At 42.6% G+C, this 135,744-nt stretch overlaps 6 protein-coding genes and 1 pseudogene across 20 annotated transcripts; 5 read left to right on the forward strand and 2 right to left on the reverse strand.

Moving 5' to 3' along the window:
* Nucleotides 1-14,973: 14,973 nt before the first annotated feature.
* Nucleotides 14,974-16,321, forward strand: LOC135509954 (elongator complex protein 5-like; annotated as a pseudogene).
* A 1,283-nt stretch (nucleotides 16,322-17,604) lies between these two features.
* Nucleotides 17,605-28,471, forward strand: LOC135510674 (CTD nuclear envelope phosphatase 1A-like). Of its 4 annotated transcripts, none has more exons than XM_064931769.1 (8): nucleotides 17,605-18,344; nucleotides 21,175-21,241; nucleotides 22,772-22,890; nucleotides 24,620-24,691; nucleotides 24,844-24,960; nucleotides 25,109-25,220; nucleotides 27,069-27,153; nucleotides 27,264-28,471. In XM_064931769.1, the coding sequence occupies exons 1-8, from the start codon at nucleotides 18,240-18,242 to the stop codon at nucleotides 27,322-27,324; spliced, it is 738 nt and encodes a 245-aa protein (XP_064787841.1). In that variant the 5' UTR covers nucleotides 17,605-18,239; the 3' UTR covers nucleotides 27,325-28,471. The 4 variants fall into 4 exon arrangements, 3 of the variants coding, with proteins under 3 accessions (XP_064787841.1, XP_064787843.1, XP_064787842.1); XM_064931771.1 differs by lacking the exon at nucleotides 27,264-28,471 and adding an exon at nucleotides 26,852-26,891 and having other exon boundaries at nucleotides 27,069-27,147; XR_010451145.1 differs by lacking the exon at nucleotides 27,264-28,471 and having other exon boundaries at nucleotides 25,109-26,891; nucleotides 27,069-27,140.
* A 1,311-nt stretch (nucleotides 28,472-29,782) lies between these two features.
* LOC135510675 (gamma-aminobutyric acid receptor-associated protein-like) lies at nucleotides 29,783-36,704 on the forward strand. The gene is made up of 4 exons (XM_064931772.1): nucleotides 29,783-30,138; nucleotides 35,532-35,610; nucleotides 35,708-35,826; nucleotides 35,952-36,704. Exons 1-4 carry the CDS (start codon nucleotides 29,923-29,925, stop codon nucleotides 36,030-36,032), a joined length of 495 nt encoding a protein of 164 aa, XP_064787844.1. The 5' UTR covers nucleotides 29,783-29,922; the 3' UTR covers nucleotides 36,033-36,704.
* Nucleotides 36,705-43,304: 6,600 nt separating this feature from the next.
* On the forward strand, nucleotides 43,305-50,108 carry LOC135510676 (G protein pathway suppressor 2-like). Of its 3 annotated transcripts, XM_064931775.1 has the most exons (11): nucleotides 43,305-43,399; nucleotides 43,735-43,852; nucleotides 43,997-44,106; nucleotides 44,207-44,319; nucleotides 44,734-44,813; nucleotides 45,025-45,104; nucleotides 45,364-45,568; nucleotides 48,802-48,962; nucleotides 49,178-49,273; nucleotides 49,472-49,513; nucleotides 49,672-49,761. In XM_064931775.1, the coding sequence occupies exons 2-10, from the start codon at nucleotides 43,759-43,761 to the stop codon at nucleotides 49,478-49,480; spliced, it is 948 nt and encodes a 315-aa protein (XP_064787847.1). In that variant the 5' UTR covers nucleotides 43,305-43,399; nucleotides 43,735-43,758; the 3' UTR covers nucleotides 49,481-49,513; nucleotides 49,672-49,761. The 3 variants fall into 3 exon arrangements, with proteins under 3 accessions (XP_064787847.1, XP_064787845.1, XP_064787846.1); XM_064931773.1 differs by lacking the exon at nucleotides 49,472-49,513 and having other exon boundaries at nucleotides 49,672-50,108; XM_064931774.1 differs by lacking the exon at nucleotides 49,472-49,513 and having other exon boundaries at nucleotides 45,394-45,568; nucleotides 49,672-50,108.
* Nucleotides 50,099-60,294, reverse strand: LOC135510678 (eukaryotic translation initiation factor 5A-1). Of its 5 annotated transcripts, none has more exons than XM_064931780.1 (6): nucleotides 60,060-60,294; nucleotides 57,590-57,759; nucleotides 57,324-57,428; nucleotides 56,182-56,313; nucleotides 54,763-54,835; nucleotides 50,099-51,702 (listed from the first exon to the last, which is right to left on the reverse strand). In XM_064931780.1, exons 2-5 carry the CDS (start codon nucleotides 57,755-57,757, stop codon nucleotides 54,773-54,775), a joined length of 468 nt encoding a protein of 155 aa, XP_064787852.1. In that variant the 5' UTR covers nucleotides 57,758-57,759; nucleotides 60,060-60,294; the 3' UTR covers nucleotides 50,099-51,702; nucleotides 54,763-54,772. The 5 variants fall into 5 exon arrangements, with proteins under 5 accessions (XP_064787852.1, XP_064787853.1, XP_064787848.1 ...); XM_064931781.1 differs by having other exon boundaries at nucleotides 57,590-57,762; XM_064931776.1 differs by having other exon boundaries at nucleotides 59,906-60,294.
* A 1,874-nt stretch (nucleotides 60,295-62,168) lies between these two features.
* LOC135510680 (Y-box-binding protein 2-A-like) lies at nucleotides 62,169-67,136 on the forward strand. 5 transcript variants are annotated; one of them, XM_064931785.1, is made up of 10 exons: nucleotides 62,169-62,365; nucleotides 63,577-63,640; nucleotides 63,830-63,863; nucleotides 64,092-64,193; nucleotides 64,471-64,749; nucleotides 65,105-65,187; nucleotides 65,374-65,578; nucleotides 65,673-65,819; nucleotides 65,983-66,058; nucleotides 66,577-67,136. In XM_064931785.1, the coding sequence occupies exons 1-9, from the start codon at nucleotides 62,287-62,289 to the stop codon at nucleotides 66,016-66,018; spliced, it is 1,029 nt and encodes a 342-aa protein (XP_064787857.1). In that variant the 5' UTR covers nucleotides 62,169-62,286; the 3' UTR covers nucleotides 66,019-66,058; nucleotides 66,577-67,136. The 5 variants fall into 5 exon arrangements, with proteins under 5 accessions (XP_064787857.1, XP_064787856.1, XP_064787858.1 ...); XM_064931784.1 differs by having other exon boundaries at nucleotides 65,983-67,136; XM_064931786.1 differs by having other exon boundaries at nucleotides 64,092-64,181; nucleotides 65,983-67,136.
* Nucleotides 67,132-107,084, reverse strand: LOC135510679 (solute carrier family 2, facilitated glucose transporter member 4-like). 2 transcript variants are annotated; one of them, XM_064931783.1, is made up of 11 exons: nucleotides 106,727-107,084; nucleotides 102,812-102,907; nucleotides 87,104-87,264; nucleotides 71,883-72,007; nucleotides 71,570-71,685; nucleotides 71,227-71,389; nucleotides 70,852-71,039; nucleotides 70,548-70,652; nucleotides 69,322-69,423; nucleotides 68,946-69,149; nucleotides 67,132-68,737 (listed from the first exon to the last, which is right to left on the reverse strand). In XM_064931783.1, exons 1-11 carry the CDS (start codon nucleotides 106,757-106,759, stop codon nucleotides 68,519-68,521), a joined length of 1,512 nt encoding a protein of 503 aa, XP_064787855.1. In that variant the 5' UTR covers nucleotides 106,760-107,084; the 3' UTR covers nucleotides 67,132-68,518. The 2 variants fall into 2 exon arrangements, with proteins under 2 accessions (XP_064787855.1, XP_064787854.1); XM_064931782.1 differs by lacking the exon at nucleotides 106,727-107,084 and adding an exon at nucleotides 106,291-106,374.
* Nucleotides 107,085-135,744: the final 28,660 nt, after the last annotated feature.

Raw genomic sequence — 135,744 nt, forward strand, 5'->3', positions numbered from 1 at the left:
AGTGGCCATACACCTGGTGGAGTGTGCTACCACGTGGTCTGGAGACCTTTAATGTTTACACTCTGTTCTCCCCATAACACACAAAATGGTGTTCTGACGAACAGTTCTTGTTGCAGGAAGATAGGCACTCAATGCCCTAACTGGGCAAAGTGTATGCAACTCACAACTCTCCTGTGAGGAGTGGGGAGGTGGGTGAAATGAAATATTAAGGGCTGGTTAGCATGTGATGATGAAAGCACCTTAGGTAAGAATGCTGGATTTGGCCGAAGCACTGCCTTAGATCCATTTTCTGCTAGAAGCATGAAGGATGGGTAGAAAGCGCATGTAATTCTTCAACAAACTTGGCTTAAACAGTAGTCAATAGAAAGTCAGTATTGACTGAGAGCTCACATACTGTAGCTCAAGTGAAGACAGTAGGACTCCAGCGTTTGCATAGAGGATGCCCTGGCTGCCTGAATTGTATCAATTACCAAGGACGGCAACCCTGAAGCTGTAAGGTGGTCACGTTCAGGGGCCACACTCACAACTTCAGTATGCTGGGTTTTGGGTGCCAAAGCTTGCTGTTCGCTTCTGAGAGGAGGTCCGCTCGAATAGGGATTTCCTATGATTGAGAGGTTGTCAGCTGTACAAGGTCTGAAAACCAGTGATGCTGTGGTCAATGTGGAGCAACAAGTAGAACTGGCACACTCTCAAGACTGATCTTCCTCAAGACTAGAGGGAGCAAGGGAATTGGTAGAAACACATATAGCATGGCGACGACCCCGATTGGGCCTGCTGGTGCCTTTATGGAGATACACATAGGACAATGGGTTGAGTCTTGCGATGCGAACAGTTCAGCGTTCTGAATCGTGCCCAGATCCTCTCCACTATAGTGGAATGTATCCTCCAGTCTCAAGGAAGAGGGCCTCCTCTAGAGAGAAAGTCTGCCGCCTGATTCTACACACCCTGCAGGTGTTTTGCTCTGAGGGATGAAAGGTGTCTCTTTGTCCAAAGGAGTATCTCCCCTGCTACCTGGTGCAGTGTCATTGACCTCAGTCCGCACGGGCGGTTGATGTGTTCAACCACGGTTGTGTTGTCTCAGACTCAGTACATGTTGTCCAGTACTGGGAGGAAGTGCTAGAGTGCAAGGTGAACTGCCTTGAGCTCCAGTACGTTGATGTGAGCTGTTGTCCATGCTGTTGACCATACACCATGAACCCCTGACTGGTTCAAGACTGCTCCCCATCTCTTTATGGAGGCGTCTGTGGTCAAAGGCACTGGTTGTGAACTATGCCTAGGAGAACTCATCTGGGAGTTTGAAGAGCAATACAATGGTTGTGCCTAGCACTTCAGCAACTCATTATCTTTTCGTGTTTGTCCCTTCCTGGGACATAGATTGTGTCTGTTGTACCAGCACTGTATTGGCCGCATGCGGAGCCAGCCCAACGGTACAACATGGACTGCAGCAGCTAAGAGGCCTAGGAGCCTCTGACTCACTAGCACTGTCACCTGTTTTCTCAGTTTGAACGTTGAAAGACAATTTGTCAATGATACCACTTCCGGCGCCGACAGAGATGGCCGCCTCGCTTCGCGTTCCTAGGAAACTATGCAGTTTTTTGTTTTTTTTTTACGTGTTATTTCTTACATTAGTACCCCAGGTCATCTTAGGTTTCATTACATACAGTCGAGAAGAACTACTGAATATAAGATCCGCGTCAACTCACCATCAGTACGACCAAGAATATGACTTTCGCGAAGCGGATCCTGTGTTCTGCCTTTCAACCAGGACAACGGAATGGATCCCAGCCGGCGACCCAAAAAAACGACTTCGTAAAAGAGGGAAACGAGGCGGTCTTCTGGTCAGACTACGGAGACGGGCACATCGTGCCCCACTTCCTAGCATTCTTCTCGCCAATGTCCAGTCTCTTGACAACAAGGTTGATGAAATCCGAGCAAGGGTAGCATTCCAGAGGGACATCAGAGACTGTAACGTTCTTTGCTTCACGGAAACATGGCTCACTAGAGAGACGCTCTCGGTGGCGGTGCAGCCAGCGGGTTTCTCCACGCATCGCGCCGACAGAAACAAACACCTTTCTGGTAAAAAGAGGGGCGGGGGCGTATGCCTTATGGCTAACGAGACGTGGTGTGATCACAGAAACATACAGGAACTCAAATCCTTCTGTTCACCTGACTTAGAATTCCTCACAATCAAATGTAGACCGCATTATCTACCAAGAGAATTCTCTTCGATTATAATCACAGCCGTATATATCCCCCCCCCAAGCAGACACATCGATTGCTCTGAACTAACGTTATTTGACTCTTTGCAAACTGGAATCCATACATCCTGAGGCTGCATTCATTGGAGCTGGGGATTTTAACAAGGCTAATCTGAAAACAAGACTCCCTAAAATGTATCAGCATATCGATTGCGCCACCAGGGCTGGCAAAACCTTGGATCACTGTTATTCTAACTTCCGCGACGCATATAAGGCCCTGCCCTGCCCCCCTTTCGGAAAAGCTGACCACGACTCCATTTTGCTGATCCCTGCCTACAGACAGAAACTGAAACAAGAAGCTCCCACGCTGAGGTCTGTCCAACGCTGGTCCGACCAAGCTGATTCCACACTCCAAGACTGCTTCCATCACGTGGACTGGGACATGTTTCGTATTGCGTCAGGCAACAACATTGACGAATACGTTGACTCGGTGTGCGAGTTCATTAGAACGTGCGTTGAAGATGTTGTTCCCATAGCAACGATTAAAACATTCCCAAACCAGAAACCGTGGATTGATGGCAGCATTCGCGTGAAACTGAAAGCGTGAACCACTGCTTTTAATCAGGGCAAGGTGACTGGTAATATGACTGAATACAAACAGTGCAGCTATTCCCTCCGTAAGGCTATCAAACAAGCTAAGCGTCAGTATAGAGACAAAGTAGAATCTCAATTCAACGGCTCAGACACAAGAGGTATGTGGCAGGGTCTACAGTCAATCACGGACTATGAGAAGAAACCCAGCCCAGTCACGGACCAGGATGTCTTGCTCCCAGGCAGACTAAATAACTTTTTTGCCCGCTTTGAGGTCAATACAGTGCCACTGACACGGCCTGCAACGGAAACATGCGGTCTCTCCTTCACTGCAGCCGAGGTGAGTAAAACATTTAAACGTGTTAACCCTCGCAAGGCTGCAGGCCCAGACGGCATCCCCAGCCGCGCCCTCAGAGCATGCACAGACCAGCTGGCTGGTGTGTTTACGGACATATTCAATCAATCCCTATACCAGTCTGCTGTTCCCACATGCTTCAAGAGGGCCACCATTTTTCCTGTTCCCAAGAAAGCTAAGGTAACTGAGCTAAACGACTACCGCCCCGTAGCACTCACTTCCGTCATCATGAAGTGCTTTGAGAGACTAGTCAAGGACCATATCACCTCCACCCTACCTGACACCCTAGACCCACTCCAATTTGCTTACCGCCCAAATAGGTCCACAGACGACGCAATCTCAACCACACTGCCCTAACCCATCTGGATAAGAGGAATACCTATGTGAGAATGCTGTTCATCGACTACAGCTCGGCATTTAACACCATAGTACCCTCCAAGCTCGTCATCAAGCTCGAGACCCTGGGTCTCGACCCCGCCCTGTGCAACTGGGTACTGGACTTCCTGACGGGCCGCCCCCAGGTGGTGACGGTAGGCAACAACATCTCCACCCTGCTGATCCTCAACACTGGGGCCCCACAAGGGTGCGTTCTGAGCCCTCTCCTGTACTCCCTGTTCATCCACGACTGCGCGGCAACGCACGACGAGACAGCCTACAGGGAGGAGGTGAGGGCCCTCGGAGTGTGGTGTCAGGACAATAACCTCACACTCAACGTCAACAAAACTAAGAAGATGATTGTAGACTTCAGGAAACAGCAGAGGGAACACCCCCCTATCCACATCGATGGAACAGTAGTGGAGAGGGTAGTAAGTTTTAAGTTCCTCGGCATACACATCACAGACAAACTGAATTGGTCCACTCACACAGACAGCATCGTGAAGAAGGCGCAGCAGCGCCTCTTCAACCTCAGGAGGCTGAAGAAATTCGGCTTGTCACCAAAACCACTCACAAACTTCTACAGATGCACAATCGAGAGCATCCTGGCGGGCTGTATCAACGCCTGGTATGGCAACTGCTCCGCCCACAACCGTAAGGCTCTCCAGAGGGTAGTGAGGTCTGCACAACGTATCACCGGGGGCAAACTACCTGCCCTCCAGGACACCTACACCACCCGATGTTACAGGAAGGCCATAAAGATCATCAAGGACAACACCCACCCGAGCCACTGCCTGTTCACCCTGCTAGAAGGCGAGGTCAGAAGGCGAGGTCAGTACAGGTGCATCAAAGCTGGGACCGAGAGACTGAAAAACAGCTTCTATCTCAAGGCCATCAGACTGTTAAACAGCAACCACTAACATTGAGTGGCTGCTGCCAACACACTGACTCAACTCCAGCCACTTCAATAATGGGAATTGATGGGAAAGGATGTAAAATATATCACTAGCCACTTTAAACAATGCTACCTAATATAATGTTTACATACCCTACATTATTCATCTCATATGTATACGTATATACTGTACTCTATCATCTACTGCATCCTTATGTAATACATGCATCACTAGCCACTTTAACTATGCCACTTTGTTTACATAATCATCTCATATGTATATACTGTACTCGATACCATCTACTGTATCTTGCCTATGCTGCTCTGCACCATCACTCATTCATATCTTTATGTACATATTCTTTATCCCCTTACACTGTGTATAAGAAATTAGTTTTGGAATTGTTAGTTAGATTACTTGTTGGTTATTACTGCATTGTCGGAACTGGAAGCACAAGCATTTCGCTACACTCGCATTAACATCTGCTAACCATGTGTATGTGACAAATAAAATTTGATTTGAATATGATTTGATTCTGAAGAGAGTGTCGAATGTGTCAAGCCCAGGAAGTGCACACACTGAGTGGGTTCCAGAGAACTCTTTTCCAAGGTCATTGTTAGTCCCAACTCGGAGAGGTGATGTGAGAACATGGACGTGTATGCCAAAGCTTGGCTTTCTGACCCATGACAATCGTCTAAGTAGTTCAGGACCCTTACTCCTGCTTGGCAAAGGGGAGCTAATACTGCTCTTATGCACTTTGTGAAAGTTTTTCGAAGGCAAATCTCAAGTATTTTCTGTGTGCTAGTAGAATTTTGATAAGAAAGCGTGTGTCTTTCAGGTCCACTGTGGTGAACCAATTGCCTGGTTGTACTGACTGAAGGATAGTTTTGATTGGCAGCATTTTGAAGTGAAGTGCTGAAAGATGACGATTCAGACACCTTAGGTCCAAGATTGGACGTAGGACTTTGATTGAGTAGAACCCGCCGTTTCGCTGCATTGGTTCTACTTATTCCATTGCATGCTTCTCAAGGAGCAAGGAGATTTCTGAGCAGAGTGTTTACTTTGAGCAGGGTTGTGAGCTGTTGTTTTCAAGACAGCCCTGAAGTGTGGGGGTCACTGACAACATTGTAGTGCATAGCATTGTGTTAGAATGCGTAACACCGCAGTTGACTTTTTCCAGCTGGAAAGGTGGTGCTCGAGGAAACGGGGTTGCGCTAGAGAGTCCGAGGCGCTGCGTGTTGTGGTGCCGAGGGGACGCGGCCTGCATATGGTGCACCTCTGCCTCTGAGAGTGTCTGTTCCTCCACTCCTGACAGGTGCAGCGTGATTCTGAATCTGGTTTCTTGGGATCCCAGTTGGGGCCCTTGGACAGGAGTAATGGTTTGCTGGTTGATGCATTCTAGGCTTTGGAATGAGGCGCTGAAGCTCCATCTTTGCTTCTCTGTCCTCCTTAGACACTTGGAGGAGGTGTGCCGCTGCTGGGCCAAATGTCTGGCCAGGTGATATGGGTACACCCTGGACTGCGCAAACCATAGGCGGCGCGGTGCAACTCACTGTGTTGCCAATGATTTTCCAACTATCTGAGCATTGCCGTTTAGGCATTAGATGAGCAGGTCTAACTGTAGACAGTTATTTAACGGTCTCAGCATCGTAGATTGCAGAGCGGCGTACCTGCATCTCCTTTTGATATAAGGGCAGTCTTGCTGCTCAATTGCTAAGCCTAGCGGCTGACAATGTGCTGTCATATGTCCTGTGTAGGAAGTAATCAGATACCCTGCATCGTTTGTTAAGCAGCTCTTGTTCTGAACTGTGATGGAGAGTAGGTAGAACAAGAAAAGCAAATTATTTGGCCATACGGGGGAAATGGCCATAACCATTTTCATCTGCACCATAAACTGTAGCTAAGCAAGTGCACATGCTTGGCCTGGCAGGGGTTCTGTCATTTGGTGTGCTCCAAGTGTGTTGGAGCTCATGCACTCAGTCTTTGAAGAACTGAATTCATCAAACTTGGATGTGGATGCCATGGCAGGAGAAGCATTCTCCACATTGAGGTTTCTGCTTGCCCTCTTAAAGATTTCAGACAAGGATATTTTCTGGTCGACCATCACTGGGACTGGATGATGCTATCGCTGTGATACATAACATTATAATCATCAGCAGAGTGCTCATGTGTCATAAGAGTGGGAGGCTCTTGTGGACAGTACGTCAGTGTCATCTGATTCAAAAACCACGCTCCATTCAGAGGTAGGGGTTGGGTTTGGTACTGGTAGGGGAAGCTTGGCCAGGATGTGCTCAAGGGCAGACTCAATGGTTTCCATACGACTGTCTAGTGACTTAATATCCTTGCGCGCCTCAGTGAGTCAACATTTTTTACCAAGCGAGGATCAGCGATGGCATTTTATGGGCAGTAGACCATGAGTGGAGTGAGACCCGTCATTAAACCTGGAGCGTTTAGAATGATCATTGATCTGTGAGACAGACACATCTGATGAGAATGTGTCTGCCTCACAGCTCTGCCCCCAAAGTGCGCAAGTCGAGATTTCAATGCTCTCGGTTTGAATTTCTAAGAGTAAATGCAAGTGCTGCTACCCTGTTACCCAAAGTTTGTGATCATCCGAGGCTGGGAGTTGTTTTTCACACTTGACATGGGTGGAAAGCCATCCTGTGTACAGCACTGAACCATTGTGCAAAGAACGGATTTTCACACAAGAGAAGTGTATTCCAAGAAAACGGTAACAAAACATGTGTCTCGGTGTATGCTTTGGATGCTTCAAGAGAATTGAGACTCCTGTCTAAATATGTATCAAGGTCCGAGTACAAAACTCGCAAGAGTGAACTGTCAGTCTTAGCGTTGGTGGACTTGGTCAAGAGAGAACCAGTAGCCTACAGCACCGCTGAGCTCCGTGATCACAGCAAAACTCCAAGCGAGGGATTGGTAATACTGGATCAACGGGCTGGTTTGGCACTCAAGTGGGGACTGGCACGACACCGCAGGTCAACAAGTGCCAACAACAGCTACAACAAGTTATATATGTATGGCTAATTTAGCTAGCTAGCTACGAGCTAACTTCTGAGGTAAATCTAGTTAGCTAACACAAGGATGAAAAATGCCCAACAAAAACCAATAAAAGTTAGCTCGTATGGGCAGGCACAATAACGAGAGAGAGACAGATTAGATCAAATGTACTTCTCGCAGCACCTCCTCAAGTCATTGAAGAATCGTAACAGTTTGCTATTAATCCCCTTTAGATTACTTTCTATCTCGTAATGAAAAACACAAATGTGAGAGTGAAGAAAAGACAGTATGTCACGCCACACCGCCTTTTATAGTGACAGGTCACGTGGGTACATTAAGGGTGTGTGACTGTTAACCTCTTTGATATTAAGCATCTCAATCACATCGCGTGAAGGGGAGTTCCCTTGGGTCATTTGACGACCCGTTACAAAAGTGAAAAAGAAAACAGTCCAAGAAGAAATGTAGTATTGGACCGACCATTTTATTCCACTACATCTGTTGCTTGTTTCGTTCAATTTTTTTATTTCACTGCTTTCCATTCACTTTCACAACCTTCACTTGCTGCACTTTCAGATTCAAGCAACATTTCCGCTTCTCCAATCTTCAGCTAGCAGAGCCAGGCATAAGCAATGTCAATTTTATGAATATTCATGAGTCTCGACATGTCGGGTGATTGGTTGAGCCTTTTTGAGTGCGTGATTTTCAACAGGCAACAACTCTTACAATTCTAACCATTGAATCCTGCAAGATGAATTCTTGATCAAATAACCTGGGGAAAAATCACTTTTGTGCAGTATTAATTTACAAACCACTTTATGTCAACGTGCACTACCGTTCAAAAGTTTGGGGTCACGTTGAAATGTCCTCTTCGCTGTTGATGTTGAGACTGGTCTTTTGCGGGTACTATTTAATGAAGCTGCCAGTTGAGGACTTGTGAGGCGTCTGTTTCTCAAACTAGACACTTTCATTTACTTGTCGAAGAGGCGACTCTGGGAGTAGCCATGGTGGATTTACAGGAATAGCTCCCGTTGGCCTAAACTCCCTTCCATACAGTCCCATCTCCTTCGCATGGATATTACCCCCCCAACCCAAAGCTCGTGTTCTGTCTTCGCTCATGTTCCCAGCATGCTTGTAAAATCCCTTTTGCAGGATGAGACACTCCATGTCTCCTGTAATAATTCATTCCCAGCTGCTGTCTCATAATCTGCAATGGCATATCCCCCATCTCCACCTGTAGTCCAATGAGGTCCGGGCTGCCGAACCATACGATATACTGTCATAGTCTATTACAGATCAGATCAATGCAACAAACATGGTCCTCGATGAGGAACGCCCAGCTCCCAACTCCTTCACCGTCAGATAGCGCATCACATTTAGCACCTTCTTACACTTTCCCACCACTCTCTCAATGTGTTCTGCTCAGGTCAGTCGAGTGTCAAAGTTTACCCCAAGGAACCTGGAGGCCCCCACCCTTTCCAAGTTTCTCCCATATAACCTCAAGCATACCTCATCTCCCACCTTTCTCCTGGTAAAGAACACTGTTATGAGTTCTCTACAGAGAACCTGAATCCCCACATTAATGCCCACCGCTCTACCTCCTCACTTGCTTCCTGCAACTTCCTGACTATGTATGGCACATTTGTTCCCCTCTTCCATAAGGCCCTATGATCTGCAAATAACGACCTCCCAATATCCGTCTGTACCTGACAGTAAACATCATTGAGAACAACTAATCACGCTCCCCCGTGGTGTACCGTTATCTACCAGGTAGCTACCCGAGTGACTTTTCCACCATCACCTGGATCGACCTTCCAAACAGGAAATCCTTTATTCAGTTGTTCGTTCTTCCTCCTACCCCCATAATATCAAACTTCATTAACAAACTTCATTAACATATCCACATCATATCATACGCCTTCGCCACATCAAAAAAGACAGCTACAACAATCTCCTTGTTTACCTGAGCTTTCCTTGCTTCTAATCAGAGCGCTGGGTCCATAGTTCCTCTTGCCTTCCTGAACCCACTCTGATGTGGCGATACTATACCTGTGCTCTCCAGTAGGTAAGTTAGCCTCTTCTTAATCATATGTTCCATAATCTTAAAGCTATTGGCCGATTACTTGTTGGCCTCGTTGGGCCCATCCCTGGTTTCCGGATTGTTCCCACTACTGCCTCCTTCTAATTGCCTGGTAGTTTCCCCTCCTCCCACACTGTGTTGTAAAACACCAAAACCTTATCCAGTGCCTCATCACTAAGATGGGACAACATAACATAGCACACGTCATCTTTCCCAGGTGAAGTTAACCCAGCCTTACCTATTGTCATTTTCAAATCTGACATGTTAAATGGTACATTCAACACATTATTTACAGTCGAAGTCGGAAGTTTACATACAACACCTTAGCAAAATACATTTGAACTCAGTTTTTCACAATTCCTTACATTTAATCCTAGTAAAAAAGTCCCTGTCTTAGGTCAGTTAGGATCACCACTTTATTTTAAAAATGTGAAATGTCAGAATAATAGTAGAGAGAATGATTTATTTCAGCTTTCATCACATTCCCAGTGGGTCAGAAGTTTACATACACTCAATTAGTATTTGGTAACATTGCCTTTAAATTGTTTAACTTGGGTCAAACGTTTCAGGTAGCCTTCCACAAGCTTCCCACATTAAGTTGGGTGAATTTTGGCCCATTCCTCCTGACAGAGCTGGTGTAACTGAGTAAGGTTTGTAGGCCTCCTTGCTTGCACACGCTTTTTCAGTTCTGCCAACACATTTTCTATAGGATTGAGGTCAGGGCTTTGTGATGGCCACTCCAATACCTTGACTTTGTTGTCCTTAAGCCATTTTTCATTTTTCCACAACTTTGGAAGTATGCTTGGGGTCATTGTCCATTTGGAAGAGCAATTTGCGACCAAGCTTTAACTTCCTGACTGATGTCTTGAGATGTTGCTTCAATATATCCACATACTTTTCCTTCCTCACGATGTCATCTATTTTGTGAACTGCACCAGTCCCTCCTGCAACAAAGCACCCCCACAACATGATGCTGCCACCCCCGTGCTTCACTGTTGGGATGGTGTTCTTCGACTTGCAAGCCTCCCCCCTTTTCCTCCAAACATAACGATGGTCATTATGGACAAACAGTTATATTTTTGTTTCATCAGACCAGAGGACATGTCTCCAAAAAGTATGATCTTTGTCCCCATGTAAGTCGCTTTGGACAAAAGCTCTGCTAAATGTATATTATTATATTATATATATTTTTATGGCAGTGGAGCAGTGGCTTCTTCCTTGCCGAGCGACATTTCAGATTATGTCGCTTTAGGACTCGTAAGTTTTACTGTGGATATAGATATTATGTATGTTTCCTCCAGCATCTTCACAAGGTATTTTGCTGTTGTTCTGGATTGATTTGCACTTTTCCATCAAAGCATTCATCTCCAGAAACACACGTTTCAGATTATGTCGATATAGGACTCGTTTTACTGTGGATATAGATACTTTTGTACCTGTTTCCTCCAGCATCTTCACAAGGTATTTTGCTGTTGTTCTGGGATTGATTTGCACTTTTCACATCAAAGTACATTCATCTCCAGGAAACAGGACACGTCTCCTTCCTGAGCGGTATGACGGCTGCGTGGTCCCATGGTGTTTATACTTGCGTACTATTGTTTGTACAGGTGAACGTGGTAACTTTAGGCATTTGGACATTTCTCCCAAGGATGAACCAGACTTTGTGGAGGTCTACAATTTTTTTCTGAGGTCTTGGCTGATTTCTTTTGATTTTCCCATGATGTCAAGCAAAGAGGTACTGAGTTTGACGGTAGGCCTTGAAATACATCCACAGGTACACCTCCAATTGACTCAAATAATGTCAATTAGCCTATCAGAAGCTTCTGCTAAAAGGCACAACTTAATTGTGTCAACAACCTTACGTAATCAACACTGCTAGCTAGCCAGCCCCCGAATAGCAGCCTGTAAGATTCTTGCTACGTAAGCTTAACGTTCTGAACATTCGATAAGTGTAGTCCACTTGTCATTCCAATCTCCTTTGCATTAAACGTCTGACCCACTGGAATTGTGAAACAGTGAATTATAAGTGAAATAATCTGTCTGTAAACAATTGTTGGAAAAAGTGGTCATTCTCTCTTTCTCCCCTTACCCATCTGTCTATCGAATTCCATGCTGTGTCATGCACATCCTTATCATTTATCGTAGATGTCCTAACCTTGATAAGCTCCTTTCCTGACTTGCCAAAACTATAGTTTGCTAACAAGAAATGTGATGCTGTTCTTCCAGTGGTCTCCGAAAATCCTTTTCCCTCTCGCTTTCATCCAACACTTCCCAGTTTTAATGACTCCAACCTAAGTCTATGTAAATTTCCCACTTCAACTGAACATCCTCCCTCCTATCCAGCACTCCAGGATGCTCCTCTCTGGTTCTCTCTCTGCCCCTCCTCTGACAAATTTGCCTCTAACCCTAGGAAGCTCTTTGCCACCTTCTCCTCCCTCCTGAATCCTCCTCCCCTCCCCCTCCTCCCTCTCTGCAGATGACTTGGACAAATCCGATCGCTTTGGCCATCATCTCTGCCTCCTCATCTGTTACTGCCACATCCTTCCCACTCGTCAACATTGGATAATCCCACTCCCTTCGGACCCTACTTATCCTCTTAATCATCCCCCATACTTCTCCTACAGGTGTCGCCCTTCCAATGGTGTCCCAGAACCGACGCCAACATGACCTCTTTGTCTGACGGATAGTTCTCCTCATCAGGGTCTGGGCCTGCTTATACTGAATCAGATGTTGGAAGGTGTGAGTCCTTTTCAGTACTCTAAATGTTCTGTTCCTACTCCTCCGTCCACCATGGGACTGCTTTTCTCCTCCTCCCTGAACTCTTAGGTATAGCCTCAGTAGCTGCCCCCACTAACACTGTTCTCACCCAGTTATTCATATTATCCACATCCCCTCCCATATCCACCCGAGCCATCACCTGCTCACTCAGCTCCTGAAACTGATCCAATTTTACCCTTCCAAACACCCACCTGCCTACTCCGTCCACTGGCAACACATCCTCCTACTGTGCATACCATGGGGTAAAGACCACTCCCTACTGTCAACTCCTCCCATACCTCTCAGTCAAAGTTTCCTGCCATTGCACTAGATACCAGCGTGAGGTCCAAGGCAGACTCTTTCCCTGTGGCTACATCAATCCTGGTCCCTCTGCCATCATTCAGGCACACCAGATCTTTCATTTCTAGCATATTTTCCATCACTTGGCCATTTCCATCCATCCATCCCCCCAGAGCGTGTTGTGGGAATTAAAATCCCCACACCCCATTACCTTACTTCTATCCTAGCCCTCCACCCTCTTCACCACTTCCAGGTCCAATATCTGACACGGTTTACAGTAGTTCACTACCACTATCACCCCTCCTCTCAACCACACCTCCAATACCTCTGCCTAGCATCCTGTAGGAAAGTCCTTGCTTTATGAAGGTGTCCCTACGAACCACAACATATCCCTGTATGATAAACTCCATATTCTGTTTGAGCCATGTTTCCTGCACACAAATCACATCAGGCTTGGCTGGCATATCTACGATGAACTGCTTGAATTCCTGCCCATTAGCTAACAGCCTTCCATTGTAGTACTACCACCATAACTAAGATCCAGTAATACATGACTCCACCCTCAGCTGATTGAGGTCATCTCAAACTTTTTCCAATGTCAACCCTGTCATACTCAGATGTCTCCCAACAGCTTTCACTATTAGCTGAATCCTTACTGTTTTAGACTCTACTTTAGCAGTGCTATTGACAGCTCCTGCTTTGAACATCACCAGCTTTCTCTTATCTATGTACAGTATACCATATCGTCTCCCACCTGCCCAGTAATCCCCAGTCTCGATGCTCCTACCCATCTCTCCTTTAAACCTATATCTCCCTGGACCACCATCACTGCCTCATATGACACCCCTCCCTCCACTCTCACTTGTTGCACCTCCACTGCCTGCTTCATAGTCTCACACCCACTATATGCCACACTATGAGTACCCCGACAGCTGCAGCACTTTGGTTGTACATCATACTCAAGCTCCCCTCCACACCTGGCACACCTATTTTTCTTTTTACAGGCTGTTGCCACATGCCCAAACCTCTGGCAGTTATAACCTCTTAAAGGCTACGGCATATACGCCCTCACATAATAACGTATATATTATATCTACCCTAACTCCACCCCTTCCTGCTTACAACCTTTGAACATCCACTAGAACGCCTCCTCTCAAATTGTCCTTTACCTCTTTAGTGCTAACACTCACAGGAACCCCTGTTATCACCCCTGCTTCCCTGCTTGATCAGTTCAGCTGCTCGACACCACCTTAACTCTGAGAGCTTTTTCCCTCTGTGCCATGTCCTTACAGAACACCAACAAGTTCCCATCTCTTAACAATTTAGCATTGACAACTTCCCCCAATCAACTATGTTATAACAGCCGTCAACCTCATCGCCCCAACTCCCCTTTCCTCAGAATCACTTTATGCTCCCAGCGCGTCTTGCACTTTATCGGCACTTTCTACCTCCGAACTGCCTCTATTTTTAAAAATGTAACTAGGCAAGTCAGTTCAGAACAAATTCTTATTTACAACGACGGACTTCCCGGGCCAAACCTGGACAACGCTGGGCCAATTGTGCGACGCCCTATGGGACACTCAATCACTTCTGGATGTGATACAGCCTGGATAGCGCTAGAAGCTATGTTGCTCTCCTCAGACTTCCTTTTCTGTCTCCATAGACCTCTCGCTCCCGTTCAAACCCCTGCTCCCTCCTTTATTTGTACCACAATGCTCCATGCTTGTTATCTATCTATCATCCTACCATGCTATCTCCTACCATCTCTGACCCAGTCACATCACAGCCGAGCTGAAACACTTGAGTAGTTTGTTTATGAACGATTGATCACGAGCCACAGCTTTCCAAACAGTCAACCAGATCGACCGGCGTTCGTGCCAAAGTTCCACAAGACAGGAACGGGGTTCATTGAACTGCTAATTCTACCTGCATAACATAATGCTCACTGCTCTCCAGATCCATGAAATCGTATTTATATAGGACACACTTGTATCAATCAATCACTTCATAAATAATTTAATTCCATTTGCTACATTGATAATGTCATGAGGGGAAAAGGAATGGCGTGATTAGGGCTAATAACCAGATGCTTTCTGGGGGCATGGAGTTTTTCCCGACACGAGCTGATCGCCTTGTGTTGAAATGTGCATTTAATGCACTCGCACAATTTAATAATTCTCATAAACGCAAACTTCCATGTTCCATCTAATGTCCAGGTAATCTCTCGTAGACGCAAGACTGTAGTTGGGTTAACCGAGATAAATATCCAGCTGACAAAAGCTAGTCATGATAATTGTCAGATTTGTAGAGGAACATCAATGTTTGAAGAAGGTAGCTGAAGAGGTATCACACGCGGTAACCAACATTCTTGCTATAACGTTAGCAAGCTGTTAAGCCTGTAAATACAGTATGTTGTGGGAAGTGTTGCAAGGAACAGAAACTGTAGGATTAATTTTAATACAAGGTAAAATATACTTGTCTGTGGTCACCATATTGTACAGTTGGCTAACTAAAAGCAATATTTTCAGAACCACTGGCAGTAGTTAACTAGCGAACATTTGCTTTTGACCGATTATGTGAATTACTCTGGTCGACACCTGAAAAACTACATAAATACAGCACTTAAACGGTACATCACTTTTCCATGGCACAAATATTTTCATTGTGTTATCTTGTAACGTTATTCAAATAGTTTGTGTTGTGCATTAATATCATTCCAATATATTGTGTTTCAGGAAGGAGGTACAGTAGTCCATGTATTGGGGTTCGAGGCCAGTGAAGATGAACTCAAAGAAGGATTGGACAGAACATCTGCACAGAGGTGACTAGAAACAAATCAGAAACTCCTTAAATTAGGCAACTGTACTAGCCCACTTCTGCATGTTTTTCCACTTTGAAAATAGGCTGCACTTTCACAATGCCGACTCAGATCCTCTTAGCTGGACTGGAAACTCACAATTACCTGTCCATCAGTTCACCCTAGAGGACATAGGCACTCTTCTCAAACAAACACCTCAGGCCAAAGCAGTGACACTCATCATTGTCTCTCTCTCATGGATTTTGAGGCATCGTGACCCTGCTGTCATATGCCAGAGACTTTAGGCTCTCAAGAAAGGTTTGTCATGGTATTTATAATCAGTGTCATCACCGGCGCTCCAGGGACCAGAGGACTGGGAGCTAAACTGTCTTAGCCATTTTATGCCGATAGTGTTGTGTGTCTGTTACCAGGAAGAGATATTCAGCATCAATGAGGACCTGCCAGTTACAATACAGAGCAAACTCCGTCATCCTGGATACACAGGGATGAATACAGGCAAATCTGAGCTAGCACACCTGTATTATTTCTGACATGTACTATATGAGAATGAGAAGGAATAAGCCAATTGTGTTGTATGATTCGCTCGTCTTTCCCCAGGTAGATCCAACAGCCAACCTGACCTTTAACCTCCACCTGTCCGATACAGAGAGAGGCCAAAGAAAAACTGCCGCTTCCATTCGACTTCAGGGAAGAGAAGTGAGATTTATTTCCACTGTGATTCCACCATCCATGCCTTTTTTCCCCAAACTGTCTTGCTACTGTCCTTGCTTGCTGCTGTCTGAATAAGTTGCCTCAAGTGTTTATTGAACTCCGCATTTGTCTTCTTCTAGGAAGTCAGCACTTCTGCACCTGGGCCTCAGTTCAGGACGGATCCTGTATGAGCCTGATGCCAATGATGATTATGACCCGGAGGACCCTGATGATGATCTTGATTTGTAGAGGACAGGCTACTATCCATGAAAAGCAGTGTCTTAAGCCCTTACAGTTAATGCCACATCGGACATTTACATGCCGGAAATCAAAATAATAGCCTGGGTTCCTGCCTGAGGTATTTATTTTACTTTCTCAGAGGAGATTAAATTAAAGTCTAACAGAATACCTGGTTTACCGAATGCCAGTTTTTGCAGTGGAGGAATGTGGTTAAGGTGGAGTCCGTGTAAGTAGACAAGAGAGATACTGCTTGTTACAGCAATCAATTCAGGAATATTTCAGCAGAAGACTGAATGATGCAGAGAACAGATGCCTACAGTACATCTATGACAGGTATCTGTTTAAATATAGCTTCAAATAAAGGGTACTGTTTTCAGGTTGTCTGTTATGTATTTTTTTTATACTAGCACATTTGTAATGCCTCAAACTGACACCTTTTTGTACAGTATGCTTGCACTTCTGTAGTTTCTACCGCTAACCACTGGAGTGTGGAGCTTGAGTCTAGTGACCACTAGTGTTTAGAGCCAGACCCAACTCACCGTAACAGAAGCCACATGAAATCACAGACTTGTAAATAAACCTAAAATAGTTTCTTGTAGAGTCTTGCCAATTTTATGCCAGAAAGGAGCAACTGAATTCCCTAAACAGGGAAACACTTACTGCACCTGTACAAAGCCCACCTATAATTTAGCCCAAACAACTACTTCTTTCCCTACTGTATTTATTTTATTTATTAATTTTGCTCCTTTGCACCCCATTATTTGTATTTCTACTTTGCACATTCTTCCACTGCAAATCTACCATTCCAGTGTTTTACTTGCTATATTGTATTTACTTTGCCACCATGGCCTTTTTTTTTGCCTTTACCTCCCTTATCTCACCTCATTTGCTCACATCGTATATAGACTTGTTTCTACTGTATTATTGACTGTATGTTTGTTTTACTCCATGTGTAACTCTGTCATTGTATGTGTCGAACTACTTTGCTTTATCTTGGCCAGGTCGCAATTGTAAATGAGAACTTGTTCTCAACTTGCCTACCTGGTTAAATAAAGGGAAAAAAACCCAACTTGATTTGACTTCTGCATCATATTTCATCACTTCAATGTTTGTTCGGGGTAATACAACAAATGTATTTGCTTTAGAAATTGGGAAAACCCACACACCTACCAAAGAGAATACACAGGTTTGAAAATTCTGTCCATCTACTCGTTTACTTTTGATTTGTCTGTTTTCCACGGGGACGTGCTGCGCGCAACCGTCAGGTTCGAATCAGGTTGAGAAGACTTCTCCCCGCGGAAGTGACGGCGATGGCGGCTCGCAGTTCGATTCCGGATTTGCTGTGAACTGCAAGCAGTTTTCATGGTGACTGTTTGACTTTTGTTAGTTTTCAGACATTATTTTTCGTCAAATAACACAGATAAAATAAGAGTTGTTTACTGTTTTCAAATTTCGAAGGACGAAAGTTTTTAGTTAATGTTCTCCAGGGTTCAAGGTGGTCACCCTACCGAGCTAGCTGCTAGCTTAGCTTGTCGGCGAGACGAGCTGCGTGGTATATTCTGACTAGCTAGCTAGTCGGTAGCCCACTTACTGACCAAATTGCTATTGGATAGCAAACGTCGTGCAAGAGTACTTTTGTTTTAACTCTTGTTTATATAGTAAACATATTCTGCTACACAATGTCAATGGATTCAAATCTATGAGAGTTGTGCAGCAAGCGTGCAGAGGCACTCACACGTTTGCTCGATCTACTCTTGTTAATTTGGACGCGTTTGGTTCGTTTTTGAGAGGTTGGGGTTGTAGTGACGGATTCCAATTCGACAATTTGGACCCTAGCCTGAACCACATTGGTAAATTTAGCTGAGCGGGTTAACTTGAACCACCTTCGACCTCCTGTTCCTGTGTGGGTCCTTGTGTGGTCGCCGACATGCTGAAGACCCGTCAGTGTCTACTTGGCATCCGCACTTTCCTAGGTGTAACGTCCAGAATGTGGGGATTCATCTTGTACATTCTCAGGAAGCACCTACGCACGGTAAGTATTTTTTTGAAAAATAGCCAAACCAACTGCCCTTGTTTGTTTGCACATTTGTTTACATTGTCGGGGGTAAGTTGTGTGTGTGATAGACATGACATTCAAATGCATTGGTTACTGCTGTCATGGCCCTGTCACAAACCTAAAACTAAACTAACCTCCAGTCAGAAACAATCATCTCACAGTTTACAAACATGCTTTGGCTTCCCTATGGCCACATGGTCCTTATCAGAGCCATAGATAAGAATGGCACTTGGTGAAAAGTCTTGACAGGTAATGTGGGGCTGTAGGACTCCGTTGAAATAAACAGACAACTTTTGTAATGGACTCATTAAAAAATACTTTTCATTCTGACATTTCATTCTGACAATCAAATGCCACTGCTCTCACATGTTTCTGGGTTACTTTTGTAGCCCTCTACTGTAGTGTGATGTGAGTGTTAGGAGGACAAAGGAAGGCTCTTGTCCGACTGAGGTCTTGTATGCCCTTGATATATGGACAGGGCCTACAAGACTCTGGTCACGTTTGCTGATGCCCCAAATATAAACTTGACATTTGAGGTGTCAAAGGCTCCACCTGTCCACCAAATAATGCACCAAGTCCGTTTGGGTGGGGCATATGGCTTGTTTATTATATACTCTGTCTGTAAACTTAATGCCACATTATCAAAGGATTTTGTTTCTGACTTTGTTTCACAGTAACAGAGAGTGAGAGGAGAGTGCTGGTATTACATTTTAAGTATGTTGTAGTTTAGTCAAGCTCCAGTGTTTACCGCATGTATTGTATTACCTAACAGTGATACATAATCGCTCAGGGCCTAGTCAGTGGGATGCGGACAGTGTTGGGAACATTTCAAGTCGAAATGCCGTATATGAATAAAATAACCATTTGTTTCACAATGTAGCAACCTATTTCTTCCTGAACAATCTGTCATGTTGTGCGCCCAAAATATGCTGGAGAAAGACTGCCGAGGCTTGGAATTCTCAGTTTGGGAATTCTCTGGATTATATTACAGGTTTTCCCACTCCCAGCTACCAATGTGATGATGCCTAGGTGTCTAGCTAAACCAGGTTGCCCGTTCATACAATAGAGACCCTGGTATGCTGTAGCTATATAGGCTAGGCTTAGACCAGGGTTCTCAGACCATGTTCCCGGAGAGCTACCCTGCTGTAGGTTTTCGCTCCAACCCCAGTTGTAACTAACCCGATTCAGCTTGTCAACAAGTTTATCAAACACATGCAAATACAGACACTAATACGCACAGTTTTTATTTTATTGTTTATCATTGTATTTCAAATTTGTGACTGTCCTTATCGATCATTGTTTTGTTACTTGTAATGCTTTGTGGGCCCCAGGAAAAGAAGCTGATGCATCTGCAAAAGCTAATTGGGATACAAATAAGCTAATTATTAGTATTTGGTATGCTAAATGAGAACCTAATGGACGGTAGCTGTCATCACTACAATTGGATTATGGAGCATAAACGCATGCATATGCTACCAGTCCTTAATCAGATGTGTGCTAGACATATAAGCCAGTTGCATCATAATCTTCAAGACAGACAACACTATGACATAAATACATCTTCCAGAGAAGTGGAGGGCTGGAGAGGGTTTCTGGGAGGGTTATATCCAGACAATACCCAAGGGCAGTGGTATTTAAACTTTTCAGAGGGGATCCCATTTTTCTTACCCCCCCATATATTCTGGCTACCCCAAATATAATGACACTGTTAATCTGTAAATTTGGATTTTTACATCAACAATCTTCTATTCGTTACATTTTCATCTCTGATAACTAATACATTAATTTACTCAATAAAATTGTATCCCCCCCCCCCCCCCCAAAAAAAACAAATATATTCAATATATATTTCTCAATGTTTGTGTATTGTCCCATAAAATAACATGTACTCTTCATTTTTGGTTCCCCCAAAAAAAGTTAAAGTGCAATTCCCCCACGACTCCGTCTTTGAATACCACTGCCCTAGGGGGTACAGAATGTGGGGCTGTGGGTTCCCCCACCAGCTGTTCATGAACAGGCTATCCCTAGGCCGGGCCAAGCGCCACAGGGCATGTATCAAAGATCTGGCAGTGGGTGTCATCTAAGGGTTTCGGACAAAACAACCTGGCAGCCGCAGACAGTCACCCTGCAGGTCTCCCTTTTAACTTGGCCCCCTATTCCTCGCCCTTATGGAGAACAGAGAGGCAAAAAAGCTGTCTACTCTGTTTAGGGAGAAAAAGGAGGGAACAATGAATGAATGGAGTGGGGAAAATCGGTGTGTCTAAATCTGATATGGCTCCCTCTCCTTTGGGATCCTTACCAACTGGTCTGTCATGTGCCCTGACAGGTGTAAGCACAGACCTAATTAGTGCTGAGACCTAAATGAAGTAGAGGAACGCACTGTAAACTTTTGAAATGCTCCCACGGATAGCAGTAGTCGTGGAGGCCTAGGTCTAGTCTGACCCTGCGCTTTTGTTTGTGGACATGGGAATAATGTTGCCAAGGATACGTAGACATAGGCCTACATTTTCCATAACCACACTTTCCCCCAATTAGGCTTTCCCATGTAAGGAGCAGACAATGGAATAATGAGGGGTTTAATAAATCAGTTTGTAATGAATTTACCAAGTTTTTTTTCTTTTTTTTTTCTTTCCATTAAAATTGTATTTCTGTACCATTTCCAAGACAGGAGTAACTAAACTTTGCCCACTGTTCTGCCTTCAAATTCGTGCAATTTATGCTCACAAATGTAACAAACACTAGTGTCTGTGAGTGACTCTCTGGCTGAGTTGAACAAGTATGTTTAATCTCTCTCATTCTGTTTCAGGTAATCCAGTACCAGACGGTGCGGTATGACACTTTACCACTGTCCCCCATCTCCAGAAATAGGCTTAGTGAGTACTGCTGTCGCTCTGTCATCCTTTCTGACCCACTCTGCTATTCCTCGATCCCAGAAAACTGGACCATGCCCAGTTGATCATTATGTATAAACTATAGAAATAGAATGAATAAACACACTGACATGACCTCATAATGCCTCTGCCCTTTGCTATAGCTTCCTCAACTTTCATTCTGGTTTCAGCTGGTCTACTGCATCTACACATCAGTTGCCAGAGTCCAGTTGTCTTTATTTAGTAAAGTCCTTGTTCAGTAATGCCTTCAAAGAAAGAGCTTTGTGTTACTTCAGTTACTTTCAGTTATTTTTTGTTTTATTGATAACTCTGATTAAGACACACATGAAAAAACATGATCACAAAACACAAAACTAAATGCAATGAAACAGCAACAGATAAAATCTGTACAAAGCAACTACTACAGCAAAGTGGTGGGCATATAATTGTATATATCTTCAGAGACAACATACTGGATGTGCATGAAACACAGGTGCTTGCTGGGACCTAGGAGTTCTGACTACTACTGTTTTATTGCTTGTCTCAAAGGACAACCGGGGACCCATACTCTCACACATGTGGATCCGCGGTTCTGTAAATCCATTATTAAAGCATTAAGCAGAAATCGCTTCACCATTTCCTGGTTGCGAAAATTTGAATAGTTAGCCTAATTTCAATTTGTAACAAAACAAGCAATTGTAGATTATCGTTGTACCATTTAAAACACTGAAATATATTTTCAATAACCAAAAATGTTTGTTTGAAGCTGGTGTACAAAACTGAAAGTAAAAGATGCAAAAACTAAACTTAAGAACAGGAAGCATAGAAATAGAGAACATATCTACCACTTCTTAGACTTGCTTTAAATGAGGACAGATCTATAACTGTGAATTGGTCAAGTCCCCCGAAAGTTACATGTTGCAGCTTTCATTTCAGTTCCTCTAAGGCTGAAGAGTATGAACGCAACCCCAGTCTCTTCCAAGGGATTTTCTATAGCACAGACCTGCTTTGCTATCTCTTATCACATTAACCCAATACCTTTTATTGAAGCATGTGGGCGCTTGAAACAGCTAGCATAGTGCAAAACATGTGAATGCATTGACACAAAGAAACTTTTTGTCACTTGTGTAAGATGTTAAAATCATCAGTATGATTGACCCATCTGTCATGTTCTTTATGGTGTTATAGGTTAGATATAAAGCAAGGTGTGTATTAAGTCAGCCTTGGACAAGTAAGCCTTGTCTGAGCCAGAGTGGCCCATATTCTCATTCCCTTTCTCTTGTTTCTGTACCATGAGGTGAGGCACTTGATGTACAAGTACACAACCTGGTGAACAGGACACTAGACTGTTGCAGGGCCTTACCCCCAATCCATCTCCTTATTGCTGAGTGCCAAGCAGAGAGGCGCCCGGTCCCATATTTTGAGTCTGTGTCATGACTCGACCAGGAGCGAACCCAGCACTCTAACCGCAGGGGGGGGGGGCTTGTGTTGAACATGTAATAAGCAGGTGTATGTGTCTGTTTGGTCCTTTAGATGCAGTGAAGAGGAAGATTTTGGTGCTGGATCTAGATGAGACACTGATCCACTCTCACCACGACGGGGTCCTCAGACCCACAGTGAGACCCGGCACACCACCAGACTTCATCCTCAAGGTAAACGCACACACAAGCACACAGTGAATTTGGGGGGGGGGGGTAGTCATATCAGGACTTGAACCTGTGACCTTCTGGTCCAGAGACAAGCATGCTGCGCATTAAGGATTTAAAGATTCACCCGATGTGCAATGCGATTTAAATGTTACAAATCGTCGGTTCACTAACAGTTTTTGCTCAACTTTTTCTGGCGAGTCTCTGTCCTTGCTGCAAAAAATATCCCCACAGCATGATGCTGCCACCACCATGCTTTACCATAGGGATTATGCCAGGTTTGTGACGCTTGTCATTCAGGCCAAAGAGTTCAATCTTGGTTTCATCAGACCAGAGAATGTTGTTTCTCATGGTCAGTCCTTTCGATGCCTTTTGGCAAACTAGAAGCGGGCTGTCATGTGCCTTTTTACTGAGGGGTGTCTTCCGTCTGGTCACTTTAACATCAAGGCCTGATTAGTGGAGTGCTTCAGAGATGGGAGAACCTTCCAGTAGGACTACCATCTCCACAGAGGAACTCTGGAGCTCAGACTGACCACCTCCCTGACCAAGACCCTTCTCCCCCGGTTGCTTTGTTTGGCCGGCGGCCAGCTCTAGGAAGAGTCTTGGTGGTTCCAAACTTCTTACATTTAAGAATGATGGAGGCCACTGTGTTCTTGGGGACCTTCAATGCTGCAAACACATTTTTGGTACCCTTCCCCAGATCTGTGCCTCGACACAATCCTGTCTTGGAGGTCTACGGACATTACCTTCGACCTCATGGCTTGGTTTTTGCTCTGACATGCACTGTCAACTGTGGGACCTTTATATAGACAAGTGTGTGCCTTTCCAAATCATGTCCAATCAATTGAATTTACCACAGGTGGACTTCAATTTCTAGGAACATGTCAAGCATGATAAATGGAAGCAGTATGCACCTGAGCTCAGTTTTGAGTCTCATAGCAAAGGGTCTTAATACTTTTTTTAAATAAGACATTTCTGTTTTATTTATCATTTTGCTAAAATTTCTGTTTTCTCTTTGTCATTATGTGGTATTGCATGTAGATTGAGGATTTTTATTTAATCAATTTAAGAATTGTAATGCAACAAAATGTGGAAAAATGGAAGGGGTCTGAATACTTTCCGAATGCACTGTATATGGGCATTTCTTTTACATATGCTGAGTATAGTTGATAGTTTAATAACGAGGACTGCAATCACTTTTGTGAGTCGCACTGCGTGGTTGTAGCAGGAGGAAAGGAGAAGCTCACTTCGTTAACTTCCAAACTGTCAAAACCATTTTTGAGACTGGGGTGAAGTCAAAAGTTCTGCAAGAGCTGTTTTCCCAGCTATTATGAGAATTGTTGTGCGTTGACTGCTTGTCAGGATGCATGTTTCCCTCACTCCCTATGACACTTGTAACATGAATGTGCTTCGTGAGGAATATTATCTTGCAGAAACCCACAACAACAAGCCAACTCGGTAAATACATCAACTGTTCTACTATGGGGTTGTCTGATTTATTCTATTCATTACTCATTTTGTTTGCAGAGAAAGTAAATGTGGACTGTTCTAGCATCTTTAAAGTGTGCCTCGGCAGAAATATTTTTTCCCGTGTTCCATATTGTGGCAGCCCACACCTAAAATGACTGCAGTGAAAACACTTATCTTTCCTGTATCATATTGGAGGTCATGCATCTAGATACGTGCTGCATCCGTTTCCCCTCTCTCTCTCTCTCTCTCTCTCTCTCTCTCGCAGGTAGTCATTGACAAGCACCCTGTCAGATTCTTTGTACATAAAAGGCCGCACGTTGACTTCTTTTTAGAAGTGGTAAGTAAAAAATGTTGTCCTTGTGAACTGTGAGTTCTATTTTGTACGTCATTGTCAACAATGCTGTGCTCTGTTTGACCAGTTCTTTGACTGTAAATGATGGCGTGAGCCTAACATGTATCCTTCGCTGTGTGTGTGACCCTGCTCTCCAGGTCAGCCAGTGGTATGAGCTGGTAGTATTCACGGCCAGTATGGAGATCTATGGCTCGGCAGTGGCAGACAAGCTGGACAACAACAGGAACATCCTGAAACGCAGATACTACAGACAGGTATGACTCTCCCCTATCATCTGAACACAACTGATTTATGTCTATCCACATCTTTGTGAAAACTGTACTCTATCAGTGATCCCGTTTCCCCTTTCTCATTTATTTACGATCTGCTTACATCTTCTATGTCTTCTTCCTGTGTCTGCAGCATTGCACGTTGGATCTAGGTAGTTATATTAAAGACCTGTCTGTTGTACACAAAGACCTGTCTAGTATCGTCATCCTGGACAACTCGCCTGGAGCTTACCGGAGTCATCCAGGTGAGGTTATACACACATGCGTGCACACACACACACACTCGCACAACACAAATGTATGCAGACTTTGTGATGCGATGTTTATGTACAGTTGAAGTTGGAAGTTTACATACACCTTAGCCAAATACATTTACACTCAGTTTCACAATTCCTGACATTTAATCCTCGTAAAAAATCCCTGTTTTAGGTCAGTTAAGATCACCACTTTATTTTAAGAATGTGAAATGTCAGAATAATAGTTGTGATCTTATTTCCCAGTGGGTCAGCAGACTATAAACACTAAATTAGTATTTGGTAGCATTGCCTTTAAATTATTGAACTTGGGTCAAACATTTTGGGCAGCCTTCCACAAGCTACCCACAATAAGTTGGGTGAATTTTGGCCCATTCCTCCTGACAGAGCTGGTGTAACTGAGTCAGGTTTGTAGGCCTCCTTGCTCGCGCACGCCTTTTCAGTTCTGCCCACAAATATTCTATAGGATTGAGGTCAGGGCTTTGTGATGGCCACTCCAATACCTTGACTTTGTTGTCCTTAAGACATTTTGTCACAACTCTGGAAGTATGCTTGGGGTCATTGTCCATTTGGAAGACCCATTTGCGACCAAGCTTTAACTTCCTGACTGATGTCTTGAGATGTTGCTTCAATATATCCACACCATTTTGCTTCCTCATGATGCCATCTATTTTGTGAAGTGCACCAGTCCCTCCTGCAGCAAAGCAACCCCACAACATGATGCTGCCACCCCCATTCTTCACGGTTGGGATGGTGTTCTTCTGGCTTGCAAGCCTCCTCCTTTTTCCTCCAAAAGTAATGATGGTCAAACAGTTATATTTTTGTTTCATCAGACCAGATGACATTTCTCCAAAAAGTATGATCTTTGTCCCCATGTGCAGTTGCAAACCGTAGTCTGGGTTTTTTATGGCAGTTTTGGAGCAGTGGCTTCTTCCTTGCTGAGACGCCTTTCAGATTGTTGATATAGGACTTGTTTTACTTTGGATAAAGATACTTTTGTACCTGTTTCCTCCAGCATCTTCACAGGGTCTTTTGCTGTTGTTCTGGGATTGATTTGCACTTTTTGCACAAAAGTACGTTCATCTCTAGGAGACAGGACACGTTTCTTTCCTGAGCGGTATGACGGCTATGTGGTCCCATGGTGTTTATACTTGCGTACTATGTTTGTACAGATCAAGCTTTTTTCTGGAATTTTCCAAGCTGTTTAAAGGAACAGTGAACTTAGTGTATGTAAATGTTTGACCCACTGGAATTGTGATACTTTGAAATAATCTGTCTGAAAACAATTGTTGGAAAAATTACTTGTCATGCACAAAGTAGATAAAGTGGCAAGTCCTAACTGATTTGCCAAAACTATAGTTTGTTAACAAGAAATTTGTGGAGTGGTTGAAAAACAAGTTTTAATGACTCCAACCTAAGTGTATGTAAACTTCCGACTTCAACTGTACATCATTCTAGGTCATATCCGCCTAGGTGAGCTTGTAATGATTGTTTTAAATGTCAAGCTGTTGTCAAACCAGTTGCTGTTCGCTTGGTGGGTGTGATTGGAAGGTTGCCAAGCAGCTCTTGCACGTTTTTAAGCGAACAAACAACACCAATTCAAACATTGCCGTTTTCTATAGAAACCGTGATTAGCCTTGTGACAGGCTTGTGAGAATCAAGGTAAGTTGGCAGCTACCAAGGAGCAACCACCTGTACCCTATTAATAAAAGTAATGTTTTGTTGACTTTTCAACAGCAGATCATTTTGTACTCACCTGGTTTTACACACCAATTATTAGGTTTCACAACTCTCCTACTATCCTTATTTTGGTTTTGAATGTCTATATTTGCCTTCCAGACAATGCAATACCTATCAAGTCTTGGTTCAGCGACCCTAGTGACACAGCACTCCTTAACCTGCTGCCTATGCTAGATGCACTTAGGTGAGTATTTAAGGTATTCAGATGGATGGATGAGGATCCTGCACTGTAGCAGTGTTTTTCCAGTTACCTGGTAGCATGACCAAGGCATAACCCTTACAACTGTCTGCTAGGTTCACCGCTGACATCCGATCCGTCCTCAGTCGAAACCTCCACCAGCACCGGCTCTGGTGATTGGCTGATTCTGCGGGGAGGGTCTCGCTGATTGGCTCTTTTTTTTATACCCATTCTCCCTACCTGCTCCCATCGCTCCTCCGTTACCACGCAGTGGACCTTTCACTTCTCTCAGAAAAGGACCGAGGAGAGAAGGGTTAAAGCAGAACATCCAACAAGGAATGAACGGAGCAAGATCTGGAGAGCCAGCAAATGACTGGGGGGAAGCCAGCTTTTTTCTTTTTCTTGTATGATTTTTGAAAAAAACTAAATGGAGTCTCTCTGCCTTAGTTCCTAATACTGACTCTGTGTAAGTACGCATGGGGCTGAGTCTTTTTGTACATGAATTGGGAGAATGCTCACGTTTGTTCATCAAGCTAAACTTTTGACGTTACAAAAATAATAGGGACAGCAAGGCAATGAACTAGACAAGTTTCCATCCTTTTTTTCTTACATGTCATTAGTCTGGACTGCACCTCTAACGACGCCTGTTATTTTACTCTCTTTCTCAACCTGGTACTGGACCTTACTTCTGTTAAGATGGCCAAGAGGAACCGGACGACAGGATTAGATGGAGGATGATAGTTTTGATTGGGGGAATATAGGCCCTGTCAATCAACCAGGGTATTTCATGTGTCGGGGGTACCAATGAGTGAGTTATGACAAGTAATTTTACGCAATGAAGATTTGCTACACAACACAGACCTCTCTGGATGAAGTATAAAGCAGTCTATTTTTTATTTTTTTAATCAAATTACTGTTGGTTAGACATGATCATTTATCTCAAGCTTTTTCCTCCAAAACCCATTGTAGGATGTAAGACTGAAGAACTTATGAAAGAAAATAATGGTTAAAAAAACATTTCAATTTCTCATCTTTCAGTTACCATGACATGACATAGACATCTCCATTATTGAAAATCTTATGCCTGATACATCATTTCAATTTGGGATTTGCACTTAATTTCTGGATTTTTACTTTGTTGTTTTGTATTTGAAGCAGAATGAGCAGCCCTTTTGATTGTTTACTGTTCCCCTGACTGTATTGGTTCCATTGTCTGCTCCTGTCTTTTCAATGCCATTTGAACAATTTCAGTCTTGTCAAGACTGCATCTTTTTTGGCTCAGTCCCCAGGTCTGTGTTACTAATAAAACACTTGTCAGTATTGACCACTTATCTGTCTCTCCTTTGTAACTTCAAACAGAATCACGGTGCTCTCAAAAAGCATCCCAGTTGTGGTGTTTGGTCAGCTTGTATTTTGTGGGAATGTATGACAGAATGCTCAGGAAAGGGGGACCAGTTTTAAATTGAGACCGGAATTTCATAAATTGACATTGCATTTTTGTTATAGGACAGGTAATAATGGTAATATTCTGTTTCTCAATAAGATCCACTGCCAAATCGCTGCCCTCATGTGGTAAGATGGTTAACTGCATCATGATCTCCATTCCCCATCATTGTCTCCGCTGCTTGACATGGGGACTACCTGTTGACATAGGTGTATTCATATCCAGGTTGACCACTGAAGGGCCACCACACTGGTTTCCATATTTTAATTTAAATCAGAGATTGATTTGAACCTTAGTAACCAGTTAACTCGCTGGTTGATCTATGAGCCTGGAGTTTGATGTAGGGCGTATTAAGGTAACTTTAAAAACTGGTCATAAACAGATATTGTTTTTATGGAACTGGTATACCCTTTATAGTTTACCTTTTCAAATGCTTTGACTACACTACTTGTAAGGATACTGTGACGATTGTGGGGCGGCAGGTACCCTAGTGGTTAGAACGTTGGGGGCAGTAACTGAATGGTTGCTAGATCAAATCCCTGAGCTGACGTGGTAAAACTCTGTCGTTCTGCCCCTGAACAAGGCAGGTAACAGACTGTTCCTAGGCCGTCATTGTAAGTACGAATTTGTTCTTAACTGACTTCCCTAGGGGAAAACAAAAATTAATATCAACAGCAGCCACCTCAGCTGACCTATGACTCCCAAGCATGTGACCACTTGTGCAACTGCCCAATCAAACTGATACTGACACCCACCTTGAAGTGTGATTAGACACTGGGAGGAATTATTAGTCCCACAACTATTACGTCCAGGTCTGCACTATAAACACAAATTCCGCCATCGATTTAGCAGTCTCTGTTGAATTTGCTGCTGGCTACACTCAATATCACGCCACGGAAAGTGCAGTGATGGGTCATATGACAACTGCCTCATCACAACCGGTTGGTCAAAATAAAGTAGTTCCGTTAAATCATTTTTTGATTAAAAAAATAATTTGCAACAAAACAATGAAAACAAAATGACTGCTAATTTGTTAAATAATCCATACATTTCGATTAATTCAGCGTTCAAACTTTCACAACTCATTTTAATGAGGCTGTGCGACGGATGTCGCGCTCACAACAACTGGGAATTTGGATATATCTGACTAGTGTATTCAAGACAAGTCGGGAACTCCGCTTCTTTCGAGAGCTCCGATTTCCCGACCGAAATATCACTGATGTAATGATTTCACACCGTTTTTTTCATAGTTCCAAGTTGTCTTGAAAGCACCATGAGCGTAGCCTAAACTATTTAGCGAATTCGACGTGCAGACCTCTCTTGCGCGTCATATGTTGTTATTGTATCCGTCCGCTGCAGTCGAACTAGGAAAGAATCCGAGCAAAACAGCAGACCCGTGTTCCATCGAATTGTTACTTGAGGATATCTCAGATCTACACCCTGTCATTCGTTTGACAATGAAGTTCCAATACAAAGAGGAACATCCATTTGAAAAGAGACGGTCTGAGGGCGAGAAAATAAGGAAGAAGTATCCGGACAGGGTGCCTGTAAGTAGCTAGCTAAACTACCATAGCCTAACGTTAAGGTTTTTTTTCTACCCAAAAGACAATAGGGAAACATTTGGATATTTAAAACTAGTATTGATATTAGTAATCCCAAATAGATAACGTTAGCGTGATAACCGCTCAAGCCATGTCATGTTTGGTTTTGGTGTATTATCATAACGACGCCAAAGTAGGGCAATTGTATTAGTTTACTAGCTAGCTATCGCGTTAGCGTTTGTATGTGGGTTGGCAACAACAAATGGCTTCTTATGGGCCTACCGTGTTCGTCGCAGTTAGGCATAATTCTATTCTATATTGAATTGGATTTTTATTTTTTACTAGCTAGCAATCTGTCAACATGCTTGCTGTTAATCCATGGAGTCAGACACAGTATTTCATAAGACAGGTAGCTAGTTAAACATCCTTACAAAACAATAGGAGCTAATGGCTAACTTGCTACCAAGCTTATGTCAAAATTAAACATCTCATATTCAATGTTTAATGAGTTTCTAGGTTTACAGTTTAAATTAAGGTAGTTTGTGTTGACAGAATAGAACCCTAAATAGCCTACAGCAGGTGTCAATAAGCAGTCCTTCGCATTTGGCCCCTCTGTAGGTAGGTTGTTTACAGTCAACACCGTGTTCCCCTCCCCCTCGCACACCGTGTTCCCCCCCCCCGCACACCGTGTTCCCCCTCCCCCTCGCACACCGTGTCCCCCCCCCCTCACTGTCCCCCTACTCGTTGGACGAGTAACCGGAAGGTTGCAAGTTCAAACCCCGAGCTGACAAGGTACAAATCTGTCGTTCTGCCCCTGAATAGGCAGTTAACCCACTGTTCCTAGGCTGTCATTGAAAATAAGAATTTGTTCTTAACTGACTTGCCTGGTTAATTAAAGATTTACAGTGTGTCCCCGTTCCCACTCGCACACCGTGTGTCCCTCTCCCCCCGGGGCACACCGTGTGCCCCTCCGCACCTATGACACTTTTTTTGCCGATACAGATATCCGATAATTTTAGCGGCCTTTTAAGCATTCTAGTAGAGTTAAATAGGTAAAACCCATGGACACAGCGGTCTAAGGCACTGCATCTCAGTGCAAGAGGCGTAACTACAGTCTCTGGTTTGAATCCAGGCTCTATCACATCCAGCCGTGATTGGGAATCCCATAGGGCGGAGCAAAGTTGGCCCAGCGTCGTCCGGGTTTGGCCGACCGGGGTAGGCCATCAAATATAAGAATTTGTTCTTAACTGACTTGCCTAGTTAAATAAAGGTTACACACCACACTGACCAAAAAGTTATTTTGTTGGCATTTACGTATGTTCCCATTGCCAGTAAAACATAACCAAAACCTATTTATTTCACTTACTTGCTGTGCTGTTTTGTTCATTTGTTTGGTAGTTTCATTCTCAACCAGGATTTCTATGAAACGCTGTTTGGGTCTTTGCGTGTCAAAAAATATACACGTCAAATAACACTATTTGACCAATCAGGACCTGAATATGACTGCATGTCACATAATAATTAACGTGTTCATAACATTTTTACGTAGTGTAATCCATGTGTAATAACTATCACTCGTATTTCATATGTCGCAACGATTCATCGATACGTATGCTATGATGCTGGTAAAGTTGTCTCGCGCACCTACAGTGCTGGTCATAAAAAAAGCTTGCTAGCTCATGGATGCAAACAATGTTCTTCCCAAAAAAACATAGCAAAACAACGACATATGTTTCAGTAGCTATAGTTAGCTAGCTAACTATATAGCTGGGTATCATCTAAAATAGCCCTAATTTATAACACTACTTATTTGATGAATGTTGGTCGAACCCATCTATGTGAAGCTAGCCACAAAAAGGATTAACCCCACAATAGTGGACTTTGCGGGTAGCCTTCAAAATAAGTTTGTCATTGACAGTGATGCAAATGAATACAAATAATAGAATTTTGCCATAATTGAATACATCATGCTAAACGAGGTTGTAATGTTATATAAAATCAACAAAATATAATTTGTTAATTTGGCAAATCTGAAATCACACTGGATGTATTATACTTTAGAATTGCATTGGTGGTGTACTTATTTCACTGTACAGCCTTGCCTATGGATTGTGGATCAATTACATTAGCGTCATAGCTCTTATTGTTGGACTCTGAAACAACTGAATTGAGCCACATGTATTGTCAACTTATGTGTATTGAACACTTCCAGAGGGAAAACGATACTGTGTGGATGTTTTGCAGTCTGATAACTCTGAGGAGGACATTGGGAAAAAATATATTGGGTATTGAGTAGACATATACCCAATTTCATTGATCCCCAATCCTTAGGTAAAGCAAAACAGTGCCATGTGAATGTCATTACACACAATAGGCTGACTGGGAAGGTGATTTCACAGTCACAGGCCCGCAATAGGAGCGACAACGCTAATATTTGCGTAAACTCTTCACAGTTGTGTTGTGTGGGTGTCACCGAGTAGATTGATACCCAATTTAATTGCTTCACATTCCAACCTTGTTCAACATTATGCAGTTTAAATATGGCATGATTCCACCAATTCTTAATCTTCTGCATCACTTTCAGAGGTACTTTGATTTTGAAGGCAGACCACAAATTCCACTATTGTGTATTATCTTTATTGTGGCTAGCTTCACAACTCAACCCTGTCGGGTCGAGCGTCACCAGCCAGATGTAGCTAGCTGGCTGCTTATAACGTTAGCTTTGGCCATCGGGGGTAAGTAGCTGGCTAGCTATTTATTTTCATGAATTGAAGTTCAATTTCAATAGGCGAACAACAAGTGCCTACGTAGCTAATACTTACTCACAAGGATTCCTAAATCATTGCTAAGTATAATAAAAATGTCTGCAGTTTCTACTGGTCATTGTTTTCAGGCTAGTTGTACTGCTAGCTAGGTACCACAACATTCTAAAATAGAACTGTTATTTGATGTGTCAAATTTAAAAGCTTTATTTAACGTGCCAAATGGCGTTATTTGACTTGTATCTTTTTTGACTCGCAAAGACCCAAACGGCTTTCCATAGAATGTGCAGTGGGGAAAAAAGTATTTAGTCAGCCACCAATTGTGCAAGTTCTCCCACTTAAAAAGATGAGGCCTGTAATTTTCATCATAAGTACACTTCAACTATGACAGACAAAATGAGAGGAAAAAAATCCAGAAAAATCACATTGTAGGATTTTTAATGAATTTATTTGCAAATTATGGTGGAAAATAAGTATTTGGTCAATAACAAAAGTTTCAATACTTTGTTATTTACCCTTTGTTGGCAATGACAGAGGTGAAGACTTACAGAAAACGTTTGACAAGGTTTTCACACACTGTTGCTGGTATTTTGGCCAATTTCTCCATGCAGATCTCCTTTTAGAGCAGTGATGTTTTGGGGCTGTTGCTGGGCAACACGGACTTTCAACTCCCTCCAAAGATTTTCTATGGGGTTGAGATCTGGAGACTGGCTAGGCCCCTCCAGGACCTTGAAATGCTTCTTACGAAGCCACTCCTTCATTGCCCGGGCGGTGTGTTTGGGATCATTGTCATGCTGAAAGACCCAGCCACGTTTAATCTTCAATGCCCTTGCTGATGGAAGGAGGTTTTCACTCAAAATCTCACGATACATGGCCCCATTCATTCTTTCCTTTACACGGATCAGTCGTACTGGTCCCATTGCAGAAAAACTGCCCCAAAGCATGATGTTTCCACCCCCATGCTTCACAGTAGGTATGACGTTCTTTGGATGCAAATCAACTTTCTTTGTCCTCCAAACACGACGAGTTGAGTTTTTACCAAAAAGTTATATTTTGGTTTCATCTGACCATATGACATTCTTCCAATCTTCTTCTGGATCATCCAAATGCTCTCTAGCAAACTTCAGACAGGCCTGGACATATACTGGCTTAAGCAGGGGTCATGTCTGGCACTGCAGGATTTGAGTCCCTGGCGGCGTAGTGTGTTACTGACGGTAGGCTTTACTTTTGTCCCAGCTCTGCAGGTCATTCACTAGGTCCCCCGTGTGGTTCTGGGATTTTTGCTCACTGATCTTGTGATCATTTTGACCCCACGGGGTGAGATCTTGCGTGGAGCCCCAGATCGAGGGAGATTATCAGTGGTCTTGTATGTCTTCCATTTCCTAATAATTGCTCCCACAGCTGATTTCTTCAAACCAAGCTGCTTACCTATTGCAGATTCAGTCTTCCCAGCCTGGTGCAGGTCTACAATTTTGTTTCTGGTTTCCTTTGACAGCTCTTTGGTCTTGGCCATAGTGGAGTTTGGAGTGTGACTGTTTGAGGTTGTGGACAGCTGTCTTTTATACTGATAACAGGTGCCATTAATACAGGTAACGAGTGGAGGACAGAGGAGCCTCTTAAAGAAGAAGTTGCAGGTCTGTGAGAGCCAGAAATCTTGCCAAATACTTATTTTCCACCATAATTTGCAAATAAATTCATTAAAAATCCTACAATGTGATTTTCTGGATTTCTTTTTTCTCATTTTGTCTGTCATAGTTGAAGTGTACTTATGATGACATTTACAGGCCTCATCTTTTTAAGTGGGAGAACTTGCACAATTGGTGGCTGACTAAATACTTTTTTGCCCCACTGTATGTTGGTAAGCTAATAGCAGTGATTCTATTACTGTGTAACTATGGTAGTGCAAAATCTGAAAAATAGGGCACTTGGTAGTGTGTACCCAAAGCCAACATCACCCACGACAGAGAACGGTTGATTGCTAAGGGCAATGAATTCCACTATCTTGGCGTTAATGGATTTCACATTTAAGTTGTCTAGCTGAAATTGTCTTACTCTTTCAAATGACTGCTCGGTCCACACAGCAGACATTGTGGGCTCGGTTAGGAATTCTGTGTTGCACGTGTAACGCACAATTTTACGTGGCGTCAATACATCGCGTACCAACGTTTTATATCAGCTTTGACATCGCTTTTGCACATCGCTGTTAAACTAGACATTGGGCCGATACCAATGTTGTAATTTTTCTGGACTTAGAGCACAGGGAAGTATTCTTTCTCTATGAGATTTGGTTTCATTTCTACTCCCCACTCAAAATTTCTGTCCTGTCAGCTTCACATAGCAGTGGAATCTAAATGGAGAAGTAGCAAGTGAGCCAAAGCCAAAAGGTACCATGGTTTCTGAAAATCACCTCGCGCTGTAAGGTATCGTAGGTCTCCGATCCCCTTTTACCTTGAAATGTGAAACAAAGAAGCTTGAATTGTGCAAGTGTATGTGACCAAGTTAATTATGAATCTAAAAGTTATTCATGTAAAAAGTATGGCTCTTTTTTTTGACCGTGTCAGCACACTTCACATTGTTGGATACATAGCCACACAATATTTAGGCCTATACTGATTGCTTTTGTTCTTTTTATTTGAGGTAATTGTGGAAAAAGCCCCCAAAGCAAGGATAGGAGATTTGGACAAGAAGAAATACCTCGTGCCCTCCGACCTCACGGGTAACTTGAACTATTATAACAGTGCCACCCATGTATCACTAACTTATACCATTCTTTTCAGAACTGTAATTGTTCAATTCCTCTACCTTTACTACAGTGGGCCAGTTCTACTTCCTCATCCGAAAACGAATCCACCTGCGGGCAGAAGACGCCTTATTCTTCTTTGTAAACAACGTCATTCCACCCACTTCCGCCACCATGGGCCTGCTATACCAGGTATGATATATTTTTTTACATTCTCACTTTTCTGCTGCTTGTTCCTGTGGGGATTGGGATGCAATTCCCCTACCTCTGTTTTGTCAGCTCACACTAACACCTCTATCTCTCTCGCTCTCTTTCAGGAGCACCATGAAGAGGACTTTTTCCTCTACATTGCCTACAGTGATGAGAGTGTCTATGGAGACAACCATACAGAGATTTGAACCTCCTCCCTTCCTCCACCAAGTGTCTATTGAAATGCTGTATCCAGCTCAGCAGCCTGGAGTTCCCGGAGCAAAGTTGTCAGATGCACTTTCACTCCCCCTCCTGTTATCCCTTTGTTTTTACCCCTTTAGTACTATTCCAACAGTATGAATTTTATTTGTCTCCAGGTCTTTGAGATAGGGATTTCAGTTGAATGGTCCCGTGAGCCAGTTTTCATAGTGCTTTGATCATGCTGAAACCGAGAACAGATGCCATTTTGAAACGACTGTTAGAATTAGGCAATGTTACCAGTTATTCTAAAGATGAGGGTTAAGAAAGGAGGTAGCCTTTGGATCTACCGTGATTAAATTCTGCTCCATTTGGCAATGAAAAAATGTAATGTGTTTTATTAATGTCGTAGTGCTGGTAAGATACTTTGAAGACGTAGTGTATTTGACATCTGACTGGAGTAGAATAGAATTCGAACTGAACAATCATCCCCCCTCTCTGCTTTGTGGTTATGTGCATATATTATTTTGATTATTATGATTATTGTACTTTATTTTTTGATTTCTGAGGTATTGTAAAGCAATTTTTTGGTTTCCTTTTTAAAAAGTTGGAACTCGTTATACAGCTGCGTTACTGGCGTCTCCACTCATGATCATACATGATAAAATGTGACAAAAAGCGAACTCGTTTCCTGTCTGTTCTTAACTGTCGGTCTTTTGCCTTCATTTTTCTGCTGTATGTGAACATATTGAAATGTTTTCTGCGACCATAGTCTTGAGAGAGAGCCTGAACAAAGAACACTTTTATTTTCTTCCGTTCACACCTGCGCTTTCAAATTATTATTAGCTTTCAAAATGGAAACCTTTTGATCGCAACATTGATCACACCACAGACTGCACTCACTTTGGAGATAACCAATCCCACCATCACATAGCTCAGCATGAGCTGTAGGGAGGAAAAAGACAGGTCACATTACCCTGCTCAGATGTTACATGCATCAACCAATGGTTGTGTACTACATCATCAAATTGTTACCTCACCTTTACAATCAGATTGGTTTAGTTGGTGTCAGGACGCCGCCCCTATGATAACCACTGCAGTCTGCCTAGTCCTCTCCTGGAGTGCCCCCTGATGGAAAGGAAATTATGCATTATCAAAGAAAATGGTACTATGAAAAACACACATTATTCAGATAAAGCACTTTAAAGGGTTATTCGCCATAAGTCTCATAAATCAAATTGTATTTGTCACATGCGCCGAATACAACCGGTGTAGACTTTACGGTGAAATGCTTACTTTACGAGCCCTTTCCAAACAATGCAGAGGTAAAAAGACAAATGTGCAAGAAAATAACAAGACTATATAAAAGGAGTATCGGTACCAAATCAATGTGCTGGGGTACGAGGTAATATGTTCATGTAGGTAGGGGTAAAAGTTACTAGGCAGCAGGGTGTGAAAGTGTGTCTGTGTGTATGTTAATATGCATTGTGTGTGTGGGTAGAATCCAGTGATTGTGCAAGAGAGTCATTGCAAATAAAAAAGTTAATGCAAATAGTCAGGGTGGCCATTTGATTAACTGTTCAGCAGTGGTGGCTTGGGGGTAGAAGCTGTTCAGGAACCTTTTGGTCCCAGAGTTGGCCCTCCGGTACTGCTTGCCGTGTGGTAGCAGAGGGAACAGTCTATGACTTAGGTGGCTGGAGTCTTTGACCATTTTTACGGCCTTCCTCTGACACCGCCTGGTATAGAGGTCCTCGATGGCAGGCAGCTCAGCCCCAGGGATATACTGGGCCGTTTGCTCTACCCTCTGTAGCGCCTTACGATCGGATGCCAAGCAGTTGCCATACCAAGCGGTGATGCAGCCAGTCAATGCTCTTGGGTGCAGCTGTAAAACTTTGAGGATCTATAGGCCTACTACATGACTGTCAGTGGTGTAATGTGTCTGCATAGGAAACACACAAGCACCATTTCTTATCAGTCTTTACATTTCAATACATTTGTCTAGGCTTGTCTTATCAGTGTACTTTTGAAGCATGATCTGTGTGCCTGCCCTGGATACTCAAGGCAGTGTGAGTTTTTTCTGTGCAGTGGGAGGGACTGGAAGGTGTGAAAGCCCTGCTGAAGACTATACAGTGCCTTCAGAATGTATTCAGATCCCTTGACTTTTTCCAAATTTTGTTAGGTTACAGCCTATTCAGCTTATTCTAAAATGTATTAAATTGTTTTTTCCCCCCATCAATCTACACACAATAACCCATAATGACAAAGTAAAAACAGGTTTAGCAAATCTATTATGAATAAAAAACGGAAATATCACATTTACAAAAGTATTCAGACCTTTTACTCAGTACTTTGTTGAAACAACTTTGGCAGCGATTACAGTCAAGTCTTCTTGGGTATGACATTACAAGCTTGGCACACCTGTATTTGGGGAGTTTCTTCCATTCTTCTTTGCAGATCCTCTCAAGCTCTGTCAGGTTGGATGGGGAGCGTTGCTGCACAACTATTTTCAGGTTTCTCCAGAGATGTCCGATCGGGTTCAAATCCGGGCTCTGGATGGGCCACTCAAGGACATTTAGGGACTTGTTCTGAAGCCACTCCTGCGTTGTCTTGGCTCTGTGGTTAGGGTTGTTGTCCTGTTGGAAGGTGAAACTTTGCCCCAGTCTGGAGGTCCGGAGCACTCGAGTAGGTTTTCATCAAGGATCTCTCTGTATATTGCTCTGTTCATCTTTTCCTCGATTCTGACTAGTCTCCCCATCCCTGCCGCTGAAAAACATCCCCACAGCATGATGCTGCCACCACCATGCTTCACCGAAGGGATGGTGCCTAGTTTCCTCCAGATGTTATGCTTGGCAATCAGGACAAAGAGTTCAATCTTGGTTTCACCAGACCAGAAAATCTTTCTTCTAATGGTCTGAGTCTTTAAGTGCCTTTTGGCAAACTCCAAGCAGGCGGTCGTGCCTTTTACTGAGGAGTGGCTTCCATCTGGCCACGACGATAAAGGCCTGATTGGTGGAGTGCTGCAGAGATGGTTGTCCTTTTGGAAGGGTCTCCCATCTCCACAGAGGAATTCTGGATTCTTGGTCACCTCCCTGACCAAGGCCCTTCTCCCCCGAATGTTCAGTTTGGCCGAGCGGCCAGCTGTAGGAAGAGTCTTGGTGGTTCCAAACTTCTTCCATTTAAGAATGATGGAGGCCACTGTGTTCTTGGGGACCTTCCATACTGCATAAATGTTTTGGTACCCTTCCCCAGATGTGTGCCTCGACACAATCCTGTCTTGGAGCTCTATCCTTCAACCTCACGGCTTGGTGTTTGCTCTGACATTCACTGTAAACTGTGGGACCTTATATAGACGAGTGTGTGCCTTTCCAAATAATTTCCAATCAATTGAATTTACCATATGTGGACTTTAGTCAAGTTGTAGAAACATCTCAAGGACAATCAATGGAAACAGGATGCACCTGAGCTCAATTTTGAGTCTCATAGCAAAGGGTCTGAATTCTTATGTAAATAAGGTTTTTCCATTTTCTATTTGTCTTTTTTTTAAATACATTTGCAAATATTCACTGTTTTCTCTGTGTCTTTATGGGGATGTTGAAATCAGGCAACTGTTTGGTTCTGAATGAGAGTTGAAAATACATAATTTAGAGAGGTCTATGTCTGGGTCAAATCAAGGCTGGTCCAGACCAGACAAAATCTGAACCAAACCTAGAAGTCTATGATTGGTTCAGACTACACGAAAGACGTCCCAAAAGCATCCGCGTCGGTCCATGCTTACTGGGGTGTAGCCTGTGTTGCCTGAAATATATTTTTACGAATGCCCATCTATGTGGTAAGCCTACCGTTTGTAAACACCCCCCAAAAAAGACTTCCAAAAGAATTCGGCTTGTGCTTACTGGGGTGTAGCCTACCCCGTCGGCCGCAATTGAACTTTATGAACGCCCATCCATGTGATAGGCCATTGCATTGGCTTTATTAGTCCTGTTTCCAATGACTAATCAATTTGCCTATTTAAATTGTGAATATCAGCTACCAAACTTTATCAGGAGTTATCGCGAGCCAGGCCTATTTACAACGTGTTTACACAGCGGGAAATGCAGAAGTATTTTATTTTTCTCTATGCTCAGCTTGTCAAAGAAATTGACGGATACAAACTTGAAACCATTGAAAATTAAGTGAAACTCCTGACGACAGTTGTGATTATCCATTCCATTTGGTCAGTTTTACTTTGACCTGTCCTGTTTTTAGGATATGTTGTTTGTTAACATGACAGCGCGTTTTTTTTATTTGATTCGGTTAGGCAATTTGATCGGAGAAACCTGCATGATGTAGAAAGTGTCCATGTCATACAAGTGTTATACATTTTGTCTCCAGGCTGTAGGCTACAGAAAAGGTCACAATCTTTATAACATATTCTTTATCTGCTACATGATTTATGTTAGATGCTTGTTTTTATGGAACGTTGGTGGAGCGCCGCAGCAATGCGTCTCTCCAAAAACCGAGGTAAAGAGGGTTTCAGGTTGGATATTCGCCTGTACTTTTCCTTACGTCCACCAATAGCAGTTAGGGACCGTTAACATAGTGACAAATCAAATGTAACAAATTTAAATAGCTCTATAACCATTACTCTTAAAACTTTCAAAACTGGTTGGAGCTAACCCAATGGCATAGACACATATTGCACATACTTTTTTTGTAGTTTTTCTTCTCACATGTTTTTACATGAATTTTTCAGACTTTCACATTTCAATAGCTCCTTGGTCATGTGACCACCTGAATTCAAACTAGGTTCAGAATGTCCACTGACCACCCTTATATATTGCACACCCTTTAGTTTATCCATTTTAATCTCACACGTTTTTACATACATTTTTCAAATGTCAATAGCTCCTTGGTCATGTCACCTACTGACTTCAAGCAAGGTTCAGAATGTCCACTGACTTCCCTTATATAGTCAGTGGACTATAGTTATTCCATTGTACTGGATCTAATACATATTAGCATTTTACATACATTCAGAAGTGTAATACTTTTTTGTGACATACTGTGAAAACTCCCTTGACTGCTGGCTCTGTCACTTTCAGACATGTGGCAGGTAGCCTCGTGGTTAGAGTGTTGGGCCAGTAACTGAAAGGTTGCTAGATTAAATCCCAGAGCTGACATCATTTGTTCTGCCCCTGAACAAGGCAGGTAAACCTCTGTTCCTAGGCTTTCATTGTGAATAAGAATTTGTTCTTAACTGACTTGTGTAGTTAAATTAAGGTTTTACTTCCCATCATTTTAAAAATGTATTTCACCTTTATTTAACCAGGTAGGCAAGTTGAGAACAAGTTCTCATTTACAACTGCGACCTAGTCAAGATAAAGCGAAGCAGTGCGACAAAAACAACACAGAGTTACACATAAACAAACATACAGTCAATAACACAATACATAAAAATAAAAAATGAATGTACAGTGTGTGCAAATGTAGAAGAGTCGGGAGGTAGGCAATAAATAGGCCACAGGGGCGAAATAATTACAATGTAGCATTAACACTGGAGTGACAGATGTGCAACTGATGACGTGTAAGTAGAGATACTGCGGTGCAAAAAAAGCAAGAGGGTAAGTAATAATGTGGGGATGAGGTAGTTGGGTGTGCTGTTTACAGATTGGCTGTGTACAGGTACAGTGATAGGTAAACTGCTCTGACAGCTGATGCTTAAAGTTAGAGAGGGAAATAAGTCTCCAGCTTCAGTGATTTCTGCAATTCGTTCCAGTCATTGGCAGCAGAGAACTGGAAGGAAAGGTGGCCAAAGGAAGTGTTGGTTTTGGGAATGACCAGTGAAATATACCTGCTGGAGAGCGTGCTCCTATGGAGCTATGGTGACAAGTGAGCTGAGATAAGGCGGGGCTTTACCTAGCAAGGACTTATAGATGACCTGGAGCCAGTGGGTTTGGCGACATGTAGTGAGGGCCAGCCAACGAGAGCATACAGGTCGCAGTGGTGGGTGGTATATTGGGCTTTGGTGACAAAACAGATGGCACTGTGATAGACTACATCCAGTTTGCTGAGTAGAGTGTTGGGGGCTATTTTGTAAATGACATCGCCGAAGTCAAGGATCGGTAGGATAGTCAGTTTTACGAGGGTATGTTTGGCAGCATGAGTGAAGAAGGCTTTGTTGCGAAATAGGAAGCCGATTCTAGATTTAATTTTGGATTGGAGATGCGAGTGAGTCTGGAAGGAGAGTTTACAGTCTAACCAGACACCTAGGTATTAGTAGTTGTCCACATATTCTAGGTCAGAACCGTCCAGAGTAGTGATGCTAGTCAGGCAGGAGGGTGCGGGCAGTAATCGGTTGAAGGGCATGCACTTAGTTTTACTACATGTAAAAGCAGTTGGAGGCCACGGAAGGAGTGTTTTATGACGTTGAAGCTCATTTGCAGTTTTGTTAGCACAGTGTCCAAAGAAGGGCCAGATGTATACAGAATGGTGTCGTCTGTGTAGTGGTGGATCAGAGAATCATCAGCAGGTCACCATAGAAACACCCACCCGTAGCACGCACTCCAGTAGGTATATCTCACTGTTCATCCCCAAAGCCAACGCTTACATTGGCCGCCTTTCCTTACAGCTCTCTGCTGCTAGTGACTGCAACGAATTGCAAAAATCGCTGAAGTTGGAGACTTATATCTCCCTCACTAACTTTAAGCATCAGTTATCTGAGCAGCTTACTGATTGCTGCAGCTGTACACAGTCCATCTGTAAATAGCCCATCCAACTACCTACCTCATCCCCATATTGTTTTAATTGACTTTTTTTGCTCTTTTGCACATCAGTATTTCTACTTGCACATCTATCACGACAGTGTTAATTTGCTAAATTGTAATTACTTCGTTACTATGGCCTATTTATTGCCTTACCTCCTTATTCCATTTGCAAACACTGTATTTAGATTTTTCTACTGTATTATTGACTGTGCTTTTGTTTATCTGTGTTGATGTTTTTTGTTGCACTGCTTTGCTTTATCTTGGCCAGGTCGCAGTTGTAAATGAGAACTTGTTCTCAACTGGCCTACCTGGTTAAATAAAGGTGAAATAAAATAAATAAAAGTGTAGTTATTGGAGGTGCATCTTGGTCAGTTTAGCTCAGAACATGCAGCCCGAGTCAATTGGCCACCTAATCCTGCATAATGAGCGGGCCGGTCGTGAACTTCAGTCATTCCAAATAATATCATCTGATCAAGGTCTGGGCCACGCGCTAATTAGAAACTCCCACGTTTCTCCTGAAGTCAAAACAGGAAGCTCAACTTCACACCGGAAGTGTATTGGTTGGGGTTAACCATGATTGAATTTTTTTAAATTTACAATACAGACAAAAAGTCAGTGTTTTTCATAGAAAAACGGTAATTTTCCACTTTATAATTATGCAAAACAACCAAACTCCAAGCGGAGACTCATAAAGCAACGAAAGTCTGTTTACAATTTAACGCCTGCTGGCCGTTCTTCATTGAGTTAGCAATTCTAGTTACCAACTAGCATAGCCAGATTAAACGCAACGTTAGCTAGCTGATGGTTAATGCAATTAACTATAGCTATGACTATGTATTTCTATTAGCAACAAAGTAAATGTTTGAAGAAAACAACATGTTCAGTTCCTAGCTGGTAATTGTCACTTTTTTTTATTGCTGCATGTAGCTAGCTACTATTCAACATATTTTCTCCATTCTGCTGCATTCAGCTGGCCCCTCCACTGCCTGTCACCATGCCTGCTCTGCTGGACAGACCGAAGCTGTCCAACGCTATGGCCAGAGCCCTCCACAAACACATAATGAGAGAAAGGGAGCGTAAAAGACAAGGTGAGATATCACAAGGCTTTGCTTGACTACTGCATTCCTCACCAACCGTAACTGGAAGCCTGATTTGCTTCCACAATTATCTTGTTGGAATTGGTGCACATTTCTCATTGTTCTCAAGGTGATTTATTTTCTTCCTAATCTCAGAGGAGGAAGAAGTGGACAAGATGATGGAGCAGAAGATGAAAGAGGAAGAAGAGAGAAAGAGAACAAAAGAGATAGAGGAGAGGATGTCCTTGGAGGAGACCAAAGAACAGGTCAGAGAAAGTCATAATAACATACAAACAGATGGAGATCAATCAGAGAAATAACTTGTTCACCTTAACCCTCTCTTCCTCTCCCTCTTCCTCCTCACAGGTGATGAAGATGGGGGAGAAACTGCAGGGACTTCAGGAGGAGAAGCATCAGCTCTTCCTCCAGCTGAAGAAGGTCCTGCACGAGGAGGAGAAGAGACGCAGGAAGGAGCAGAGGTGAGAGGAATTGAGCCTCTATGACTCCTCGGGTGCATCTCAATAATCTTAAGTGGCTTTCTTTCCTTGTCTTGTTTCCTTAATATTTACCTACATGGAAACAGCTTAGGTGAAAACAGTTTGGATGCCTGGATGTGTCTAGAAATGTGCTTTTTCCGGTCAAGCTTCCTTAACATAGTGTCCTTTTTTGTTTTTGTTTTAAAGGCTCTTAAAATCCCATGTATTACTATTGTTATTATAACGTTAATGTAGGTGTAGAAAAAGTCAAGGTCAAGGATCCACTTTAGATGACTGAAATGCAATACTCACAGTTTGGATTAGGAATGTGATTGTAGTAAGGCCATAGATATCAGGATTTGCTGATTGTTTGAGTTCTCCTGTCAGATATCTCACCTGTTTTTACCTCTCCTGCAGTGACATCACAACACTGACGTCAGCCAGCTACCAGCCCAGTCTAACCATGCACACAGGACAGCATCTACTTAACATTGAATGTAAGGTTTAGTCTACATCTGTTCATAAATGCAATCTCCTATCAATTACATAATAATCATAATAATATGGTCATCTACCAGACCTTTTGATTTTCGATATATGTGGCACATTGTTTCTCTCCACAAATGTCTTCAGTGACTTCACTGACACCTGTCACTTCACTATACTTCTCCCTCATCCCTTTTTTTTGTTCTCTCTTCCCTCTGTCAGGCAGTCCAGTCAGTCACAACAGGGCCGGGGGACTGCTGTCGGAGCGCAGTAAGCAGTTGTTTCCAACACCGGTCAACCCGGTGAGTGGCAACTGGCAAGCCCTCCACATGTGTAATATCCTTTCTAACCATTTGAGAGCTTTCTATGAAGCACACTTTTCACTTGTGTCTGAGGAGCAATGTGGTCAATAAATGGAGTTCCAGACATCACTATTCGGTCCAAGCTGGAATCAAATCCTTAACTCTGTAGTTCCAAACACCACACCCCTACCCACTGAGCCATAGAAAATGTCAATGATGCCAACAGACGCATAACCCGTGCTCTGTGTGATTTGCTTAGAGTGACCGTTTCACTCTCCTCGCTCCACAGGGTCGTCACTACCAGAACCAGGCTGGGTTCAGTGCGGGCCCGGCTGAGCACGGACAGTTTGGGGGTAGTCAGTCGGTCCACGAGAGCTACGGCGTGGCCCAGACACAACACCCCTCCACCTACGCCCCCGGCCCCTCTGTACCTGTCAGCTTCGCCAGCAGCTCCCAGATCAGAGGTAGGATGTGTGTGGCTGGGATTTTAATTTGAAATTCAGTTAAGTTGATTTTCGTTTTCAGACCTGATTTGCTAGTTTTTAATTTAGTTTTAGTTGTATAAAATATTTTGTCTTTGTTTTGGTGTAAGGGAGGCTAGGAGCCATTTGCGTTGAATAGTTTGTGGATTTGTTATAGTTTGTAGGTTTGAAATCTCAATGTGACTTGGTTTTAAAAGGACTAGCACTGAAGCTGGTGCAAAAAAATATGATGGAAGGAAACTGAACATAGTTCATGATGGTTTTTATTTTATTTAGTTTTGGAGTGAAATATAATAATTTAAGTATAGCTTTAGTTTTTCAAATGGTTTTGTTAATTATCTTATTTCAGTTTATGAAATAGATTATAGCATCCTAACAGGTTTACTGTTGCCTTAAACTATTCATGTCCATAACGGACATTTTTCAATAGGGGAGAGTGGGATAGGTTCTGCCACTTTTTACATTCCGCATCACTCCGTCAAGGGAAATAAAGTATTCTTTCTAACAAAGATATCAAACAAAAATATAAACGCAACATTTTAAAATTCTCAGATTTTTCTGAGTTACAGTTCATATGAAGAAATCAGTCAAAATGAAATTAATTTATTAGGCCCTAATTTATGGATTTCACATGACCGGGATAATCAGATATGCATCTGTTGGTCACAGATACCTTAAAAACAAATATGGCCTCACAATGGGCCTCAGGAACTTGCCATTGCCATTGATAAAATGCAATTGTGTTTGGTGTTCGAAGCTTATGCCTGCCCATACCACCTCCACTATGTGGCACTATGTTCACAACGTTGACATCGGCAAACCGATCGCCCACACATCGCCATACACATGGTCTGCGGTTGTGAGGCCGATTGGATATAGTGCCAAATTCTCTAAAACGACGTTGGAGGAAGCTTATGGTAGAGAAATTAACATTGAATTCTCTGGCAACAGCTCTGGTGGACATTCCTACAGTCAGCATGCCAATTGCCCACTACCTCAAATCTTGTGACATATGCGGTATAATGTTGTGACAACGGCACATTTTAGAGTGGTCTTATATTGTCCCCAGCACAAGGTGCACCTGTGTAATGATCATGCTGTTTAATCACTTTCCAAATATACAACACCTGTCAGGTAGATGTCTTGGATATTTTATTTCAGCTCATGAAACATGGTACCAACACTTTACATGTTGCTTTATATTTTTGTTCTGTTTACATATATTTCAGAATGTTGTGAATCCTTGGAAATAATCAGAATTCATGTAAACATTACAGTTTTGAAAACATAACTGTACAAAAAAAGTGGTCTCTTGGCACAACTTACCCTGGGTATGGGGTAAACTGAGCTGTGGGACAGGGACAAGTTAAGCCACCTACAAATGTCTGTACTTAATGAAATATTACAACTACCTTTTTAAAACCATGTCTATGTTTTATATACAGTGTATTACAGTGCATTCAGAAAGTATTCATACCCCTTGACTTATTCCACATTTTGTTGTGTTACAGCCTGAATTCATTTTGGTAATTGTATTGAAAATGTAATACAGAAATATACTTTTTCCATAAGTATTCACAACCCTTAGTCAATACTTTGTAGAAGCACGTTTGGCAGTGATTACAGCTGTGAGTCATTCTGGGTAAGTCTCTAAAAGCTTTCCCCGCCTGGATTGTGCAACATTTGTCCATTATTCTTTTCAAAATTCTGTCAAATTGGTTGTTGATCATTGCTTGACAACCATTTTCAAGTCTTGTCATAGATTCTCAAGAAGATTTCATTCAAAACTCTAGCTTGGCCACTCAGGAACATTCACTCTCTTCTTGGTAAGCAATTCCAGTGTAGATTGTTCCTTGTGTTTTAGGTTATTGTCCTGCTGAAAGGTGAATTAATCTCCCCGTGTCTGGTGGAAAGCAGACTGAACCAGGTTTCCCTCTAGGATTTTGCCTGTGCTTAGCTTCGTTCTGTTTCTTTTTTATCCTGAAATACTCCCCAGTCCTTAATGATAAAAAGCACAACCATAACATGATGCAGCCACCACTATTCTTGAAATTATGGAGAGTGGTACTTAGTAATGTGTTATATTGGATTTGTCCATCACATAACACTTTCAGGACAAACAGTGTATTACTTTGCCACATTTGTTTTACAGTATTACTTTAGTGCCTTGTTGCAAACAGGATGCATGTTTTGGAATATTTGAATTCTGTGCAGGATTCCTTCTTTTCACTCTGTCAATTAGGTTAGTATTCTGGAGTAACTACAATGTTGTTGATCCGTCCTCAGTTTCCTATCACAGCCATTAAACTCTGTTTTAGTCTCCATTGGCCTCATGATGAAATCCCTGAGGGTTTTCCCTCCTCTCCGGCAACTGCGTTAGGAAGCATGCATCTATCTTTGTAGTGACTGGGTGTATTGATACACCATCCAAAGTGTAATTAATAACTTTACAATTTTCAAATGGATGTTCAATGTCTACTTTTAAATAGATTTTTACCCAGCTAGCAATAGGTGCCCTTCTTTGCGAGGCATTGGAAAACGTCCCTGGTCTTTGTGGTTGAATGACTAGTGTTTGAAATTCATTGCTCAACTGAGGGACCTTAGAGATAATTGTATGTGTGGGGTAAAGAGATGAGGTGGTCATTAAAAAAAGAATCATGTTTAACACTATTATTGCACACAGTGAGTCCATGCAGATTACTATGTGTCTTGTTAAGCACAATTTTACTCCTGAACTTATTTAGTCGTTCCCTAACAGAGGTGGATGCCTATTATTTCTCCTTTTCATTTTTTATTAATTTGTTAAAACAAATTCTAAAAACATAACTCCTATGACAAAACCAATCTGAATGTAATCTATAACACAGCAAAATGTGGAAAAAGTCAAGGGTTGTGAATTCTTGCTGAAGGACCTATATATGCTTTTAAACAATTTGATTCTTAAATGTATTTTTTTTTTAAGATCGATGCTGATCATTGAGAAAATTTGAGCAAATAATTCTAAGCACAACTTTGATTGACAGTGGAGGTATGATAGATGACATCAATGTGGCCTGTCTAGACACTTGTACTAACTATGTTGAAAGAATTTCATGAGTTTCCACCAAACAGAATTTGGTCTGTGGCACGTGTTGATATTGTACTAAAGATAGTACTAGGATGTGAATGGGTTAATACCTTAATACCCAATCTGATTGTTTCTGTCTCCTGCCTAGGTGTGTCTGCATTCCAGGCAATGCAGTACCTCCCTCATCAGCAGCCAGGCTATGCTGTTCATAGTCACTTCACATCCCAGCCTGGATTCATCCCTGGTGCTGGAATACCCCTTCAGAAGCAGTTGGAACATGCCAACCAACAGTCTGGCTTCACTGACGCGGTAAGACCACTGGTCAGACAGATAGAGGGGAAGATGCACTTTCAAGACGTGCCTATTATATAAGGTTGAGTTCTCTATTCAACCACGACACTTAGTTGTGAATCTGTTTTAATGTTTAAGTGCTTAGTGCGCAAATGTCAATTCAAATCGGAGTCCTCACTCTTACCTCTTGTCCTTTCCTTGTCTTTCCCTAAACTCCTCTTGTGTCTTTCCAGGGTGCTCTGAGACCCATGCACCCCCAAGCCCTCCATACGTCCGCTGCTAGCCTGCTCCCTACTCCCTCCATGGCTGTCCAGATCCCCACACCCAAGGTACACCTCATTACCCCCTCCCTACCCCACATCTTACTGTTACTGCCCACCGTTGATCCATCACCCGCATCAGAAATATGAGTGCCTCAGAAAAAGGTTATTTTGGAAAAAGTTGGTTATTGCTTTACTCGTGCTCTTTATTAAAGCATAGATTGAAAAGTGATTTGTATTTTTGTTTTCTTGCACAATTTGTCCAAGCTCTCATAGCCAAAGCCAGAGGAAAACCAGTGTGAATCTTGAGTATGAAATAATCTTAACAGTGAACGCAAACATCTTTAATGTGTCAACTATAATATTCAATTTCAATTATTACTTGGTCATTTAAAATATGCATGGTTTAGCTTAAAGGTCTTAGCTGTTGCTTGATAACATGACATTGGCGTTGTTCCGTCCACCAGGCCCCTTTCCAGAGCTCTCCCCAAGCGGCTCCCCGCAACGCTTTCCTCCCCCACACCCAGAGTGGACAGAGATTCTATCACCACAGCAAGTAACCATGGTTACCTGCCCAAACTACCTTTACCAGGAGTTCTTATCGTTGAGATTTCATAGGCTTCTAGAAGACTGGAATTATGGGACAGTAAAACTTGGATTTTGATGGTTGATTGTAAAGCCCAAACCTACAGGCTTGACTTTGTAGTAATATTTCTTGTATAGTTTATTTTGTTAGTGCTGTATTACTTTAGTTTTAGAGGCCTAGGGGTTCTAGGAAACCATTTTCTCCACTGTGAAACTGTATAGTGTTATACTTTGTCAATTTTATTGTGTGTTTGGATGTATTACCTTAAACTATTATGTCCGCAAAATAAATAAATAAAGCACACACCATTTCTAACAATTTGTGTCTTCTTTAATTTGTTTTGGGGCGGGGAGACATTCTGCACATTTTGGACTTTTGTGAATGCAAAAACCAAATGCCATAACTTTTTCTCATTCATGAGTTTGTACAAAGTAATAATGGGTCAAAACACTTGATGCTTCTCTCTATAGGTGACCCAGTGTGTCTACTAGCTAGCTACCTGCCCTGTTGGCAGCGCCTGTCGATAAGGTCTTTGCCCAGGCTTTGAGGGTAATGGAAGATAAGGGGCCGATTGCGCAAAGAAAGGACTTAGTCTTGTGCACGGACTTGATCAGATATCTGAAAGACTGAAATTGACACTGGAATTGGGTTGCTAGTTTAATTTCTCCCAAATGCTACTGTGTGACACTTGTTCAACTCCTACTCAAAGAACTGGCCCCAGATTCACAAAACACTTGCATAAGAATATTCTTAAGAAAGAAATTCCTCAATTATCTTAAGATTTAATGATTTTCCTACAAACCTCTCATATCTTGTTAGTCTTCTTAAATTGGTTGCCTAGCAACAACATTTATCTAGCAACGGCAATCCTATTTTCTACTGAGATTACTGTTCTAGTATGTTCTTGGGTTTAAAATAATAAATACTGAAACTTTCAGATGAGGTTTGTGAGTGAATTAAACATGTTCAATTGCTTTCATGAGCTTTTTCTCTCACTGCCCTGAGTTCAAGACAATGGGTTTTGCTATCTTGGAAGTAGGAACAAATCCCCCAACTTTATATTCAACAATCTAATTTCTTCTTAACTTCTTACTTAAAAGGAGAAACATAAGAAATAGCGCAAGTACATTTCCAATAACCTTTTTTGAGGAATAGCAACTGTGTTTAACTTTCATCATAAGTCTATAGTTAAGGAAAAAATGGCTGTTAAGACATTTCTTCTTAAGAAGGTTTTGTGAATCTGGGCCCTGGTCCGAGCATGTAAATCATGACACGTTATTTAGCAGACAGGTTTAGGTGCTATACGTTACACAAAATATTGAACAAGACAGAAGGGGCTCATTCAGAAGGGCGGATCGCTCGGAACGTCAGATAGAAATGGAACGTATAGACCTGACACAATCTCCATGTTCTAGAACTGGCACCAATTTCAATGCTGTATGCTATATTTCTATTGTAACATTCCAAGCACAGTGCTCCCGCTGAATGAGCTCCTAAACAGAACAGCATCCATCACTCATGCATAGAGTTGAAGAAGCCCTTGATGAATCGGAAAAATGTACAAAACAGACATTTGTGAGATTCTCACCCCTCCTCCCTTGACTAGGTACAGTAGTTACTTACGCCCTGCCCTCATAGGCGGCAATTTGTTTGTGAGAAAACACTTCTTTCTCTATTCTACCTTCTCTCTCCGTTTCATCTGTACAGGTGTTGACCTGTGTGCGTGTGTGTGTGTGTGGAGAGAATGTTTTGCCATTTCCAATTATTTATTGAATTGCGTTCCTAATTTAACCCAGAGAAGGGCGAGAAAGTACAGTGAAAGGGAGAGAGATTACAAAAACAAAAGTGGGAGAATAGCATTGACGTGGCCTTACTCCCTCCCTTTTCCAGGTCCAGTGCATCTTGTTAACTCCTGAAAGAGAGTGGGAGGACAAGGAAAGTACAGGGGTAGGACAGGTAGAAAAGGGGGAAAAAGGGAAGATGAAGTGATTGAGGAAGAGACACGTAGGGATAGGAAGGAGAGACAGAAAGAAAAAAAAGTGGACAGGATAATTTAGTGTGCATCAATACAAAACAGTTCACAAGTGCATTGAGGTACATACAGTATGGACTCCGAACATTCCAAAAATACAAAGATCCTTTCACATACCATCAAAATACAGTAACCCACCACACATTTAACAACCTTGACCTCACATAGTGCACATTTCATATACAGTGAGCTCCAAAGGTATTGGGACAGTGACACATCTGTTGTTTCTGCTCTGTACTCCAGCACTTTGGATTTGTGATGATACAATTACTATGAGGTTGAAGTGTAGACAGCTTTGATTTGAGGGTATTTTCATCCATATTGGGTGAACCATTTATAAATTAGTTTATAAATTACAGCACTTTTTGTACATATTCCCCCCATTTTAGTATTGGGACAAATTCATACGTGCAATGATTAGTTAGATCAAGTTGTGACTACAAACTTGATTGGTGCATTTGTTGTATGTTTTGGTTATATTTCAGATTATTTTGTGCACAATAGAAATGAGTGGTAAACAATGTATTGTGTCATTTTTTGTCATTTTTATTGTAACTAAGAATAGAATATGATTCTAAACACTTCTACCTTAATGTGGATGCTACCATGATTACGGATAATCCTGAATGAATCGTGAATAATGATGAGTGAGAAAGTTAGAGACATAAAAATGCTTGGTGGTATGATATTTGTGCAACTAGCTTTCTCCATCATTAATCATTATGCATCCAACAAGTTTGTAGAGTCACAAGCTTTGTGTAATCATTGGGCGCTAAGAATATGGAGCCAAATACTCAACTTTTGACCACTTTAATACACATAAGTGAATTTGTCCCAATACTTTTGGTCCCCTAAAATGGAGGGGGGAACATGTACAAAACGCTTTGTCATTTCTAAAACGGTCCACCTGATATCAAAGAAAATACCCTCAAAATTAAAGCTGACAGTCTGCACTTTAACCTCAGTCATTATCGTTTCAGAGCCAAAACAACCAAAAATGTGTCACTGTCCCAATACTTTTGGAGCTCACTGTAAATACACCATTACATTCACACAAATACACCAAGCATTGGAATCTATATAAAACAACTCTTTATATATACATGTGCTCATACATAAATACTGTAAATAAATAACAACATATGTAAGCAAGTAATACGTGCATAAGGGGTAGGCAAGTCTATTGCTGTAACAGTACTGTACCTTTCACAGATTTCATATAATATACAGTGCATTCGGAAAGTATTCAGTCCCCTTGACTTTTTCCACATTTTGTTACGTTACAGACTTATTCTAAGATTGATTAAATAGTCCCCCCCTCATCAATCTACTCACAATACCCCATAATTACAAAGCAAAAACTGTTCTTTTAGAAATTTTAGCAAATTTATTTAAAAAATTAAAAACTGAAATATTACAGAAACAATATTCTCTGGTCTGATGAAACCAAGATTGAACTCTTTGGACTGAATGCCAAGCGTCACGCCGGGAGGAAACCTGGCACCATCCCTACTGTGAAGCATGGTGGTGGCAGCATCATGCTGTGGGGATGTTTTTCAGCGGCAGGGACTGGGAGACTAGTCAGGATCGAGGGAAATATGAATGGGCCAAAGTACAGAGAGATCCTTGATGAAAACCTGCTCCAGAGCGCTCAGAAGGTTCATATACCAACAGGACAACGACCCTAAGCACATAGCCAAGGCAACGCAGGAGTGCCTATTGGACAAGTCTCTGAATGTCCTTGAGTGGCCCAGCCAGAGCCCGGACTTGAACCCGATCGATCTGTGGAGAGACCTGAAAATAGCTGTGCAGCAACACTTCCCATCCAACGTGACAGAGCTTGAGAGGATCTGCAGAGAAGAATGGGAGAAAGAAAAGAAAGAAACTCCCCAAATACAGGTGTGCCACGTTTGTAGCTTCATACCTAAGAAGACTCGAGGCTGTAATCATTGCCAAAGGTGTTTCAACAAAGTACTGAGTAAATACTTATGTAAATGTGATATTTTAGTTTTCTTTTGTATTTTATTTGCAAACATTTCTAAAAACCTGTTTTGCTTTGTCATGATGGGGTTTTGTGTAAATTGATGAGGGAAAAAAACTATTTAATCCATTTCAGAATAAGGCTGTAAAGGTAACAAAATGTGGAAAAAGTCAAGGGGTCTGAATACTTTCCGAATGCAATGTACATGGAAAAACAAGACATCCCCAGTATATTGTATAGTACTCTTAAACAATTCCCTTGTTTCAACATGTTTTTCAAAACAGACATATACTGTAGTGTGAATGAAGACTACAACCAGGTAAACCAACAGTAACATTTCAAACACAGGAGGCTGCTGAGGGGAGGACGGTTCATAATAATGGCACATTGTCCATGTGTTTGAGGCCATTCCATTTGCGCCGTTACAGACATTATTATGTATTTGATTCCATTCCACCTATTCCACTCCAGCCTTTCCCATGAGCCCGTCCTCCACCAATTAAGATGCCACCAACCTCCTGTGATATAAAAACAAATAAATAAGTCGCCTGGGGGACCAGCTAAAGTGTTTCAGTGCGTCCTTAGGCAAAGTAAAACATGTACCTAAGCTTGGCTGATAAAAAAGACATACAAATAAATAAGATACATTCAGAAAGACCTTGATCAACATTAACCATAACTCCTGTTGTGCCAACGTCTCTGCAGTTCAAGGTCTTGAATAGAGATGTTCTCCAAAAAGCAGTCTTGGAGTTGCCTTCCCCTTGGTCCATAGACATACAGTGTTATGTACGTGTAACCTGGCAATGCACGTGCATGTTAAAAAGTGTCCTGTGGCATCACACACACACACACACACACACACACACACACGCGTACGTGTCCAGGCACTTTTGTCACAGGCAGTGTGTGTATGAGGTGACATGTAGTTCAGTTGGGATACAGAAAGCCTTTGCATTTACCTGCAGTGTCTTATTTAGCCATGGCCTTGATGGCAACTGCAGCCTCCTCATTCATCGCAGACAGAACAGTGATCTGGGAAACAAACAAAAATACATTCATTTTAATTATCAGAACAGTGTAGTAGAAGTAAACTAGGTGTGTCTATCTTAGGCTGTGACATCATCCCTTTCCCTAAGACTTGAAGCAATTGTTACCCCCAAACCAGTGGAGGCTACTGAGGGGAGGACGGCTCCTAATCATGGCTGGAACAGAGCAAATGGAATGGCATGTTTTTGATACCATTCCACCTATTTCGCTCCAATCATTACCACGAGCCTGTCCTCCCCAATTAAGGTGCCACCAACCTCCTGTGCCCTAAACCATAACACTTTGCAGAGTGCTGCTGAGAGCATGATATCGATTCCCAGTAGAGACTGGTATGTGCTACATACTGTACAGTCTTACTCCCAAATTCCATGTATCCCTAGTCCTGCCAGTCTTCATTGATAAGTGAGGGTATTTGTGTACTCTGCTAATTTTAACTATTTGTGACAGGGACATTCAATTCCCAGAAGTAATGTAAGTATACAGGTTCAATATGACTATAGCAGCTATAATACGTACGGAATCAGTGGTGGAAAAAGTACTCAATTGTCATACCTCAGTATAAGTAAAGATACCGTAGTGGAAAATTACTTATGTGAAAGTCACCCAGTAAAATACTACTTCAGTAAAAGTCTTAAAGTGTTTGGTTTTAAATATACTAAAGTATCAAAAGTTAAAGTAAAAAAATATATATATTTCAAAATCTTTATATTAAGCACACCAGATTTGTGTGTTTTTAAATTTACGGATAGCCAGGGACACACTCCAACACTCATTTACAAACAAAGCATTTGTATTTGGTGAATCCACCAGATCAGAGGCAGTAGAGATGACCAGGGATGTTCTCATCATTGGTGTGCGAATTGGACCATTTTCCTGTCCTGCTAAGCATTCAAAATGTAACGAGTACTTTTGGGTGTCAAGGAAAATGTATGGAGTAAAAAGTACAATATTTTCATAAGGAATGTAGTAAAGTAAAAGTTATCAAAAATATGAATAGTAAAGTACAGATAGCCCCCAAAAATACTTAAGTAGTACTTTAAAGTATTTTTACTTAAGTACTTCATCCCATTGTATGGAATTTCCACCACACACAGGGTAAATGGATCAGAAGAGGAGTGGAAAACATGAATCAGATATGTCTACCTACACAACTGCTTATGTAGAGGAGGTACAAAGGACTGAATAAGGACAATAACATCTCTGGACTTAAGCAAAAGTTCTACTCCCATGCAACACTGTGTCTTACAAAACCGCCATGCTTAATAGCAACGTAGGCAATTTCTTGTCGAAGGGAGAATCATAGAAGAAGTAGGATGAGGAACACCACTGACCAGAATCTCTTCTCCAGCGTCGTACTTGGTTTCGATTTCTTTGCCCATGTCTCCTTCTGGCATCTTCAGGTCCTCTCTCACTTCACCGCTGTCCTGGAGCAGAGACAAGTAACCATCCGTGATCCCAATCAACTGCAAGGGGAAGAGAGGAGGGAGGGAAAGGAGGATGACAGAAAAGAGAGATGCATGAAAAGTACTCTCTTTTCATTTCTGACCCTTTTGTGACTGCCCTGTCAATCAATCAATTAGAGCTCCTGTGTGCTCTCCAATCAACTGACTGTCATGTCCACCCACAGTGCCAGAGTCTCCCGCCATGAAAGAGGGTAAAAATGAACACAGGAGAAAAAACAGCTACCCAGTTGAGGTTCCCTATCCGGCTCAAAGGACCATGAGAAAGTTTGGAACTTGTGCTGGTGTAGGTCAAAGGCATTCCATCCCAGAGTTTTACTAGACACACCACTGTGATTACATTCCCCTACAAACTCCATTATGTGTTCCTCCACCCTCATTGACTTTTCCTCATGGCTTAAACAGCACTGGATTGGTACGGGAAAAATGCTAATGTCTCCACTGCCTATTAATAGGCTATAGCAGGGTTCTCCAACTGGCGGCCAGCGGGATGAATTTGGCCCGTGGGTGGTTTTATTTGGCCCCCCAAGTTTTCTGAGCAAAAACACAACATTTCACATTTTCATTGTTGGACATAAAAGACCATAAAACACCAGTAAATCAGTTCCAAATTATTACATTTTTGGAAATCTGTTCCTAAGTATTCCCATGCAGGCAATTTGCCGACGACAAATGATTTGTATTCATGTTCCGGCCCCCCGATCATCCGCTCAAGATAAAATCAGCCTGCGGCTGAATCTAGTTGATGATCCCTGGGCTATAGGGAGGTTCCACCATACTGCTGACACCTAGTCAATCCTCACAAATCTTCCAGTGTGAGTCAAGCAGGGGATTGAGTCAGGGAATTACAAATAGGGAATCAGAATGCACAAGGGACATCTAATACCAGTGACGTGGCCATTTTGTTTGAGAGTGAGTGTTACCTAATTGGCCATCTCACTCAAACCAGCAATACCTCTTTCTCACTACTTCTCCTTCTCTCCCTCTGTGCTTTCGTTCCAATGTCCTCTCACCTGGTAGTCTAGTCTCTTGATGTTGGGTACGTCCATGTTGTGGGTGGAGGGACAGATATCCTCATACTTCTTTCCGTTGAAGATGTCAATACCAACCATGTGGACCTGCCCATAAAGGAAAGATAACACAAACTGTTCAGGGAGTTGTAGACAATGCGTACAGACTCAGAAACAAGGGCAAGATAGTATGATGTCAGACACGCCTTCATGTCTGTACACCAGCCAGGGCTATACAAATGGTTACAGTCAAATCGGGCACCACTGACCTTAGCGTGGCCGTGTTTGCCGGTCTTGGACGTGGACATCTCCACAATCTTGCAGGGTCGTCCCTTCAGCACCACAAAGCCGTTCTTGCGCAGGGCCGAGCATTGCTGGGGGAAGGTGGCGGATGCCCCGGCATCGCCTGTCTGGAAGTCGACGTCTGCGTCTGCCATACCTGCTGCCGAGGCAATGATGTCACAGGGAGGAGGGGGAATGTGGGAAGAGTTTTTTTTTTAAAGAAAGAAAAAAAAGATTGCCTTTCATGACATAACACTCGCACTTGACTTTTCCCTCCCCCTACTAGCACTGACTTTACTGATAGCTACGTTATTGGGGGAAAATGAACTTACTATGACTGACATATGTGGTTGTCACAACCCAGCTATCTTATTAAGATGAATGCACTAACTGTAAGTCGCTCTGGCTAAGAGCGTCTGCTAAATGACAAAATGTAAACATAAAATGTTAATGAGGACTAAGAACTGGTTAATGACACCACTGGTAATGACATCACTGGTTATGACACCCCTCAGATACTGAGGAGTTCTGGGATTGGGGGAAGGGGGTCCAATTACTCCAAGTGGTCTACTTACCTCTAACTCAATTCTAATACATATTAGTTATGGCTTATTCTTGGGAAACAACCTATTTGCTGATACATCTACAATAGATGTTGAAAAGGTTTTGCTAAAGAATAAATAAAAAAAGAGAGTGTATTCCTGTATTCCTATTTCTAGCAATAAACACATTATTGAGCAATAGAAAAATGATGGCCTACTGCACTTGGTATGATGTTAACACTGTTTGCAGTGTAATGAAGTGTACAGTAGGCCTACACTGTCTCCTATTGTGAATTTTGAAGAATCATTTGAAATGTGTCCAAATGACCACACTCCAGTGGAATACTTGCATATTTGACTTAATAACGTTAAGAAATGCAACATTATGAATTGAATACAAAAATGAATAAAGAGCTGGTTCACTGACATTAGGAGAAAGAAAAAGATAATATTGAGCTAAATAAAGTAACGAGACAGGGCACCTCTTAAATGGACCAGTCAGCCATTGCCTACTCACTATGAGCAATAGGATATAACACTTTTCTGAAAAATGTATAGGCCTTCTCTATGCTACTCTTGTGCAATTGACACAAACATTGGAACATTTTCAAATAATGGACTATGGAAACAAGTATATTATTATAGCAATGCACGCGTGTGTCAGCCTTGGTAATAATGTCAATAATATTATAAGGGTCAACTTGCTGTTCTTGGTTGTAACGTCAAGAATATTATAACGGTCAACTTGTTGTTCTTGGTTATAACGTCAATAATATTATAACGGTCAACTTGCTGTTAGAATAATGGCAAAGGTATTGGTGGAAAGTTATATCCATTTAACAGAAAGAGCTACAAAAGTATTGCAACATATAGCATATTCCAATTAATTTACTGTGATTTAATTCGGTCTGCAGCCATAGCCTAGGCCTACTGGGAAACGACTGATTATACTGGTAGAGGCTTAACCACGGCGCTTGACACACACAAGGCCAATTTGAGACTATCGTTTGCACGTAAACACACATTCATAATATGGATATGTTCATTGACATATTAGTAACAGACAAACTGTCGCTGTCACATTTGTATAACACGCGTGTCTTCTCCGCAGTGTAGGAGCCTAGCGCGGCCTAGTGCGCACAAAACGTGAACCGGCTGTCAGTGACGGCATCGTTGCATGCATGCGCACTGCTTGGGGGCTGAGGCCCACTAACTAATATGGGGGCTCCGCTCCAGCCGAGAGGCAAGTGTAACATTGTTGCATGAACCACACAAGGAGAAATCGTGGTCTTGATACACTGAAAAGGCTACGTCGCACATTGCTGATAGGAATGTAGGCTACTAGAGTAAAATGACTAAGCTAATGCGCATGATAAGGCTACGGCGAGCATAGCGGTAGGTTTGAGTTTTGGTCCCAAGTTATTTTGGTCAATCTCTATGTGTAAAATCGTCCCACCGAAGATATGCATGACATTATACATTTCATTGGCTGATAGGTAACGGAAACTTTATCAGTGGGCATTGAGCAAGGGCAATTTAACAGCTTATTGCTTATAGACTATCAAACTTGATAGCCTACAATACAACAATGCAATGTTGTTTTATTGGTAGCTTATCATCTCATAATTGCTCACAAGTGAGCAGCTATGCAGAATGAAAATAAGGTGACAGCTATGAGCAGACGAGCATAGGCAATGTTAGTTAGTCTCACGCAAAATCACACCCGTTATATTCACGTTATGATAAGTAGGCTTAACTTACCCGGTGAACTAACGTTTCCACAATTTGTTTACTCTGTTCGCTTTACAAAACTATCAAGCCTTCCCACTTTTTTATGTCTTCCTTTTTCTCCCTTCGTCCGTAGCTACCGTTGTCTAGCTGGTGTCTACCGCCGCGATGCCTCTGTCTGTCGTACCTTATCTCCTAAATCAGCTCTCTTCTTCTCTCATTCCAGTCGCTTCCACTATCCTCCCTATTTTGTCCTGCGGCTCCGTCGAAATCGTTCTCGTTGGGGGAGGGGAGGGGGGGGCATACGCTTGGGTCAGCCGCCAGCCTAAAAAGAGTGGGAACCTTAAACCCACAATGTCCGTGGCCTAGCACTCTCCGCCTTTCGCTCACTCCCTCACCCAGCTTTTCCAAATACCCATGAAATGAACCTTGGCAATATTGTGCTTAGTGCGCAGGCGTGGTCACCCTCAATTCTCAGATTCTAGAACAGGGAGGGGGCGCAATCAACGGAACATCGAATGGAACCTCTCATTCACTGAGCATGGGGCCTCTCTCATTCATTCTAAGGACCGTTATTTTGGACATAGGTGATATGGGCGCTTTTATGCACCAAGTAAGCACTCTCGGATAATGACAAAGCCTCAATAAAAATTGATCCCTTATCCTTCACCATATTTCACTTTCAAGGGAATATTAGGATTAATATTGTTTTTAACCTTTTTTTAAAGTAGATTGTGCTTTTAGGGGGTTCTGGTTTTAATGCTGAAAATACATGTTTCTGATGTAGGCCTAATAACAGCGTCTCATTATTGGCAAAAGTATTTGCTCTTTGTAATAGGCTACCCATGGTGGTATTGCCCCCATGGTGGTATTGACATGGCGGCAGGCAGTCAAAGTCAGTGCGCAGTGATTGGCAGTTCGCGGAGCCGCTGGGTTAAATTTAGCCCAATGAAACATGAATCCGATGACCTATGTGTGGAGGGCTCGAGGGCCAGATGGGAGCTAAGATAAAATGGAGGGATGGGGAGTGTTGAGAGACTGGTGGGCATGCGAGTCAGGGCATGGGTCGGAGCAAAGACAGGGACGGGGGTGCTTGTGCTGACTGATTTGGCGCTGGGCCAACCATGTGTCTAATTTATCACTGACGGCTGCACGAGCTGAAATATCCGCAACAGAGAGACAGGTGCACACAGGGGAGTGGGCCTGTAGTATGGCCTGTAGCAACAGACGAGACAAGCAGGATATGGGGCTATTTAGCTTTATTGACTGACCAATTAAAGTACGCCTAAGTAGGAATTAGGCTAGCCGACTTTGTACATAATTGTTGCATTTAAAGAAATATAAGCCATTTTCTCATAGGAGAGGGTAACACATAGTAGACATAGTAACCCATTATGATATACCAGCACACATGAATTACACTTTTGACAATGGCATGCTATTGACAATTTCAGAATACTTTGTCAATCATTTAGGCTATGCCCTCTGGTCAACACAGCCACGAGAGGCGACATGCATAACACCCAGTGGTTTAAAGTATTTAAGTAAAAAATACTTCAAAGTACTTACTTACGTCGTTTTTTTTGGGTATCTGTATTTGACTTTACTATTTATATTTTGACAACTTTTACTTCACAACATTCTGAAAGGAAGATAATGTTCTTTTTACTCCTGACACCCAAAAGTACTTGTTATATTTTGAAAGGAAAATGGTCCAATTCACACACTTATTAAGAGAACATCTCTGGTCACCCCTACTGCCTCTGATCTGGCGGATTCACTAAACACATACTTTGTTTGTAAATTATTGTCAGTGTTGTAGTGTACCCCTGGCTATCCGTAAAAACAATTAAAAACTAGAAAATTGTGCTGTCGGGTTTTCAAAATATAAAGAATTTGAAATTATTAATACTTTTACTTTTGATACTTAAAGTACATGTTAGCAATTCCATTTAATAGTGATACTTAAGTATATTTAAAACCAAATACTTTGAGACTTTTATTCAAGTAGTATTTTACTGGGTGACTTTCACTTTTACTTGAGTCATTTTCTATTAAAGTATGTTTACTTTTACTCAAGTATGACTTGTGAGTACTGTTTCCACCACTGATAACACCTCATTCAGGTTATCGCCTGTCTAATCTCTTTACAATCTGGGTGCTCCGCTCTGCGCGCTATCATTTGTCCTGCTCTACCTGCTTTTATTTTAAACCTGTCTTTTTTTGCGGCCTACGCCCTTCCAAATGGCTTCCTTGCTGAGCTAATGAGACTCCTGGATTGGCTACTATGAAACCAATGAGGGCGCGGTTAACATTGTGGATCCCGGGAGGTTGTCGGGATAAAAAGTTTGCGGTGGCGGCCAGAGCAAAGTTTGGAGAGGGGGATATTGTTGTAAACGTGTATCCTTTAGAGTATGACCGACGCAGAAGCGCAGAGCGCCCCACCGTCGGCTCCGGTGGAAGAACAGCCACAGCCGGAGAGAAAAATTATAGGTAAGTGAAGTGGAATTACTAGTGACAAAAATATCTTCATGGACAAAAGTTAGCATAATTTGTGAGCGTTATAAATTTGTGGATTTACCTATGCGTCATGGCCACGGACTAAAGCCAGAACATGGCTGTGCCTCAAATCATTGCTTAAAATATGTCTGTTGGGCTACAGATTGGGTGGTTAAAGTGCGTATGTTTCAGTGACTCATGTCGGTTTTGTAACTCTTGGAAGTTAATCTATGGGAGTAGCGCACATTGTACACCCAGGTCAAGTTGTGCTGATCCTAAGCAGTTTTTGGCGTTTCGTTTCAAGTTCCACGTGCCTCCATGTTTTACGCAAGGACTTGGCTGAATATCATTTTATTAAATGCTTACTCCATTTTAAGACTGACATTAATGTTGATGCAAATATATTGTTCAACAAGCGCATATATTTTAATTGTGAGACTAAAAGTAGGACATTTGCTAAACTGACCCCTCGTGGGTTTGTGCGGTTGGTAATGTGCCGGGCTGTTTAGATGCACACGCGTTATCAAGATTAATTACTTAAACCGACATTTTGAGTTGTCGAGTATGAACGTGGTTGAATGTAGGCTAATGGTGTCACAATATGACCCTAATTTCACCTCATCAAATGTCACGTGTTCCAAGGGGGAGGGAGTTTGTTCACAGGTGAATGCCATCTTGATCAGCGATTGACGTCTGATTTCACCACCATTGACAATTTAGGTCAAAATGTTAACGTGACGATCAAGCATTGACAAGTGAACTGGGCTTTCATTAAATGTTCAGTGCGCATTGGTGTAAATTATTTGACAAGTTTCCGTTAAACGTTCCAATTGAGGTGTCAGTTGCCATTGATTTGATACATCAACAAAGTTACTTGGTACGTTAATGTAGGCACTTATTCATCAACTCTCTACAATGTTAAAATGGTAACACCATAACTATGCACAGTAAGCACAGCTTGTCCCACTTGACATAGTCAGTAGGTTTCTAGTCAAGTATTGTTAATGATTGGCACAATCACTGCATGTCCTGCAGCCTAGCTTGAACCATTTTGGTTGATTAAAGTTGCGACAAGGGAGAAATGTATTAAGTCGTATGGTAGACGTTCCCTTTCAAGACCTCACATGCAGCTTCACAATCATTGAGTCTTTCTTTTGACTTGATTTTGATGATTGAGACTGTGTTTAATCAAGCTGTTGTTGCAGCCACCGCAGTCCAAGGCACCGTGAAATGGTTCAACGTGCGCAACGGATATGGCTTTATCAACAGGTACCCTGCTATGTGCTAGAATGTGGTTGTGTAATGTGGCTGTCAGATGTGAAATTGAAAAGTACATTAATTAGCATTTAATTTGACACAATGCATGTGCACAATATTACTGGTAAGTCATGGTAACATGGCTATGGCTTGATCATTTTGGATATGTCATAACTGATCATTGTCCCCCCTCTCCACCAGAAACGACACCAAAGAGGATGTCTTTGTTCATCAGGTAAGCCCAGCAAGATAAAGTCCGAGTCGCAAAGAGCACCTGCTGCCTCATACCACTGGGTTGCATTCATTAGTGCGCATCTTAGCAAAACGTTTTACAATGTGAAATGAAAACAAGGGTTTATTGTTTTACAAGTTCAGGCAGTCCATCCCTGTTTTAGAATGTTTTATTCTGTTTGGTGCCTAGTGAATACAACCCTGTATCACATCATCCAATCCATCTTTTTAGACTGCCATCAAGAAGAACAACCCCAGGAAGTTCCTTCGCAGTGTTGGGGATGGGGAGGTGGTAGAGTTTGACGTGGTTGAGGCCGCCAAGGTAGGCAAACCTGTAAGGACGATTTTTTTTTTTCACCCACCGTATTAACAAGTCTTAAGGATAGTTCAGCCCAAAATAAAATTAAGATCTTTTTGTTCTTTTACACAGTCCTATGCCAATTTCAGTTTCAGGCCATTGTGTAGCTGCCATTGTGTAGCTGCTGCCTTATCCGTTTTAATTTACAAATGAATTGGAAATATTAGCTTTTTGGTGTGAACTATCCCTTTTAATTTGAGTCACTCAAACTGTTTGAATTGCAAATCATTGTTTTAAATATCTCTCCTACAAGCTCTCTCTCTCCCCCTCTCAGGGCTCGGAGGCAGCCAACGTAACAGGGCCTGGTGGTGTTCCCGTTAAAGGCAGTCGGTACGCGCCCACCAAACGCCGTTTTCGCCGGCGTTTGTCCTCTCGCAGCCCCAGGCCCGGTGACGAGAAGGGCGACGGCACCTCAGGCCCCACTTCGGAGCATGGAGGAGAGCACGACGGAGAGCGGCCCGGAGAGCGGTCCGGAGACAGGCCCCCACCGCGCCGGCGCAGGCCCCGCCGACCCAGACAGGAAGGGCAAGAGGTGATGAGTAGATGGCTAAAAAGCTGCAACCCCACATGTTTAAAGTCCGTTCTCCATTTTGACTTATTTGAAGAGGAAAAAACAGACCAACTGAAAGTAATGGAAGTTGCTTCCGCCTGTCCAGTTCCTAAATGGATGTCCCCAACCTAAACCCTACCCTTACCTTAACTGTTTTAAATTTAAACTTCAATGGGGTGAAGTCAGTTGAGACGTCCCAAGGGTCCCTTTTAGACTTTTCCATTCCTAAATGTTTGCAAATGGGGGCGTAGTTGAGGATTGGATCTCCCACCTGTGCATATCAGTTGTGTAATCTGTTTTCCCTCCTGAAGTGTTGTGTGGTCTGTTCTCTCCCCAGGGCGAGCCAGGGGAACAGGAGGGAGGTGCAGAAGGCGACCAGCAGAGGCCTCCACCGCGCAGGTTTAGGACCCAGTACCGCAGGTGAGACTGACATGGCGTTTTTGTGTAGGCTTTTTTTATGTATTTGGGATGTTCTCATGTCAATAGATCTTGGCAGTTTGTGGATGACTTTTTAGCCTATAGGCTAGTAGTCCAAGATTTGATGGAGTAGTTTTGGCCCAGTTGGCTGCTAATTTGACTTTGTCCCATGCTATCTAACCTTCTCAGGCCATTCCGTCCTCGCCCAGCTCCCGGGGAGGTTCAGGCGGGTGCTGCCACCTCAAAGGGCCAGGCAGCAGAAGGGCAGGAGGTGGTGGAGGCCCAGGAGGGCCAGCAGACAAACCGGGAGCAGGCCAATGAAGACGGCCAAAAGCCCCGCCGACAGTTCAGCCGCCGCAGGCAGAGAAACTCAGAGTCTAACTCTGTCTCTAAAGTGAGCGGCTCAGTGCTTCCTATGTAATGTTGCGATACAAAATAATACAATGACAATATTATGTTGCTTAGTTTCCCCTCTGTTCATATCTTAGGATGGGACAGAGAAGCCCGAAAAGCTAGCCTCGGAACCTAGCACTCCCCTTCAGACAGCCAAGCCAGCCGACCTCAAATCCTCTCCCAAATCCTCCCCTAAAGGCTCCCCCAAAATGTCCCCCAAGTCCTCCCCCAAATCACCAGAGGTAAGAGGCACCCTAACGTCTATTCAATACTCCCTCTTGCTTTTACTAACTGGTCTTAACTTGGCTATTTTACTGTAGGTATTCCTGCATGTAGTCATTATATTAAATTTGACTTAATTATGTTCCAACAAAGTTTTTTGTTTAAAGGGGTCCTTTTTTTCAGCCACCTGCCACAACAGTTCCCGTAGACACAGAATGACGCCCATGATGGGACGGTGTAACGTGACCCCAGACAAGAGGTGGGACCCCGCTCTAAACTGGCGGGCGCAGCCTTTAAGGGTTTGGGTGGAGGGTTGCGCTTCTTACATTACTACCGAAACTGCGACGCGGCTATCTCGTAGCTGTTGTCACTAGTATGTGATATTTAGGTACTTTTTCAACGTATGGGTTTTCAGAGGGAGTGCACGAGTCTTCTGAAGGATGGTCAGCACCTGTGGTTTGAATGTGTAACCGGGTGTTAAAAATGCTTTTCCTTATGACTTTATATTTTTGGGATGTTTGTGTTCAATGAAAGCACACCTATATTGCAGTTGTAAATTGGTCGCCAATTGAAGGCTGAAACCCTGTGGGACCCACTGCCTGTTAGAAGTCTTAATTCTTGGCATTAATTGTGTTCTATTGGTTTAAGTGTTAATGTCTCTCTCCCCTTGTCCTCTCTGTCGGTCTTTGCCACTGCCTGTCTTTTTTTCATGTACCTGCCTTTCTCCCCTTATCTTCTCTGCCCATCTGTCTCTCTTCCCCCTGTCGCTCTCTTTAGGTTCCTAGGGAGGGTTAGCTGGGGGACCGAGCCCCCCTCACCACTGTGCACTACTCTCCAATCCCCTCCATCCCATCTTACTGACCCCCCCTCCCCCACCCCACCCCTTGACTTGTCTAGCTAGACACTGCATATGGGAGAAGGATGGGGGGAGGGGGGGAGTTGAGTGTAATCATAAATGTTAAAATACGCCTAGAAAGATCTAGAGGAAAGAAAGTATTTAAAAATCTGCTTGGATGCCCAGTTACTACACAAACCCCCAGCTAGTTTACTTTAATTGACTGAGAATGGGCATGAGCAGTAGAGGACCCAGCTGCTATTTTAAGTTCGATGATGTGGAAAGCGAAGCGTGTGTGAGGGTAGTGGTCCAGGAGTTGCCACCCCCCTAGTTTCTAACATGCTGCAGCCCACACCCTATTTGGAAAATCAAGACCGGGGGTTGGTTAAAAAAATATATATACATTTTTGTTCTACTTATTTTTGTATGTGCTTTTCTTTTGGAGGGGATTATGTGCAATGTCAGTATCTAAATGTCGATAAAATGTTTGCAAAAACCACAATGCAGTCATGTCTTTAATGTCCACAATACACAGTCCAGGAAATGTAAAATATGTCTGTCTTGAATCTCATTTTAGTGGGATAAAACCAGAGTACTTGCATTTCTTAAATTCCAACTCCAGTAGAATCTGAAAACAGAGCATCAGACCCTTGATAAAAGCTGTAACATTAAATTGCAGTATAATTGTATTCAATATGACCCTTTTCTCGGGATGGTAGTAACTAAAGACTCACTGAAATGTTGGCATCAACATGCTCATGTTTGAAATGGGAACAATTTGTCATACAAACCATACAGGATACTTGATCAATATTCACACTTCATATAAATTACAGATTCTCTTTGTTCAATACAAATCTTCAAAGACAACTGTACAATCACAACCAGTACAGAAGACAGCACATGTGTCGTAGTTCAGGGACAGATTGCTGATGCAGTAGCAGTCAAAACAAACCAACTAATATTGTGCACAACCCCATAGAAACTAAAGACATACTCATATTGGAGTGGGTAAAGTTTGACTATTTGAAGACCCTTGTACCATTTTGTTTTCACTCAAACCAGCACGCTATATACATTTCAGTACTAAATACATGATTTGCTCTCGTTAAAAGTAACTTCTCTGTAGGCTGTGCAATGAGTCATGTTAAAGCTGTCCATCTTGTGAAATCAAGTTTAGGGACACTTCCAAATGGGAAGTGGGTTGATAGCAGTAGACTAGTTAGCCCACTGAGACAAACTTACAGTAACTCGGAAATAAATCACTCAATGCCACACACCATAGCTTTGCTCACTAAAAATGTACATGGGTTTCCACACTAGCTGTTATTGTAACCAGCTATCAATCTGAAAACTGCTGACATTTTTGTATATAAAGTGCAGGAATACATCCAAGCCCCTCTCTCCATAGAACATCTGTGCGCAGTCTCAATCAAATCTCCATTCCTCAACAGCATATGTACACCCAGGCGGGGGTAATGCCTCAAGTTCAGGAACCTTGTTCCTGATCATCCCCTCTATCACCCATTATGGGTTGCCCTGGTAATAATCACTCACCTGCCACCCTTTATGGGGTATGTTAAGTTGGTGCAATGCTTTAATGTTGCACAGCCTTTTCCTCGAGCAACCCGTTCCTGTCAACATATCTCCCTCAAGCTCCATTTCCCAACTACAGGCCCAGTTCCAAATCCATTCCACCTCCCTAACCCTTGACCCACACACCAACCTTGCTCGATATGCCTAGACACAACTCAAAGGATGTGTTTGAATTAGGCCCAAGCCCACCCCTTAGTACCCAGTTGTAGCCCTCTGAGTTTCCCTGCCTAACCAAGAGTCTGTCTGGCCTCCTCAGCCTGCCCTCCCCAGTTCCCCCATGGGACCCCATTAGTCAAGGCTTCCCTCCCCCCCCAGGTAGTCCAGCTCTGTACTCCGCTTGCCCAGCTCCATGTCCAGGTCCATCATGGCGGGTGGGTGCTGGCTGAAGGAGGCGGAGATCTGGTCGAACGTCTTGCCCCGTGTCTCCGGCACCCGGAAGAAGGTGAAGATGAGGAAGAAGACAAGGAGCACTGCAAAGATGAGGAAGACATAAGGCCCACAAAGCTCCTGTGGAGCGGGAGGAAGGAGAGAGGGGGAGGGGGGCATATATTCATTAGTGTATCATTGAGAAGACATTGCTCTCATCAGTCCATGTCAAGACACCATCCAATTCAGAGTATATCAGCTTCGACTATCATTAAAACCAATACTAAAGTCCTAAATAAAGGTTCCTGGTAAAAAAAATAATTTTAAAACACACGAAGTGATCACTTACAGCGAGATATTGGAAGCCAAAGCCAATAATGAAGTTGGCCGTCCAGTTGGAGAATCCGGCCACGGCCATCGCAGCGGGCCTGGGGCCTTGGGAGAAGAGCTCAGCCACAAAGAACCAGGGGATGGGGCCAGGCCCCACCTCAAAGAAGGCCACGAAGCCAAAGATTGCCAGCATGCTGATGTAGCTCATCCAGGGAACACTGTCCTGCCAAGGGAAAGGTGGTGATGGTTCAGCCAGAGGTACATGAATAGAAATAGCCATACCACCCATTATGGCCTCTGTTTTGAATGGGGCGCCCCTTCTAGTATTTTATTTCTATGGGTACATGATTCCGTGAATGGGCGAATGAGTTTGTTGCTATTCATTAAGGACTGACCAATAAGGCAAGAGCTATCGTCATGACAATAGCACAGCCGCACATTCCGGACAGCCCCAGCATGTGTAGCGTCCGGCGGCCCGTCCTCTCCACCAGGAAGAGCTGTTGATTGGACGAGAGAAAGATGACAAACAGGTAACAACAGGCCTGAATCATGTTCACTCATTTCTAATTGAGACAAAACTTAGCAGATGATTCTGACCGAACCTTTCCAACTGGCGTTTGTCTCAAACCTCTACTCTGGGACCCCCAGCCGTTCCATGTTTCTTGCACCTGATTCGACTTGTTAACTAATCATCAAGACCTTGAATTGGTTAATCAGGTGAGCTAGTTCAGGGCTACAACAAAATTGTGAAATGTCTGGGGTCCCTGAGGACAGGTTTGCGAACCACTGGTCTAAGGCATTCTCCAGTCTGGTTTGGTCATGGATAAAGACTATTGTAAGTGGGAGCTTTCTCTACAGAATGCAAACATAAAAGTGAAGCTGATGATTTAAAGAGGTGTTTTCATTTTTAAAATCAAAGGTCAACCCTCAACCCAGCCAAGACAATCAATAAATTAATCAACAAATCTGACCTTTTTGGATGAAGGCAGAAAGACTGAAGGCTCTATTCTATCTGAAGCGTTACAGATTGTACAATATAAATGTAAAGGTAATTTCGGATTGAGACGACATTAGCAGTGTTTATCGTGAATGCAGACTCCACTAACGTGGGAACATTGACCTTTAAATATACCCAACTTTGTAACTGTAACTTCCACAATATGGATTGAATAGAGACCTAGGTTGGGATAACCTCATCCCACAGCGCATATAAACCTGGGACATCAACGATTTAAAGTTGGCCTTAGTAGGAGTGACCTATAGAATTCATAGAGTGACCTTACTAAGTAAGGTATTTATCATAATTTCATTTGAATGAATCACAAGACTGCGAGGCGTGGCACCGTAAACAGAGTTGCACAAGACATGTACAGAGAAGGGGCAAGGTGTTCTGGGAGATGATTAATTGGTAGATTAAATCGGGAGTTTCTTCCGTTCTGTTTGTCCAGAGGAAGGCAAAGTTTTAATTGTTGGTTCACTAGACTCTGCGCATGTGAGCGGGAGTGTCTGGGAACGAGATTAAGGTTGGGTCGACCCACTACGTTATCTTGTTTGTTCAGTGATAAAGGTGTACGTGTTAAACAGTAATGGAGGTGCCTGGAAACAGGGCCTGGTTGTGTACCGAGACCACGGTGAAGGCACAGTTGACCACGCCGGCTCCTATAGTGGCGTAGACGGGGCTCTGGACCCCTGCCTTCTGGAAAATACTGGTGGAGTAGTAGAAGATCTGGAGAGAAGATAAGAGGATGGTTGGTCATGGAATGGGGTCAAGCTTGAAGCAATGATCCCAATGTAATTGTGTTTCTTTGTCATTCTTTCACTGTTTGATGAAATCTAAGGACTCCAGATATAGAATGTATTTGAAAATACTCATCATCATGTGATACACACACCTACTGCACTCCCCTGCCCTCTCTAGTACTCACAGCGTTGACCCCAGAGAGCTGTTGTGAGAGCTGCAGCAGGATGGCGATGATGATGGGCTGCCGGTACATGGGGGAGCGGAAGAGCTCTGCGATGGACACCTTCCTCTCCATGTCCATCCTCCTCTTCTCCTCCTTCATCTCCGCCAGCATATCCCCCACCTCCTGCCTCCCGGTCAGCCTCCTCAAGCCTGGTGAAGAGTGGGAATGAGAGTCACGCTGAGCGGAGAACTTCGGATGGATTTTGGGGTGTGTTTGTAATTCAATCCCTGCTCCTGATCTACTTGTCGTCCTCTCCAATCAATCAAAAATAGGAAAGCAGATAAAGGAGGCCACTAGAAAGTGTTGGGACGTGGCCGGTCGTGACTTGATCCTCACCGCTCTTGGCGTGGTGCTCCTGGCAGCGGATGATGTAGAGAAAGCGGGGGCTCTCGGGGCAGAAGGGCAGCAGCACCATCTGCAGGACAGTGGGCAGAACGGTCACACCCACCAGCACTGGCCACAACTCCTCACTGCCCAGCAAAGACTCCAGACCTAGGACCTAGTGACGAGGGGGAAAGAGAGAGGGAAAGCGAGAGAGGAAAGAGAAGAGTGATGAAGATAGGAGAGAGAGCGTGAATTAGAGAACATTAATGCAGGTTCAGATAGTAATATATTGTATAGAACAAACAAGATTCACTGTCATGTTGTTAAATACACTGTGCAAGCTCAGCTTCTGTACCTGTGCTATGAGAATCCCTGTGACGATCGCCAACTGGTGGAGCGTGCCCAAAGCACCTCGCAGACTTGTAGGCGCTATCTCACCCACATACATGGGCACTAGCCCTGATGCCAACCCTGGAGGAAAGATCATTAGGCTAAGGTTCAGAAACTGGTATGCTAAGGTCTGGAGACAAAGAAAATGAGCAGCTATAGTGATTCCTATGAACTATTTCACCCGTTATTGGAATTTCAGTACTATTCATAGAAAATAATATAGGCTATCTACTGCACCACTGAAAAGTATAATTTAAGTCTACAGGATGAGTGCTCACCACAGTATGCTCCGATGACGAAGCGCCCCAGGATCATCATTTCAAAGGACCGGCTGATTTTGGCCATGCCCATCAAACCTCCTCCGATGAAGGCAAACAGGTTGTTTATGAGCATGGCTTTCCTCCTGACAGAGTACAAAGGAATAAATACGTTTTAATATTATTCGTAGTCATAGTTTACAGAAACACTTTAGAATTGTGGTTTATAGGCCTTCGACTGTTCTATAATGTATCCTCTAGATGGCAGACTAACACCACAAAACAGACACTGTTCCAAATTGTCACATGGAAAATATTTTGTTTCTACAAGGAACAGCTATTGTCACTCCTTAAGAGTCACCCGTGCGTCAATCTAAGTAACATAATAATTAACTCCCCATCAAAATCCGTTAATTTAAACTGGAGCTAACAGATTTAGCACGTACTGCGTCTCAACCCACCGCATCCGCCTGTCGACCTTCCACGACAGCGGTGGAAAGTGGCTGAGCCAAAGCGTGGTTTGTCAGACCATGATGAGACAAACCGAAAATCGGTCTTCTCACTGACACGTTGGCCTACAAAACTAATATGAGACTCGCACGAACACGATGGTGTTCTCCGTTTTGCTCTACATCCCCCACAAGTGTCACGGGACTCGTTTGAAGGGAACCCATACAACTGAATGGAAGTATGGAGGGAGTTCTTATATCTCTTAGATATAAGATCTCCAAGATATAAGACAGACACTTCAAAACCTTATGATACATTTTTGACTGCCTTTTTTGACGTTTATGAATGGGTTATTCAATGCGTTTCTATGGGCTATAGTAGTAGTCCAAATTCAATATTTTATCAAATAATATTATTCTATTTCTTGTTGATACCTAAAGGGGTCATACAATTCTAAATCAAATAGCTAAATGAGCCATGGTATGACCATCATAAAAACAATTCCATATCGTAGCCCCCCCCCCCCTCATTAATTTTGTAATACTCCAACAAACTTTATGTGTGTGAAATGCATAGAATACAGAGAATTCCTCAAGTATGGTGTGTGTACTAAACCTGCTAAAACAGAGATGGGATCTGTAACAGACTTCATGCTGCTGCTCAACAGTAAAGCTTCCTCCCTCATTAGCCCACACTGCTATTCAATATTGGAACCTCGGTCTCGCATACACATGTGACCGCCCATTAAACACCTTTAGCCAGCTGCGCCACAGGAAAGCTAGCAATTTGATGGTGCGGGTTGTGGTATTTCAAGCTGAGGAGTGAGATTTTTTTTTATTTCAACTTGGTTATATTTAAATATCAAGAGTGTTTCTTGCCACCCAGCATGAGAACCCAGAGCAGAGGGAACAGGGGCATCATTTGAAACAGTCTGAAACACCTCAACACTGGTTCAGTCTTCCTTACTCAGCAGCTGTGACCTCTGCCTTTTGAGGAACACCTTGTCCTAACTGTACCCATGCTGATTGTTTGACTGACTGACTGACTGACATTCTCCAAAGGGAACCATGTTGGATCCAACTGACTGACACTATCTATAGGGAACCATGTTGGATCTAACTGACTGACACTATCTATAGGGAACCATGTTGGATCTAACTGACTGACACTATCTATAGGGAACCATGTTGGATCTAACTGACACTATCTACAGGGAACCATGTTGGATCTAACTGACTGACACTATCTATAGGGAATCATGTGGGATCTAACTGACTGACCCTATCTATAGGGAACGATGTTGGATCTAACTGACACTATCAATAGGGAAGCATGTTGGATCTGACTGACACTATCTATAGGGAAGCATGTTGGATCTGACTGACACTATCTATAGGGAACCATGTTGGATCTGACTGACACTATCTATAGGGAAGCATGTTGGATCTGACTGACACTATCTATAGGGAAGCATGTTGGATCTAACTGACTGACACTATCTATAGGGAACCATGTTGGATCTAACTGACTGACACTATCTATAGGGAAGAATGTTGGATCTGACTGACACTATCTATAGGGAAGCATGTTGGATCTGACTGACACTATCTATAGGGAACCATGTTGGATCTGACTGACACTATCTATAGGGAACCATGTTGGATCTAACTGACACTATCTATAGGGAACCATGTTGGATCTGACTGACACTATCTATAGGGAACGATGTGGGATCTAACTGACACTATCTATAGGGAACCATGTTGGATCTAACAGACTGACACTATCTATAGGGAACCATGTTGTATCTGACTGACACTATCAATAGGGAAGCATGTTGGATCTGACTGACACTATCTATAGGGAAGCATGTTGGATCTGACTGACACTATCTATAGGGAAGCATGTTGGATCTGACTGACACTATCTATAGGGAACCATGTTGGATCTGACTGACACTATCTATAGGGAAGCATGTTGGATCTGACTGACACTATCTATAGGGGAGCATGTTGGATCTGACTGACACTATCTATAGGGAACCATGTTGGATCTGACTGACACTATCTATAGGGAACCATGTTGGATCTAACAGACTGACACTATCTATAGGGAACCATGTTGTATCTAACTGACTGACACTATCTATAGGGAATCATGTGGGATCTAACTGACTGACACTATCTATAGGGAACAATGTTGAATCTGACTGACACTATCTATAGGGAACCATGTTGGATCTGACTGACACTATCTATAGGGAACCATGTTGGATCTAACTGACACTATCTATAGGGAACCATGTTGGATCTAACTGACACTATCTATAGGGAACCATGTTGGATCTGACTGACCCTATCTATAGGGAACCATGTTGGATCTGACTGACACTATCTATAGGGAACGATGTGGGATCTAACTGACACTATCTATAGGGAACCATGTTGGATCTGACTGACACTATCTATAGGGAAGCATGTTGGATCTAACTGACTGACACTATCTATAGGGAACCATGTTGGATCTAACTGACTGACACTATCTATAGGGAACCATGTTGGATCTAACTGACTGACACTATCTATAGGGAACCATGTTGGATCTAACTGACACTATCTATAGGGAACCATGTTGGATCTAACTGACTGACACTGTCTATAGGGAATCATGTGGGATCTAACTGACTGACCCTATCTATAGGGAACGATGTTGGATCTAACTGACACTATCAATAGGGAAGCATGTTGGATCTGACTGACACTATCTATAGGGAAGCATGTTGGATCTGACTGACACTATCTATAGGGAAGCATGTTGGATCTGACTGACACTATCTATAGGGAACCATGTTGGATCCAACTGACTGACACTTTCTATAGGGAACCATGTTGGATCTAACTGACTGACACTATCTATAGGGAAGAATGTTGGATCTGACTGACACTATCTATAGGGAAGCATGTTGGATCTGACTGACACTATCTATAGGGAACCATGTTGGATCTGACTGACACTATCTATAGGGAACCATGTTGGATCTAACTGACACTATCTATAGGAACCATGTTGGATCTCACTGACACTATCTATAGGGAACGATGTGGGATCTAACTGACACTATCTATAGGGAACCATGTTGGATCTAACAGACTGACACTATCTATAGGGAACCATGTTGTATCTGACTGACACTATCAATAGGGAAGCATGTTGGATCTGACTGACAATATCTATAGGGAAGCATGTTGGATCTGACTGACACTATCTATAGGGAAGCATGTTGGATCTGACTGACACTATCTATAGGGAACCATGTTGGATCTGACTGACACTATCTATAGGGAAGCATGTTGGATCTGACTGACACTATCTATAGGGAAGCATGTTGGATCTGACTGACACTATCTATAGGGGAGCATGTTGGATCTGACTGACACTATCTATCGGGAACCATGTTGTATCTAACTGACTGACACTATCTATAGGGAATCATGTGGGATCTAACTGACTGACACTATCTATAGGGAACAATGTTGAATCTGACTGACACTATCTATAGGGAACCATGTTGGATCTGACTGACACTATCTATAGGGAACCATGTTGGATCTAACTGACACTATCTATAGGGAACCATGTTGGATCTAACTGACACTATCTATAGGGAACCATGTTGGATCTGACTGACACTATCTATAGGGAACCATGTTGGATCTGACTGACACTATCTATAGGGAACGATGTGGGATCTAACTGACACTATCTATAGGGAACCATGTTGGATCTGACTGACACTATCTATAGGGAACCATGTTGGATCTGACTGACACTATCTATAGGGAACAATGTTGGATCTAACTGACACTATCTATAGGGAACCATGTTGGATCTAACTGACACTATCTATAGGGAACCATGTTGGATCTGACTGACACTATCTATAGGGAACAATGTGGGATCTAACTGACTGACACTATCTATAGGGAACCATGTTGGATCTAACTGACTGACACTATCTATAGGGAACCATGTTGGATCTAACTGACTGACACTATCTATAGGGAACCATGTTGGATCTGACTGACACTATCTTATAGGGAACCATGTTGGATCTAACTGACTGACACTATCTATAGGGAACCATGTTGGATCTGACTATCTATAGAACACTATCTAACTGACACTATCTATAGGGAACCATGTTGGATCTAACTGACACTATATCTATAGGGAACCATGTTGGATCTAACTGACACTATCTATAGGGAACAATGTTGGATCTAACTGACTGACACTATCTATAGGGTTGGAACCATGTGTTGGATCTGGCTGGGAACCACTGACTGACACTATCTATAGACACTATCTATAGGGAACAATGTTGGATCTAACTGACTGACACTATCTATAGGGAACCATGTTGGATCTAACTGACACTATCTATAGGGAACCATGTCTGACTGACACTCTATAGGGAACTGGATCTACTGACTGACACTATCTATAGGGAACCATGTTGGATCTAACTGACTGACACTATCTATAGGGAACCATGTTGGATCTAACTGACTGACACTATCTATAGGGAATCTGACTGCATGTTGGATCTGACTGACACTATCTATAGGGAAGCATGTTGGATCTGACTGACACTATCTATAGGGAACCATGTTGGATCTGACTGACACTATCTATAGGGAACCATGTTGGATCTAACTGACACTATCTATAGGGAAGCATGTTGGATCTGACTGACACTATCTATAGGGGAGCATGTTGGATCTGACTGACACTATCTATAGGGAACCATGTTGGATCTGACTGACACTATCTATAGGGAACCATGTTGGATCTAACAGACTGACACTATCTATAGGGAACCATGTTGTATCTAACTGACTGACACTATCTATAGGGAATCATGTGGGATCTAACTGACTGACACTATCTATAGGGAACAATGTTGAATCTGACTGACACTATCTATAGGGAACCATGTTGGATCTAACTGACACTATCTATAGGGAACCATGTTGGATCTAACTGACACTATCTATAGGGAACCATGTTGGATCTGACTGACCCTATCTATAGGGAACCATGTTGGATCTGACTGACACTATCTATAGGGAACGATGTGGGATCTAACTGACACTATCTATAGGGAACCATGTTGGATCTGACTGACACTATCTATAGGGAACCATGTTGGATCTAACTGACTGACACTATCTATAGGGAATCATGTGGGATCTAACTGACTGACCCTATCTATAGGGAACCATGTTGGATCTAACTGACTGACACTATCTATAGGGAACCATGTTGGATCTAACTGACACTATCTATAGGGAACCATGTTGGATCTAACTGACTGACACTATCTATAGGGAATCATGTGGGATCTAACTGACTGACCCTATCTATAGGGAACGATGTTGGATCTAACTGACACTATCAATAGGGAAGCATGTTGGATCTGACTGACACTATCTATAGGGAAGCATGTTGGATCTGACTGACACTATCTATAGGGAAGCATGTTGGATCTGACTGACACTATCTATAGGGAAGCATGTTGGATCTGACTGACACTATCTATAGGGAACCATGTTGGATCCAACTGACTGACACTATCTATAGGGAACCATGTTGGATCTAACTGACTGACACTATCTATAGGGAAGAATGTTGGATCTGACTGACACTATCTATAGGGAAGCATGTTGGATCTGACTGACACTATCTATAGGGAACCATGTTGGATCTGACTGACACTATCTATAGGGAACCATGTTGGATCTAACTGACACTATCTATAGGGAACCATGTTGGATCTCACTGACACTATCTATAGGGAACGATGTGGGATCTAACTGACACTATCTATAGGGAACCATGTTGGATCTAACAGACTGACACTATCTATAGGGAACCATGTTGTATCTGACTGACACTATCAATAGGGAAGCATGTTGGATCTGACTGACACTATCTATAGGGAAGCATGTTGGATCTGACTGACACTATCTATAGGGAAGCATGTTGGATCTGACTGACACTATCTATAAGGAACCATGTTGGATCTGACTGACACTATCTATAGGGAAGCATGTTGGATCTGACTGACACTATCTATAGGGAAGCATGTTGGATCTGACTGACACTATCTATAGGGGAGCATGTTGGATCTGACTGACACTATCTATCGGGAACCATGTTGTATCTAACTGACTGACACTATCTATAGGGAATCATGTGGGATCTAACTGACTGACACTATCTATAGGGAACAATGTTGAATCTGACTGACACTATCTATAGGGAACCATGTTGGATCTGACTGACACTATCTATAGGGAACCATGTTGGATCTAACTGACACTATCTATAGGGAACCATGTTGGATCTAACTGACACTATCTATAGGGAACCATGTTGGATCTGACTGACACTATCTATAGGGAACCATGTTGGATCTGACTGACACTATCTATAGGGAACGATGTGGGATCTAACTGACACTATCTATAGGGAACCATGTTGGATCTGACTGACACTATCTATAGGGAACCATGTTGGATCTGACTGACACTATCTATAGGGAACAATGTTGGATCTAACTGACACTATCTATAGGGAACCATGTTGGATCTAACTGACACTATCTATAGGGAACCATGTTGGATCTGACTGACACTATCTATAGGGAACAATGTGGGATCTAACTGACTGACACTATCTATAGGGAACCATGTTGGATCTAACTGACTGACACTATCTATAGGGAACCATGTTGGATCAACCTGACTGACACTATCTATAGGGAACCATGTTGGATCTGACTGACACTATCTTATAGGGAACCATGTTGGATCTAACTGACTGACACTATCTATAGGGAACCATGTTGGATCTGACTGACACTATCTATAGGGAACCACGTTGGATCTAACTGACACTATCTATAGGGAACCATGTTGGATCTAACTGACACTATATCTATAGGGAACCATGTTGGATCTAACTGACACTATCTATAGGGAACCATGTTGGATCTAACTGACTGACACTATCTATAGGTAACCATGTTGGATCTGGCTGAAACTATCTATAGGGAACCATGTTGGATCTGGCTAACACTATCTATAGGGAACCATGTTGGATCTGACTGACACTATCTATAGGGAACCATGTTGGATCTGACTGACACTATCTATAGGGAACAATGTTGGATCTAACTGACTGACACTATCTATAGGGAACCATGTTGGATCTGACTGACACTATCTATAGGGAACCATGTGGGATCTAGCTGACTGACACTATCTATAGGGAACAATGTTGGATCTAACTGACTGACACTATCTATAGGGAACCATGTTGGATCTAACTGACTGACACTATCTATAGGGAACCATGTTGGATCTGACTGACACTATCTATAGGGAACCATGTGGGATCTAGCTGACTGACACTATCTATAGGGAACCATGTTGGATCTGGCTAACTCTATCTATAGGGAACCATGTTGGATCTAACTGACACTATCTATAGGGAACCATGTTGGATCTAACTGACTGACACTATCTATAGGTAACCATGTTGGATCTGGCTGAAACTATCTATAGGGAACCATGTTGGATCTGGCTAACACTATCTATGTTGGATCTGACTGACACTATCTATAGGGAACCATGTTGGATCTGACTGACACTATCTATAGAACAATGTTGGATCTATGACACTATCTATAGGGAACCATGTTGGATCTGACTGACACTATCTATAGGGAACCATGTGGGATCTAGCTGACTGACACTATCTATAGGGAACCATGTTGGATCTGACTGACACTATCTATAGGGAACAATGTTGGATCTAACTGACTGACACTATCTATAGGGAACCATGTTGGATCTGGCTAACTCTATCTATAGGGAACCATGTTGGATCTAACTGACTGACACTATCTATAGGGAATCATGCGGGATCTGACTGACTGTGTGGAACTGTCCCGCATTTGTGCCTTTTGTCCCGCAACCAAACAATCATGTCCTGCATTTTATCAACAAATCCACCATTTAAAAAAAGTATCTTTGTCCCTTATTTAAAATCAGATATTCCAAGCCTGTCTCTTTCAGTCACGTTGCGCTTATGAAAATATATGCATATATATTATAATGATGTAATGGCCTAAGCTTAACTTCTCCAATCGTTTAGATCTGATATTTTGCGCAGTGCAAGACGAGACGTAGGCCAACGTCATATAGGCCAAAAGTCAACCAATATTTCTCAAATCCTTTCGGAATAAATTCCGGCTAAATTTGGAGAGGACAGTTAGGCCTCCTGACTACTTACAAAACGCGTGCTTTTTAGCCATATTAGACTGAAAGATATAAGGTAATTTCGTCAAACGTGTGAGGCTCTCCATGCTCATTAGTTGCTCATTCAACATATTTGCAGTACTTTTCTCAATCTCATTTGAACTGTTTTACATTCCACGAGTCCAACCACAAATGTTTCCGTGGTCAAATATAAACAGATTTTCATAAAACATGCACACGTGTGGTCTCTCGGTTCTGCATCACCAACGTTTGTGCAAGGGGAAATAATTGGCTTCGCTTCAATTGCTCGTTCGGTGCTGCGGACTGCAGGGGTGTAGCAAAAATGGATATCTGTGGGTGTAGTGCTGCCAGAGAACACCGGCACATCGTACCACCACTTCTCACAATGGTGCTTGTTTAGTAAAGTTAGAGAAAAGCTGAATGAATGTATTGGAAGTTCCCATAATGATGCATTAGTATTCTACACAACCTAACAAAATATAATAACACAGTATAAGGTTACTGTTACACAAAAACACCACTAGTTTCTTATGAGATTTTAAAATGGTTAGCAGAATAGTCTCCACAAAAAAATATAATGCGGCAAAAAGTCAACAGCACGCGCCGCTAGGCCGCATGTGCATTTATTGAAACAAAATACAGAGAGGCTACATAGTTTAAGACCATCTGCTCTAATTTGCTCACGAAACAGTCATTCAATATCTAAATGCATACGCATTGGCGGTTCTAGTATGTATGGCTCCCTTCAGCGCCCCCCGCCAAAAAAATGGACCATTCTGCACGACCTGTAATTTTTATTCCGACATTTGAAACAACACAAATAAATAATCCTAACATTTAAAACTATATAAATGTAAAATAATATATAAAAAAGAAGACTCATAAATATAAAAAAGAAGTAAGGAAGACAAATACAAACAAATTGTATAAATACAAAGAGAATCAAATTATTACACAATCAATCAATAAATCAAATGTATTTATAAAGCCCTTTTTACATCAGCCGATGTCACAAAGTGCTATACAGAAATCCAGCCTAAAACCCCAAACAGCAAGCAATGCAGATGTAGAAGCACGGTGGCTAGGAAAAACTCCCTAGAAAGGCAGGAACCTAGGAAGAAACCTAGAGAGGAACCAGGCACTGAGGGGTGGCCAGTCCTCTTCTGGCTGTGCCGGGTGGAGATTATAACAGTACATGGCCAAGATGTTCAAACGGTCATAGATGACCAGCAGGGTCAAATAATAATAATCATAGTGGTTGTAGAGAGGGCAACAGGTCAGCACCTCAGGAGTAAATGTCAGTTGGCTTTTCATAGCCGATCATTCAGAGTTAGAGACAGCAGGTGCGGTAGAGAGAGAGAGTCGAAAACAGCAGGTCCGGGACAAGGTAGCACGTCCGGTGAACAGGTCAGGGTTCCATAGCCACAGGCAGAACAGTAGAAACTGGAGCAGCAGCACGACCAGGTGGACTGGGGACAGCAAGAAGTCATCAGGCCAGGTAGCCCTGAGGCATGGTCCTAGGGCTCAGGTTCTCAGAGAGAAGAGAGAAAAGAGAGAAAGAGAAAAGAGAGAAATAGAGAGAACTATTGCTAACAAAAAACACACGAATAAATTGAAATTGCACAAATCCTATATCACATAAATACACAAATAGAATAACACACTTGTAAAGAAGATAACCTGATTATTCCAGTAATGCACTTCAAACAAGAAACACACAACTTCCACAACTGCCATCTAAACCCTTACCTTTCGTGCCTTCCTTGATGCAAAGTCATCAATTACATTGTCATAAGAAATATTCCCAGCAATTGCATGATTGATACTGATGACAGCAAGGCCACTAAGGCGTTCCTGTGACATGGTGGACCTCAGGTAGGATTTGATGAGCTTCAGCTTTGAAAAGCTCCTCTCTGCTTCAGCTACGGTCAATGGAAGAGTAAGACAAATTCCGAGAGCGGTCCACAAATTTGGATACATTTCTGAGAGCTCCCTATCGTGTATGAATAAATATCAGCAGCTCAAGCAGGGTCATGGCCTTCGATGGCAAGTCAGGCAAGTTCTTCAGTTCCTGTGCAAGCTCTCTGCCATCCAAGTCTGAGTATTCTTTATAGTGCAGTGTCATACTAAGAGCCTCACATTGTTCTGTCAGCTCCTCATTTGAGAAACTTTGGTAGGTTGACAGCACTCCAAACTTCTCTCCCACATTTTCCATTGTGTAAAATCTTTCCCGAAGGGCTGTTGCAACATCAACAACGACATTGAAAAATGTCACATCCAGCTTCTTCAAGGTATCACTCAAAAGCTCATCAAATGATTTGTATGAAAAGTGACGGTTTGTGGACCTCAGTCTTTTCTGCCTCTACATTCATACCCTCACAAATATCCTTGGCTGAAGTTTGTGCAGTCATAAAGCCTGATGCTCTGTAGTTGCTGAGACCAACATCCACATGCACACTGGGAGACTGCATCAGCTTGCTCACATGTTGGATCTGGTTCAAGATGTCACACCACACCACTGTACAGATGCTGAAGCAGTATGATCCCACCTCCTCTGACAAGGACTGGGCATCAATCTTTATCACAGGCTATTTGGTTTGAATCCTCGCCTTTCTCACCGCTGCTGCCTGAAACCTCAGTGGCTCGACACTCTTAACTTTACTTTCCCACCTTGTCTCAGTCCACATCTTCAAAGTGATGTCCACATGTTTTTTTCAGGATGGCCCATCGCTGTGTGGAGGCTGAGAACAAGGTGTACAGTTTGTGTAAGATGTAAAAGTAACCTGTGGCATCGACAGAACTTTTAGCATCATCAGCCACAACCAGGTTCAATGTGTGAGCCCCACATGGCACAAATAGAGCTCTTGGATTCATTTTCAGGAGTCTGACTTGGGCACCTTTGTTTTTGCCTCTCATGTTGGCCCCATTATCATAAGACTGTCCTCTGCAGTCCTCAAAATGAATTTGTAGCTAATCTTTTGAGAATCAGGGATGCCAAATGTTGGCCCGTGGACTCCTCTGCCTCCAAAACTCCCGTAAAACGTTCATTTATCTGGGGCTCCTCCTTCAGGGACACAATTCTAATCACAACTGACAACTGTTCAGTGTGGCTGACATCTGAGGTGCAATCTAGAATGATAGAGAATCATTTTGCCAGCTTAATGTCACTCACCATTATTGAAATGCTGCTCAACAAATCAATGAGTTCATTCTGTATTTGGTGGCCAAGGTGGTGTGACTTGAAGTCCCTTTTTGGACACGGTTAAGGTTCTCTTTCATGACTGGATCAAATTGTGCCATCAGTTCAACCTCTTTGAGGATATTTCCATTTGATGGAGAGTACAGTGTTTCTGTGTGTCCCCTTAGTGCCAGATTTCTAATTGCCAGAGACTGCACAATAGCAGTCAGATGTGTCAACACCTCTCTCCATCTCATCCTCTCAGCCTACATAAGTGCCATCTCGTGCTTATCAATTGTTTCCCCTTTTTTGATCCTCATTGCCAGTTCTTTCCATGTTTTCATGCAGTTTTGGTGTTCTGGACTGCTGCCGTATGAAGTCAGCAAAGAACTTGCATGTTTCCAGTCTGTCAAACATGAGTTTGCTAAATACATTTTCTTCCTAGAAAAGAGTTTGCAGCAGAAGCAGAAGAGGCTGTTGTTTCTTTCAGAATACACCAACCAACTTCTAGGGATTTTTTCAACACTCACCAAAGTCTTCCTGAAATACTGGTGCAACTTCTTCTATCACTCTCATTCCTTGGGAAAGCAAAGTTAGGTGGTACCTCACTTGGTCCTCTGCAAACTAGTCTGTCAGAGCTGAAGTGGTTCATCATCCTCAGCAGCAGGGTCTGTAGACAGTGGTTCATCCTCAGTCAGTAGGGTCTGTAGACAGTGGTTCATCCTCAGTCAGTAGGGTCTGTATACAGTTGGTCATCCTCAGCAGCAGGGTCTGTAGACAGTGGTTCATCCTCAGCAGCGGGGTCTGTAGACAGTGGTTCATCCTCAGCAGCAGGGTCTGTAGACAGTGGTTCATCCTCAGCAGCAGGGTCTGTAGACAGTGGTTCATCCTCAGCAGCAGGGTCTGTAGACAGTGGTTCATCCTCAGCAGCAGGGTCTGTAGACAGTGGTTCATCCTCAGCAGCAGGGTCTGTAGACAGTGGTTCATCCTCAGTCAGTAGGGTCTGTAGACAGGGTCTGTAGACAGTGGTTCATCCTCAGCAGCAGGATTTGGTGGGGATGCTGCTACAGGCATTTCTAATGGAGAGCACATGGACATTAGTTTACACACATTATTCACAGCATTTATACTGGTGGAACATCCCACATACATACCCAGTAATAATAAAATCATTGTTGCAACCTACAAAATGGAAACTTAAAACTTTGCAAAAGGGAAATTATTGATTTTGCTTATTTTATACAGGTTTGCACACATAAACACATGTACGTGTACCCACACACACACCTGTAGAATCCTGCAGAATCCTGCTGGGGAGAAGTGGAAGCAAACGGGTCTTCATCCTCATTCTCAGTCTCAGACAACATTTGTGAAGACACCTGTGTGGCTGATGATGGTCATCTTGAGGCTCTGAGATCATTTCTCCTCAGGAGGTCCTGGCCAGTGCCAGAGGGTGCTCAAAAATATTTCAGAAGTGCCCCTGAATTTTCATTGAAATACAGTATATGAGTCTGACACCCTAAATACATTTGTTGCACAATTAAATATACATGTCATTATGCACAATTGATCAAACTTTCAGAATAGGAACCAAATGAACCATACAACCTCCTTGGCTAATTCTAGGCATAAGACACCCCCTTAAGACTCAATATATCACAAAAGATAGAAAATATCAGCATAATATAGACGTATTTTAAGTTAGCCTACAGCATTGGAAATCCCCCTTACTGAGCTCAGGACCTAGTCAATACAATCACAGAAAACCTTTATGATGTCACCTCAATGAAAGTTAACCAAATCAATAATGTGCTAGTTCGGTTGTAATCGTTTTTCTGCAGGCTACACACATTATCATGATGAAACTGTGTGAAATTATATCCAATGTTATGTAAGCTAGTTGGACAGAAAACAGAATATTGTCCCCCTATGTGTAATAGGGGCGGCAGGTAGCCAACTGGTTAGAGCGTTGGGCCAGTAACCGAAAGGTTGCTAGATCGAATCCCCGAGCTGACAAGGTAAAAATCTGTTGTTCTGCCCCTGAACAAGGCAGTTACCCCACTGTTCCTAGGCTGTCATTGTAAATAATAATTTGTTCTTAACTGACTTGCCTGGTTAAATAAATAAAAATAGCAAAGCAAGCAACATAGTAACATAGGCTAACCAATAGGCTAACATGTTATACTGGCCTATTACATGCATAATATTATACTCATAAAGAGATGACATAGCTGCAAACCTTTATCTTTTGTACATTTCTCCTCTTCTTCTTTCTTCTTTTTCCTAAACTGGGCACCTGATGGCTTAGACCTTTTCTTGTCCATTTGTGTTGATTTGGCACTCGAGCATCACTACATTACCCATCCCCCAACACTGTCAACCAAGAGTCGAGACTACATTACCCATCCCCAACACTGTCAACCAAGAGTCGAGACTACATTACCCATCCCCCAACACTGTCAACTAAGAGGTGTCAACTAAGAGGTGAGACTACATTACCCATTGTGACTACATTACCCATCCCCCAACACTGTCAACCAAGAGTCGAGAATACATTATCCATCCCCCAACACTGTCGAGACTAAACCAATTCACCTTGGTGGTGTGCAGACTGGTTTTATATTATTCTTAATGATTTTGCACAAACCAGAAAAAATGTAACAATATGTCTGTGAAACTATATGTTCACAGTTTTATGAATGAATTGTGGTTCATTTGGTAGCATTTCATAGTGTGACTGATTGTACTAATTGCATTAGTACTGTACAAAGTTAGAGGTTCGCAATTTGATAGATTCCGTTGCTCCCCCTACCTCGGGCTTCCAGTGGGTAGACCTGAGGTCAACCTACCCCTGCCCACCTCCCCATCTTGTACTTCTGAGTGGGAGACCTTTCCAGGCAGTAGTTCCCAAACTAGAATCAGGGCGCCCACTCCGACAAGGTTAATAGACCCACAGTCCCACACGGTGACATGATATCATTGACGTGACGTGCAAACGAGCAATAGAAAACCGCTCGCGCAAATGTCAAATTCACCATCTTGCTCACCCCCCGGGCGGCTGCCCATGTTGCCCATACCTAAATCCGCTACTGTGCATATGCAAATGCTGCCAAATGTTTCATTCATGTAAGCAACACTGTCCAGTTAATGTCCTGCAAAATCATCCTGTTGTCCCGCATTTTGAGGTTTTTAATGTGATCACCCTAGCGTGTGCATGCGTGTCTGTGCGTCCGCTTTCTCGTGTCTGAGTGTATCATCTCCCCTACCTGCCCAGCCATTCTGAGATGATGCCCACACAGAAGGAAGAGATCATGCCTCCTATAGAGAAGATGGCCACCGACAGGGACCACAGAGTGGTGAGTGTAGCGGTGGGAATGGGCTCTCCATACCGGTGCACCCATGTAGCATTGTAGTCCGCCTCAATTATCTGGAAAGGCAGGAGAAGAGAGATGAGATGAGACCATGACAAGACAACAGGGAGACAGATGAGCCATCCAATAGAGCTAACATTTTTCCTTAGTTATAGCAGGATGACTGTAACCTGGTCCCAGATCTGTTTGTGCTGTCTCAGCACGACAGGGATCATAGGAGTTGGTAAGACAGCACAAACAGATCTGGGACCAGGCCAGGAAGACAACAATGTCAAGACAAAATTGATTTATGAGCTTTATTCAAATTGGTTCCGGTATTTGGAGTGTTGTGCATCCTTCCAACACCAGAGTTCTTGGTTTGGTTCCCGCATGGCATGGGCCACATATACTGAATCTAGGTAAGTGTATACAAAAGTGTTACTTCCTTGAGATAAATGCTTTGGCAATGGAACAGAGAGAAATGTGCTTTGTGTGAATACTATGACAAACTGTTCTGTGAAGGCCGGGTATAACCACCATTCAATACTATGTGCTTCTTGCAAATATGGTCTATCAAAATCGAAAACTTCCCAATCATTAATCCCTTACCTAGAATTGAACACAAATAGATTGTCTTTCAATGGATTGACTTTCAACGAGTAGCACAGTTGTGTCAAGAGGTTCTTTTGGGCCTGAAGGTTTTGCCTGGTGAACAGATGGCACAGGGTTCAAGGTTTTGGCTCATGTTTAAAGAGGTTCAAGGGACCAGGACTCATGACCAGAGAGTACATACCAGCGGGGGCACGTCGGTTGTAAGGCCTCTCTCGTAACACAACTCACCTGACTATCTCCGTCTGTTACTCTGTCTGACTCACTCCCTGTCTGTATCTAAATACAGATACTATCAGATTCCTAAGAATCTGCTCAATATACACTGAACAAAAATATAAACGCACATAAAGTGTTTGTCCCATGTGTCATGAGCTGAAATAAAAGATCCTAGAAATGTTCTATACGCACAAAAAAGCTTAATCCTCTCAAATGTTGTGCACAAATTTATTTAAATCCCTGTTACTGAGCATACCTCTGTTGCCAAGATAATCCATCCACCTGAGAGGTGTGGCATATCAAGAAGCTGATTAAACAGCATGATCATTATACAGGTGCACCTTGTGCTGGGGACAATAAAAGGCCACTGTAAAATGTGCATTTTTTTCACATAACACAATGCCACAGATGTCTCAACTTTTGAGGGAGCGTGCAATAGTTGCTGACTGCAGGAATGTCCACCAGAGCTGTTGCCAGAGAATTGAATGTTAATTTCTCTACCATAAGCCATCTCCAATGCTGTTTTAGAGAATTTGGTAGTACTTCCAACCGGCCTCACAACGTGTATTGCATCGTGTGGACAAGCGGTTTGCTGATATCAATGTTGTGAACAGAGTGCCCATGGTGGCGGTGCGGTTATGGTATGGGCAGACATAAGCTACGGACAACGAACACAATTGTATTTTATCTATGGCAGTTTGAATGCACATAAATACCGTGACGAGATCCTGAGGAGCATTTTGAGGAGCATTTTTTATAAGGTATCTTTGACCAACAAATGCATATCTGTATTCCCAATCATGTGAAATCCATAGATTAGGGCCTAATTTATTTATTTCAATTGACAGATTTCCTCATATGAACTGTATGAACTGAGGAGTTGAATGATACTGCTGTCTACACAAAATGCAATATATACAGCATGAAACTGATTCTACATTTGATATAACATACTGTTGATATATGTACCTATATATTTTATGTATAATAGCTGATACACAGTACCCAAGCTAGCACATAAAGTTCTCAGAACCATATGTTTCTTAGAGATTGGTAAGAGCGTGGTTGTTCTATGGTTATTTTGCAAACAACCATCCCACAACTTTCTAGGAATGGTGCAGGATAATTGCTTGCTTTGAAACATTCTCAGCACATTTAAAAAATATTATTTTATTTTATATTTCATTACTTTAACAGAACGTTTGATTAAAAGTTCAAACATGGTTACATGTCATTTCAATTTTGGTAACGGTCTAGGAGCTTTCTCCAACTGGTTTGACATTGGGAATGCTGTCAAATTGTTTCAAGAACGTTAAGAAACAACGTTCTTCTGTGGGAATTTCAGTACTTCAGCAAAACGTTTCCCACAGCTTTCCTCGTGTTTCCATTTAAAGTCATGTTCTCAAATTGTTCCGAGAATGTCAAGATATTTTTCAATAAAAACTACAAGAACAAGGCCTGTGGTCTAGGGCACTGCATCGCAGTGCTAGCTGTGCCACCAGAGACTCTGGGTTCGAGCCCAGGTCCTGTTGCAGCCGTCCGTGACCGGGAGGTCCATGGGGCGACGCACAATTGGCCTAGCGTCGTCCGGGTTAGGGAGGGTTTGGCCGGTAGGGATATCCTTGTCTCATCGCGCACTAGCGACTCTTGTGGCGGGCAGGGCGCAGTGCGCGCTAACCAGGTTTCCAGGTGCACAGTGTTACCTCCGACACATTGGTGTGGCTGGCTTCGGGGTTGGATGCATGCTGTGTTAAGAAGTAGTGCGGCTTGGTTGGGTTGTGTTTCAGGGGACGCATTGCTTTCGACCTTCGTCTCTCCCGAGCCCGTACGGGAGTTGTAGCGATGAGACAAGATAGTAACTACTAACAATTAGATACCACGAAATTGGGGAGAAAAAAAAATTCAAAAATAAAAAAACTACAAGAACACTTTAGTAATATTCAGAGAACCCTCTGAGAATGTTATTTAAAAACGTACAATCCATTCTCAGCATGAACAAAACTCTCTCTATCCTCTATCTTGTAAGTGTGCTCTGGTGTGTTGTCCACGCTCATTAATTGGCCACTCCTGATCTTAATGAGTGCTTGTCCAGGCTGTATCACATCCGGCTGTGATTGGGAGTCCCATAGGGTGGCACACAATTGGCCCAGCATAGTCTGGGTTTGGCTGGGGTAGGCCGTCATTGTAAATAAGAATATTGTCTTAACTGACTTGCCTAGTTAAACAAAGGTTAAATTTAAAAAATAAGAAAAATGTTTTCCTTTGAAATGGTCTCTGTTTTAATAGACTAAAATGAACAGTTTTGAAAGCCTAAAAAAACATGGCATGCTAGCCCCATCGTGGTAGGATGGGTACCAGTTTCTTTAGCTAATCCACTCACTGTACTCCATGCCATGTGGCAAAGAGCCTTTCTGCTATCTTCAAATATGAACATTTTATCATTAATGAGATCAAGGAGAACAGAGGATTTGATGCTGATTCGATCACCCTCAGATCAATCTTCCAATCACAACGATTATGCAAATATTCAAAGACCTATCACTTTTTTCCGCCACAAAACATGTTTGTATCTGGTGGCTAAGCAACCGTTTTTTGTTTGTTGCTAGCTCAAGTCTAAATTCTCAAAGTAAATACAGTAATTCCAACCACAAAACATCTGAAATTTGATTTTATGCCTCGAAATAGAACCTGCTTCACAGCTAAATGTTTGTTTTTGACTTTATTATAAATTCTATTTATATTTTCCAGGTACCACATGTTGTAATGGAAAATATTATTTCCAACAACCAATGAGCAAGTTCGTTGTAAATCCAGTGTATATTGAATGTTGTAGACTGCCAAAAGGCCAGTCTCTTTGGCAATGACAAGGAGTGGAATGTTAGCTAAAGAGACTGGTATTCAGACTACCTGGTGACTCAGTGGACTCATTCCATGGCTAAAGAACATTCGATTACAAGTTTGAATCTCACTTATACTGTGCCGCAATAACAAATATATGTGTTTGCATGATAAATGCCTAAGGAAATACAATTACGTGTTCTACCTGTGCTTGGATTTCAAAACCCAAAATAAGCTAGCAGTGTTATTAAAAGTCTCATTGAAACATTCAGTAAAAGTTTTAAGGAAGTTATTAAAAAAAACTCCAAATAACCTATCATTTTGTTCTCAGAGCATTAATAAAACCAACAGGAAAACTTTCAAGGAACCAGAGTAAAACATTCTCAGAACCTATCTGCTACCTAAAAATAAATGTTCCCAGAACAGGATACATTTTGACTTCTGTTCTCAGAATGTTTTTTAAAAATCAGTTTTAACGGGCAGGAAAAAAACTATGTGAAACCAAAAACATACGTTCTCACAACTTCCAGGAAACAAAATCTGCTAGCTGGGTATGTTTCAATATATTTGATGTAAACTCAGAAAAAAAAGAAATGTCCTCTCACTGTCAACTGTGTTTATTTTCAGCAAACTTAACATGTTTAAATATTTGTAAGAACATAACATAGCAAGATTCAAAATCTGAGACATAAACTGAACAAGTTCCACAGACATGTGACTAACAGAAATGGAATAATGTGTCCCTGAACAAAGGGGTGGGGGTCAAAATCAAAGTAACAGTCAGTATCTGGTGTGGCCACCATCAGGTCCCTGACGTGCTCAATGGGATTGAGATACAGCTCTTCGCTGGCCATGGCAGAACACTGACATTCCTGTCTTGCAGGAAATCAGGCACAGAACGAGCAGTACAACTGGTGGCATTGTCATGCTGGAGGGTCATGTCAGGATGAGCCTGCAGGAAGGGTACCACATGAGGGAGGAGGATATCTTTCCTGTAACGCACAGCATTTTGATTGCCTGCAATGATAACAAGCTCAGTTCGATGATGCTGTGACACACCGCCCCAGACCATGACGGACCCTCCACCTCCAAATCGATCCTGCTTCAGAGTACAGGCCTCGGTGTAACGCTCATTCCTTCAACGATAGGTGAGACAAAACTGTGACTCGCCAGTGAAGAGCACTTTTTGCCAGTCGACAGGACTGGCAAAAAGGACGTTGTTGCCGGTGATGTCTGGTGAGGACCTGCCTTACAACAGGCCTACAAGCCCTCAGTCCAGCCTCTCTCAGCCTATTGCGGACATTCTGAGCACTGATGGAGGGATTGTACGTTCCTGGTGTAACTCGGGCAGTTGTTGTTGCCTTCCTGTACCTGTGTCGCAGGTGTGATGTTCGGATGTACCGATCCTGTGCATGTGTTGTTACACGTGGTTTACCACTGCAAGGACGTTCAGCTGTCTGTCCTGTCTTTCTGTAGCTCTGTTTTAGGCGTCTCACAGTACGGACATTGCAATTTATTGCCCTGGCCACATCTGCAGTCCTCATGCCTCCTTGCAACATGCCTAAGGCACGTTCACATAGATGAGCACAGACCATGGGCATCTTTCTTTTGGTGTTTTTCAGAGTCCGTAGAAAGGCCTCTTTAGTGTCCTAAGTTTTCACAACTGTGACCTTAATTGCCTACCTTCTGTAAGCTGTTAGTGTCTTAACGACCGTTCCACAGGTGCATGTTCATTAATTGTTTATGGTTCATTGAACAAGCATGGGAAACAGTGTTTAAACCCTTTACAATGAAGATCTGTGAAGTTATTTGGATTTTTACGAATTATCTTTGAAAGACAGGGTCCTGAAAAAGAGACACTTCTTTTTTTTCTGAGTTTATGATTGCTGATGTATGTTCCAATATATTTGATGTATGTTAGCTGATATATTGTAATATTTTTTTATTTCTGTTACATCAAATATATTCTAACATATATTAGCTATTTTAGCTGATATATGTTCTAATATATTTGGTGTATGTTAGCTGATATATGATCTGCTTTATTTGATCTATTAGTAATTAGCTGATATATGTTCTGATATATGCCATGACCACCAAACCACAACTAAAGCCCCCTTATGAGAAGGGGGCTTTACGACAGTGAATCTAAGAGATTGTCTAGATTGCAGCGAGAGCATCTAACTATATATTGTTCAGGGAGGCTGTACGTGCACTATGGTGTGTTTCTCTCCGAAAGCGACACCGCCCGCCCTTGTCTGAGTCACAGCATGAAGCCTCAACAAACCTTTTGAGTGTCGTCCTAAAAAAAGCCCAAAATAGCCCCTCTTTCCCATGACACCAGAATCGTTGCCTTAAACCCCTCTGCCTCCAATTTCACCCTTGGCTGTTAAGGATATCTGAGATGTGGGGGGGTTGAAGTGCAGGAATGGGGGTAGATAGATGTGTGAACTGTGCAGGCTTGCGGATGGGTGAGGAGGGCGAGGAGGCATGAGGAGGGCGGGGGGTATTTTTTGGCAACGCTGTGTGTTTCCTCATGCGGCTCGTGTTGACATTATTCGGATGCTCCCCTGGCCACTCTCTCTTCTGCTCTTTCCCTCTCTTGTCTCCAATATATTTCTTCCTCCTGCTCTCTTTATCCATCTCCTATTCTGTAATAGTTCATCAATCCTCACAGTCTCTCTATTCCCCCTATCTCCCCCTCTCTTCTATATCCCTACATGTCTTCTTTCCTCTATCCCGACATTTCATTTAGTTTGAATCCTTAATTGATTGCACTGACATTAATATGTTGCTTTTAAAGCCTATAGACTCTACTTCATTGTGAACGGGACAAACCTGGCCCTGAGAAAAAAGACAACAATAGCCTGTTTCCGAAAAGGTCATATTAATCATTTATTCAAGCGCTATTCATTACATAAAGAATATCAAAGCGCTTTAAAGCAACACAAAAAAGACAAGCAATTTAGAAATCAACAACCACATTCATGAGAGGGTAGATCATGAGAGGGTTGGAAAGTTCATGGCTTGAGTGATCATTGGAGGGAGGTGGTCAAATGAGATGAACGATAACAATTCAAAATAAAATCCCCCTCTACTTTCTCCACAGCCTCAGCATACGACACTTTCTGCACTACTCTGACCACTTCAACCTGCCTCTCTCGCACCGGACACTTCCGATCCCCAGCGGCATGGTCACCCCTACAGTTAACACACATAACCTTATCCACTGAAACTACACAATCGTCTGTCCCTTGCCTTCCTGCACACTTCCCACATCTTGAAATCTCCTTCCTACACACTGACATGACCATAAACAGGGCACCTTAGTCAACACAGTGGATTCAGCACAAAAGCTCTAACAGGATAACTGATATATCCTAACATAACTTTAATTAATCAGTTGGATGGGCATTTGATTTCTATAGGCGGCAAGTTTTTTTCTCACGGGACCTCTTGTTGCAGCAAACCGCTCGCCCACAGGACGCCAGACACGCTATCTGCCATCTGCATGAGTACAGTTGAAACCGGGATTCACTTTTCCAGCGTGCCACTGGCCAACGAAAGTGAGTATTTGCCCACTGATGTCAGTTACGACACTGAACTACAGTCAGGTCAAAACCCTGGTGAGGACAATGAGCACACAGTGCATTCGGAAAGTATTCAGACCCCTTGACTTTTTCCACATTTTGTTACTTTACACTTATTCTAAAATGGATTACATGACAAAGCAAAAACAGTTTTTTTTAAATATTTTTTTTATTGAAAATAAAATATCACATTTCAAATCAAATGTTATTTATCACATGCTCCGAATACAATACCTTACTGTTAAATGCTTTCTTGCAAGCCCTTAACTCTTTCTTGAACTGCATTGTTGGTTAAGAAAATATTTACTAAATAAACTAAAGTAAAAATGGCGAAATAAAAATAAAAAGTAACACAATAAAAATAACAATAACGAGGCTATATACAGAGGGTACCGGTACCGAGTCAATTTGCGGGGGTACAGGTTATCCAAGTTATTTTGTATATAGGGGTAAAGTGACTATGCATAGATAATAAACAGTGCGTAGCAGCAGTGTAAAACAAAGGGGGGGGTTGATTATTTGTTCAGCAGTCTTATGGCTTGGGTGTAGAAGCTGTTAAGAGTCTTTTGGTCCTAGACTTGGCGCTCCAATACCACTTGCCGTGCGGTAGCAGAGAGAACCGACTATGACTTGGAGTCTTTGACAATTATTTGGGCCTTTCTTTGACACCACCTAGTATATAGGTCCTGGATGGTAGGAAGCTTGCCCCCAGTGATGTACTGGGCCGTACGCACTACCCTTTGTGGCGCCTTATGGTCAGATGCTGAGCAGTTGCCATACCAGGCTGTGATGTTCTTGACGGTGCAGCTGTAGAACTTTTTGAGGATCTGGGGACCCATGTCACATCTTTTCAATCTCCTGAGGGGGAAAAGGTGTTGTCATGCCCTCTTCACGACTGTCTTGATGTGTTTGGACCATGATAGTTTGTTGGAGATGTGGACACCCAGGAACTTGAAACTCTCTACCTGCTCCACTACAGCTCCGTCGATGTTAAAACTTCTTAGAGATGAGATGGGCTGAAATCCCGTTAACGGGATCGATTTGACAACAGCCAGTGAAAGTGCAGGGCGCCAAATTCAAACAACAGAAATCTCATAATTAAAATTCCTCAAACATACAAGTATTATACATCATTTTCAAGGTAAACTTGTTAATCCCACCACAGTGTCCGATTTCAAAAAGGCTTTACAACGAAAGCATACCATGCGATTATGTTAGGTCAGCACCTAGTCACAGAAAAACACAGCCATTTTCCAGCCAAAGAGAGGAGTCACAAAAAGCAGAAATAGAGATAAAATTAATCACTAACCTTTGATGATCTTCATCAGATGACACTCATAGGACTTCATGTTACACAATACATGTATGTTTTGTTCGATAAAGTTCATATTTATATGCAAAAATCTCAGTTTACATTGGCACGTTATGTTCAGTAATGTTTTGCTTCCAAAACATCCGGTAATTTTGCAGAGAGCCACATCAATTTTCAGAAATACTCATCATAAATGTTAATGAAAATACAAGTGTTATACATGGAATTAAAGATATACTTCTCCTTAATGCAAGTCAGAAATCAGATTTCAAAAAAAGCTTTACGGAAAAAGCACACCATGCAATAATCTGAGTACATCGCTCAGGCACCAGAACAAAACATACAGATACCCGTCATGTTGTGGAGTCAACAGAAGTCAGAAATAGCATTATAAATATTCACTTACCTTTGATGATCTTCATCAGACTGCACTCCAAGGAATCCCAGTTCCACAATAAATGTTTGTTTTGTTCGATAAAGTCCATCATTTATGTCCAAATACCTCCTTTTTTCGCGCATTTAGTTCACAAATCCAAATTCATGAGGCACAGGCACACTTAGTCCAGACGAAAAGTCAAAAAAGTTATATTACAGTTTGTAGAAACATGTCAAACGATGTATAGAATCAATCCTTAGGATGTTTTTATCATCAATCTTCAATAATGTTTCAACCGGACAATTCCTTTGTCTTTAGAAATGAAAAGGAACGCAGCTAGCTCTCACGGCTGCGTGCATGACTTAGCTCATGGCATTCTGCCAGACCCCTTGGTCAAACAGCTCTTATTCGCTCCCGCTTCACAGTAGAAGCCTGAAACAAGGTTCTAAAGACTGTTGACATCTAGTGGAAGCTTTAGGAAGTGCAATCGGACCAAATTTACACTGTATCTTGGATAGGCAAAGACTTGAAAACCTACAAACCTCAGATTTCCCACTTCCTGGTTGGATTTTTTTCTCAGGTTTTTGCCTGCCATATGAGTTCTATTATACTCACAGATATCATTCAAACAGTTTTAGAAACTTCGGAGTGTTTTCTATCCAAATCTACTAATACTATGCATATCTTAGCTTCTGGGCCTGAGTAGCAGGTAGTTTACTCTGGGCACCTTATTCATCCAAGCTACTCAATACTGCCCCCCATCCATAAGAAGTTAATGGGGGCTGTTCGGCCCGCCTTTTCCTGTAGTCCACGATCACCTCGTTTGTCTTGCTCACATTGAGGGAGAGGTTGTTGTCCTGGCACCACACTGCCAGGTCTCTGACCTCCTCCCTATAGGCTGTCTCATTGTTGTCACTGATCAGGCCTACCACTGTGTCATCAGCAAACTTAATGATGGTGTTGGAGTCGTGTTTGGCCACGCAGTCATGGGTGAACAGAAAGTACAGGAGGGGACTAAGCACGCACACCTGAGGGCCTCCAGTGTTGAGAATCAGTGTGGCAGATGTGTTGTTGCCTTCCCTTACCATCTGGGGGAGGCCCATCAGGAAGTCCAGGATCCAATTGCAGAGAGAGGTGTTTAGTCCCAGGGTCCTTAACTTAGTGATGAGCATTTTTGGACACTGATGTTGAACGCTGAGTTGTAGTCAATGAACACCATTCTCACATAGATGTTCTTTTTGTGCAGGTGGGAAAGGGCAGAGTTCAGTGCGATTGAGATTGGATTTGTTGGGGCGGTATGCCAATTGGAGTAGGTCTAGGGTTTCCGGGATGATGGTGTTTATGTGAGCCATGACCAGCCTTTCAAAGCACTTTATGACTACTGGGGTGGTAATCATTTAGGCAGGTTACCTTCACTTCCTTGGGCACAGGGTCTGCTTGAAAAAAGTAGGTATTACAGACTCGGTCAGGGAGAGGTTGAAAATGTCAGTGAAAACACTTGCCAGTTGGTCCGCGCATGCATTGAGTACATGTCCTGGTAATCCGTCTGGCCCTGTGGCTTTGTGAATGTTGACCTGTTTAAAGGTCCGATACGGCTGGTGCTCTCATGCATGCTTCAGTGTTGCTTGCCTCGAAGCGACCATAAAAGGCCTTTAGCTCGTCTGGTAGGCTCACGTCACTGGGCAGCTCACAGTCTGTAATAGTTTTCAAGCCCAGCCACATCTGACGTGTGTCAGAGCTGATGTAGTAGGATTCAATCTTAGTCCTGTATTGACGCTTTGCCTGTTTGATGGTTCATTTGAGGGCGTAACGGTATTTCTTATAAGCGTCCAGATTAGTGTTCCGCTCCTTGAAAGAGGCAGCTCTAGCTTTTAGCTCGGTTCACTGTAATCCATGGCTTCTGGTTGAGATATGTATGGTCACTGTGAGGACGACGTCGTCGATACACTTATTGATAAAGCCGGCGACTGAGGTGGTATGCTCCTCAATGCCATTGGATGAATCCTGGAACAAATTCCAGTCTGTGGTAGCAAAACAGTCCAGTAGCGTAGCATGCGTGTCATCTGACCACTTCCGTATTGAGCAAGTCACTGGTACTTCCGGCTTTAGTTTTTGCTTGTACACAGGAATCAGGAGGATAGAATAATGGTCAGATTTTCCAAATGGATCGCGAAGGAGAGCTTTGTTTGTGTCTCTGTGTGTGGAGTAAAGGTGGTCTAGAGGTTTTTTTCCCCTTTAGTTGCACATGTGACATGCTGGTCGAAATTTGGTAAAATGGATTTAAGTTTGCTTGCATTAAGGTCCCCGGCCACTAGGAGCGCCGCTACTAGATGTGCATTTTCTTGTTTGCTTATGGCGTTATACAGCTCGTTGAGTGTGGTCTTAGTGCCAGCATTGGATTGAGGTGGTAAATAGACCATTTTGAATAATATAGATGAGAACTCTCTTGGTAGATAGTGTGGTCTACAGCTTATCATGAGGTACTCTACCTCAGACGAGCAATAACTCGAGACTTCTTTAACCTCTTACACTTATGGTGGCGCTATTTCATTTTTGGAAGAAAAACGTTCCCGTTTTAAACAAGATATTTTGTCACAAAAAGATGCTCGACTATGCATATAATTGCTACTGTTCGAAAGAAAACACTCTGACGTGTCCAGAAATACAAATATCTTCTCTGTGCGTGCCCTTTAACGTGAGCTTCAGGCAAAACCAAGATGACTTGGCATCCAGGAAATGACAAGGATTTTTGAGGCTCTGTCTTTCATGATCTCCTTATATGGCTGTGAACGCAAGAGGAATGAGTCTGCCCTTTCTGTCGTTTCCCCAAGGTGTCTGCAGCATTGTGACGTATTTGTAGGCAGATCGTTGGAAGATTGACCATAAGAGACCACATTTACCACGTGTCCGCCCGGTGTCCTGCGCTGAAATTGGTGCGCAAAAGTCACCTGCCAGTATTTTTCCATGGGGCACAGAGAGAGAAGCAAGCTTCCACGAACTGCATGTCAATGAAGAGATATGTGAAAAAACACCTTGAGGATTGATTCCAAACAACGTTTGCCATGTTTCGGTCGATATTATGTAGTTAATCCGGAAAAAGTTTCACGTTGTAGGTGACTGCATTTTCGGTTCGTTTCGGTAGCCAGGCGCAATGTAGAAAACGGAACGATTTCTCCTACACACAGACGCTTTCAGGAAACACTGCGCATTTGGTATGTGGCTGGGAGTCTCCTCATTGAAAACATCAGAAGCTCTTCAAAGGTAAATGATTTTATTTATTTGGTTATCTGGCTTTTGTGAAAATGTTGCGTGCTACATGCTACACAAAATGCTATGCTAGCTTTGCATACTCTTACACAAATTAGTCAATTTCTATGGTTCAAAAGCATATTTTGAAAATCTGAGATGACAGTGTTGTTAAGAGAAGGCTAAGCTTGAGAGCAAACGCATTATTTTAATTTTATTTGCGATTTTCAGAAATCGTTAACGTTGCGTTATGCTAATGAGCCTGAGGCTTAGTCACAATCCCGGATCCGGGATGGGGAGTTTCAAGAGGTTAAAATGAGAAATCGCGCCCCTCGTCTTACCAGACATAGCTTCTCTATCCTGCCAATGCACAACGGCCCTTAAAGAACTACACTGAACTTTATGCAAACTGGAAACCACATACCCTGAGGCCGCATTTATTGTAGCTGGGGATTTTAACAAAGCTAATTTGAGGAAAAGGCTACCGAAGATCTATCAACATATTGACGGTAGTACTCGCGCTAGAAAAACATTGGACCACTGCTACTCAACTTTTTTTCTCGAAATGCCTACAAGGCATTCCCCTGCCCTCCCTTCGGCAAATCTGATCATGACTCCATTTTGCTCCTCCTGTCCTATAGACAGAATCTCAAACAGGAAGTACCTGTGCAAAGTCTATTCAATGCTGGTCTGACCAATCGGACCAATCCATGCTTCAAGATTGTTTTGATCACGCGGACTGGGATATGGTCCGGGTAGCCTCTGAGAAAAACATTGACAAATACACAGACACGGTGACTGAGTTAATCAGGAAGTGTATAGGAGATGTTGTACCCACTGTGACTATTAAAACCTACCCAAACCAGAAACCGTGGATAGATGGCAGCATTCACGCAAAACTGAAAGCGCGAACCACAGCATTTAACCATGGTGACTGGGAATATGACAGTCAAACAGACAAAACGTCAGTAGTCGCTTTTCAACGGCTCAGACACAAGACGTATGTGGCAGGGTCTACAGACAATCACGGACTACAGAGAGAAAACCAGCCACTTTGCGGATACCGACATCTTGCTTCCGGACAAGCTAAACACCTTCTTTGCCCACTTAGAGGATAACATAGTCCCACCAACGTGGCCCACTACCAAGGACTGTGGTTTCTCCTTCTCGGGAGTCGTCTTGAGTAAGACGTTAAAGGTTGTTAACCCTCGCAAGGCTGCTAGCCCAGACGGCATCGCAAGCTGCGTCCTCAGACAATGCGCAGACCAGCTGGCTGGAGTGTTTACGGACATATTCAATCTCTCCCTATCCCATTCTGCTGTCCCCACTTTCAAGATGTCCACCATTGTTCCTGTACCCAAGAAAGCAAAGGTAACTGAACTAAATTACTATTGCCCCGTAACACTCACTTCTGTCATAATGAAGTGCTGTGAGAGGCTAGTTACGGATCATATCAGCTCTACATTACCTGACACCCTAGACTCACTTGAATTTGCTTACCGACCTAATAGATCCACAGACGATGCAATCGCCATCGCACTGCGCTATTCCATCTGGACAAGAGGAATACCTATGTAAGAATGCTGTTCATTGACTATAGCTCAGAATTCAACACCATAATATCCTCCAAACTCATCATTAAGCTCGGGGCCCTGGGTCTGAACCCCGCCCTGTGATGGGCCGCCCCCAGGTGGTGAAGGTAGGAAAGAACACCTCCACTTCACTGATCCTCAACACAGGGGCCCCACAAGGGTGTGTGCTCAGCCCCCTCCTGTACTCCCTGTTCACCCATGACTGCGTGGCCACGCATGCCTCCACCTCAATCATCAAGTTTGCAGACGACACAACAGTAGTAGGCCTGATTACCAACAATGACGAGACAGTCTACAAGGAGGAGGTGAAGGCCCTGGGAGTGTGGTGCCAGGAAAATAACCTCTCACTCAATATAGAGGAAGTACAGTTCCCGCTCAGCCCAGTCAAAACTGTTCGCTGCTCTGGCCCCCCAATGGTGGAACAAACTCCCTCACGACGCCAGGACAGCGGAGTCAATCACCACCTTCCGGAGACACCTGAAACCCCACCTCTTCAAGGAATACCTAGGATAGGATAAGTAATCCTTCTCACCCCCCCCCCACTTAAATGATTTAGATGCACTATTGTAAAGTGGCTGTTCCACTGGATGTCAGAAGGTGAATTCACCAATTTGTAAGTCGCTCTGGATAAGAGCGTCTGCTAAATGACTTAAATGTAATGTAAATGTAAATATAAACAAAACAAAGCAGTAGATTGCGGACTTCAGGAAACAGCAAAGGTAGCATGCCACTATCCACATCGACGGGACCACAGTGGAGAAGGTGGAAAGCTTCAAGATCCTCGGCGTAAATCTCACTGACAATCTGAAATGGCTAACCCACACAGACAGCGTGGTGAAGGCGCAACAGCGTCTCTTCAACCTCAGGAGGCTGAAGAAAATTTGCCTTGGCCCATAAAACCCTCACAAACTGTTACAGTTGCACAATTGAGAGCATCCTTTCAGGCTGTATCACCACCTGATATGGCAACTGCACCGTCCACAACCACAGGGCTCTCCAGAGGGTGGTGCGGTGTGCCCAACGCATCACCGGGGGCAAACTACCTGCCCTTCAGGACACCTACAGCACCCCATATCACAGGAAGGCCAAAAAGATAATCAGGGACATCAACCACCCGGGCCACGGCCTGTTCACCCCGCTAACATCTAGAAGTCGAGGTCAGTACAGGTGCATCAAAGCTGGGACCGAGAGACTGAAAAACAGCTTCTATCTCAAGGCTATCAGACTGTTAAATCGACATCACTAGTCGACTTCCTCCCGGTTACGCAACCCTTCACCTTAGAGGCTGCTGCCCTATATAAATTACTTGGAATCACTGGCCACTTTTATAATGGAACACTAGTCATTTTAATAATGTTTAAATAACGTTTACATACTGCTTTACTCATCTCATATGTATATATTGTATTCTATTCTACTGTATTTTAGTCAATGCCACTCCAACATTGCTTGATCTAATATTTATATATTTCTTAATTCCATTCTTTAACTTTTAGATGTGTGTGTACTGTTGTGATTGTTAGATACTACTGCACTGTTGGAGCTAGGAACACAAGCATTTCGCCACACCCGCAATAACATGTGCTAAATATGTCTATGTCACCAATAACATTTGATTTGATACCAAACATGCCCCCTGACAACATTCTAATTGGGATTCTATTAGAATTGTACGGTCTTGAATGTACTGTAACTTTTGGTGCCAAAGTGGGCCTGATTTTGCCAGAATCTGTTTATCTATGGCACTGGTTAAAGGGAAAACTAGTATGGTGCTGGAGATAATAAATATGAGGTTAAAAAGTGGTGGAATTCCCCTTTAATAAAATTGCAAGTTGGTCTTACCTTCTGAGGTGCATTGATGACGCCGATATTGTATCCAAACTGAAAGGAGCCCAATACAGCAGTGAACACTGAGAGAGCAAGGGTTCCAGTCACTGTCTGTAGTGGACACACACAAGAGGAAGACAACACCTCTGTTAATCATGGTGAAATTGTGTGGTTGCTTGCAGAGCCATATATTTAGATTTAAATATGTGTCGCTGGTTGTTCATAAAGGGAAACAAGGACTGTTGGATTGTGCCCATTGGTGAGGGATACAGAGAGGATGGATAACCTAGAAAGGCATGGTTTGTTGCAAAAACAACCTAACCCCCCAGACACACACGCGACAGCCTCTCTAATATCCACTATTTATAACTGTGATACCAATGGGAAAGGATCTTTCTAGCTGTGGCCAGGACTTAACTGTGTATCGTGTGATTGGGTGACTGAACGCTGAGTTCCATCCTAGTTCCCATCTAGGTTGAAGATGACAATATATATACAGTATATATAAAGTATATTTGCGTTCTATGTTCCCATCAGTCCACAGGCACCTGTTGCCATGGTGACTGACAGCTTGGGGCTCTGGGAGAGACTGACCAGGCTTTCCTAGTGCTTACATCTGTTTACCTTCGACACAGCAAGCTGACTGGCTCTAGCAGCCTTCCCAACATACCACTGAATTCACAATAGTTAAACATGGGCTGTAATGCACAGTTACTTAGTTCTTATCCGATATTAACTAGATAGGGTTAACAGTTTCCTTCTCCAAAAATGTTATCAATATGTTATGTTATTAATGAATACATATACATGGTGTTCACTGTTATGTTTTATTTAAACTATACAAGACTGTGCAAAGCATTTCCCCTCTGAGGACATCATTCTATTCTATTCTATTCTATGCTATTCTGAAAAATTGTAGAATGGTCCATTAATAAATGTCCAAATGTGTGTGCATATTACATTAGAATCCTACACCTGGTTGAGTTTGTGTCGGAGGTGTGTCTGTCTGTGTTGCTGTGACATGATGACCTTGCAGTGTTGAGTACCCAGATAGGGCGTGTTTTGTCAACATAAAAGCAAAACAAAGGTAAAGTGTGTGCATGTGTTTGTCTAAGCAGTGGAGTAAGGCAACAAAGTAAAAATACTTTGAAGTACTTAAGTTATTTTTTGGGGTATCTGTACTTTACTTCTTATATTTTTGACTACTTTTACTTTTACTCCACTACATTCCTAAAGAAAATATGTACCTTTTACTCCCATATAGTTTCCCTGACACCAAAAAGTACTCGTTACATTTCGAATGCTTAGCAGGACAGGAAAATGGTACAATTTACATACTTGTCAAGAGAGATGTGGTCATTCCTACTGCCTCTGATCTGGTGGACTAACTAAACACAAATGCTTAGTTTGTAAATGATTTCTGAGTGCAGCTCTGGCTATTCGTAAATAAAAAAGTCAATTGTGCTGTCTGGTTTGCTAAATATATTGAATTGATTTATAGCATTTACTTTCACTTTTGATACTTAAGTATATTTTAACAATTACATTTGCTTTTGATACTTAAGTACATTTAAAACCAAATACTTTTAGACTTTTACTCAAGTAGTATTTTACTGGGTGACTTTGCACTTTTACTTGAGTAATTTTCTATTTAGGTATCTTTACTTTTACTCATGTATGACAATTGGGTACTTTTTCAGCCACTGTGTGTGTGTGTGTGTGTGTGTGTGTGTGTGTGTGTGTGTGTGTGTGTGTGTGTGTGTGTGTGTGTGTGTGTGTGTGTGTGTGTGTGTGTGTGTGTGTGTGTGTGTATGTGTGTGTATGTGTGTGTGTGTGTTAGTATTTCTGTTAAAAAGGCCCTGATAGACCATGATTGACCTGTCAATGAACCAATCGCTGCTCCCGTGTGTCCTCTAATTACCTTGCCGGGGCCCGCCAACTGGGCGTGGCTAATCTGATAAAGTGAGGGAAATGGACACATGGGAGCAGAGCTAGCAATAAAGAAGTGTTTGCTGTGTAAAATAGTGTGCCCATTGGTGAGGGAGTTGATAGGAAAGAAAGTCTGTTTGCAGGGATTGATGTTTGTACTCGTTTGTGTGCTAGGCTAATCATTTGTTAACATGACCTGCCTAGCCTGCTACATGTTTGTAGCCCACTGCGAATCATAACGATGACTACATGGGGGCTGTTCAGTCTGATGCCATTGTCTCACACTTCGGCCGTTATTGTGAAGATATAGTGCATATTTTACTGGTATAATTGTATGTTACAATAATGGTGCCTTTCCCACATTATTTCCAGGCCCAGTGCTTGATCTGAGTCGTATAGCATACCTGGCTAATGCTAGCTTCAGACCCTACCTGGGTCCGTTTACTATGTAACCACACTGTTTGATTCAGGCACTTCAATATGATGCATGTTTTATATTTATAGTGTACAATTGAGAACATTATTTAGTTTAACTTGTTATTCAGTAGTGAGTATACATGTATGCCTAATTGCCTTATCTAGCCTAACTTTTCATGTTTAATTTAGATTTCCATTTCTCTTCACTCCTAGAAACCACACACCCTGTTGTATAAATATCCAAAGTGAAATGGAGTGCCTTGTGGTGACAAATAAAACGTGTCCTGACAGGCATTTGCTCTGTTGCCCGACATCTCTGTGGTCCTTTACACATCCCTGAATCTAGTGTTTTAGTAGAGGTTGTCCAGACACTTCCTGTTTTTTTTGTGTGCCCGAGAGACCCACATTGTACAACAACAAAAAAAGAACCTAAGGGTCGTGTTCCATTTCACTTCATAGAATGGGCTTTACAACATTTCAACTGTAGCCTGCATATGTAGAACATATTGGGAAAGAAATGGGCTGATGTTAAGACCTTGTTTTCATCGTCTCCAGTTCTCTGAAGTGCCTTTTCTTGATCTTTTCTATTTTGCCACAAACTATGAGCAGGAAGAAAAATACAAAGATGCTGCAATTCTGATCATATTTTTGAATATATGTACTAGTTTAGTGTTTTTAGTATGAGCTGTGGTATGTAACACAAACCGGTGGAACTGGGTCACCTACCAACCCATATTAATCTCAGGCCTGACCTGTAAGCAGGTATCTCCTGGTCAAGGTCACTATAGGACAAATAAGGGCTCACATTGTTTTGACAATCTCCCTGAAAGTAGAATGTTTGTTAGAGCCATATATTTAGAGGGTCTGGACTACTTTTAGAACGTGAAAGACTAATTTGAGACATTCAGTTACATAGCGTTATTTACATATTCCCCATGTAACGTTATTGGGGTTCTAAATGTAAATGCTCATAGTGCCGATTCTGATGGATGAATAGCAATTGCTATAATTATTCTAAAAACACGTTTCATTCGCGGAAATTAGTTTACATTTTAAATATTCCATATTTCACTGACAGTCGTCTGTGTTCTGATATCACATCTCCACATTCCACAGCTGCAAAGTGGTATTAGGCTAAAGTTAGTCACCATTTTCTCAGATGACATAAATGTTTCAAAGGCGTTCATATGAACCAGTCATTTCGTCAGGTGTGGAAGAGTCATCCCTCACCTGAGATAAGAAAGTGAAAGGGGATGAGAACGAAGAGATAAAGAGGCAACTTTTAGCTGGGTGGAGATATCAAATAGCCTATTGTAAAAGTTCTTAATGGATCTCTAAAACGTGGATTACAAAATGTAAACAATGTATGTATTTAATGGATATTTATACTTTTATAGACTTTTTATAAACAAAATATACCTGCTCATTCACACATGCAGAGACATGGGTTAGGCTACTGAAAATCGGTCTCAATAGGCTATAACCTATGCGTAAATTCTACTCCATGCATCAGAGGCTACTCATTGTTAGTGAGCATGAAAACGTTTCATATTTTCTTATAAAAACGAGTAATGTTGACAATACCTCCACTCCAAGTTGCTGAAACCCAGGCGGCATAGCTTTGACCGCGTGAGACACCAATTACAGTCCGTGACAGTTGTCCCGCTCCCCCACGCACACTCCTAACTGGACACGACGTGAAAACCCTCACTTGGAATATGGACAGTAAGCCTGGCACTTGTATTAAATGTTGACCGGTAAAGTCAAATCCAAGGCTAGAATTGAAACACAAGTGAAAAGCGACAGGGTTGCAAACAGTTCAAAAGTTTTAACTCTGAGTCTCCTCGCTTTGAAGTTCGTGGCGAGTCCGGGTCTACCTTGGATAGAATGACATTGGCGCACACCTCTCTTGGTATTTTCTAAATGAGAGAGGGAGGGTGTGAGGGGTGACTGGAGGGAGTTTCAGCCGTCACAGAGGTCGTCTTTTGCGGCAAGATGAAAGCAGGAGCTGTATTGACCTTATTCACCATTGGCTGAAGTCAAGAGGAGTGTTATCTCTACACAGAACGGCCAATGTGATTCCTACTAGGTTTGCACTTTCAGATTCCATAAGTCTCCTTTTAAATATTGGACATATGTAAGTATGTGAAAAAGCACCAATCATGTGATGAATCATGCAATTGTTAAAAGCACTATAAAAAATGCAGTAGGCTAGCTGGTCTAATTTTGAAGTATTCCCTAACTCTTAAACCTTATGTGACGTTTTGCACCACCAAGAAGAATGGTTACAATTGGATGAAATGCAATTGAAGAGAACATTTCATTTTATTGATTAGATTGATACCTGGCAGAAAAATGTGAATCTATGAAAAAGGGACTGTCCATATTTGTTGGCCACTGCGCTGCAGGGAATTACCTGCAAAGGTTGTAACGCCTGGCATTTTGGAGATAATATGGAACTCAAGCCAATGTCCATCACCACCTATCTGGACTTATAACTCAACACTTCTTCTGGACAGCTCGGGGCTTGTCTGCATTGGACTGGCTCCCATTGTCTGTCTTTTCTGCGGTCCTAAATTCTTTTGTTATTTTAGAACACATGCCAAAGGGGTCATGCTCCCCACCAGTACACTGCAGCGAGCTCACCCCATCCACTACAACCCCAACCCCCAAAATATGAATTCCCAAGGCAACAGGTGGGTCCTAAATTGGGAACATACCACTTGGGGACATACCACTTGGGGACAGCAAGCAGGTGTAGATTAGGAGGTGTGTCTCAGAAGGGGTGGTGAGGGGCAAGGTAGGACCTGCCAAAAACACAATGGAAAAATGTCTGGTCTAGACACAATCCAACTTGCGCTCTCTCTCAGCCCCTGTGAACACACCCCCAACTCACACCACTCTCTCTTCCTCCTCACCCCTCCCCTCCCCTGCCTCCATTCATCCCTCCCTCTCTCCCTTTATCTACTCTGATCTAAGGCACAGATTGAGAAAGAGGGGCCGAACCTGACACCACCTTCCAAAGCCAGGGCAGCAGGCCAGTGAGTCATGTGTATGGCCCACACTAAATGAGGAAGAAACTCTATACCAGGAGAACAGTGGCCCAAGGACTCCAAACCACTAGACCACATAGCATGAGGGTATTAGGCATCCATGGACAGACACGCTGATGTATAATACCTGTTAAAACCAACCGAACTAGCCCAAACAAAGAGAAACTCTAGTTGTGAGTGTCAAATATATATAGGGGGATGATGCACACACATCAGTGCTTAATTTGTAAATCAGGTGGTGCCGGAACAAAAAGTGTGCAGGAGAGGGGGGTGACCTGGGGCTCTCGGAGGTACTGGAAAATCACCTTCATAATAAAGCTTTGCATATCATCGCAGTTGTGTAGTGGTCTAGACTTGTGTCGTAACTTTACTTTCATTAATCTCATGACTGTTGTTTATCTAATCAACGAACTATGTTTAATTGTTACCCGATTAAATGAATCATGTAACAATTAACTCATTAGGATCTGGGGCACCACGAGAGCGGTTCTTTAAAGAGTTATCATCTCCCGAATTAAACTCTAAAAGGTCTTTACCAATTATATCCATAAACTCTTATTAATCATAACCTCGTATCATATCGTCATTCTGATCAGTCATAACCTCCTGCATCTGCAAAAACCCCAGCCTTGCATTTGATTCAATTTCACACACATTGGTTTCATTATTTATTTACTCGCTAACTAAATGGTAACACAGGAATACTTAATACGTTAGAAACAGGTCCCTAGCGGACTGACACAATATGGCGGCTTGTTACAAAAGACATGGATAGGGCGAGAGACAGAGACACTTAATGTTGGTACATTTTAGAAACGACTCTCATAGTAATCATACACTTGCACACGAACCGCCGCCCGTTTGGAGTAAGAAATCGTTCATTTATGTCTTGGTTCTTTGTGTATTTCTGTCGGAACCAGTCCTTCTTGGAAAGGATGTTGGGCCTTTTGCGGCATGCTTGTAAGGCTCCGATTGTCCAAAAGGGGTCCCCACCCATCTCATACTGTTGCTCTCCTCTGCAGTCGCCCGGCATACGTTGACCCGCTGTGTAGTCCCGAAAAGAACTACAGAGCTCACTCTGCTTCCACTCGCTCTGGAAGATAATTCTATGAAGATAGGCTAGCCAGCCGTGTCGATGGTTCTTAGTGGGGCGATGAGAGTAGCGCATTACGGTGATTTAAGAAGAGTAGTAGAATGGTCCCACTTAAATGAGCTTTTCTAGATAAATCGGCCATACCAGTGATTGTCTGGGATGTGACTCGTTTCTACCTCGTGTTGTGATTTTGGACTTCAAACCACTTTGAACGTGAGCTGCAGCTCGACACCTTTCTGGTCTGATATGTTAATTCTTAACCCGTCGTTTTATACAGTTTGTTCAAAAGGGGCGGTTGGCGAGGCTGACAAGCTCTCTGACCTCACTCAAGGGGGCGGTGACTACTTACTTGTACAAAGTTATAGGAACAATTTCCTCATAGTTTCTAAGATCCCACCTCTCTCAAAATAACAACCAAACAACATTAGTGGTCTTTGGGTCTCCTCTGACCAAAATATTTTTCCAGTATCTGCTTTAGAACGTGTTACGAGTTTCTGCGGGAACATGTCTGTGAAACAAAAGCACATTCCCGTGTGAATTTAGAGAGGGAGTCTGAATGTTCTTGTCCTTGATTTGCAACAGGGTGTGAGCTGTCAACCCACCGCCAGTTCCCCCCCCCCCCCCTATGTGGGTGAAAGAGGGTCTGGTTGAAGTAATTTATTGCCAAGCTGATCTGACCTATTTGGATCCTTACAGTACAGTCAGTACAGTCAAGAGTAGACGTGCTTGCAGATTTTTTGGTTGTAGCCTAGGGCCCGGAAAAATTGTGCCTTTTTATAAATTCTATGTAATTTTACATGACTGGACACTTTAGAGTCTTATTTTAATAGCGCACAAATGATTTAAATGTGAGGCTATTTTGACACTGACAAACTGAGAATGTGAGATCATTAAGAAACGACCTCGTCTTGAATCCATCAATAGCCTAGGTGTGTGAAGGAAACATAAAATATTGTATAATTTGAGGAGTAATTCATAGTCCTAAAAAAGCTTTCCAGTTTCAATGACTCACCCAATTGCACACAGCTCACTCATCAGCGATGGTCGATGAGCTCGTGCCAAAAGCCTCTCTCTCGGTTTAGTTTGCAAAAACAACGCTGTTCTCTCAAAAGGCCTATTTGGAAGTAGCCTACAGAGAGAGAAGTATTTTTGTTTCAGCAGGAGCCATTTGCTTTCCAAACTGTGCTATCCCATGATTGTATTTGAAATATTGCAAAAGGCCTGTTTTGGCTGCATGCAGTTCACTGACAGATTTGCCACACGCTCCCAACTGTAGGCAATGCCTTGTGATTGGGCTACACACAATCCAAGCTAGACTATAAAACATAAATATGTAAAAAAATAAAAAGTCTATTGATCCTCGGTGGCTACTCCTGGCGTAGTCTTCTGAATGAGTTCACTTCTGAACAGTTGACAGTAATTCTAGAACTTTGGCAAATGTATTTTAATTTATCAGGGGTGCTGTGGCACCACCAGCATCCTTCCCATGGCTATGATTCTATAAGGAAATAAATGATGAAGCATGACTCTGGAGAGATGGTAGTAGCAGGCTCATGTCTATCAGAGCAGAGAGAGGGAAAGCGATCATGGAAAGGGATTCTGGTTTTGAGAGAGATAGGCACGTTTTTCTCACACACCACAGCACCGGCCACTAGTTGGTCTCTAGGCTACAATGTTGCGCAAATCATAAACCCTGGATGGCCCAAGCCAAATCAATTCTTAGAATATCAGGAGCGGGTTGAAAATCTACGTTTTCACATTAGGCTACATTTTTTTAGGGGGAGGGAGAAATACAGAGGCAGGTCGAATGAACTCTGAACGCTTTCATTAAAAATTATGTTTCATGCCACGAGAGGTAAATAGGTTCCAGAACGAAACAGTCCAGAACTGAGGTGACGTAACACATTAAGCGCGGACACATATACAATGTTTGGGTTGTCACTGCACATATCAGTTGTGTTGTCCCAAAATTGGAAGTGCCACCAATCAGAGAGCGTTACCTGAGAATAAGTTACACTGCCACACTGACGCACACAAACCATGTGACTGACTCACCGTGAGTCAAACAGGTGATCTGCTGTGAGTCAGGCGACGTGAATACCATTCCTCTAATGACTCTCTCCCACTGTGTGTGTGTGTGTGTGTATTAGCAAAGGGGGGCTGCCAAAGTGCCAGTTCATAATCATGGTACAGTAATGTGAGTGACAGAAAACAGGTGTTGCATTATAGTCTCGTGCATTCAACAAGTCTCAAGACTTAGAATGCAATGGTGTCTAAATAGAAGACTCTGGTTGTAGCTAGTTAGACTTGCGTAGGCATTAGAGAAGGTATTGAGCAAACACACTTTTTCCTCTATGATGCCATAAAGGCCTAGACCCCTTTGCAGAGACATGGTAGGTTATAGCTGACAATTGGGAAGAAAATACTAGTGTGAAGACCAACCTGAATCGCTAAATCCGTTACTAGCAAAGGAATATTGGAAGCACTTTGTAATAACTCTATTATATGTTCTACTAGCTAAAATATGGAATTGTTTGAAGATCATGAAAATTCAGCAAAAAAAGAAACGTCCTCTCACTGTCAACTGCTTTTCTTTTCAGCAAACTTAACATGTGTAAATATTTGTATGACGATAACTCAATTCAACAACAGACATAAACCGAACAAGTTCCAAAGACATGTGACTAACAGAAATGAAATAACGTGTCCCTGAACAAATGGGGGGTCAAAATCAAAAGCAACAGTCAGTATCTGGTGTGGCCACCAGCTGCATTAAGCACTGCAGTTCATCTCCTCCTCATGGACTGCACCAGATTTGTCAGTTCTTGCTGTGAGATGTTACCCCACTCTTCCAACAAGGTCCTAGCCCCCACCCTCCGATCCAACAGGTCCCAGATGTGCTCAATGGGATTGAGATCAGAGAGAATAAAGTAGACCGCACACGTCAAATGTATGATTTATGACCCTGTGTCCGGATGACATGTGCATGCCCATATTTGGGCATCCGGTCAGGACATCCTGACGGGAATTGATCACGTGCTTATGCCCATATATGGGCATCCTGTTCCTGTTCTCACGTGTTAGAGGGTGTGCTAATTTATGCATATATTGTATCTATTCCTTTAAAGTTGTCATGATGATTGATGTCTAGGTACCTGGTTGAACTGGGGGGGGTCTGTGTTTGAACTTTTGAAAGAAAATGGCCCCACTCCCCCTAGGCCCCACACCCCCTATTTTATTGCCCTTAGGGTTGTTGTCTATGAAGCAGGAATGTCTGGGAGGGGGATTGTGTGTGTGTGTGTGTGTGTGTGTGTGTGTGTGTGTGTGTGTGTGTGTGTGTGTGTGTGTGTGTGTGTGTGTGTGTGTGTGTGTGTGTGTGTGTGTGTGTCTCTGCATGGGGTGTTAGAAACAAGGTCCCTTCGCATTGTGTACATTTCAAGCTTTCAACAACAATAAGACAAACATCTAAATAATGTTTCTCGGCCTAACACACTGTTGAGTTTCCTATTTAGTTCTCTTTATATGTCTATGCACCGAGCTTCCAGGTGGCTCCAGCCTATGGATGTTCGGTGCATGTACACCGGGGAGATTAGAACCCCAAAGTAATAGGGGGTAAGAAAGATCCTAAAGGTAATTTCAGATTCAGGTTTAGGGTGTAATAACTCTAGGGAAACCACATTTTACACTAAGTACAGACATAGAGAGCCAACACATAAAGGTGTAACAGGGATTAATGGATATTCAATGTACAACAGGAGTCGTCTGTAACATGCAATACGTTTTAAATATGTTTTACATACATCCATGACTGAATGGTTTCACAAACTCCCTTTAAAGGTTTTGTAAGAAAGTTGTAACAGGCCTCATTCAACAGTCTAGAGATTAACCTAGAGACACCAAAATATCAATGTTAAGAGCAGCATTTTCGGACCAAAATGCGGCGTGTAGATTGCGATCCATGTTTAATAAACAAAAGTAAACACGAATCAATTACAAAAACAACAAACGTAACAAAAACCGAAACAGCCTATACTGGTGTAAACTAACACCGAACAAGGACAATAAGGACAATAAGGACAATAAGGACAATAAGGACAATAAGGACAATAAGGACAATAAGGACAATAAGGACAATAAGGACAATAAGGACAATAAGGACAATAAGGACAATAAGGACAATAAGGACAATCACCCACCAAACACTCAAAGAATATGGCTGCCTAAATATGGTTCCCAATCAGAGACAACGATAAACACCTGCCTCTGATTGAGAACCACTTCAGACAGCCATAGATACACCTAGAACACCCCACTAAGCTACCATCCCAATACATGTGAAAAAACCCCAAGACAAAACACATCACATACAAAAACCCATGTCACACCCTGGCCTGACTAAATAGATAAAGAAAAACACAAAATACTAAGACCAGGGCGTGACATATACATAGTTTTTACACGTCCTTTTTACACGTTCTAGAATCATTTGAGGTCAATAAAGATTTGATGCAAAATAATGAAAGCATAATGTAGTTCAGCTAGAGCACAATCAGCAGGGCGGGCGATAGAGTACACAACTGTATCAACGGCTTGAATTTCTGACAAAATAATATTATTAATGTATACAATATATTTGTTTATTAGACATTCCAACATATAACACAATATTGAGATACTAAAAAATGTATATGCAACATTTTCTCAACGGTCATCCCCGTGCTTTTTGCTTTATAGGTATGCTCTGCTAGTCCTAAATCCAGACATAATCCACACATATGTGATTGTTATAACTGGTCTACGTTGTGTGGGAACAAATTTATGTTTTCCTGGAAGGGTGAGCTTTCATAAATGGGGTCAAAATAAATATGCTAGAAGCGATTAGGAATAAGGATGTATTTCCCAGAAACTAATAGTGTATATCATTGGTAACTCACGTTATCATGGTTCAATGATAGGTGTTCCATTCTGTGGACTGAGAATAAAAAATACTTTGCACAATACATACATTTAGATTATGAAAGAGTTGTAAAAACGATGTATATGTTGTTTTCTCGAGTGTACGAAAAATATTCTAATGATTGAAGTGTATGTACCTAGTATGTTGTACTAGTATATACGTTAAGCTGACTTAAAAAAAAAACATATTTATGAGTTAGTTAATTAAGAAGCTGAATATAAAAAGTGTGGCCTCTTACATAGAAATGGGTCAGGCCTCTTGCTCAATAGCGCAAAGCAGATCATTCAGTCTATGTTCTTACTGGTTCTAGACTATGTTGAAATAATCTAAATTAATGCAGCGGCCATTTCATTAAAAACTATAGATGCATTTGACCGTAGACCATTTTGTTTTATAATGGGTACATGTTCAGTACACATCCCTGTTGAATGAGGCCTGTTACAACTTTCTTACAAAACCTTTAAAGGGAGTTTGTGAAACCATTCAGTCATGGATGTATGGTAAACATATTTAACACGTATTGCAGCTTACAGAAGACTCCTGTTTTACTTTGAATCGCCACTCATCCCTGTTAGATCTTGATGTGTTGGCTTTCTATGTATGTACATGTTTATAATCCACATAGTGTGAATATCGTTTTCCATAAAGTTAATAACTCCCTAAACCGAAATATGAAATTACCTTTAGGATCTTTCTTACCCCCTCTCTCGTAAGGCTTGCTAGTTATGTCAAATGTTAGGAAGACCTATTGGTTGTAACAAAAACAAAACATAAAAATTACATTTGACCCCATCTTTTCACATACTTTTTATATGGTTGTTTTTTAATTTACCATGTTGTATGGCTCCAGCCACTTGGAGGCTCGGTGCATGTACAAAGAAAAAGTACCCAACTCAGCCATTGCTGTATGTTAACTGAAATTTATTTCACCTTTATTTAACCAGGTAGGCAAGTTGAGAACAAGTTCTCATTTACAATTGCGACCTGGCCGAGATAAAGCAACGCAGTTCGACACATACAACGACACAGAGTTACACATGGAGCAAAACAAACATACAGTCAATAATACAGTATAAACAAGTCTATATACGATGTGAGCAAATGAGGTGAGAATAGGGAGGTAAAGGCAAAAAAAAGGCCATGGTGGCAAAGTAAATACAATATAGCAAGTAAAACACTGGAATGGTAGATTTGCAGTGGAAGAATGTGCAAAGTAGAAATAAAAATAATGGGGTGCAAAGGACCAAAATAAATAAATTAAATACAGTAGGGAAAGAGGTAGTTGTTTGGGCTAAAATATAGGTGGGCTATGTACAGGTGCAGTAATCTGTGAGCTGCTCTGACAATTGGTGCTTAAAGCTAGTGAGGGAGATAAGTGTTTCCAGTTTCAGTGCTTTTTTGTAGTTCGTTCCAGTCATTGGCAGCAGAGAACTGGAAGGAGAGGCGGCCAAAGAAAGAATTGGTTTTGGGGGGGACTGGAGAGATATACCTGCTGGAGCGTGTGCTACAGGTGGGAGATGCTATGGTGACCAGCGAGCTGAGACTCGATTAGTGAAGTGTTAGCTAGCTACATAGTTGTCTTTGCTGTCTTCGTATCCAAGATAATTGTGTAGTTTAGAGTGTGTAGACTTAGAGTTAATGACCTGGGAAATACGCGGACCAATGACGCGGGGCCAGGGAAGCTGTCTTAAGGGGAAGGTTCTGAGTGGGCGATCTCTGACCGCAACAATATCTAGGACTCTTGGTCCCTCGCTTAGCGGCCCTCACAGTCTGCGCCCTACCAAAACCTGACCCCCTTCCAGGTGTATCTTAATTTACCGAGGTTAGCTAGCCAGCTATTTGTCGTCCTTAACGTAGGAGATGCTGCTAGCTAGCTAGCCAACAGCTAGCCAACCTCTACCGAATAGAACTTCAACTAACTTCCGCTTCGCTCCACAGGTAGTATCACATTTTCATTTCACTTCATTACAGTACAACGGTTTGATTTGTTTGATCGTAGCTAGCTAGCTACATAGCCGTCTTTGTATCTAATACAATTGTGTAGTCTAGAGCGATTTTCTAGGTTAGCTAGCCAGCTATTGTCGTTCTTTTAACGTAACGTAACGCAATCAACACTGCTAGCTAGCCAGCTAGCCCCCGAATAGCAGCACTATAGAAACTATTACAGTACAACGGTTTGATTTGTTTGATCGTAACTAGCTAGCTACATAGCCGTCTTTGTATCTAAGACAATTGTGTAGTCTAGAGCGATTTTCTAGGTTAGCTAGCCAGCTATTGTCGTTCTTTTAACGTAACGTAACGCAATCAACACTGCTAGCTAGCCAGCTAGCCCCCGAATAGCAGCACTGTAGAAACTATTACACTCGACGGAACGCCTTGATTAGTGTAGTGTCAACATCGCAGCCACTGCCAGCTAGCCTACAAAGTCAACAACGCAGCCACTGCCAGCTAGCCTACTCCAGCAGTACTGTATCATTTCAATCATTTTAGTCAATAAGATTCTTGCTACGTAAGCTTAACTTTCTGAACATTCGAGACGTGTAGTCCACTTGTCATTCCAATCTCCTTTGCATTAGCGTAGCCTCTTCTGTAGCCTGTCAACTATGTGTCTATCTATCCCTGTTCTCTCCTCTCTGCACAGACCATACAAACGCTCCACACCGCGTGGCCGCGGCCACCCTAATCTGGTGGTCCCAGCGCGCACGACCCACGTGGAGTTCTAGGTCTCCGGTAGCCTCTGGAACTGCCGATCTGCGGCCAACAAGGCAGAGTTCATCTCAGCCTATGCCTCCCTCCAGTCCCTCGACTTCTTGGCACTGACGGAAACATGGATCACCACAGATAACACTGCTACTCCTACTGCCCTCTCTTCGTCCGCCCACGTGTTCTCGCACACCCCGAGAGCTTCTGGTCAGCGGGGTGGTGGCACCGGGATCCTCATCTCTCCCAAGTGGTCATTCTCTCTTTCTCCCCTTACCCATCTGTCTATCGCCTCCTTTGAATTCCATGCTGTCACAGTTACCAGCCCTTTCAAGCTTAACATCCTTATCATTTATCGCCCTCCAGGTTCCCTCGGAGAGTTCATCAATGAGCTTGATGCCTTGATAAGCTCCTTTCCTGAGGACGGCTCACCTCTCACAGTCCTGGGCGACTTTAACCTCCCCACGTCTACCTTTGACTCATTCCTCTCTGCCTCCTTCTTTCCACTCCTCTCCTCTTTTGACCTCACCCTCTCACCTTCCCCCCCTACTCACAAGGCAGGCAATACGCTCGACCTCATCTTTACTAGATGCTGTTCTTCCACTAACCTCATTGCAACTCCCCTCCAAGTCTCCGACCACTACCTTGTATCCTTTTCCCTCTCGCTCTCATCCAACACTTCCCACACTGCCCCTACTCGGATGGTATCGCGCCGTCCCAACCTTCGCTCTCTCTCCCCCGCTACTCTCTCCTCTTCCATCCCATCATCTCTTCCCTCTGCTCATACCTTCTCCAACCTATCTCCTGATTCTGCCTCCTCAACCCTCCTCTCTTCCCTTTCTGCATCCTTTGACTCTCTATGTCCCCTATCCTCCAGGCCGGCTCGGTCCTCCCCTCCCGCTCCGTGGCTCGACGACTCATTGCGAGCTCACAGAACAGAGCTCCGGGCAGCCGAGCGGAAATGGAGGAAAACTCGCCTCCCTGCGGACCTGGCATCCTTTCACTCCCTCCTCTCTACATTTTCCTCCTCTGTCTCTGCTGCTAAAGCCACTTTCTACCACTCTAAATTCCAAGCATCTGCCTCTAACCCTAGGAAGCTCTTTGCCACCTTCTCCTCCCTCCTGAATCCTCCTCCCCCTCCCCCCCCTCCTCCCTCTCTGCAGATGACTTCGTCAACCATTTTGAAAAGAAGGTCGACGACATCCGATCCTCGTTTGCTAAGTCAAACGACACCGCTGGTTCTGCTCACACTGCCCTACCCTGTGCTCTGACCTCTTTCTCCCCTCTCTCTCCAGATGAAATCTCGCTTCTTGTGACGGCCGGCCGCCCAACAACCTGCCCGCTTGACCCTATCCCCTCCTCTCTTCTCCAGACCATTTCCGGAGACCTTCTCCCTTACCTCACCTCGCTCATCAACTCATCCCTGACCGCTGGCTACGTCCCTTCCGTCTTCAAGAGAGCGAGAGTTGCACCCCTTCTGAAAAAACCTACACTCGATCCTTCCGATGTCAACAACTACAGACCAGTATCCCTTCTTTCTTTTCTCTCCAAAACTCTTGAACGTGCCGTCCTTGGCCAGCTCTCCCGCTATCTCTCTCAGAATGACCTTCTTGATCCAAATCAGTCAGGTTTCAAGACTAGCCATTCAACTGAGACTGCTCTTCTCTGTATCACGGAGGCGCTCCGCACTGCTAAAGCTAACTCTCTCTCCTCTGCTCTCATCCTTCTAGACCTATCGGCTGCCTTCGATACTGTGAACCATCAGATCCTCCTCTCCACCCTCTCTGAGTTGGGCATCTCCGGTGCGGCCCACGCTTGGATTGCGTCCTACCTGACAGGTCGCTCCTACCAGGTGGCGTGGCGAGAATCTGTCTCCTCGCCACGCGCTCTCACCACTGGTGTCCCCCAGGGCTCTGTTCTAGGCCCTCTCCTATTCTCGCTATACACCAAGTCACTTGGCTCTGTCATAACCTCACATGGTCTCTCCTATCATTGCTATGCAGACGACACACAATTAATCTTCTCCTTTCCCCCTTCTGATGACCAGGTGGCGAATCGCATCTCTGCATGTCTGGCAGACATATCAGTGTGGATGACGGATCACCACCTCAAGCTGAACCTCGGCAAGACGGAGCTGCTCTTCCTCCCGGGGAAGGACTGCCCGTTCCATGATCTCGCCATCACGGTTGACAACTCCATTGTGTCCTCCTCCCAGAGCGCTAAGAACCTTGGCGTGATCCTGGACAACACCCTGTCGTTCTCAACCAACATCATGGCGGTGGCCCGTTCCTGTAGGTTCATGCTCTACAACATCCGCAGAGTACGACCCTGCCTCACACAGGAAGCGGCGCAGGTCCTAATCCAGGCACTTGTCATCTCCCGTCTGGATTACTGCAACTCGCTGTTGGCTGGGCTCCCTGCCTGTGCCATTAAACCCCTACAACTCATCCAGAACCCCCGCAGCCCGTCTGGTGTTCAACCTTCCCAAGTTCTCTTACGTCACCCCGCTCCTCCGCTCTCTCCACTGGCTTCCAGTTGAAGCTCGCATCCGCTACAAGACCATGGTGCTTGCCTATGGAGCTGTGAGGTGAACGGCACCGCAGTACCTCCAGGCTCTGATCAGGCCCTACACCCAAACAAGGGCACTGCGTTCATCCACCTCTGGCCTGCTCGCCTCCCTACCACTGAGGAAGTACAGTTCCCGCTCAGCCCAGTCAAAACTGTTCGCTGCTCTGGCCCCCCAATGGTGGAACAAACTCCCTCACGACGCCAGGACAGCGGAGTCAATCACCACCTTCCGGAGACACCTGAAACCCCACCTCTTCAAGGAATACCTAGGATAGGATAAGTAATCCTTCTCACCCCCCCCTTAAATGATTTAGATGCACTATTGTAAAGTGGCTGTTCCACTGGATGTCAGAAGGTGAATTCACCAATTTGTAAGTCGCTCTGGATAAGAGCGTCTGCTAAATGACTTAAATGTAATGTAATGTAAATGAGATAAGGGGGGACTTTACCTAGCAGGGTCTTGTAGATGACATGGAGCCATAATAATGGCAATGCATGTAGTCCTGCTAAGGTTTTCATTGTTTTCTTGTCAGAGTTGGTTTTGCATATGACTGTGCATTATATGCTGTCGTAATAGGGTTGAGGATCAGATCAAGCCTATTGGGCAGTCTTGATCAATTATTGATCCAAAAAAGACACACATCGGTTCTGGGTTAATTCCATAGCTGTTTGCATGGCTTGTATTAGCCGGGTATGAGACATGATAAATAATACAATTTAAGTAAAGTATAAAATAAACAGTATTATCCTAAATTGAGAGATGAATTAAAAATCACATCAACATCATAATCTTTCAGAATGTACCTGTTTTCCGTATAGAATGACATGTATACAGATTATATTACAACTTTTTGTGTTTTGTCTTAGTGGTTGTTCTTTAGTAAATAGGAAACTCAACAGTGTGTTAGTCCGAGAAACATTATTGAGATGGTTGGTTTATTGTTGTTGAAAGCTTGAAATGTACACATTGAGAAGTGATATTGCAGCAACAGTTTTAAAGGGGGTAATTGTATCAAATATATATCCTTGTATGTTTGAATTAGAGCTCCTTTAAAGTGTTTTCATCACAGCCTGGTAAACACATTCTTGTAAATTGTCTACGTTGACATTTCTGGTTTTGTCTCGCATGTAACATAATAATACTAAAGATTACGTTAATAATGTTATATTATTTTTTATAACAATACATGTCTGCATACAAAATGTATTTCTGAAAACCCCTTTTTTTTGCATCTTCAATAGTTGTAGATGTTCTAACGTTCGTAGATGACCCTCAGGGTCATATAACAACCAGGGTTGCTGTAGAGTGGGCATAAGTTCAACACTCAGGAGTCAATGTCCTATCTTTTGTCTTTTTCATAGCCAGAGAGAGAGAGAGAGAGAGAGAGAGAGAGAGAGAGAATATATTCCACACTTAAATAATAGATCATCATTCACGCACACACAGCCCTGTCTTCATAGTTGTTTATAGTTTATTATCATAGTTTTGTCATAGCTTCTAATTGTCGTTTCTAATCACGGATTGAATATAGTTGGCCTTGGTTTCTAATCATACTTTCTAATCAATATGCGGGTCAAGTTGACCCTAAGAGGGCAGAAGCTATTGTTTACATACAATATGAATAAAAACAATGTTTCATTGTATAAATAAACTTAATTTTAAAAAACATACATGTAAATGCCTAGAATTAATACCTATCATTCTTAAATAATATATATTTATATACAAATATCGCCTTGAATATTCAACTCCCCTTCAAAAAAGTTCCATGAGGAAGGAAGGATTCCCCGATTATTGTTTTATCTGTCCTGGCACTGCTGCCTGGTGTTTGGTTAGGGCAAGGCCGTTAGTACAAAAATGTAGAATATCATCTGTTTCATCTGCTCTTCCGAAGTCATTCAGAGTCCCAAATGCTGCATGTACCCCTGTTTGTTGGCTGTCCGCTGTAAACACAAAAATAGCTTTTAAAATAGGGTGCACACTTTTTGTTTTTAATGTATAAATATCATTATGGATTTTATTTTCTTGGACTTGGCCTAAAATAGTGTGATGGTGAAGGGCTACGTAAAGGACAGGGCGCAGTTTGCTTCTGAGAATCCCCGTCTAGCTGTCGCTTCCCAATCAATTATGTCCGGTAGCCTCTGGATATCCTGCGAACGTTAGATAATATTATCATGTTATATGATATATATACATTTTTTTAAATTACAAGAATATGGGCATTTTACTTTTAAAAAATCGCTGTCATTGTTTAAAACACATATAACTCCTGTTTAATATTACAATAATATCCATAATATTCAAACAATTCCCAGAGTCCAAATCTTAAAATATATTTTTTCACGAACTCACCTTCAGAAAGCTCAATTAGGATGGATTCACAGACTATCTTTTTATCTGTCCTGGCCGATATATATTCGGGGCTGTTGGTCTGTGGGTTTGTAGCTGCGCTAAAGCGGTGTTAACAGAGTGAATCCGTTGTCACTAGACTCGCTCCGCGTTCGTGTCCCTAACTAGAGAAAGTACGGAATGAGTTTACTTTGGGGTGACGTTTTTTTCCGGGGGATATCATGTATGCAACACCCTGTATATTTGGTTTAGATTACAAAGGTAGTGATTTCAAACAACAGGAGGGGTGACGAGACATTTTGTATGCAGGTATTGCATTTTTGGTTTCCTGCATCCTCAGGGGTAGCACCTTGGGGGTGTCCAATGTAAATTTGGGGCACCAGGCGCTGATTAGAAATATCAATGTTTAACCCCGGGGTTCGGTCGAGACATACTGTATTCGTTCTGGGATGTTTGACATTTTAGCCCCCGCATCCTCTGGGTGAGATAAATTCGGATTTGAAAGACCTGTGAATCGAAAGTGCCCATTTTAAGAGACGCCGTCACACTTTTTGATGGAGGGTAGGCAGATATCTGGTCATACTGAATGCATGATAGTGCAAACATTGGTTTCAAACGATCCCCTACAGAGACACACACCCCCCACCCCTTTTGTTTTTGAAACACACTCCTCCTGGCCCGGCACACGCACACCCGCGCACGCACATGGCTTTTCCGTAAGTCTTTTTCTTCACGACAGACCGGGGTGAGAGCGAAAACGAGAGCTTCCCGTTCATTATGGGGTGAGATACAATTTTAAAACCATTTTATTTTATTCAAAATATTTAGTACATACAGTTTAAAGCACGTTATAATTCAACATGTTTACTATTCCTTTCTTACAGATAAAGGGGCTGGTTAGCCCTGACCATTATCCGTTTCCGATTCCTCCTACACCATGTACATTTTCACTCCATGGGTAGATAATCCGTCCGGCATGTAAATCCTGGGTAAACCCACCAAGAAACACCTGATTTATCCAACAGCATTAATGAATAAGATGGGTAGAAAATGGATTTAAGTCATAAGTAAAGGCCTTTCATAAAGAGGCTGTCATGATTGACTGTGACACATATTTTACACGTATTGCTTGTTACCGAAGACTACTGTTGTACATTGAATATCCACTAGCAGATTTTTGTAGCATCTCCGCTATATCTGTCATGATACTGTGGTCTTTTTAAAAGTCAATAAACATGTGCGTAAAATGTACACTTTTGTTTCACTGTAGATTTGTTTAAGCCCACAAAGAAACACCTGATTTATCACACAGTATTAATGAATAAGATGGGTAGAAAATGAAACTGTTTAATATGTCATAAGTAAAGGCCTTTCATAAAGAGGCTGTCATGATTGACTGTGGCACATATTTAACACGTATTACATGTTACAGAAGATTACTGTTGTACATTGAATATCCATTCATCCCTGTTACACCTTTATGTGTTGGCTCTCTATGTCTGTACATAGTGTAAAATGCGATTTCCCTAAAGTTATTACACTCTAAACCTGAATCTGAAATTACCTTTAGGATCTTTCTTACCCCCTATTACTTTGGGGTTCTAATCTCCCCGGTGTACATGCACCGAACATCCATAGGCTGGAGCCACCTGGAAGCTCGGTGCATAGACATATAAAGAGAACTAAATAGGAAACTCAACAGTGTGTTAGGCCGAGAAACATTATTTAGATGTTTGTCTTATTGTTGTTGAAAGCTTGAAATGTACACAATGCGAAGGGACCTTGTTTCTAACACCCCATGCAGAGACATACCCCCCCCCACACACACACACACATCCTCCTCCCAGACATTCCTGCTTCATAGACAACAACCCTAAGGGCAATAAAATAGGGGGTGTGGGGCCATTTTCTTTCAAAAGTTCAAACACAGACCCCCCCAGTTCAACCAGGTACGTAGACATCAATCATCATGACAACTTCAAAGGAATAGATACAATATATGCATAAATTAGCACACCCTCTAACGTGTAAGAACAGGAACATGATGCCCATATATGGGCATAAGCACGTGATCAGTTCCCGCCAGGATGTCCTGACCGGATGCCTAAATATGGGCATGCACACGTCATCCGGACATAGGGTCATAAATCATCATTATTCTCTCTGAGATCCGGGCTCTTCGCTGGCCATGGCAGAACATTGACATTCCTGTCTTGCAAGAAATCACAGTTAGAACGAGAAGTATGGCTGGTGGCATTGTCATGCTGGAGGGTCATGTCAGGATGAGCCTGCAGGAAGGGTACCACATGAGGGAGGATGTCTTCCCTGTAACGCACAGCATTGAGATTGCCTGCAATGACAACAGGCTCAATCCGATGATGCTGTGACACACCGCCCCAGACCATGACGGACCCTCCACCTCCAAATCGATCCTGCTCCAGAGTACAGGTCTCGGTGTAACGCTCATTCCTTCGACGATAAACGCGAATCCAACCATCACCCCTGGCGACCATCACTCACCGGGACTCGTCAGTGAAGAGCACTTTTTGCCAGTCCTGTTTGGTCCAGCGACGGTGGGTTTGTGCCCATAGGCGACGTTGTTGCCGGTGATGCCTGGTGAGGACCTGCCTTACAACAGGCCTCAGTCCAGCCTCTCTCAGCCTATTGCGGACAGTCTGAGTATTGATGGAGGGATTGTACGTTCCTGGTGTAACTCGGGCAGTTGTTGCCATCCTGTACCTGTCCCGCAGGTGTGATGTTCGGATGTACCAATCCTGTGCAGGTGTTGTTACACGTGGTCTGCCACTGCGAGGATGATCAGCTGTCAGTCCTGTCTCCCTGTAGCGCTGTCTTAGGCGTCTCACAGTACGGACATAGCAATTTATTGCCCTGGCCACATCTGCAGTCCTCATGCCTCCTTGCAGCATGCCTAAGGCACGTTCACACAGATGAGCACGGACCCTGGGCATCTTTCTTTTGGTGTTTTGCAGAGTCAATGGTGTTTTGCAGAGTCAATAGAAAGGTATTATGTTACTTAGATTAAGGTATTATGTTACTTAGATTGACACACAGGAATTTAAGGAATGCCCCTTACTTCCAGTGAGGGGAAATCTTAACGCTAAAGCATACAATGACATTCTTTGCTTCCAACTTTGTGGCAACAGTTTGGAGAAAGCCCTTTCCTGTTTCAGCATGATAATGCCCCCGTGCTCAAAGCGAGGTCCATACAGAAATGGTTTGTTGAGATCGGTGTAGAAGAACTTGACTGGCCTGCACCTTAACCCCATCAAACACCTTTGGGATGAATTGGAACTACGGCTAACTAACTTAGTCACGTGAAAAACTGCAGCCAGAATAACAGCAAAGTAGCTTCTTTTACATATGTTTAGGCTGTTTTATAGTAACATTTGTTTGGCCACATCCATAACAATGAGCTAATGAGGCGCGAAAAATGTGTCAGGACACTGTTGTCCAGAGGAGCTAGCCAACAACACAGCTAACACAATCACTTCAAACTGAAGCTGGAAAGACCGTAAACTAGCTGTACTTGGTTTCGTTTGACCCTTTTTTCAATTTACATGTCTTTGTATATATCCATAAAAATGATGCCAGCTGATTCATGACTTCGACTGGCTGAGAAACGCTGCCTGCTGGTCTGTCTCGTCACGACTCCCGACACGTTCATTGAATTTGAATATTGAAACAATGCTGCAAATGTCTGAGAGACAGACAGCAAGGTTTATACAAATCTCTGCAGTTGAAAATGAAATGTTGGTCTAAAAGAAATGTGAGATCATGTCTAGATGCTTTCTATAGTGGAGATCAAGTTTATAAATTGCTTGGCTGGGCTGATGAGACAGTGTATTTCACAGTCAGATGGAACAGAGTAAATAGGCTGGAATGCAGTTTTAACCAATCAGCATTAAGATTTAAACCCACCCATTGTATAATCATATATAATGCAACATTTTTTGTTTGTTGAGAAAACCATCTAACTCAAAAAATGAGGGGTTCAACGAGGGTTCTTCTAAGATCCTCAAAGTTCCTTGAAGAACCTTAGGGTTCTTGGCACTGAAAAATGCGCCCAAAAGGTTTTTCCAAGAACCCCAAGGAGCCTCTTTAGTTCTTGGGGCTTCTTTCAGTAATCTAACTGCCCAACTGAAATATTTTGATTTGAATTTGAGATGACAGCAGGTGCAAGCACTTAACTGAAAAATGGAAAGATCTCAATTTAAGGTTTCTCCCTTTATGATCTAAATTGATATTGTTTTATGATACTGTGCCTTCTGTCTTTTCATGTTTGTGCAAATGGCTGTGTTATTTGACATTTTGTCCAATTGTTCATTTTTTTACCCCCTTTTTGTGATATCCAATTACGATCTTGTCTCATTTGACATTTTGTCCAAATTTATTTTCTTTACCCCCCTTTTGTGATATCCAACAACGATCTTGTCTCCTCGCTGCAACTTCCCAATGGGCTCGGCAGAAGCGAAGGTCGAGTCATGTGTCCTCCAAAACATGACCTACCAAATCGCGCTTCTTAACACCCACCCACCTAACCTGGAATCCAGCTGCACCAACGTGTCAGAGGAAACACTGTCCTACTGATGACAGAGTCAGCCTGAAGGCCCCCGGCCCGCCACAAGGAGTCGCTAGAGCGTGATGAGCCAAGTATATCCCCCTGGCAAAACCCTGAAAATATGGGATTCACGGTCACGGCCGGTTGTGACACAGTCTGGTATCGAACCCAGGTCTGTAGTGATGCCTCAAGCACTGTGATGCAGTGCCTTAGACCGCTGCGCCACTCGGAAGGGCCTTTTATAAATGTTTTATTCTTATTTATTTATTTTACAGAAAATGGACGCAATTCAATGGATTTGAATCAACAAAGAGTTAAATATGTTTAAGGCAATAGCTGTATTGGGTGCAGATGACTGAACTGCTCACTTATTTGTGTGTATTTGTGTCTGCAGGTAGAGTGACGAGGAGGCACACAAAGGTATGTACAATTTGGTATTGGTTTGTCTCAATGTTATGCAGATCACATGTATCATCTACATTTCATTTGAATTAATGGTTTCTCTAAATCCTTAAAGGACTCAGTCACCGCAGCCATCTTCCTCCTCCCTTACTGCTTCAATAAGATCCCAAAGGCCTCAACATTATGGAAAAGGTATGTGTAGGATAAATGTTGTCAAAAGTGACATTTTTTTCATACACATAATTGTTCCCAACATACAGTATGACTACTGTCGTATGCACGTTTTGTAAATCATCTTTATACATTTTTTTTGTATTCATACTTCACCCTCCCTACATGAATATAACAGGAAACCTAATTCGATCACCATGCACTGCAAAACCATTCTGTCTATGGATAGCCTACAGAGGACATCAACACGCTAGAGGATATAGCCTACCTATTGGAGTTGGGGCTTGGAGTGTACCTCATATTTAGTTTTTTTTTATTCTACTTCACTACTAAAATCATAAACTCTGACAACTAAATTATTATTGTTTTTATTTTGAAAAAGAACCCCAAAAGGTTCTTTGTGGAACCATTAATGGGGGTTCTTCTAAGAACTCAGGGCGCACAGTTTTCACTGGGGACGGGGGGACATACATTCTGAAATTGCATTTGTCCCCCCCCCCCCCCCCTCAGTTTTGTCATTGGAATGTGATAGAAAACACAGCAACGGTGTGCTTTAGGACCATGCGGACGCCACCAAGTGGTTGGGTAGGCTGCTTGGAGTGTTTATCCGACTGGATTTGGGACCACGTGGACACCACAGAGCGGGCTGACAGACTGTGCAAGGGCAAAGCTTCTGGAAGGCTGGCTGGATCAGCAAGGGAGAGTTGTGCTCTTTCACCGAGTTGTAGAAGGAACAGAAACTGGCTACTCAAGTTAACTGATGTAGCTGGCAAAGTAACTGCTGTTTAACTTAACAGAAAAAAAATATGAAACAAGTGTTTATTCACAGTGCTGAGCTAGTATTGTAACTCACATATAATGTTAGCTAATGTTTCATCCCCTTTCGACTGAGGTGAATTAATAAGCTACGCTAGTGAGTAGCTATTCCAGCCAGGTCAGCTCTAGCCATCTGTCAGATAGCATATGTGTCGGGCTATTATTTCTATCTACCAGCAGTTGTTTGTATGGACATGTTTTGTAGCTTTTGTTTTGTCATGTTTTAGAAGTAAATTAACTTGGCAAGCTTTCCCAGTTGATGTACTGTTAGAGAGAGCCAAAAATTGTCTTACATTAGCTATTATTTTTGCCTCAATCAAACTACACTCGAATCAAACGATGATTGGCCAAACGATTTAAAATGTATATTGTGAGTTCTATTAGTGTAATGTTATTGATGTGTCCGTTTCGCTACTTTTCACACTGACACAGTAATAAACAGCTCTAACATAACAGGCTTCACTGTCATGGTACACAGTTCAGGTATGCGTGACCGACTTCTTCATCCCGCTCCCGCTGGCTTTCTGTCCGAATCCTACCCGCTACCGCAAGAACTGGTTCCAAACCAAACCGCAGTCCCGCAATGTTATTTTAGACGTGCGTGACGCAGCTCACTTGCCAGCCATGGTCCCAGTAATTTTGCGCCCTATAGGCAATATCAAATGTGCAAAAATTACTTAAGAAATAGGTTCAATTACCAGACATTCTCACATGGGCCTTACATTGTATTATTGGGCTTTATCAGACAATATGCTACATGTAGTTTGAAGGAAGGAGTTGGAGAGACTTGCACTTTCTCGAGATATTTGTATTGCCTACCTTTTAGGAGTGGGATGGTTTTCCGACGGAGAAATATGGGTGATCAATGTTTAGGCCTATTTCTATGCAATGTAGTAAACTATAGACTAATCATAGGCCTATTTAGGGAGTACATTCTCTTGGAAAGATAACTGCCCCGTGCTTCTCCGCCCATTTATACATAGGCTATAGCCTACTCTATTTAATTGAGACCACACGCGCACCTGACATCGCAGGTATGACTACTGAACTTTAGGCAGCAATAATTATGACAGCGATATTTGCTACGTTTTGCATAGTCCTATACCCTTTTAGGTCGACAATTTGCAGGCAGAAACAAATAAATGGGTAATCCATACTCATTGAAAATGAAAAGGCGCAAAGCTCGAAGACCATAGTAGCCTAACCTATGTGCGCGTAGTGCCTTTTCCTTTTCAATCATGATTCCATTTTTTGATTACACTTCGACTCACGTTGGTTGAGCGCCCTCCACCTCTTTTCATGATCAATATTGTTTTAGAGACACTAGTAAACTACAGTCTAATCATATTTAAGTTAATTTCATATTCAAGTTAACTGCCACGTGATTCTAAGGTCCATGTAGGCAGGCTACTCTATTTCCATGGTTACGGTCCAAACACAAAGACACCCTATCCCCTCAACCCTCAAATTAGGTAGACACTACTCTGTGGAGAAACCGTACCCATTACATTAGGAAAGCTGTTGTAATGAACACTTACGAGAATGGTGGGCTGAATTTTCTGGACTTTACTACCTTAAATAATACTTTAAAGATCAATTGGATAAAACAATTCCTGAGAAGACCCACTTCTATGTGGAATTTTATTCCTCATGTCTTCTCTACTTTTGGTGGCCTTAACATTTAACTTCATGTTGGTTTGCAATTATAATATTGACAAAGTTCCAGTGAAACTATCTGCTTTTCATCAGCAGGGTTTCTTGTCATGGTCCTTCATTTATAAGCATAACTTTTCTCCACAGAGATATTAGATTTGGAATAATTGGGATATATTGTATAAAAATACTTCTTTGTTTTTAGAATATTGGTTCCTAAATAATATCCTATTGGTGAGCCAACTGGTAAATGCAGAGGGTCTTTTACCTAGTTATAAGGAATTCTTATCACTTTACAAGGTCCCTGTAACACCTAAAGATTTTGCAATTTGTTTTAGATGCCATTCCGTCAGGTGTTGCTGTGTTATTCAGGAACATGTCAAGACCTGACCCTCAGAGCCTACCTTCTATTGACCCTGTTGACTCATCAGTAGGAAAGATTTGTTTCTCTTTTGGTCCATTCAACAACACAGCGATACAAACCTTGTTTCAGCAGGATGTTGTATCTATACAATATGTCATGCCTTATCAGCCTGGGATCAAACCCTATATTTCTGTCTGTTAATGTTTAGGTGTGTGTTTGCATTCAACTTTTTGTTTTCCAAACGTTTCCCTTGGGACATAAAATTAAAAGATGGGAAGGAATTTGTGTTGTGGAGGGACTTGAGTTATTGACTAGACTTGCAGGGGTCAGGTGTGTAGGTGGCTCGGGTTGTCTGAAATTTGATATAGAGGAGGTCTTAAAGACAATCTAAAGTCTTTGTACTTTATTTGTAAGAGGTGTTAATTTGTTAGACTATTGATTAAAGGTGCAACACAATATTAATTTTTGAATTATCATGGACCTAGTTCAGTCTTATCAATCACTTCAACTTATTTCATAATTTCTTACCTAGCTTGGTGTCTGTGGGCATTTTTGCTTACTTTTTGTTGTTCTAAATAAAAATATCTAGAAGGGCAATATTAGATTGTGTATAAATGCAGGAAATGTGCTTTGGAGGGCCCCCAGACCCTCTGCCAAGTTATGTCCCCCTCTGTAAATAGCACTGCTAGTGGATTTAAAAAGTCAATCGATCAATAATATAAAACACTTAATATAGTACCTTTTTTGGAGTACTTTGTTGAAGCAACTTTGGCAGCCTCGATTATTCTTGGATATGACACTACAAGCTTGGCACACCTGTATTTGGGGAGTTTCTTCCATTCTTCTTTGCAGATCCTCTCAAGCTCTGTCAAGTTGGATGGGAAGCGTTGCTTCACAGCTATTTTCAGGTCTTTCCATAGTTGTTTGATTGGGTTCATGTCCGGGCTCAGGATTATCCACTCAAGGACATTCAGAGACTTGTCTCGAAGCCACTCCTGCATTGTCTTGGCTGTGTGCTTAGGGTTGCTGGAAGGTGACCCTTTGCCTCAGTCGGAGGTCCTGAGCGCTCTGGAGCAGGTTTTTATCAAGGATCGCTCTGTACTTTGCTCCATTCATCTTTCCATTCATCCTGACTAGTCTCCCAGTCCCTGCTGTTGAAAAACATCCCCACAGTATGATGCTGCTACCACCATGGTTCACCATAGGGATGGTGCCAGTTTTCTTCCAGATGTAACGCTTGGCATTCAGGCCAAAGAGTTCAGTCTTGGTTTTTCCAGACCAGTGAATCTTGTTTCTCATGGTGTGAGAGTCTCCAGGTGCCTTTTGGCAAACTTCAAGTGGGTTGTCATGTGCCTTTTACTGGCTTTTGTCTGGCCACTCTACTATAAAGGCCTAATTAGTGGAGTGCTGCAGAGCTGGTTGTTCTTCTGGAAGGTGCTCCGATCTCAACAGAGGAACTCTGGAGCTTTGTCAGAGTGACCATTGGGTTCTTGGTCACCTCCCTAACCAAGGCCCTTTTCCAGAGATTGCTCAGTTTGGCCAGGCGGCCAGCTCTAGGAAGAGTCTTGGTGATTACAAACTTCTTTCATTTATGAATAATGGAGGCCACTGTGTTCTTAGGGACCTTCAATGCTGCAGAAATGTTTTGGTACCCTTCCCCAGATCTGTGCCTCGACACAATCCTGTTTCGGAGAGCTACAGACTATTCCTTCGACCTCATGCCTTGGTTTTTGCTCTGACATGCACTGTCAACTGTGAGACCTTATATCGACAGGTGTGTGCCTTTCCAAATCATGTCCATTCAATTGAATTTACCACAGGTGGCCTCCATTCAAGTTGTAGAAACATCTCAAGGATGATCATTGGAAACAGGATGCACCTGAGCTCAATTTCCAGCTTCATAGCAACGGGTCTGAATACTTATGTAAATATATTTCTGTTTTTGATTTTTAATAAATGTGCAAAAATGTCAAAAAAACTGTTTTCGCTTTGTAATTATGCGGTATTGTGTGTAGATTGATGAGGAAAATGTTTTATTTCATCCATTGTAGAATAAGGCTGTAACGTAACAAAATGTGGAAAAAGTCAAGGGGTCTACTTTCCGAAGTCACTGTATATGGCAATACCTGGATGGTGTTCAGAGATGGAGGGTTTGAGAAGAGCTGAAGGATGGGACTAAAAACAAACAAAAGATGACTATTGTAACATATACTGTGTCCGTAAAATGTATATAGGTGTAACGGGATTCGTCTTCCACTGACGAGGAGTATGAAGGATCGGACCAATATGCAGCGTGGTACGTGTCCGTGTTGATATTTATTAACACTGAACACAAAAAAACAAAATAACAAGGAGAACGAACGAAAACAAAACAGTAGTTTCTGGCTAGTGAATACACAGAGACAGAAAACAATCACCCACAACTAAAATGGGGAAAACAGGCTACCTAAGTATGATTCTCAATCAGAGACAACGAACGACACCTGCCTCTGATTGAGAACCATACCAGGCCAAACACATAAATACTACATAGAAAAAAGAACATAGACTACCCACCCCAACTCGCGCCCTGACCAAACTAACACAAAGACATAATAAAGGAACTAAGGTCAGAACGTGACAATAGGCTTCTACTTCCAGCTTATACTATGTGCTGTCCATTAGTTTACTCCAATTAGGGGAGGGATGGTAGGATTAGGGGAAAATAATGAAGGAAAATATATTGTAAAATATTTAGATTTACAAAAATAATATATCGGGGGAGGGGGTGGAAATGACGCAGACAATTACACTGATGAAAGCCACAATCTATTCCCTTAAAAATATATATATACAGTACCAGTACTAAAAGTTTGGACACACCTACTCATTCAAGTGTTTTTCTTAATTTTTACTATTTTCTACATTGTAGAATAATAGTGAAGACATCAACACTATGAAATAACACATGTAATCATGTAGTAACCAAAGAAGTGTTAAACAAATTAAAATATATTTTATATTTGAGAATCTTTAAAGTAGTCACCCTTTGCCTTGATGACAGCTTTGCACACTCTTGACATTCTCTCAACCAGCTTCACCTGAAATGCTTTTCCAACAGTCTTGAAGGAGTTCTCACATTTGCTGAGCACTTGTTGGCTGCTTTTCCTTCACTCTGCGGTCCAACTCATCCCAAACCATCCCAATTGGGTTGAGGTCGGGTGATTGTGGAAGCCAGGTCATCTGATACAGCACTCAATCACTGTCCTTTTTGGTCAATTAGCCCTTACACAGCCATTGAGGTGTGTTCAGTTATTGTCCTGTTGAAAAACAAATGAAAGTCCCACTAAGCGCAAACCAGATGGGTTGGTGTATCGCTGCAGAATGCTGTGATAGCCATGCTGGTTAAGTATGCCTTGAAATCTAAATATATCACCAACAGTGTCACCAGCAAAGCACCCCCACACCATCACACCACTTCCTCCATTCTTCACGGTGGGAACCACACATGCGGAGATCATCCGTTTGCCTACTCTGCGTCTTACAAAGACATGGCGGCTGGAACCAAAATCAAAAATTTGGACTCATCAGACCAAAGGACAGATCTCCACCAGTCTATTGTCCATTGCTCGTGTTTCTTGCAAGTCTCTTCTTCTTATTGGTGTCCTTTAGAAGTTTCTTTGTAGTCTCCTCTGAACAGTTGATGTTGAGATGTGTCTGTTAGTTGATCTCTGTGAAGCATTTATTTGGGCTGCAATTTCTGAGGATGGTAACTCCAATGAATTTATCCTCTGCAGCAGAGGTAACTCTTCCTTTCCTGTGGTGGTCCTCATGAGAGCCAGTTTCATCATAGCGCTTGATGGTTTTTGCGACTGCACATGAAGATACTTTCAAAGTTCTTGAAATGTTCTGGATTGTCTGACTGTCATGTCTTAAAGTAAGGATGGACTGTTGTTTCTCTTTGCTTATTTGAGCGGTTCTTGCCATAGTGTGGACTTGGTCTTTTACCAAATAGGGCTATCTTCTGTATACCACCCCTACCTTGTCACAACACAACTGATTGGCTCAAATGCATTAAGAAGGAAAGCAATTCCACAAATGAGCTTTTAACAAGGCACACCTGTTAATTGAAATGCATTCCAGGTGACTATCTCATGAAGCTGGTTGAGAGAATGCCAAGAGTGTGCAAAGCTGTCATCAAGACAAAGGATGGCTACTTTAACATTTTTTTTGGTTACTTTTTGGTTACAAGAGCACAAAAAAGAGCTTTGAGGACACCTCACCCTGGGTGAACTTGATGGAAGATTTGGGTTTAGATGATGCATAGACACAACCACCAGAAGCACTGCAACTAATAATAGCACTGCCAACTCAGACACAGCCACCCGAAGCACTGCAACTAGTAACTAGCACTGAAGTGCAACTCGCACTTCAGTGCGAGGATACGCCGCTTTAAAAATAGAATTCAGAGCATGGGTTGACTTGGTCCTGAAGAAAGAGTATATAAGAAGCATGCTTTCAATGGAAAGGCATGATAGTGCTACTTGACTTATCACTGACAGACAGCTCGTGATACTTCAACTATCATCAACCTAAAAGGTAATATCTGACTTTCATACTCTAGAACAATTGTATCTCTTGACTTCTGATTTCTGAACGAGACATACTGAGACAACTACCCACTACACTCCTCGTGCTGAATACATCCACCCCCTAACAGGTGTGGCTAAATAGCATCAGTGGTGTTACAAAGGGTCTTGATCTCGAACTGTGTTCTTCACTAATCAGTAAATCATAGTACAACTTCTAGTAGGATAAACAGATACTGAGTGATTGGACCAACCTCTAGAGAAATTGTGAATGGAAGAACATACTCTTTGGGAACCAACCAGGTCAGCCTACGCTAAGGTAATTAACCGCTTGTTGTAATACATATATAAGGCATTAATGGTAGTTAGTGTGTTTTGATGGTGTTTGATGTTATAGATTAAGGACCAAAAAGACACTGTAATAACTGTGTGAACTGCAAAAATTGAATAAAAAGTAGAAACTAGACCCAAAACCCTAGGGGAGAGAATACCTCTGACACTTCCAATCTCGGGAAACAAGTCTAGTTTCTACACTAAAGACAATATAATGGTTTGGACAGAATAATAATTTTATTGTAATAGTAATACTCTATATTAATACTCAAGCATTATTAGTCAACGGACAGACTGTAAATCGTAACCAAGTTATATATAGCTTGCTTGAGTCTAGATATAAGAGCATACAAAGGGAAAGTAAAACAAGAGGTACTCTAAGTCTAATTAATATTATATAAAATCCCGAAACAAGCCTAACGGCATCACACAAGGCTAATCTCCGAATAAAGGGCAGGATACATAACCAGGGCAGTCCGGCGGACCTGTGAGTCACCTGTTAGCCGGGTGACATAAGAACTTGAGTGAGACGACTTGTATCACTCGACGGGGGTACCTTAACGGTCCTATAGCAAAATCCCCTCCCGCGACATTACTACATGATTCCATATGTGTGTTATTTCATCGTTTCGATGTCTTCCCTATTATTATACAGTGTAGAAAACAGGAAAATAAAGAAAAACCCTTGAATGGTTAGGTGTGTCCAAACTTTTGACTGGTACTGTATATATATTATGTCCACCCACTTCTAAAACCAAAGTTGCGCCCCTGGAGAATTTATAGGGGTTCCCCCACAGTTTCAATTTGAAGAACTCAACCCTGGACCTTGAAGCCAGTACCACTGGATTTTTTTTCATTGTTCCCCTCTAATCACGGACTGATTTAGACGTGGGACACTAGGTAGGTGCAATTCACTTTTCGGTAGAACAGAAAACCAGCAGGCTCCAGGACCTCATGACGTTAGAGTTGAATAGCCCTTCCTTAAAGGATCCTCC

The sequence above is a fragment of the Oncorhynchus masou genome, chromosome 23, assembly GCF_036934945.1.
Source record: "Oncorhynchus masou masou isolate Uvic2021 chromosome 23, UVic_Omas_1.1, whole genome shotgun sequence".
Classification (NCBI taxonomy): Eukaryota; Metazoa; Chordata; class Actinopteri; order Salmoniformes; family Salmonidae; genus Oncorhynchus; species Oncorhynchus masou.

What these genes read in the sequence shown, in the direction of transcription:
- LOC135510674 (XM_064931769.1), top strand. Translation starts at nt 18,240, where the DNA reads ATGCTGAAGACCCGTCAGTGTCTACTTGGCATCCGCACTTTCCTAGGT. An exon ending in CACCAGACTTCATCCTCAAG is followed by an intron (nt 22,891 to 24,619) that starts GTAAACGCACAC and finishes TCTCTCTCGCAG; the next exon opens with GTAGTCATTGACAAGCACCC. An exon ending in TTGACTTCTTTTTAGAAGTG is followed by an intron (nt 24,692 to 24,843) that starts GTAAGTAAAAAA and finishes CCTGCTCTCCAG; the next exon opens with GTCAGCCAGTGGTATGAGCT.
- LOC135510675 (XM_064931772.1), top strand. Translation starts at nt 29,923, where the DNA reads ATGTTGTTATTGTATCCGTCCGCTGCAGTCGAACTAGGAAAGAATCCG. An exon ending in AGTATCCGGACAGGGTGCCT is followed by an intron (nt 30,139 to 35,531) that starts GTAAGTAGCTAG and finishes TTTTTATTTGAG; the next exon opens with GTAATTGTGGAAAAAGCCCC. An exon ending in CGTGCCCTCCGACCTCACGG is followed by an intron (nt 35,611 to 35,707) that starts GTAACTTGAACT and finishes CCTTTACTACAG; the next exon opens with TGGGCCAGTTCTACTTCCTC.
- LOC135510676 (XM_064931773.1), top strand. Translation starts at nt 43,759, where the DNA reads ATGCCTGCTCTGCTGGACAGACCGAAGCTGTCCAACGCTATGGCCAGA. An exon ending in GCATCTACTTAACATTGAAT is followed by an intron (nt 44,814 to 45,024) that starts GTAAGGTTTAGT and finishes TCCCTCTGTCAG; the next exon opens with GCAGTCCAGTCAGTCACAAC. An exon ending in AGTCTGGCTTCACTGACGCG is followed by an intron (nt 48,963 to 49,177) that starts GTAAGACCACTG and finishes GTGTCTTTCCAG; the next exon opens with GGTGCTCTGAGACCCATGCA.
- LOC135510678 (XM_064931780.1), bottom strand. Translation starts at nt 57,757, where the DNA reads ATGGCAGACGCAGACGTCGACTTCCAGACAGGCGATGCCGGGGCATCC. An exon ending in GCAAACACGGCCACGCTAAG is followed by an intron (nt 57,429 to 57,589) that starts GTCAGTGGTGCC and finishes CTTTATGGGCAG; the next exon opens with GTCCACATGGTTGGTATTGA. An exon ending in TCAAGAGACTAGACTACCAG is followed by an intron (nt 56,314 to 57,323) that starts GTGAGAGGACAT and finishes TTCCCCTTGCAG; the next exon opens with TTGATTGGGATCACGGATGG.
- LOC135510680 (XM_064931784.1), top strand. Translation starts at nt 62,287, where the DNA reads ATGACCGACGCAGAAGCGCAGAGCGCCCCACCGTCGGCTCCGGTGGAA. An exon ending in GCCGGAGAGAAAAATTATAG is followed by an intron (nt 62,366 to 63,576) that starts GTAAGTGAAGTG and finishes CTGTTGTTGCAG; the next exon opens with CCACCGCAGTCCAAGGCACC. An exon ending in GGATATGGCTTTATCAACAG is followed by an intron (nt 63,641 to 63,829) that starts GTACCCTGCTAT and finishes CCTCTCCACCAG; the next exon opens with AAACGACACCAAAGAGGATG.
- LOC135510679 (XM_064931782.1), bottom strand. Translation starts at nt 106,329, where the DNA reads ATGAACGCCTTTGAAACATTTATGTCATCTGAGAAAATG. An exon ending in ATCTCAGAATGGCTGGGCAG is followed by an intron (nt 72,008 to 87,103) that starts GTAGGGGAGATG and finishes GTACTCTGTCAG; the next exon opens with GAGGAAAGCCATGCTCATAA. An exon ending in GGAGCACCACGCCAAGAGCG is followed by an intron (nt 71,040 to 71,226) that starts GTGAGGATCAAG and finishes ACTCTTCACCAG; the next exon opens with GCTTGAGGAGGCTGACCGGG.